General features: G+C 39.5%; 8 protein-coding genes and 4 long non-coding RNA genes across 13 annotated transcripts; 2 read left to right on the forward strand and 10 right to left on the reverse strand.

The window, feature by feature from the left end:
• The first annotated feature begins 504 nt into the window (after positions 1 to 504).
• On the forward strand, positions 505 to 20,588 carry LOC137199978 (uncharacterized). Its single transcript, XR_010931894.1, has 3 exons — positions 505 to 2,527; positions 4,754 to 13,205; positions 16,831 to 20,588. It is a non-coding gene; the product is annotated as an uncharacterized lncRNA (long non-coding RNA).
• Positions 12,811 to 16,823, reverse strand: LOC137199977 (uncharacterized). 2 transcript variants are annotated; one of them, XR_010931893.1, is made up of 3 exons: positions 15,366 to 16,823; positions 13,303 to 13,464; positions 12,811 to 13,223 (listed from the first exon to the last, which is right to left on the reverse strand). It is a non-coding gene; the product is annotated as an uncharacterized lncRNA (long non-coding RNA). The 2 variants fall into 2 exon arrangements; XR_010931892.1 differs by lacking the exon at positions 15,366 to 16,823 and having other exon boundaries at positions 13,303 to 15,355.
• Positions 20,589 to 31,607: 11,019 nt separating the features above from the next.
• On the reverse strand, positions 31,608 to 35,501 carry LOC137199786 (E3 ubiquitin/ISG15 ligase TRIM25-like). Its single transcript, XM_067614326.1, has 2 exons — positions 35,314 to 35,501; positions 31,608 to 35,085 (listed from the first exon to the last, which is right to left on the reverse strand). Exon 2 carries the CDS (start codon positions 35,074 to 35,076, stop codon positions 34,006 to 34,008), a length of 1,071 nt encoding a protein of 356 aa, XP_067470427.1. The 5' UTR covers positions 35,077 to 35,085; positions 35,314 to 35,501; the 3' UTR covers positions 31,608 to 34,005.
• A 3,129-nt stretch (positions 35,502 to 38,630) lies between these two features.
• On the reverse strand, positions 38,631 to 40,365 carry LOC137199677 (E3 ubiquitin-protein ligase TRIM21-like). The gene has a single exon (XM_067614126.1). It carries the CDS (start codon positions 40,153 to 40,155, stop codon positions 38,758 to 38,760), a length of 1,398 nt encoding a protein of 465 aa, XP_067470227.1. The 5' UTR covers positions 40,156 to 40,365; the 3' UTR covers positions 38,631 to 38,757.
• A 200-nt stretch (positions 40,366 to 40,565) lies between these two features.
• On the reverse strand, positions 40,566 to 43,771 carry LOC137200233 (E3 ubiquitin-protein ligase TRIM21-like). The gene is made up of 2 exons (XM_067614884.1): positions 43,592 to 43,771; positions 40,566 to 43,364 (listed from the first exon to the last, which is right to left on the reverse strand). The coding sequence occupies exon 2, from the start codon at positions 43,353 to 43,355 to the stop codon at positions 41,742 to 41,744; it is 1,614 nt and encodes a 537-aa protein (XP_067470985.1). The 5' UTR covers positions 43,356 to 43,364; positions 43,592 to 43,771; the 3' UTR covers positions 40,566 to 41,741.
• Positions 43,772 to 45,976: 2,205 nt separating this feature from the next.
• LOC137200114 (E3 ubiquitin-protein ligase TRIM39-like) lies at positions 45,977 to 47,152 on the reverse strand. Its single transcript, XM_067614794.1, has one exon. The coding sequence runs from the start codon at positions 47,150 to 47,152 to the stop codon at positions 45,977 to 45,979; it is 1,176 nt and encodes a 391-aa protein (XP_067470895.1).
• Positions 47,153 to 48,812: 1,660 nt separating this feature from the next.
• Positions 48,813 to 55,744, reverse strand: LOC137199783 (E3 ubiquitin-protein ligase TRIM21-like). The gene is made up of 2 exons (XM_067614324.1): positions 52,228 to 55,744; positions 48,813 to 49,173 (listed from the first exon to the last, which is right to left on the reverse strand). Exon 1 carries the CDS (start codon positions 54,671 to 54,673, stop codon positions 53,060 to 53,062), a length of 1,614 nt encoding a protein of 537 aa, XP_067470425.1. The 5' UTR covers positions 54,674 to 55,744; the 3' UTR covers positions 48,813 to 49,173; positions 52,228 to 53,059.
• LOC137199785 (E3 ubiquitin-protein ligase TRIM21-like) lies at positions 49,265 to 51,683 on the reverse strand. The gene has a single exon (XM_067614325.1). The coding sequence runs from the start codon at positions 51,471 to 51,473 to the stop codon at positions 50,055 to 50,057; it is 1,419 nt and encodes a 472-aa protein (XP_067470426.1). The 5' UTR covers positions 51,474 to 51,683; the 3' UTR covers positions 49,265 to 50,054.
• Positions 55,745 to 56,395: 651 nt separating the features above from the next.
• LOC137199781 (E3 ubiquitin-protein ligase TRIM21-like) lies at positions 56,396 to 59,602 on the reverse strand. The gene is made up of 2 exons (XM_067614322.1): positions 59,147 to 59,602; positions 56,396 to 58,944 (listed from the first exon to the last, which is right to left on the reverse strand). The coding sequence occupies exon 2, from the start codon at positions 58,940 to 58,942 to the stop codon at positions 57,308 to 57,310; it is 1,635 nt and encodes a 544-aa protein (XP_067470423.1). The 5' UTR covers positions 58,943 to 58,944; positions 59,147 to 59,602; the 3' UTR covers positions 56,396 to 57,307.
• Positions 59,603 to 59,926: 324 nt separating this feature from the next.
• On the reverse strand, positions 59,927 to 63,961 carry LOC137199782 (E3 ubiquitin-protein ligase TRIM21-like). Its single transcript, XM_067614323.1, has 2 exons — positions 63,838 to 63,961; positions 59,927 to 63,643 (listed from the first exon to the last, which is right to left on the reverse strand). Exon 2 carries the CDS (start codon positions 63,639 to 63,641, stop codon positions 62,010 to 62,012), a length of 1,632 nt encoding a protein of 543 aa, XP_067470424.1. The 5' UTR covers positions 63,642 to 63,643; positions 63,838 to 63,961; the 3' UTR covers positions 59,927 to 62,009.
• Positions 63,962 to 108,646: 44,685 nt separating this feature from the next.
• Positions 108,647 to 110,089, forward strand: LOC137199636 (uncharacterized). The gene is made up of 2 exons (XR_010931825.1): positions 108,647 to 108,987; positions 109,790 to 110,089. It is a non-coding gene; the product is annotated as an uncharacterized lncRNA (long non-coding RNA).
• Positions 110,090 to 115,032: 4,943 nt separating this feature from the next.
• LOC137200064 (uncharacterized) lies at positions 115,033 to 123,610 on the reverse strand. Its single transcript, XR_010931909.1, has 3 exons — positions 123,520 to 123,610; positions 122,098 to 122,440; positions 115,033 to 116,450 (listed from the first exon to the last, which is right to left on the reverse strand). It is a non-coding gene; the product is annotated as an uncharacterized lncRNA (long non-coding RNA).
• Positions 123,611 to 144,179: the final 20,569 nt, after the last annotated feature.

Here is a 144,179-nt window from a genome sequence, read left to right on the forward strand (position 1 = left end):
TGTTTAGCACCTATTAAACTGTCCTGACCCCACTTTCTATCTTTTATTTCAGCACAAACACAGCTATAAATCTTATCATTTTGTTTCCTAGCTTGCAGTCTTCTTCTTCCCTGACTTGACCTGTAAAGGATTAAATACTCCCAAAAATACTTTGAGTCATTGTGTTATCTGCTGAAACAAAGCAGATTCAAGCTTTTTACCAGACAATATTGATTTTTTTAAGAGCTGATCTCATGTTGAATGTAAAAATCTGCATCTACTAAGTGACCCAGAGGCAGATCTCTTAACTTATCACTTGCAGGTTGGTGGCAACCAAAGGCTCTGATTTCAGCTCTAAAACCTCCTTAACAAGGCCAGAAACACAAAGCAGGTCCCTGTCATCTTACATGACAACATATGGGCCCCGGGTTCCCAGACCCAGCTGCATGTAAACATCTCATTAAGCTCTGCAGCCATAAAAGGAAGGAACAAAACGGCCACCCCCACTCCCCCACCCACCTCCTCCCCACAGACGTCTGAGATTGCTGGCTGTAGGTGCTGCAGGTCCTGTGAAGCTCCAGGTAATCACTGCAAATTAATACCTGCGTAAGCTCAAGGGGCTTTCTGTGAACTGTGGAGGAAAAAGGCTTTTAAAAAACAGGAATGTTTTGAGGCGCCCACCTGTATCCTGCATACCTGAGAGGTCAGATCAGTGAGCATGTGGATGTGGATCAAACTCTGTCTAATCCTAAACGTTTTATGAGTGTAGGACTTAACACATGAACACACTACACACAAAGAGATGTGCAAACACTCACTCAGACAAAAGACATCTCTCTACCCTTTTCAAAGCAGGTTTGGGTGTCTTGACGGGTCAAAGGGTCAACAGACAGGGGGCGGACAGATCAGGACTTCGGTCTCAGTGACCCGTTGAGTGTTTCGGTGCTGGGATCTCTGAGAGAAGGAGAGTTTGTGGAGGAGGTTTAAGAGTGTCAGATGTTCTCCTTTACAACCCGAACCACCCTTAAAGAAACTCATTTGGAGGACTTGGACTAACACCTGATTCAGTGTAATTTTGCCAAAACTGTAGGTTGCATTATCTTTCCTACAAAACACATTAATCAATTGAAAAATAGTTGTATATGGTGTAATTTTTAATTTTACTGTAAACTACACTGGACCAGAATCACATAAAAACCTTAAAATACTGAAATAATACCTGTGAATGTCAGCAGTGAGCGGTGAGTTTTAAAAAATATTGTTGATCCAGTCCAATCCTCCTTACAATCTTGTTTTGTAAGTCAAGTACCCTCATATCTGAGGTGTCTGTCTTTTATCTACATGTGGCCTTTGTGTGGTTCATCTGATGGTCTTCGGCTGTGGCAGCAGATAATGGAAGAAAACCACCACTTTCCCTGTGTGTTATCCACACGATGTTCTGCGGTGTGAGTGTGAATGAACATATTTTTTTTGATGAAAAGATGAAGATGTGGGTTACCTCACAAGTGAAAAAAAAAGTTCCTTGTGGGTTGTTATTCAAAGCTACCATATATAGTTTTAAAAATGGATAGAGGTTAATGCTCAGGAGTTGTTAATCTGTAGGCGTGTTTTATTTAATTAACTCAAAATAGATTTTTTCTTAAATATTTAAGAAAAAGTAGTAGCACCATGAAGTCTAATTTGTTTTAAACATCAGATTTAATTACATAGTTTAATTTTACACCAGATGTAATTGCAGTTTTCAGTAAATAAAGTCGTTTTGTTGTGAGCTCAGAAAATGATTACAGTCATAAAACACAAAGAGACAAATGAAGAGAAAATGCAAAGTGATTTCCAGTCCTTCAAAATAAGAAAAATGGTTTGAAATGAAGCGTGTTTATGCTGCAGGTGGTATTTTTAAAATATGATATTCACATAAATTGATGTATTATTTATTTTAAAATCAGATTTTTATGTTTTAATTTAATTTTAACTATTTTTTGTTCAATAAAAACTGAAGAAAAACTCCTCTAGAATCTGAGAAAACTCTCCAATCTTTGTCAGTTTTGAAAACTTCGTCAAAAGTCATTTTGTTATCAAGCTAAAACAAGACAGATTCAAGAAATTTACCCGACAATACATATATTTTATGAGCTGATCTCAGGTTGAATATAGAATAATCTGCATCTGCAAAGTGACTAGTACATACAGCCATGACATAAATGTAAAAAAATATATAGTTTTCAAAAAGAAACTACTGTACTTAGCCTCAGCAGTGAGTTACTGCACTCAGCAGAAGCAGTAACATCTAAAAACAGCCTAATATAGACAGACTTCCTGATCTGAAGAATGCCATTCAGTCTAAACATGTTAGTTTTTCTGACAAAGACTTGCATTGGCCTTTATTTTGCTTTGATTTTTTTTTTTTTCCCTTTTTTTTTCTTCTCTTCTTTGCACAACATCCTCGGTGGGAGGTGAACTGGGATGCGGGAGAGGCTTCACTCTCACCACCATCACCACAACCACGACCAGGAGCGACAAGTGTGTGCTTGACTGCATATTTGTGGAGGTGGGCATGTTTGCCTTGGCTCACACGAATATTTTTGGTTAAGTATAGTAAAGTAGGTGATGCCCTGCACTGGTTGAATTTACAGCAAATTAACCCCTTTTATAGAGAGGCTCTTGTGGAACACTAAAGGAACACACAAATCTTCCGTTTTCACTGTAAATATACATTGTTGACCTCATTATCTTTAAGATAATCTCCTTTTTAGATTTTTCTTTTTATCAAAAAGAAATGGGAGGGGTTTAGAAACTTGGCGCCCTGTTGCAGTGAGTGCTGAATGCCAGTTACAGTTCATTGTATTGTATTTAGTATGAAAAAAAAAAAAAAAATCAGGGCAATGCTCACATCTAAATTATGATTCATTACATCGACTGTCGGATCAGGCTGCATTCAAGTGACAGCATGGAGGGGAAAAATACATATTGTCTCAGAGCAACAGCGCTGTATACGTCTGCGTTTACATGCCTAGTGGTAAATGATTGAGGTGTCCTTTCAAGGCGAAACACACCATTGTTTTCATAACAATCCACAATCTGACGCAGGAAGTGATACACAGGACACAAATACAATGACCAGCGTGGCTGCCGGTTCGCGACAACAGAATGGCGGCTCCACGAAGCAGTGGGAAAATGTTCCAGTACGCTCTCTGGAGCACCCGAACACTCACGAACACGTACAATACGGACGGAGAAAAGACATAAAAAAGGAGCCACACAGACAAAGATACTGTACATAAAGAAATCACTTATCAAACTTTGTGGCCTTCATACAAAGAGAACAGATGGATTAAAACTCATGCATGCACTGAGTCATGGCTTTTGAACCAATAACTCATTCTGCTGGCACTGAAAAATAACAAGATGTCAATACCGAGATGATTTAAAACTTCAGAGATAAACATCATAAGTGCTGTAGCAAATCTAAAGACTTGAAGCTTTGGAGCGGATCCAAGCATGAGGCCACTTCTCCTCAAAACACTTGACGCTCTCCTCTGTCCAACCTTCCTCCTGAACTTGGACTTGATCCGGCTCCCGTCTTATAAAAAGAGAAACACTTTTCCTGTCTGCTCTTTATTTCTTTATTTAGCTTTTCTCTATTATTTGTAAAGGACATGGGAACAATTAGCTGGTAATCTAGGAGCTGCGTTGCTTACTAGAATTTGGCTGCTGTAATTATGTAAAGTCTATTATAAATTATGGATGCAGGACAGTCAGGGTCGTTTGAGGTGTTCACCTTTGCACCTGTTCTAGTAGCCTTTAGCAGTGAACCCAAGGACTGACCTGATTTGATCTGATACAGTATTAAATTAGAAAAAAAAATGTATAAAATAATAGCTTACAGACTTCTTAGATCACTGCTGAAGAGAAGATGGAGTTTAATGCTTCATTAAGGAAACTATAAAAGAAAGAAGGGTCATTACGTCACTGTGTAGCGCGTGAACGCACATTGGTGCCACACTTGAAAGCTTTCGGCGCAGTTAGCGTAGTAGTTATCAATCTGGGTGATGGAGGCACCGTTTTCAATGTACATGTAATTTGATTTATATGTTAATTCAATAATTTATTTGCATGCAAGTTATGTTAATGTTAAGCTAGATTTATAACAGACTGGAGCTTCTTATGCAGGTGTGATTGAGGTCAATAACAGACTAACGTTAGCTTAACTGAATTAACGCTGAGCCCGTTAGCTAACATTATGTAACGTAATCTACAGCAGCGCATCAGACACAGCCCAGGTTTTGATTTTATCACGGCAGAGATTGCTTTATTCATAATTACGATGCATTTTCTGATGTTCATTGTTAAAAGTTTCTGATAGCCATGAAATATATGCCTTTGTTGTTTTATAGCTAAGGGTTAGTTTATAGCCAACCAATGCACAACTATGCATTCTGTGTAGACACTGTGTAAGACACTGGGGACAAAATCAGCAATACATCTGTACTGTAAGTTCAGCTGAAGCTAAAACGAGGCTTCAGCAGCCTCAATTAGTCAAATCCAGTTGTGTCGAGGACCTCGAAACTTAAATTTATTCCTGATACAGCTTTGGAAATCAATCATTGGTGTTGCTCTCATATTTATTGTCCCACAAAATCTTTCTCCTTTTCCCGTTACAATAATGCACAAATGGAAAGGTAAAGAGAATTGGCATTCTAAAATTAAGACGATTTGAATGTTATGACTTCAGTATATGTAGCTTTGTCAGCTCTCTCAGTTGTATTTTTCACAGATTACTTTCCTTTGGACATTTTAGGGTATATACAGAAGTGTATCCTGAAGAAAAAGGTATGTATAGAGTATATTAGGGGAAGAATTTGTACATTTGGTCTGTCCACTGGTTAAGATTGATGGATTGGTGAACGGGTGGACGGTTGGATAATCAGACGGCAGTGACAGGTAGGTGGTTTTGGCCTTGAGGCTTTTGAGTCAAACCAACCACATCGACCCGCTTAGAGCTGTTCCATCATCAGACCAGCACTCAGACTGACCCTCCATCGGTCTTCCTCCATTACCGCACACTCTCTGTTCTTTGTTTACTGCCAACACAGATAAGAAGCCTTTTCAAACGCTTATTTTGTTTATTTGTCTTTTCTCTTTTGTCTTTTTTTCCTCTTTGGATAATAGGATCTCCAGCTTTGAGGGCACTTTGTTGCAGGATTCTCGGTTTAATCTCTGTGAAACTCGATGCAGCAGTTTCTCTCATACTTGTATGAGAGTATAAGTGGGAAAGTGTTTAGTGTTTGCACTTAAAGTGTGTGTGTTTGGGATGAGAAAACCAAAGTGTCTTTGTTCCTTTGAGGAGCCCTGTCTTAACGACTTAAACATTTCTGTGCTGCTCTCATGCCTGTGATACCAACAGAATTTAATTTAATTGAGCATTAACAAATTTTCTACTGAGATGAGATAATTTACTTTTTTTTAAAAAAAAATACACTGGTCTAGTAATTTTCTTGAATCATGTCTGCATTACTGTTTTTTTTTCACATTTTCACATTTTTTTCACATTGCTAGAAAATTTTGAAAAAATTCCCTAAATGTCCTTGCAGATTGTCTCACTATTAGATTTCAAATCAATATCTATTTAGATGGTTGTCAAGGTGCAAAAGTATGCAAGTTGTTATTCATATCAAGTGACTAGCACAGAGCTCTTGACATGGCCTTGACACCACAGAGCTGCACTGATTATGCTGAAAGAAAAAAGAAAAGAGAGGAAGGCAATCTGATAGGAATGCCGCTGGAATTCCCCGGAATCTCCCCCCTTCCCTCCCTCCACTTTCCCCCCATCACTGTTCATGAATCCATAAGGAGTTTTAACGTGCAGCACAATGGACAAGGGGAGCTATTCTGCGACCATAATGCAAGGAAATGTTACCTCAGTGCAAAAAATGTCAGGACTATAGAGGCCCCCGGTCCTAGAAACAATTAGTGAGGAAACTGAGGCAGGTGCCCACCTCCTGTGAAAATATCCTACTGCGACGTGCAGAGGGAAGGGCTGGGTGTGTCGCTGCCGGCAGCAGCAGCGGCGGCAAGGCAGAGGAGCAATTAAACCATGAAGTAAGAACTGCTTTACACCACAAATTATTGTACTAAATACAACACAGTGTATCATAAAAGACGGACACACATGCAAAGAAACATGGATGCATGCACAAGAATATTGTTCATAGTTTCAGCAGTTTGTTGTGCAAATTACTATACTCTGCATCTCTCACAGTTTATGCAAATGCAGCAGACACTAGCTGCCACTCAATGGTGGAGGACCAATCTGACAAATTTCCACAGTGCAACAATTCTAGCTCTGCATGCAGATTTATAATCCAGTATTACATTTGTATTGGTATCCAAACATATCCAAAGTATTAATGCAGAGTCTCAATGTGTAACCTGTATATAAGTTAAAGGGTAAGAGAAGCTAAAGCTAAAGCTAAAGGGATAGCATATAAGGTTGTACATATATTCTATTTCACCCCTAATAAATTAAAAAGGATGAGTCTTTCAGAAAATGATTTATGTTGGAAATGTAATGAAAAGAAAGAGACCTTAATACATATTCTATGGAACTGTACGGTTGTCCATCCACTGTGGGAAGAAATCTTAAAGGCTACTGAAGCGGGACTGGGCTTTCCTATTCCTAAAACACCCAAACTTCGTCTCCTAAATGATAAAACAGGACTTAAAGGTATTAATAAAAAGCAGTTTCAAGTGTTAAATCTGGGTATACTCACAACATTGAGACTAATCCCGAGGCATCGGAAAAGCCCTAAAGCTCCCACTTTCATTGGATGGACTGGATAGCATATTTAAAAAAATGCAACAGAGGCAACAAGTGTAGAGGTCTTGGCCTCTTGGCTACATAGACTGTGACACAGGGGATCAGGGGCACTGATGCATTATGAAAACTGGATACTGGACTCCAAGATGGCGCCTTTTCAATCGAATGAAAATTTCTCACCTTGCACATGTGCCAAAAAAGTTTCTAGCTTCCACGTTGTGCGGTCCACTGAATATCGGCCCTTTGACTTTACATCAAGATGATGTCACAAATTTTACAAATATAAAACCTTCATGGATTGAAAATTCATATTACACAGAGTAATAACTGACCTTGCAGTTTGAGGTGTCCTGCTGTTTTATAAACGTCTCTGTTATATTGGTGATCTATGGGGAAAATGCTTTTTGGGCTGCAGGGGATTTTTTCCACTGCAATACCACAAATCGCCACTAGGAGAAATTGGCAGCAAAGCTCTATATACATCCATGGTCAGGAGACATGGACCCACCACCGCTCAGTGTAGCATGAATAGCGATGTTGAACTAGTAGAGCTAAGAAAAAGCTCTGAATATAGCACATTTAGTTATTGGCGGATCCATGTGTTGTGTTTACTGCCACAGAAAAGGAATAAATCTCTTGTTCATGTGCGACATTGTCTCTCTGCAGTCTCTTATCAGGCTTGCTAACCCTACCAGCAGCTCAATGTGAGAGGCACAAACCAAAGCTACAGTTAGCCAATGTTCTGATATTTATACTTGTTCAGGGCTTAAATTAAATCTTTCTGAGACGTTATTTAACTTCAGATTAATTAGTTTTAGACCACAGAGTCTCAGACTGAGGTAATCAAGGACTAGTCAGATCATCTTTTGGAATCCCATTTAGATTAACGATGTGCATGTGGCGCTAAGGTGAGGATGCTATAAAAACCTGGGGTGGAATATTTCCACATAAGCATTAAGCATAGTGTGGAACTGGAGTTAGACACCTGACCCAACCAAAGAATGAACAAAGGCAAAAGAAAATGTTCAAAGAATTTCAGTGAAATTGAAAAGACCCTCTTAAAGCAAATTGTGTTAATGTAACAAACAGCATAATTCAGGAACAGAAAAGAAGAAGAAGAACGCATGAATGAATTCAACTCAAATGAAAAAGTAACCAATCGGACACTCCAACAACTTCAGGTAAGATTGTGTATTCTTGGCCCAATTTTACTAACAAGTCACTTTGACATGTATGTTTTCTTATCTAACATAACAGGGAGGGACCTAACTGTATAGCACATACACAGAAATGTGACATAAACACTGGGGCATGTTCTCCCCATGCCTGTTGGTGCCCTGTGCTCAGGTGGGCTATCTCATGAGGGGCCTCTCTGTGTGGAGTTTGCATGTTCTCCCTGTGCTCACAGGGGTTTCCTCTATATAACATCAAAAGAACTCCAATTGAAAACATGCAGAACGCTCTCCTGTCATGTCCCTGACCACAACTGGACATTTGGAATTGGTCTCTCTGGAGGAAGGACAGCAAGGATGGGAAAATGTAGAAGACACATTTCTCTGCCACCATTCCCCCTGCATGCATGTGTCTGGTGTTACTGCTCCCACATGCGTGTATGTGTGTTGTGTGTGTGACACCAATAAAGACCAACCATCATGTAGAGGTCCTGTTCTTAAAAAAAAAAAATCATACAGAACTACTAGTACAATGTCTATATTGTTAGTAAGACCAGAGACAGATGAGCCGAGGGGCTTGTTGACTGGGACTATTGAAAGCCAGCAACCCTTGGAAGGTATCCCAGATGATGACCATTTGGACAGTTCAGCTGGGGGACCATTCCATTTGGTAGGGCTCATTCATTTAGCAAGTGCTATCCCACTCAATATATAATGTTAGTCATCACTTGCACTCTCATAATACAAATGATGTAATGACCTTGACTCTTGAGCTCTTCTCAAATCTAATACTAGAATTGTTTTCTAGAAAAGGATGAAAACTAGCCCATGACATCTCCAGTAGCAGCCAGTGTCTCTAACCCAGGCAGCAGGACAAGGTGAAAAAATGCTGAACATTCATGAGAAACTTGCCATAGAATTGCATGAGTGTGAATTAAATTTAAAAGAATGTGAAGTCAAAGATGAAAATCCTTCATGTTGAGTTGTCTATGAAAGAGACGGAGAAAGAGATGAAGTGGCAGCACTTTTGTTACCAATCCAACAACAATTTATTAGAAGGATGAACCCCTTAAGATGAACCATCTCGTTGTCAAAGGGGTCCTTAACACAAATATACAGAAATGCAGTACATAAAGCAAAACAACACAGATGAATTCATGCCAATCATTTATGTATCACATCAAGATACATTTGATATGAGAAATGCTGCAAAGCAAAAGTATCTCTGTAAACGAGTCCATTTCTGTCATTGGCTTCCTCAGCCATTGGAACATGTGAATCATTGTCATCTTCAGTATGAGGGTCTGGGCAACCATGCTGCACTGCTGTTGCAATAATGACAAGGCAGAATGGTCTTGGTTCGAAAAGCAATGTGTTTCTGAGACACTGGAAACAATTCTTCCATATACCAAACATGCGCTCTACTCGCCCTCTGGTGTGGATATGAGCTTGGTTGTAGCGCTGTTGCTCAAGTCTGACTGGATAAAGATGAGGGATGAACAAGAAATTTGTGTGTGCATACCCGCTGTCACTGTCAGGAGTTTGGAAAATCCTTGAGTCATGAGTTGAACCAATGTGCAACAATGTTGGAGAACTGCATAGTAGGAGTGCACAGACCTTGTACATTTATTGAATACCAGTTTTTACGATTCCTGAACTCCTCAGCATCTGCTTTAGAGGGACACTTAAAGGGAATATGACATCCATCAGTACAGCCAATTACTCCAGGGAAGCTCCCAAATACATAGAATTCTACCTTGTAGGTGGTCTGGTCAACAGCATTGGGGAACTATCCTTTTTCAGATCACGTATAGCATTGACCTTGATCGACTTTGAGTACTATTTTGCACACAGTTGGTTCACTTACACCACACAAATCTCCTGTTTCACAATGGAAGGTTCCGCATTCCAAAAACCTCAAGGTGATAAGTACAAGTACTTCTACGGAAGGAAGGATAGGAGTTTCCCTTATTGAGTCACATGAAAGCTTTGGCTGAAGCAAACAAATTAATTCAGCTGCATTTTCTTTGCACATACGCAGATAGTCACAAAAATGTATGTCATCAAAATCATTCAGTGGGTTGTTCCTGTCTATAAGCAACCTCCTTCTGGTCTTGGTGGTGGTCTTTGATCATCATTGAAATAGTCAAGGTAATCCATTTTCCTCTATTGTCAAACAGCAAACAGCCTTTAAGCCTTTAATTTTTGAGGCAAACAGCCTTTAATCTGAAGTTAAATCTGCCTCTGGCCAGGTTTAATTTAAACCTATATTTAGATCTAGATTAGCTCTAATCTTCCTTCTGGAAATCCAAATGTTTAAATCAAGACTAGATCAAGTCTGAGACTATTTGAATCCATTTCTGAGAAAGCCATTAAAATAAGTCCAGGTTTAAATGTGATTTAGTCTACGACTGGGATTAGTCCCTGTAAGGGAAACCAGCCAATAGAGTCTTGCCTATTATGTCAAGGTTAGGGAGGGGCCGAGAATAAACAGACACAAAAAAAATAATTTTGAGCAGAAAAAGTGTTTTTTACACACTGTGTGTATTCTTGAAAAATCATATGCATTAACATAATATGCCACCATAAACCTATGTAATTATGTGTACAGTGTAAAAAAATGATTAAGTGTAGTTGAAGGATGGAAATAAGAAAGGAAGAATTTGTTTATTATTAAAAGTGCAAATTTAGGTACAACTGAAAAAGAACAGAGAAGAATGAAACATCAACCTCATTTTATTCAAATGCATCTGATAAAAAAAAAAAAAAATTGTAAAAAGAATGTAAAATGTATATATATTTCCATGTGTCAGATGTTGTGTTACAGACATGTAATCCTTGGCCAGTTGGGATGAAAACATCATACGGATGAATAGCTACAAGGCGTAGTCACAGAGCGAGTGGAGGCCTGCAGTCTCGTCTGATTTACAGTCGTGTGAAATCAGCTGAAAGCAGGTGTTTAGAATTATGATGAGATACTGTAACTGCATTTGAGGACGGATGACAGCACACAGATTATACATTTAGTTTTGCTCCTTTCATTTTCAACAGTAGTAAACCTAGGCAGAAAAATCACCTCGAGACATACATACATTTACATCTGAAGGCATTTAAAGGGGACATATCATGCTTATTGTGATATTTTTGTGCTGTTATGATGCTGAATATTAAACAAAGTCAAAGTTCCAAAACTTGAGGTTAACATATGTAGAAATGCTCCCTGCAAGTCAAAAGGTTCCTCCTGCCCTGAATGCTTTGTTTGCAAAGTTACCTTTGTGGTGCCATGCCACTGGTTTGATGGCCTATTATTCTGAAACCACAATGGTTCAAAAAAACTTCCAATTGAAGGGAAAGCCCATAGTCCGACGGCCCATTATCCCAAAAACAAGCCCACTGCTCCGAAAATACACTCCCTTGACATGTAAGGGATCATTTTAACCAAAACCATGATCTCTCCCTAAACCTAACCAAGTGTTTTTTGTGCCTAAGCCTAACCAGACCTCAACCACAGCGTTGTCATGCCATAAAATACTATTTTTTTTAACAAGCATATCAAAATACACTAAGATGTTAAGAGCAGGAGATGACAGAGGCAGCATAATCAGAATGCCATACCATAAATAATGTCAGTGCATCACTATCGGTTATCAGACACTGCTAATGTTTATTACCTGACAAAAGAGACTTTTTATATATTACTGAGCTCTTCTAATAAATTTGGCATCATGTTTCATTCAGTAGAACTCCGATTTAATAAATCAGCAATTATTAAAATGTGTAAATTGCATCATTAATTTTCACAATTCACTCTTCTGATGGTGGATGTGTGACTGGAGGTGTTTCGGAGTGTCAAACAGTAATGTTATCTTACTTCAGCTTATTTAGTTCACAGAAGAGCTGTTAAAGTTAATCATCATACATTGTGGTTTATCTGTTAAATTGAGCAATATTTTTACGGAGTCTGGAAAGTTGTAAGGCTGGCAGTCACTGAACTTTGAATCCAGAGTGTGTGTTTCTGGGGCTGTGGGCTTTAGTTTAGGGGAAAACGGACCATCGGAGCATGGGCTCTTAGTCCAGTGAGCCAATTTTCGAACTATTGGGGTTTCGGAATAACGGGTCTTCGGACCAAAGGGCAGTGCCCATCTCTATTTCCTCCTGGTGATGACATCAGCTTGTTCACACATGTCCACACACGACTGTCTGTTCCGTGCCCTTTGTTGCTATGGTTGTCCATGTTGTCCAGTCGCATTTTTCAAATTGGAGAAGTTGATATTTTGAGTAAAGAACGAAAAAAATAGGTGAATTCCAACAATTACTGTTTGTTTAAGTAGCCTTCAGAACCGCTGGAAATCTGCTGAGGGGAAGCTTCCTGAGGCCAACCAATCAGTTATTGGGGTCATCAGGGGGCAGGCCTTAAAGAGACAGGAGCTAAAACAGCCTGTTTCAGACAGAGGCTGAACTGAGGGGCTGCATAAAGGGCCAGTGTAAAATCAATTAGGTTTTTTTTTAACTGTAAATCATGCAGACAATCAAGACATTCTAGTAGAGCCCCAGGATATACATATAGACCTAGACATGTGAATGATATGTCCTCTTTAAAGACCCATGTTTCTCTAAGACTTCTCCCACCAACTCTGGTACAACAGAGGTAAGTGGAATTTCATATTTAATGCTCAAAGCACTGAAACAGTTTCATGTCTCTTCAGAAACAATGTCCTAAGGCCTTTCTCAATTTGTGTTCTTGTCTGATCGTGTTCACATGAGTTTGTGAGATGTCACAGGCCTGTCATTTGGTTTATGTTCAGTATTCACGGGCCACACAATCACAGACCACAAGCAGGAGAAGTTTAACCATTTATTTGATAATATTGAATTTCTATGTTTTTACAGTGTATGCGGCATAAAATGCTAAAAGTAAGCATAGATGTAAAAATAATAAATGCCAGAATTAAAACATTTAAACCACTAACAGTCAATGTGATTAGGACAATAAAATCCAATAGGCTCAAAAGTCAATTAAATAAATTATAACAAAGTAAAATACAACACTAAATGTCAACAGAATAAAACACTAAAAGTCATTAAAATGGTGCTTAGCTGTAGGATCAGTTCTTAACAGTATTGCATGTTTTTCTCTTGGTTAGGGCTCAAACATTGTGCGCCGTTCGCATAGCTGGCCTTCTGTTAGTGGCTGGCTCTCCCTCAGATCCATACACACCAGCATCAACCGGCTCCAGGTAAGGCTCTAACAAAGACTAATGATAGAAAGGAATTTTGTGGGTAGATAACACACACACACACACACACAAACAACAAGTTCAGACGCTCCATTACTTTCAATGACTCATCAACGATGAGCATAGTTGGCCTGGTCCATCCTCATTTGGTCAGCTCTGGTCCTGATCTGGATCCCTCCATGACTGAAGGAATTGGCTGATTGCCAGCTAGTGGCAGCTGTCTGTAGCTCAAGCAGAATGAGCATGAAAGCAGGTCCACCTGTGGGGGGCGCCCAGTTATAGCTTGGCTTACATATGGTGGCAAATCATGTCCCAGCAGCAATCAGTGCAGAGCTTCAATGATTAATTGAAAAGTTGCCAACCATTCAATTAATTGTCAATGACTTTTATAATGGATAAATCGTTTTTGAGTCATTTTTAAGAAGAAATTGCCAAATCCTGATTGACATTTTTCACCATTTTCTCATATTTTATAGATCAAACAACTAATCCATTAATTGAGAAAATAACTGACAGATTAATTGATGGTGAAAATAACTGTTATTTACAGCCCTAAATCAGTTGGGAGGCTGTACGATGAAGTGCAGATGCTGTGTATCGAGTCACATTAAACAGCATGTAATCAAACATTAACTATACATGCATCATACTGTAGTCCATAAAAAATGTCCACAACAATATGTTAAAAAAGCAAATCATATATAAAATTAATAAGACACCAGAAGATGAAATATGAACACATGCACAATATACTGCTGCTGTTACTCAGTGATGTGAAACATCATCAGTCACAGCCCAAGTTCACATTATCCAAGAATGGTCCAAATGCCGGAAAACCCTTCCCTCTTTGCCCATTTTTATTAAGGATGCTTTGGGAGATGACTTGTGTGAACTTGGGGTAGAAAAGCATCCTATCATACATTTTGTACCAACCTCAAATAAGCCAGACTCACAACTGTTATTATTTTAGCACCACTGTTTGTTTCTTCACATTTATTTCAGGACCAAATTTGGTCCTGAACCCTGGTCAGCTGGTCATGTCAACCCTGGAGAGATCAGTCTTATGTCCACAAGCCCTCCGCAAATATTGATAATTGCACTAATGTCTCCAAAGTGTTCCCAAAAATAATAATATTTCTGGCTGCCAGATTTTTTTTCTTCTGCTGGTTAAGTTGAGGTTCATGTTTTTTTATTGGACAGTTAATGTTAATGTCAACTCTGTCAATTAGAAATTACATTTATTGCAACTGGAATTATATTTTCTATCAACATAATGAGAAAAATCATTAATAAACAGAATGGTGATACTAAACGTATGAGTAAAATATATTTCATATTCCACAAAATATCAGAAATTGCAGTACAATAACAGCTGGTAGAAACTACAGCATCATTAAAGTTTTTATGGATATGTTTAGGCACTGATGGCACTTGGTAAAAGTTATGGAAAACAATAACGTCCGTTTAATACAGAAAATGTTTGCAGTGACTTGAAACACGAAACACAACGTGTGTGTTAACATTAACCGAAACCACAATCTTTTACTAATCTTAACCAAAGTGCTTGTGTTGCCTTAACCTAAACATATATGGAGCTAAAGACTGTAGTCTGCGGTGTCCACCATCTTACTATCTTACCGTCTCTCTACGACTTCAGTGTGGCACATAAATGTAGCTTTATTCATTTGAAAAAACGTTGCCTGTGAATATTATATAATCCTGGCAGTGATTATGTTTGCTAACGCAACAACATTGGGAAAACAATTCAGTATATATATACAGATGTTGTCATACTAACACACAAACTAAATTTAATATAATTTATCATGATATATATTTATTAGAATAACAGTGACCATGTCTGCCTGTTGATGTGGTTTTGAAAAAGCGACTTTTGGACATTTGAATTTAGATTTTTTTTTTTGTCACACCAGGTTGTTTGTCAAAATCAAAACCTTCTTCTCCCACAACCACAAAACTGGAAGGATGCAAAAAAAAAAAAAAAAAGATCAATTTGTCAAAGGAGATGTTTAATCTCGTCACTGGAAAAAGTTCAGAACTCGCTTATCTCCATTGCAAATAATTAGTTTGACAAAATCAGACTGTTGAAGTGCGATTACTAAATCTTCTGAAGAGTTTAGACTCCAGAGTTCAACTCACCTGTTAAGTTTGAACTGCAAGGAACGCAAATTTCAAAACTGGAAGACACTGTATTGAGAAAGGTCTGTGGTTAATATTCAGTGACTTTGCTGTGAACACTTTTCAGCTGGAAAGCATTTTTTAATGAAGGTTAAAAAAAAAAAAAAAAAAATCAACCAAAACTCTGAAGGAATAAGTGGGTAAATGCTTTGTTGTATAAACAATGAAGGAATGCTACTTCAACCAAGCTGGAAATCTTGTCAAGCTAAGATTAATAAATTTTAAGAGTAAAAGCCGAAATGTTAAATTGTTTGTACTGCTAAAGTGTTTGGTAAAACAGATTTACATTAGCAAAAAATGTCCCCATTATTTGTCTTTAAAGTGAATCCAACAGATTTCTCATGAGCTCTCCTCTATTTAAGTGTTGAGTGCAGCACACAGACACACACAACCATTACTCTTCCTGTCTGAGACATGATACTTGATTACGATCTAGACTCCAAACGTGTATCGTTCGATAAATTACAGGGGCATGAGAAGCATACTGTATTTTATCGTTTTGTGTCCTGGTTTTCAGCTGACATAATGAACGGCTCAGAGTCCCATGAGAGGCGGCAGGGATCAAAACTCTGCGGCCTCCCAGAGGACTTCCTTTAATGTCTTTGTGCGTGCGTGGATTTGATACCCTCCCTCCTTTAAATTAGATCCCACTACATCCATTAGTCACAGAAGCCTGTTAATATGTCTATCTTCAGAGGGTGGAGACCCTCACATAAAGGTCTATTTGGGCCTATTGTGACTCTGAATCCCCATTAGGTAGTGATAGTGGGCATGCTCCCAGTCTTTATTTATTATTTATTATGACTTGTGTGTTACTGTGTAAGCAGTATTTTCATGCTGTCACTGGTGGAATTGAAGCTACTGTTAACTGCTTTATGTACTGTTGGGTAGTTTAATGTATAACAATGCATCATATTTCATAAACCTAGATGTTTTCTATGTAAAATCAGAATTTGTAATCTAGTAACTATAGCTGTCAGATAAATTGCAGTATAATTGCAGTATATAATAGCAATAGTAATTGATAGTGATTGGAATACAAGTACCTCAAGATTGTACAGTACTTGAGTAAACGTACTGAGTTACATTCCACCACTGCTGCTGAGAAGCACTGCAATCGAGACTTGGGAAGAAATCCACTGCCATCTTTGATTTCACATGACGATGATTCACAGAATGACGTCCTGGATCTGATCCACTCTATGTGAAAGTAGAGTTTGGCTCCACTGTTGGGTGAGAGCTTTCTAGCTCCATTTTTGTGAATGGAAACAAGGAAAGGTGTCTGGATCAAGGGATGGGAGGAAGAAATGGAGGGAGAAGAAATGGGCCAAAACCTGAGAATTTACTGTTTTACACTGTAAATGTATGTTGCATTTACAATCTACCTTTTTGTTTTGTTCCAACTGTTCTCAATATATATTTTTAGGTCTCTGCTTCCCGATTCTCCTTTGCCGTTTCCCTTCAACTCTCACTTTCACTCAACAGGAAGCCCCCAAAGAAGATGAAAGGAAAACAAAAACTAGAAGTTTCACTGTAAACTACAACAACACGCAGATACAACCAAACATCTGAGAGAAACGTGTGGGAGCTCAAGGTCAAAAAGCCAAAGCCGTGTGACTACATGTGTTCATGGGTGTGTGTGTGTGTTTATCGCTGGCCAGGATCTCAAGAGGGTGCAGCAGCATTGTTAATACATGTTCATGTTGTATTGCATTGAGTGACAGACGGGCTGGAAATGTACGTTCCTGGCTTTCTTAGGGAGGTGGCAGCGGGCTGCGTTCGGGTGGGTTTAGCTTAAGGAAATGACACTTTCTCCCGTAAGATCTCAATCTGGCGGAGCACACTGCCAGCCACAACAATGCGGTGTTGAAAATGGGAGTGGGCCACGTTATTCTCCTCTGGCCGGACCGGTTCCGAGCCGAAGGAGTGGTCCGGCTGGTGGGCCTGATAAGCACCTGCCATGAGGCTTTGACAAGGAGAAGGGAGCGCCGTGGTGCGAACTGTTCTGGTCAACACCCAGAGCGACCCTGTATGATGTCACCTACAGCACCACCAAATCCTCCAGGGAAAAAATGACCTACAGTAAAACAAAAAAAATCCAAGGAAGATGTGATGTATCAGCAGTTACTCCGAGAAGATGGTTCACCTGAGGATGGGTGACACGTTCAGGAAGATGATAGGGATGAACAGGAGATAAGAAATGGATGAGAAGACGAGGTAACTCAAATATCTGAAGCACTGACACACAACAGAGAGAAAAGGTTCAGTGTCTTGATGTTCTGCATGATGCAAATTACCTGCACGTTCTCACATGCTTTCACCACAACAAGTCCTCCAAATTAAACGGCACGCCTCTATCGACAGTGATAGAGGCATTTAGGATGACATAATTTCTCTGTGCCTTTCCAAAACCATTACAAATCACTTCTGAAAAATAAATAAGTTTTATGACGTGACAACTCTGATGTTAAGGTTTGCTTGAGTTTCAGCACAAAAAACACTTGGTTAGGTTTAGGAAAAGATCATGGTTTGGTTTAAAATGACTACTTAAGTCTTATGGAAGTTTTTGGAATTTTTAATGCTTATTTGTTTTAAATTTTTTTTGCAAATTAAAACCATTAAAATTATGCCAAGTTAGCTATTAGCAGTCCCTGTTTGCAATGTACCCATGAATGTACAGACAACTATAACTGGTTTACTTTAATATAGAAGAAAACTTAAAAATGTGATTATTCTCAGGCAAGTTCTGGAGTTATATGGAGCATCTTTTTTTCTGATTTCTAAGCAGATTTCTGTACGTTTATTCAGAAATAATATAGTGTATAGTGTAAATCACACTTAATCTAAGAATATGTTTATCATATTTGTGTTTTTTCAGATTTGACTGAGTCATGACCCTGAGAAGGTGTATGAATTTTGCGGCAAATTACGGCAATCTGCATTTTAAGGTATCACAAGTGTCACAGCTGCTGCTACAGCTCCAACTGCAGACCGCGTTGATGCAGCGGTGGTAACTAGCTTCCCGTTGTTTTTAGTTGCTTGTTATTATGCTGCCTTCAAATCATAAGAATACTCAAGTAATATTTGATGAGGAAAATAAATATACAGTTTTAGTTGCTTTTGAGTTGGAAGAAGTCCTAATATTTAGTGGATGTTGTGAGAATAAAACTTAGATTTATTACATTATGTCCAACCCTTTTCCATCCCAACTTACCACTCTACATGATGTCACCAAAACAAAACATGACACCTGAACACGACCACTTGTTGATCCTGATGTTCCAGCTGTCACTTATTGTGCAACTGGACTCAATATCAGCTGAGCTTTATCCTCCTCATGTTAGTGGTGGTGGGAGCGTTGGACGGTCAAGCAGCAGGGCCCATTACCCTCTCAGATCCTAATTACAGAGGCCAACTGTGGGACACAGAGAGAGAGGGAGACATGCATGGACATGTGGAGCTAGTCCAACACTTGGGCCCCCCTGACACACACATACACACATACACACCTGTAACTGGGCCACAGTTCAGTCAGTCGTTATGCCTTTGAGTATGAAAAACTTTTTATGGTTTTTTGAGCCTTTTGAATTGCTAAATGGGTGTGGTTTACTACATTAGTGAATACAATGAGCAGCAAAGTGTTCAATCACAGGAAAGTATTGTTTCACTTTGTTCAGTTTATCTTCCTGTGAGTGACAACGTGCCTTACACACTGAATTCCCACCCATCTAGTACCGAAATACATGTTAAAAAACAAACTGAAAGAATGATCTGCAGCTGCTCTGTTAGTCAGGTCACTTGCAGTTAATTTGGCTTGACAGGACTCTTAATGGAGCGCAAGAAGGTTTTGTTTTCAATGTGAAACCACCCAGAACCTGCAAGGTGACCAAACTGTTTGCAACAAGGATGGGGAGTTGAGAACAGTCCTCCGAATGAGGACATTTCGGTGGTTAAAGATGTCAGATTGGTTGGTCCATCACTTGGTCCAGACTGAAATAACTCAATAACTGTTGCTATGAAATTCTGTAGACATTCATGGTCCCCAGAGGATGAATCCTACTGACTTTGTGCTACCCTGAGTTGTCCTCTAGTCCAACCAGCAGGTCAAAGTTTTCATTCATCCACTGCGTTATCTGAACCTCCATTAGATGGACAGGCAGAGAATTCTGTACAGACATTCGTGGTCCCCAGACTATAAATCCTGATAATTTTGGTGATCCTCTGACTTTCCTTCTATCATTTGTGGCTTTGGCGCAAATGTTTCGACAACTATTGGACAGACTGCAATGAAATTTGGTGAAGACATTCATGCTCAGGATGGATTTAACTTTTCATCTAGTGGCATCAGATGGTCAACATTCCTATTTGTCCGATATTTTGATTTATAACTACATTATTATCAATATTTCACTGGACGATAAAACAGTCCTTTAACGCTCCTCCTAATGTGGACATTTCAGTGGTTAGAGATGTGATGGTCAGTCCACTTAAATATCTCAATGGATGGATTGCCATGAATTTCGTAAAGGTGTTCATTGTCCCCAGAGGATGAAGCCTACTGACTTTGGTGACTTTTCATCTAGCACCACCAGAAGGGTCAAAGTGTTCTCTTATCCAGTGAAATACGGATAATATTGTAGGTATTTGGTTTGAAATGAAAGTATTGGATGAATAGAAATGTTCACTTGCCGACACCGCTAGATGAAAAGTTGAATGAATCCTGAGGGGAACGTGTAAGTCTGTACCAAATGTCATTGCAATCAAGAGGTTTCGAGACATCATAGGCAAAACCACAAATGATGGAGAAAAAGTTAGAGGATCAACAAAAATTTTTAGGGTTCATCCTCTGGGGACCACAGAATTTCATGAGAATCCATCCAATAGTTGTTGAGATTTCTTAGTATTGACCACAGTGATGACTGACTGATATTGCAGTCGTCGGTTGCTGCATGGATGTAGCACAACTCAACAACGTCAGCCTCCAAAAATACGGATTATTCAGCCCCAACTTTTTACTTTCAATTCAGGAGTAAAATCACCAACATGGCAACATTTAGCACCTCTTTGAGTAAAACTTATAACCTCCACAGTAGCACCTGGCTGTTACATATGATGGATGACAATATAAATGTCTAGGGTCCTTCCACTGCCTTTGGCCCAATGCATGCTGGGATAGACTCCAGCCTACTGTTGTGATTGACAAACAATTACGTGACAACATTTTTGTTAACTGATTAATCGTTTAGGTCATTTATCAAGCAGGACTTTCTATGGTTTATGTCATTATAAACTGAATATCTGGGTTTTTGACTAAATGTGTGATATATGTCATTTATACATATTTTATAGACAAAGTAATAGAGTTATCAATATTCCAAATAATAGTTTGGTGCAAGTTCTCTAGATTCACTGGCTCTAGACAACGATATAAGGAAAAATAATGAATATTACTCAGGAAAGGTTGATTTAGGGTTATGTGTAAAATTAGGGCCAGATTTACAACTGGGGAACAAAATATTGTCAATTAAATTCCTCACAAGCATACTATTATAAAACAAGTACTGCCAGGTTTGCGCACATGCGTTGTGTTTGTTTGTGTGTGTATGTTTGAGGATGTGTGAGTGTGCGTGCGTGCCGTCCCGCTGCCTGCGTGCCTCACATGAGCCGTGGAGGCCGGACACAGACGAGCGGCTTCTGACAGGCATTTCAAAAACCCTCCTGCCCTCTCCACCGTGTGGCCTCGCCGATAATGGGAACCTGATCGGAGGGAGAGCAGAGCGGGCTGCGGAGGGGGGAGGGGGTGGGTGGGGGGGGAGTGTGTGGTCCGTCTTTTGTGAGAAACTCTTCAAAGCGCTGGCCCTCCTATTTGTCCACTGGAGCTCTTTGTAACGGTATCCTCCACTGTCATTTTGCCCCTTTTATTTTTAGGCAGGGCTATTATTGCTCCCATACCCCTCACATACCCCTAGGCTTTGTGTGCAGGGACAGGGTCAGGTTTTAACTTTTTTTTTTTTTTTTTTTTTTCACCCTGTTCAGAACCGTCTTTTCTCCGCCTCCTCCACATGCTGTGCGTACAGAGTAATGGATCACAGCGAGCCAGCGAGTGAGCTGCTAATTCCAGGTCTCAGTTGAAACACAGGGGGGCGTCTGGTTGGTGTACGGTCCTGCTTTGTTATTGGACCAAAGTCCTGAGGTCTTGCTTCCTCTGCTACATGCTGTGAAGTCAATACTACGGTAATAATAACTACCACGATATACCTGCTGTGCTAAGGTCTAGTGTCTGCCGTGGAAGTAATAATCTGATGGCTGAAAATAGCTACGCACAGAATTTCAGTGTATTGGTTTACAGAATTACTAATTAAACTCAGCAGGAAATTGGGGTTCAGTGTTTGGCTACAAACTTGAGATACAGCATGACAATTATAACTGGAGGGGAGCTGCTGTTGAAAATGCAATTACAGGGGTACTCTACTAGTGTAGTTAGTATTCCACTTCCATAAAATTGAATCTCCAAGGCCCTTGAACTCTACAATAGTCATCATCACCATTCTTCCCAAAGATATTCCCTCATTTGGTGTTTTAATGACGGTGGTGAAGAGTGCTGTCTAACATGTCTACTATTGGTGTATTAGCTACACAGTCATAGCTTAGCAACCACAACTAGCCTGTCAAAATATGGCTCTATGGATGGTGATGTTTATCCATCTCTTTGATCCAAATTGAAATGTCTCAACAACTATTTGGTGTATTGCCATGAAATATTGTACAAACATTCAGGGTCTCCAGGGGGATTTATCTCGCTGACTTTGGTCATCCTCTGACTTTTCCTCTAGTGCCACCACCAGGTCAAAGTTTGAACATATCCAGGAAAATATCTCAATGTCTGATTTGATTAGTTGGCACAACATGTTGTACATACGTTCTTAGTTTCAGAAGATGAATCTTATTCACTTTGGTGATCCTCTGACTTTTCCTCTAGCGCCACCATGTGACTGACAGTTGTGGTTTCTGGAGGAATGTCTCAACAACTATTGGGTGAGTTGCCATGAAATTTGGTAGACACAATCATATCCCCCTCAGGATGAATCATAATCATTTTGGTCATCCTCTGACTTTTCATTTAGCACCACAATCAGCTCAAATTTTAATTTTGTCCAATAACTTGGTTTATGATCAAACACCTGCTAAAGTATAGTCCCATCAGCCTCAGTTGTACTTTGTGTTTTGTGCTAATTTGCAAATGTTAGCATGCTAAAATGCTACATTAAGATTGTGACAATGGTAAACATATACAGATGGGAGATGGAAATAAATAAATAAGTGGAGAAACATAACGAATGCAGATGCTTCCACACAGGTGCACTGCATGGTACAATTAAGCAGTAAACATTCGATCATGCTCTGTGGCATGTATAAAAATACAGAGCAGGCCCAGTTGATTCTGATTTTGTATGAAGATGGCAAGAGGAAAAGATCTACGTGACTTTGAACGAGGGTTCAATGTTGGGGTACGGATGGCAGGAGCTTCAGTCACAAAGACTGCTCAACTAGCTGGTGTTTCAATAAGAACAGTGACTAAAGTGACATCTGCATTTAGATCTATGGGAATGACATCATTAAACACCTATGGGAGATTTTGAACCAACATGTTAGACAGTGCTCTACACCATCGTCATCAAAACACCAAATGAATATCTTTTGGAAGAATGGTGTTCATCCCTCCAGACTTTCATAGACTTGTAAAATCAATGTCATGGTGCAGTGAAGCTGTTCTGGTAGCATGTTGGGACCCAACACCTTACTAAGACACTTAAGGTTAGTTTTTCCTTTAATTTGTATTTATTATTAATTAAACAGTGTGTTTACTCTGCTCTACCATAAGCTGCAAACCCTAACATAGCTAATGGTTAACTATCTTACTACTTACATTAGTAACCTAGCATTACTTTACAGGTCAAGTAGCATATCTCCAGCCAACTGTGTTATTTTTTGGTTAATGCAACAGCCAATTAAAACATTGCAATCACATCAATGTGACCTTCAATAGGATATAACCAGTAGCAGTTGATATTTAAAATGATCAGCTGATAACTGAACAGCAAGAGTTGATGACATGAACTCCAGAAATCTAAAATATCATGATGTATTTTCAACATTGTCTTAACAGAGAATTCTAGCTGGTATAACTGGATTTGAATTTACCATGCAGTGACATATTTGCATGAACTTTGCAACAAAACTAACACCTTGAATGGCAAAATTACAATTTTACTTTATTTAAGAAAGTGTTAAATTTGGAATCAAGGTAATATTTTCAATTCTTTATACAGAATATTAAAAATGAACTCTTTCTGTCTTAAGTTGGCATTATTATTAGAATCAGGTGCAGATTCCAGAGGTTTCCAGGGAGGTTAGAGTTGTGTTTTAGGGGTCTTGGTTTGGTTTATAATCTTTGAACTTTCATGGTGAAGTTAACAGCGTTACAGTTCGGCCAGAAAACAACAACAGGGGGAAATAGATGGGAAGTTAGAAGAAGAGGGGTGAAAATGTTTGCAGGGACACTGTGACAGATGCATCATACAGGACAGAGCTCTACAGTCCCTGCCTGGCTGCTTGTTGGTCCATCTGGTTGTCAGCCTGCTCACTTGCCAGCCTGCTTGTGTCCACTTCCTGACCCTGTGGTGCAGCAGTGCATGGCACCCCCCCCCCCCCTCCCCACGTCATCCTGTTCCCCTGTAATATCTGACATGAGTAGATGAATAATAGATCAGAGGCTTTAGCTGCCCCGTAACTCTAGCCGAGTCCCAGGACAGGAGGCAGGCCAGCGGCTTTAGCCAACAGAGGACACGTGACCACAGCAGAATAGCCATTCAGTGTGACCGTTGATGAGTAGAAGCTGTATTATTACCACAAGTGAAACACCATGTGGTTGATATGAACGCTTAACTGGCTGGTGCCTACAACTGTAGCGTCCAGCTGCTCTGGTGCACACAGCTGTGTGATCTGCTGGCTGTCTTGAACTGCAACTTCAGACTCTATGTGAAGCCCTGTTGTATCCTGACCTTGTTTTTCAATGAATTTATGTGACTTTACAGTACATATCTGGACTAAAGATGCAATAAAAAAATCCAATATCGAACCCACTTATCAAATCAGAATCCTTTCAAATCCCTTCTTGAGTCCTATGTAGTTAGCAATATTTGCAAAATAACAGGTGCATTTACACCAGTCAGTGTTCTTGTTATCACGATTCTGCCCACATTGTGATGGGATCTTAAAGTACAAATTAGGTAAACAAAGATGGCAGACTTCTTTGAGATAGCAGGAAGAGGCACAGTGACCTTTCAACCACTTTGGACATTTTGTCTCTCTTCTAAAAGGACTTGTTTGACATTTTGGGAAACATGCTTATTTGCTTTCTGGCAGAGAGTTAGATGAGAAGACTGATACCACTTTCATATCTGTCTATCACTATAAGGCTACAACCAGCAACAGGTTAACGTAGCTCAGCACAAAGATTCTACATGAGGAGAAACAGCTAGCCAGGTTCAAAATCCGCCTGCTAGCATCTCTGAAGCTCAACCAGCAACACTAATTAACACAACACTAATTAACACTTTATATGTCATTTGTTGAATCCGTACAAAAACCTAAGTGTAAAAATGACAACTCACCATTTTGGCCATGAAATTACTGCTCAGAGCCAAGAAATAACCCAGTCTAAAACAGAGTATTGCCGTTTTTACACTGCGATTTTACTATAGATTAAACAAATGAGATATAACATGTTAGTGAACTTTAGAGATGCTGGTAGGTCGATTTTGTTATCTTCGGAAAGAGCCTAGCTAACTGTTTCCCTCTATTTTCAGGGTTTTTTTTTTGCTAAGCTAAGCTAACCAGCTGCTGGGAGAAGCTTCATATTTATCACACAGACATGAGAGTGATATTTATCTTCTAATCTAACACCACCAGAGAGCGAATAAGTGTATTTTCCAGAATTTCATGTTGAACGACTGCATTTACACCTGGCTGAGATCAAATCACAATGCGATGAAGACCGCTTCCAGATGACATTTGGCTGATCCAATGGCGTTATGATTGCAGTGTGTTCTGTGACCATTTATGTATTTTTTATTATCCAGAGAAGATATCCATATATAGATCTAATGTTAATAGCAGGTGCAAATGGTGTTAATGTTATTGGGGTAACAAAACAGCAAGCTAAAAGACGCTAAAAGCCTCTTTTTTCTAAAAAAACAAAAACAAAACAAAACTCAGTAGAGCTGCAGGTTGGTGATAATTATCTGTTGGTTCAGTAAAACGAGCTACTGAAGCTCACAATATACAGTCGTTAGAGTCAATGTTAATAAAATATTGATTAATGCACAAAAAGAAGAAGTAGAAATAAATCAAGGTGACAAACGGAGCAGTTTTCTCCGTGGCTGTGCTCTGTGGAGAAATACAAGCCGGCCTTGAGTTGAATAAAGAGTCCATTACAACAGAGCCCGATCAACACAGTGTATCTGATTCACACATTGACCAGAGAATAATGCAGCACGCTTGGATACTCACACAACAAATGCACAGAGAGAGAGAGCGCACACACACACACACACAAATACACAAACACAAAAACACACACGCCACCCTCTCCGGAGAGGATCAGGTTTCCTTCTGTGTCCAGTGGCTTATTAAACATTAAGCTCAACAGCTTCCCTACAGGAGGGTAAAAAGGCCTCCCCCCCCCCTCCCTGCCTCCCCTCTCTCATTACAGCTGTTGAGGTATGAGACAACAGAAGCACGGTCACAACAATGGAGCCGGAGGCCGATAGCCAATCAGTACGTTCGCTGTAGCGTTCGCCCGGCGACAGCAGGTAGGCCTGAGTGGGTGAGATTAACTCTGTTGTTCTTTTTCACAGAGTAACGGAAATTCTTCTTTTCATGTGGAGGCAAACCGTAGTAAGGTGAAAAATACTGTATTATACAGTGTGCACTCCCTCTAATTCATAGCAACAAGTAATCATACTTGCATACACCTGTGTACACACTGAACACACAGACACACACACACGCACAGATCAATAACAGGTTGAATGTCAAAATGAAGTACAATAAACTGAAGAAAACTGCAAAAACTAATCAATCACTTATATAATCCACATTTGTTAGTTTTGGTGTTCAAGGCTTTGCCAAATACTTGGCCCGTTTCACATCTTTTTAGTCTTTTTAGTACAAAATTCCCTCTTTTTGTTTCCCTGTTGAGCTGCAGTGGAAGGATTGAAATAAAAAGAGGCACATTTGTTCTAAAAAGGCTCCAACTCTGAAAGACATTAACTTAATCTGACTAAATCAGACAACTGAAGCCTCATATTTACTTCAGATAAACTTTTGAATACATTTTTGCATTGAACAAGGATTGTGTACTTTGTCCACCATCACTTGCATTGTAAGCACGTTAGGAAGGGATTAATCCCCTTAATGACCGGTATGAACATGAGGACTGATTACAGCGAGCAAACCTGTTTCATTGATCATATGGGCACCTGACTGTTGCTCTAAGACAGACTTGAAAAATTGTGAACCTGTTTCAGGTAACATGTTTATGTGCAGAAACGTCAAATAAATTGTGCACCTAATACCACAGAAAGAAAAGAAACACACTTAAGGTTTACCCCGATAAAATACTTTTTCCCCGCATCTCCCAGGCTAACAAGCTAACAGGCTAACAGGCTAACCAAAATGTTTTGTACGTGAATAAACAACTCAGTCTTTGTGCATCGTTAAATATGGTACTTCTGTTTTATCTTACTACTATTATATTACGTGGTTCCTTTTAAAAAAGCTAATAGAAAACCAATCCTTAACACTACAGCTGAGTCGATAAGATGATCAACAGAAAATAATTTGGCAACAATTTTAATAAGCAGTTAAGTCATTTTTCAAGCAAAAATGCCAAAAAAAATATCTGGTTCCAGTGTCTCAAATGTGAATTTGTGTTGGTTATCTTTGGGTTTTGGACTTTTAGTTGGACAAAATGAGTGATTTGAACATGTAAGCTCGGGCTCTAGAAAGTTATAAAAGGCATTTTCATTATTTTCTGGCATCTCATGACACAAAATAATCAATTTATTGAGAAAATAATGATCACACTAATTGAAAATAGTCTTTCTTTCCAGCTCTACTTTACACATTCTTAACAAAATATCTCTAATTGTTCAACAGACAGAACTTTATCTCTAATTCTAGTAGAGACCCCAAAGGTTCTGAAGATACTAAATATTTCAGACTAAATTTGGGGGGAGTGTGTTTTATTACTGCAGCAATAAAAAACAACATTTCACTTACTGTAAAAAGAGCTGATACTGAATACATGACACACTATAAGAGAAAAACTTCTGGGGAAATAGATGCAAACTGGGGTTTAAGAGGTTAAATACAGAATCTTATAACAGGAACAATGATTCAACTTACAGCAGCTTATAGTTCACAAAGGCTTTTAAATCTTCTGTATTTTCACTGGCATAAATCCAGTACAGATGCATTTCACATCTGTGGGGATAGAAACAAATGGAAGTAGAATTGAAAAGTAAACTGAGCAGAACAGACAAGAGAAGAAAGGCAACATCTCTTGCATAGTAATCTTTATTTCCAATTTTCAGTTTAACTCCTCTCTAATATAGTTTTACTTCAGGATAGACTTCACATTCTGTCTTATTGTGTTTTTTTCCATTTGTCTCCAAAACACATTGTTTCTCTTGGAAAAAAAAGTTCATTATTCTGTTGTTCTCTCTGAGCTCTGAGGGGGTTTCTCAGCCTCTCAGGTGTTGTGGCGACACTCCCTCAAGTGTGTGTGGTTGGTAGTTTGACACCTGATACCTGACAACAAGCAAGCACTGTGTGTGTGTGTGTGTGTGTGTGTGTGTGTGTGTGTGTGTGTGTGTGTGTGTGGCTGGACTCAGGCAGCGTGAATAAAGTAAAAACTAATCAGCTGCATGTGACCTGAAAACCTTTACTTAGACCACAGTGCCACCTGCTGGCAGCACTGCAACCATAACTGCTAATACAACTACTATTAAATAGTACTGATAAAAGTAATTATAAAACTGTATATTTATGTAGCACATTTCTTGCAAAAAGATGCAACAAATGTGCTTCAAGGGATATATACAGGCCAGGAGTAAAAACTCTGGAAACAAAGCAGAAAATATTTAGGAGAAAAAGACACAGAGACAAAGACAGACAAAGAGACAGAAATGATAAATACGGCAGAACTGAAAGACAGATGTAGAGGATGGAGTTGTGTGGAAACATGTTAGCTGGAAAACTTCTAGCAGTTTGAAGTTTAATAAACAACCTTGTTATGAGAAAATGTGGAAAGACTCTTCACCCAACCAATATGTATTATTGAGTTATGGAGCAGCTCTCATGCCTTCCGCTCTGTAAACCAGTTTTACAAAAAAAAGTAATAATTAGTGATTGTTTTATTGACATCATATTATCACGGACAGCATGTGGTAACTCCTTATTTTACAGGTCCTTTAATTTCATATAAATTTCCTGGAAATTTTCTAGGTAAGTGCAGATAGTTAACGGTCATTTTTCAGGAAAATTTGACAGAGAGGGTGGTGTGTTTTGGTACAAATTAAGAAAAAACATGAAAAAGAGAAAAGGTTGGTTTAGTCAGCACATGTCCCTCATTATATTTTGGTTCATACATAGTGGTTAATTTGCAAAAAATCTTAATAAATAGACTTAACAATTCTTTAACTGACAGAAAATACTTAGTTTTTACGGTGTAGTTTTGTGCATTAAACTATTAGATTCTTTCTTATAAACTGTGAGCCTGACTGGGTACTTATAAACTAAACCAACTTAACATTTCTTTTCTTATAATTTGTACCAAATTGCACCACCCTTTCTGTAAAATGTCCTAAACATTTACCACTACATACATGCAATTACTCAGAAAATTTGCAGGAAATTAGCATAGAATTACCTGTAAAAAAAGCCCTGCATCTTTCCTTTAACTTTTGCATTTGGTTTACTGTTGTACCAATGAAAACTTTTCCCAAACTGCCCAAACCCACGAGAAAGACAGAAAGACAAGGCTTTGACATGCTGTATTTTCTTGACTTCAGTTTTGACTGATGTGTTTCCTTGATGACCATTTTTCAAAAAACATTTTAAAAACTGAAACTTTATAGTTATTTATAACTTTATAGTGTCAGAATAAAAACACATTCCCATTTTCACCTCACAATTTGAGAATAATAAAGCAATTCATGCCCTTCCTTATTTGTTCCAAATCAAGCAACAATAAACTGTATCAATTCTGTTTGAATAAAATCCTAACAATACTTTTGTAAGTGATGTCCCGTCTAAAAATAACCCGTCTAACTCCTGTGCAGCTACAGATTGTTAAACTTTATTTAAAATTCTAAGATATGAGAGATAAGAGATGTGAGCCTGAAGCAGCACAGAGACAAGTAAGTTCAGATAAATAAGAGACAAATGAATGAATACAAATTATAAAAGTAAAATATGAAAATGAGAATAAAAAATAAAAACTATACAGGAGGTAAAATTCTAGTGTCCAATGATACCAAATATATCAGGCTGAATTTGGAGGAAATTTTTGTATAAAATTATGTTCAAGAAATCTACAATAACTTAATTTGATGGAATATTGCAGCTAAAAAAACATGAAGTTTTGGGCTTGAATGTTTCACTCAGTGTAAATATCATATAAGATAATATATGTAATACCATCTATTTAAAATAAAGGACACCTACAGTTCAGAAAAAAATGGAAAACGGAGTTAAAATCACATATTAATCAAACTTTAAACTGTTTGAGTGTAAAAGCAGATCTGTGCAGGAGAAAGAGAGCAAAACCACTTCCTGGATTAGAAAAGGTGAAATACGAAACGACAGATCACTGAATTGACCTGCTCATCCTGACATGAGATCTCTGATGCGCACTCGGCCTTGATATCACGAAACACTTTCTGACAGCTGTAAAACTGCACCAGAGCCCCGTCTCTCAAGCCGTCATGTGAGTCTGATCTTCATCCTCTCCTCATCTGATTCCAGGAAACGTTTCCCCCCCCCCCCTTCTTGAGCTCCTGACTCGCTTCAAAGACCCGTCATCTCTCTTATTTCCTGTCTTGTCACAGAAGCGCTCCTTCAGCCTAACGTTTAAGGCAGGTATTGGTAATGCATTAGCAGACAGCAGACAGGGTGGCAGACACTTGAATGATCTAATTACCAGTCATATTGGATTAGTCTGACTCAGAAGGGGAGAAGAGATGAGTGAAGAAGACTCCGTCAGGGCCCCTCGACATCCTCTTGAGAGTCTTTGGGGGGGGATATTCAAGATTAACCGACCGCTGCCTGTGTTTTCTCAGAGAAATGAGGCGAGTGAAGAAGGGGAAAGTGCAGCTTAAGCAGTGTTATCGCTCCATCAGGGAAACACTTACTCTTACTGTATTTGTGAGATGATATAGTTTGTGAATCGTTGTGAATATATAAATCTTCCCTAAAGAAAGAGAAGATATATACAATCATAAAAATAAATTATGCTAAGTAGTGGGGGTTGTAGCCAAAACTGGATTATCATCAGGACAAAGTGGGCAACAGTCCCAGACACTCGGAGGCCTCAGAGACCAAAGATTGTCTGTGTTGTAATCACTTTGTGTTCATTTGAATAGTTTGCACCACTAAATTAATTATTATTAGTAAGTTTTCTGTTAACACAGTGAGAAAATCTTCAGTGGCAACATATTCCATGTTTTTTCCCTGCCAAAATCTTGCATTACAATATGTTCTGATAGTTACAACAGCATAAACTTTGTTATGGTTGTGTTCAGGCACTGGCGGCACTTTGTTACACACTCAAGAATGTGTGTTTTTCTTCTGGTTCCTTCAGTTGGATGTTTGAGCTTCACTTTGCAGAATGATGTATGTGCAGAGTTTGTTTTTATATTCATCTGCTGAAAGTAGAAAGTTTCTCTGTGTTCACCAAAAGTCTGAGTTTAAGGTGTGTTCCTATGAGCATGATTTGTGACATCACAACTAGTTTGGAGCTGAAACTTTCCTTCAACAGGATTTTGATAAAGTTCAATATACAGTGGAAAAGTCTGTGGATTGTTAAAGAGGAGGAGGTAGCTGCTGAGCTGAAGAAGGCAAGCCAGGTCAACCGGGAAAAGGTGTCGAATCGAATGATGGCACTCACTGAAGGAAATCTGGAGAGCTTGGCCTGGCTGAGAACGATAGAGATGGAAATCCTCAAGATGGAGTCGCAAACAAAACAGAAAGTTCAGGAGGATCGTCTCAGGTGTGAGTGGTCAATAAAGGAGGAGAGCTGGCAGAGAACAGAGGAGCTGGAGAAACAGGTGGAGGAAAAGTGGCTCGCTGAGGAAGAGAAGAGGCTCAATAAGGCGAGCAAGATGGAGGAGCTGATGACACTACTGGTCCAGGAAAACATTAAGCTTCAAACACTTTACGCCTCCTCTGCTGATAATTTTGATTTGAATATTAACTAGTTGGATTCTAACAACTTGTTTCAGGGAAAATACTGAAGTATACACAGTTTCTCTTTTAAGGAACTTGCCTTAAAAACAGACAGAAAAGGCAAAGAGGAAAAACAAAGAAAAGAGAGGAAGGAAGGAGACAGAAAAGAGGCTAAAGAAGGAGAGGAAAGGAGAGAGAGAGAGAAAGATATGAGAAGAAGGAGTAACATTTTTCCTTCCCAATCCCTCTCACCCCTTCTGCCTCTCACAATATGAAGTGATTCTACAGTGAAGGACTTTAATGTAGCTAACTTTCATAAAGCAGGGAAACACCGCCATCCAGTGGTTAAAGTTTAGTACTGCATCAAAGTGTTTACACAGACTTAGGAGTAGTTTCACTTTTCAATTAGAGGACATATGCTCACAGAAGTGTGTATTTGTATATTAGAGACATATTTAATTCAATTTTCAATTCAATTTTATTCCATTCATTACCACTTAGTACACATGAACATGAACGATGCAAATATGTGTATTTGTACTTCAAAAAAACACCCAAAAACTAACAGCATAGCCACGCCTCCATCATGGCAACACAATCTTCTAAATTTTGTTATTTAAATGATTAATAATATTTTACAAAATGTTTATTTTGCATTAAAATATATGGATTGTGTAAAAGGCAGTTATGATGATTGGATGATGGCGGCAATAATTTGTATACACCTTGTGTCAAATAAACTGCAGCTACAAGAACATGCAAATAATTATAGGAAAACAGTATTGCATATCTTTTTTCTGAGTAAAAAAACAAACAGATGTTGGTTTGTAGTGCTTATAAAAAATCAGCAGTCTAACAAAACCTTCACAAATTGAATCACACAAATGATACATCATTAAAAAAAATAAGTCACAAAATAAAAAAGTATAAGATATAAAGCACAACCACACAATCACAGGACAGTTTTAACATTAATATATGATACGTCAGAAAGAATAAGATAAATAGTGAAGCAGAGTGAAAAGTTTCACTCACTTCAGTTTAAAAAAGGATGAAACTTCAAGCAGCAGAACCAGAAATATCATCCTGTTGATTCAATTATGTTGTATGCTGCGGTCTGTAATTTTAAATGTTACCAAAAATACCAAAGCAAGGCCTTTTACTATTGGACTCCAGCACTTACTGTATGATGTGAGAAATGCAAACTATAAAATAAAATATTCTTCAGTAATTCTACCAAAATATGTCCATCCATCCATTTTTAAAACCCACTTACTGCTATACAGTTTGTTTTTAATTTCCCATCTACACATGCAAGAACTTTTCCACATGATGAGTTTTTATTTACATTACTTTGTGATGTTTTTCACATTTGAGGACAAGCATAACACTCATTAGAAGAGGGCAACATCCACAACAACTAGAATCTGTAGACAACAAGTAGACACTGTACATTACCACTAAACATGGAGATTTCTCACCTTAAAAAACAGTGAATCTTTTTCAAGGAAATCAAATGGTTTCTCTACTCAGTGTGGTGGACAGAGGAGATGATCAGAGGGGTGGAGTTTTTACCGTCCTGATTAAGACCAGAACAGAAGAATGGAAGGAGTTTCTCATTGAAGGAGCAGCCGGTATAGGAGTAGATAAGAGCTGAAGCATCGACATCATAAAAGGAGACCAGACCCTCCTCATAATCTACAAACACGCCAACCTTCTCAAGCTTTGACTTCAGAGAGAGACAGACTGGAGTATCAGCAAGAGCAAAGTACCAATTTTCATTCCTAAAGCATACAGTCCAGTAACCATTCTTACAGCTAATTGCAGATAGCCCCTTCCTGTTGATTGACTCTCTGGAAACTCCTGAAACCCAATCAGGCTTTCCTTTAACCTGAACCTCAAAGTAAAATCTTCCAGACGAAACAATCTGCTTCCCTAAGACACAGAGACCAATAGAAAATCTTTCTGGGTTGTCTGGGAGATTCTTCTTTGCATCAACATGATGGACTTGTTTCCCATCATCAGACAGGATGAGTTTGGGACTTGCTGAATCAGGATCAAGTGTCACATCCGCTGCATACTGCTGGGCTCACATCAGCTCAGCCTCTGGACACACTTTCTTCAGTGTTTCCTTCAGCTGAACCACAGCTGTCCTCACAATCCCATCATATGACGGCTGACAGACTCCGATTTCTGTCCAGTCTTTGGTGGGTGGAGCAGCGTTCAGGGACGGGAAGCTTTGGAGGAGGTGGAGGTGGTCTTCAGAGCGTGAGAGCTTCTCCAGATCAGAACTCCTCTTCTTCAACTCAGAGATTTCCTGCTCCAGCTCTTTGATGAATCCTTCAGCCTGTTTCTCTGTCCTTTTCTGCTTCTCTTCAATCACTGTGATGACTCTGGCCTGGTATTTCTCAACTAACTCCTTCAGTTTGGTGAAGACATGAACATCTTCTGCTATCTCTTTGTCTGCATTTTCCTTGCTGAGCTTGATGGATTGTTTGATCTCTTGAATTTTCAGTCGTCTCTTCTGGATCATCTGCTGAATCTCAGCCTCTGTCTTCACCAGCTCGGCCTTCTTTTCTTCATATTCTTGTTTCAGCGGAACAACATTATGTGCTTTGTGGTCTAAAATAGTGCAGAGCATACAGACACATGTCTGATCATCCTTGCAGAACAACTCCAGCAGTTTATTGTGGTTCACACACATTCTTCCCTCCATGTTCTCTACAGGATCAATCAGCTGATGTCTTTTCAGTCCTGATGCTGTCAGATGAGGCTCCAGGTGAGTCTCACAGTAGGACACCAGACACACCAGACAGGACTTCACAGCCTTCAGTTTGGTTCCAGTGCAGACGTCACAGGGAACTTCTCCTGGTTTGGCAGCTTGTTGCTCTGATCTGCTGCTGCTGGCTCTCTGTTGAGCTGACTGTCTGAACCGATCAACCATCTCAGAGATGAAAATGTTGACCTGCAGCTCAGGTTTTGTGTAGAAAAGCGTTTTACAGATGGGACACTGACATTGGACAGCAATATTCCAGTGTTCACTGATGCAGTTTTTGCAGAAGTTGTGTCCACATGGTGTACTGACTGGATCAGTGAACACATCCAGACAGATGGAGCACAGAAACTGATCTTCAGACAGCAGACTAGTGGCAGCAGCCATATCTACACACTAAGAACAAAAAGTCAAATTAATTACAGATTTTTCAATTGTTTTAAATATCAAACAATGATTACTGAATAATTAGGTCATTTTGTATAACTACATTGCACTTAAGTGAAAGTTTTATTTGACAGCTGTCAGTATTAAATGAAAAGAGAAGCATTTCCTGCTTGATCAGAGCTCAAGTATGTGTTAATGCTGGTTGTTTAAATAATAGATATTATCTGCTGTACTCACCAGTGTTTCTGCTGTAGATGAGAAAGACCCGATGAACTTAGTTTAAATTTGTCTGTAGAGAGAAACACAGAGTTGTCTCAACTGCAGTTCTCCTGTTGCTTTGACAGACTTTAAGTTTCATTTCAGGAATGTGACGTTGAAGTTCACCCGTTTTTCCACTATTGCTCCGCCTCTCACTGCAGCTCTGTTAGTGACGTATTGTTTCCTCCTTCTGGTTAATTCTTGTGGGATATTTTTGGCACAGGATTCATTTCATGGGGAGGTGCATGTGGGCATCCTCTAGTGACAGGAGGCTTGATAATTTCTTTCATATATTCTTTGCTACAGCAGCCATTAGAATATATATTTACAAAAAGACAACCATTGAACTCAGTTAAAAATAACTGAGCTCAAATAACAATAGTAAGACCATTTTCACAGTTTTCACATTGTTCAAATAAGGAATTTTCAAGTAGTATATTGCATCTAAAGAAAGTCAAGTGAAGAGAAAGCATTGGTTGAAAACTCCCTCTGCTCTAAAAATCTAAAGATGTGGAATATACAGTGCTTCTGCCAACTGTGTTCTTAGACTATAAATGCAGCCATCAGAACTCACAAAAATATCACAGAGAGAAAAGTCAGCAAAACATTTTTAAAAAATGCAAACACTGAAGTCAGACTTTAAATGAGTCTTGTTCACTATATTCTAAATTTTGTTCCTAATGAAGAGAAACCTGTTTCTGATGTGTCTCCTTACTCACTGTGGGAGGCTTTAACAAGGTACAAATATTTTGACTCTGTAATCACTATGAAGTCACATTTAAAAGGGAAACACAAGGTAAGTTACATATCTGGTGTTTGAAAAAAAAAAAAAGGTATTCAAAGAGAGTATTGATAGAGGCAGTGATGAAGAGGTTTGCATATGAAGGGGAAATCTGTGGAGGAGCAACAGCAGTTTAACTGTGTCACAGTGTCATATTGGACACATGTGGTTCCATCAGACTGCAGCAGTTAAAGAGTCTCTAATGTCATCCAAAAATATCAATGTAGAAAACGTATGTACTTGCTTTATGTTTTATTTTTTAATGTTTTTACACTGAACAACAAACTAAACTAATGTAAAGTAATTTTCTTAAAATATATCCAAAATACAATAAAATACTTTTTACAGACTATACATTTAAAATCAGTAAACCTTCACAATATGAATCACACAAACGATACTTCAAATCCAGGGAGAGATGATTATATTACCCCTGACCTTTGACCCCAGACCACAGTTCAGCAATCTAGAGACAACCAAACTGAGTTGTTTGTTCTTTGGTTATGAACTTTATCTGGACCTCACTGGTTTAAAAATAAAAGTAATAATATGAAAAGGTATAACATAAGATGTAAATCACAATCACAGAGCTGTTTTAACATTAATATATCATATATCAGAAAAAATAGGTAAATAGTGAGGCAGAGTAAAGAGAAAAGTTTTGCTCACTTCAGTTGGACTTAAGTTAGTCAGATAACATTCAGTCCCATTAAAAGAGTATTCCACCAATTTAACTTTGCACTCCAATAATATTTTTTAAAGGATCTAAATTAGTTCAGCAGAAGCAGAGATATTGTATTATTTAGTTTATGCTATTATGCTGTAGTCTGTAATCTAAAGAGTTATCAAAAACACTCAAACTAGGCCCTGTAAATATTGGACTATAAACAGCCATTTTCTAAACCCACACATGCAAAACCTTTTCTGTTTACATTGTTGTGATGTTTGACATTTGAAGACAGGTATTAACCTTATTAGAACAGAATAAACAACATTACATAAAATCAAACAAATTATTCATGGTGAAATTAGTGTCTTGCAGTAGTAAGTACAAATGGGATATACAGTACAGACCAAAAGTTTGGACACACCTTCTCATTCAATGAGTTTCCTTTCTTTTCATGACTATTGACATTGTAGATTCACACTGAAGGCATCAAAACTATGAATTAACACTTGTGGAAATATGTACTTAAGTGTAAAACAACTGAAAATACGCCTTATATTCTAGTTTCTTCAAAGTAGCCACCTTTTGCTCTGATTACTGCTTTGCACACACTCTGCATTCTCTTGATGAGCTTCAAGAGGTAGTCACCTGAAATGGTTTTCACTTCACAGGTGTGCTCTGTCAGGTTTAATAAGTGGGATTTCTTGCCTTATAAATGGGGTTGGGACCATCGGTTGTGTTGTGCAGAAGTCAGGTGGATACACAGCTGATAGTCCTACTGAATAGACTGTTAGAATTTGTATTATGGCAAGAAAAAAGCAGCTAAGTAAAGAAAGGTCAGTCAGTTCGAAAAATTGGGAAAACTTTGAAAGTGTCCCCAAGTGCAGTCGCAAAAACCATCAAGTGCTACAAAGAAACTGGCTCACATGAGGACCGCCCCAGGAAAGGAAGACCAAGAGTCACCTCTGCTGCGGAGGATAAGTTCATCCGAGTCACCAGCCTCAGACATCGCAGGTTAACAGCAGCTCAGATTAGAGACCAGGTCAATGCCACACAGAGTTCTAGCAGCAGACACATCTCTAAAACAACTATTAAGAGGAGACTGTGTGAATCAGGCCTTCATGGTAGAATAGCTGCTAGGAAACCACTGCTAAGGACAGGCAACAAGCAGAAGAGACTTGTTTGGGCTAAAGAACACAAGGAATGGACATTAAACCAGTGGAAATCTGTGCTTTGGTCTGATGAGTCCAAATTTGAGATCTTTGGTTCCAACCACCGTGTCTTTGTGCGACGCAGAAAAGGTGAACGGATGCAGCGGCATGCTATTCCATCCGGTTTGCGTTTAGTTGGACCATCATTTATTTTTCAACAGGACAATGACCCCAAACACACCTCCAGGCTGTGTAAGGGAGAAGAAGGAGAGTGATGGGGTGCTGCGCCAGATGACCTGGCCTCCACAGTCACCGGACCTGAACCCAGTCGAGATGGTTTGGGGTGAGCTGGACCGCAGAGTGAAGGCAAAGGGGCCAACAAGTGCTAAGCATCTCTGGGAACTCCTTCAAGACTGTTGGAAGACCATTTCAGGTGACTACCTCTTGAAGCTCATCAAGAGAATGCCAAGAGTGTGCGAAGCAGTAATCAAAGCAAAAGGTGGCTACTTTGAAGAAACTAGAATATAAGACATATTTTCAGTTGTTTCACACTTTTTTGTTAAGTATATAATTCCACATGTGTTAATTCATAGTTTTGATGCCTTCAGTGTAAATCTACAATTTTCATAGTCATGAAAATAAAGAAAACTCTTTGAATGAGAAGGTGTGTCCAAACTTTTGGTCTGTACTGTATAATAAAGAGGGCAAACATCCACAACAACTAGAATCTGGAGACAACAAGTAGACACTGTACATTACCATTAAACATGAAGAATTCTCAAAATAAAAAAGTGAGTCTTTTTCAAGGAAATCAAATGGTTTCTCTACTCAGTGTGGTGGACAGGGGAGATGATCAAAGGGGTGGAGTTTTTACCGCCCTGATTAGAACAGGGACAGAAGAATGGGAGGAGATTCTCATTGAAGGAGCAGCCAGTATACGAGTAGATAAGAGCTGAAGCATTGACATCATAAAAGGAGACCAGACCCTCCTCATAATCCACAAACACCCCAACCTTCTGAGGCTTTGACTTCAGAGAGAGACAGACTGGAGTATCAGCAAGAGCAAAGCACCAATTTTCATTCTTCAAGCATACAGTCCAGTAACCATTCTTACAGCTAATTGCAGATAGCCCCTTCCTGTTGATTGACTCTCTGGAAACTCCTGAAACCCAATCAGGCTTTCCTTTAACCTGAACCTCAAAGTACATTTTTCCAGAAGAAACAGTTTGCTTCCCTAAGACACAGAGACCAATAGAAAATCTTTCTGGGTTGTCTGGGAGATTCTTCTTTGCATCAACATGATGGACTTGTTTCCCATCATCAGACAGGATGAGTTTTGGATTTGCTGTATATGGATCAAGTGTCACATCCACTGCATACTGCTGGACCCACATCAGCTCACTGTATGTGAACATTTTCTTCAGTCTCTCCACCAGTTGAGCCACAACTGTCTTCACAGTCCCATCATATGACAGCGGACGGACTCTGACTTCTGTCCAGTCTTTGGATGGTGGAGCAGCGTTCAGGGACGGGAGGCTTTGGAGGAGGTTGAAGTGGTCTTCAGAGTGTGTGAGCTTCTCCAGCTCAGAGATTTCCTGCTCCAGCTCTTTGATGAATCCTTCAGCCTGTTTCTCTGTCCTTTTCTGCTTCTCTTCAATCATTGTGATGACTCTGGCCTGGTATTTCTCAACTGACTCCTTCAGTTTGGTAAAGGCCTGAACATCTTCTGCTATCTCTTTGTCTGCATTTTCCTTGCTGAGCTTGATGGATTGTTTGATCTCTTGAATCTTCAGTCGTCTCTTCTGGATCATCTGCTGAATCTCAGTCTCTGTCTTCTCCAGCTCGGCCTTCTTTTCTTCATATTCCTCTTTTAGAGGAACAACTTCATGTGCTTTGTGGTCTAAAATAGTGCAGACCATACAGACACATGTCTGATCATCCTTGCAGAACAACTCCAGCAGTTTATTGTGGTTCACACACATTCTTCCCTCCAGGTTCTCCACAGGATCAATCAGCTCATGTATTTTCAGTCCTGATGCTGTCAAATGAGGCTCCAGGTGAGTCTCACAGTAGGACACCAGACACACCAGACAGGACTTCACAGCCTTCAGTTTGGTTCCAGTACAGACGTCACAGGGTACTTCTCCTGGTTTGGCAGCTTGTTGCTCTGATCTGCTGCTGTTGGCTCTCTGTTGAGCTGACTGTCTGAACCGATCAACCATCTCATGTTGACCTGCAGCTCAGGTCTTGAGGAGAAAAGCTTTTTACAGATGGGACACTGGCATTGGACAGTATCACTATCCCAATTTTCACTGATGCAGTTTTTGCAGAAGTTGTGTCCACATGGTATGGCGACTGGATCAGTGAACACATCCATATAGATGGAGCACAGAAACTGATCTTGAGACAGCAGACTAGTGGCAGCAGACATATCTACACACTAAGAACAAAAAGTCAAAGTAATTACAGATTTTTCAATTGTTTTAAATATCAAACAATAATTACTGAATAATTAGGTAATTTTGTTTAACTACATTGCACTTAAGTGAAACTTTTATTTGACAGCTGTCAGTATTAAATTAAAAAAGAGAAGCATTTCCTGCTTGATTAGAGCTCAAGTATGTGTTAATGCTGGTTGTTTACATAATAGATATTGTCTGCTGTACTCACCAGTGTTTCTGCTGTAGATGAGAAAGACCTGATGAACTTAGTTTAAATTTGTCTGTAGAGAGAAACACAGAGTTGTCTCAACTGCAGTTCTCCTGTTGCTTCGACAGACTTTAAGTTTCATTTCAGGAATGTGACGTTGAAGTTCACCCGTTTTTCCACTATTGCTCCGCCTCTCACTGCAGCTCTGTTAGTGACGTATTGTTTCCTCCTTCCGGTTAATTATTGTGGCATATTTATATTTTTCCTAAAACATATCCAAAATACAATAAAATGCCTTTACATACTGTACATTTAAAATCAACAAACTAAATAAACCTTCACAATATGAATAACACAAACGATACCTCATATCCAGGGAGAGATGATTATATTACCCCTGACCTTTGACCCCAGACCACAGTTCAGCAATCTAGAGACAACCAAACTGAGTTGTTTGTTTTTCAGTTATGAAATTTATCTGGACCTCACTGGTTTAAAAATAAAAGTAATAATATGAAAAAGTATAACATAAGATGTAAATCACAATCACAGAGCTGTTTTAACATTAATATATAATATATCAGAAAAAATAGATAAATAGTGAGGCAGAGTAAAGAGAAAAGTTTTGCTCACTTCAGTTGGACTTAATTTAGTCAGATAACATTCAGTCCCATTAAAAGAGTATTCCACCAATTTAACTTTGCACTCCAATAATATTTTTTAAAGGATCTAAATTAGTTCAGCAGAAGCAGAGATATTGTCTTATTTAGTTTATGCTATTATGCTGTAGTCTGTAATCTAAAGAGTTATCAAAAACACCCAAACTAGGCCCTGTAAATATTGGACTATAAACAGCCATTTTCTAAACCCACACATGCAAAACCTTTTCTGTTTACATTGTTGCGATGTTTGACATTTGAAGACAGGTATTAAACTTATTAGAACGGATTAAACAACATTACATAAAATCAAACAAATTATTCATGGTGAAATTACTGTCTTGCAGTAGTAAGTACAAATGGGATATATAATAAAGAGGGCAAACATCCACAACAACTAGAATCTGGAGACAACAAGTAGACACTGTACATTACCACTAAACATGAAGATTTCTCAAAATAAAAAAGTGAGTCTTTTTCAAGGAAATCAAATGGTTTCTCTACTCAGTGTGGTGGACAGGGGAGATGATCAAAGGGGTGGAGTTTTTACCGCCCTGATTAGAACAGGGACAGAAGAATGGGAGGAGATTCTCATTGAAGGAGCAACCAGTATACGAGTAGATAAGAGCTGAAGCATTGACATCATAAAAGGAGACCAGACCCTCCTCATAATCCACAAACACCCCAACCTTCTGAGGCTTTGACTTCAGAGAGAGACGAACTGGAGTATCAGCAAGAGCAAAGTACCAATTTTCATTCGTCAAGCATACAGTCCAGTAACCATTCTTACAGCTAATTGCAGATAGCCCCTTCCTGTTGATTGACTCTCTGGAAACTCCTGAAACCCAATCAGGCTTTCCTTTAACCTGAACCTCAAAGTAAATTTTTCCAGAAGAAACAGTTTGCTTCCCTAAGACACAGAGACCAATAGAAAATCTTTCTGGGTTGTCTGGGAGATTCTTCTTTGCATCAACATGATGGACTTGTTTCCCATCATCAGACAGGATGAGTTTTGGATTTGCTGTATCAGGATCAAGTGTCACATCCACTGCATACTGCTGGACCCACATCAGCTCACTGTATGTGAACATTTTCTTCAGTCTCTCCACCAGTTGAGCCACAACTGTCTTCACAGTCCCATCATATGACAGCGGACGGACTCTGACTTCTGTCCAGTCTTTGGATGGTGGAGCAGCGCTCAGGGACGGGAAGCTTTGGAGGAGGTTGAAGTGGTCTTCAGAGTGTGTGAGCTTCTCCAGCTCAGAGATTTCCTGCTCCAGCTCTTTGATGAATCCTTCAGCCTGTTTCTCTGTCCTTTTCTGCTTCTCTTCAATCATTGTGATGACTCTGGCCTGGTATTTCTCAACTGACTCCTTCAGTTTGGTAAAGGCCTGAACATCTTCTGCTATCTCTTGGTCTGCATTTTCCTTGCTGAGCTTGATGGTTTGTTTGATCTCTTGAATCTTCAGTCGTCTCTTCTGGATCATCTGCTGAATCTCAGTCTCTGTCTTCTCCAGCTCGGCCTTCTTTTCTTCATATTCCTCTTTTAGAGGAACAACTTCATGTGCTTTGTGGTCTAAAATAGTGCAGACCATACAGACACATGTCTGATCATCCTTGCAGAACAACTCCAGCAGTTTATTGTGGTTCACACACATTCTTCCCTCCAGGTTCTCCACAGGATCAATCAGCTCATGTATTTTCAGTCCTGATGCTGTCAGATGAGGCTCCAGGTGAGTCTCACAGTAGGACACCAGACACACCAGACAGGACTTCACAGCCTTCAGTTTGGTTCCAGTGCAGACGTCACAGGGAACTTCTCCTGGTTTGGCAGCTTGTTGCTCTGATCTGCTGCTGCTGGCTCTCTGTTGAGCTGACTGTCTGAACCGATCAACCATCTCAGAGATGAAAATGTTGACCTGCAGCTCAGGTTTTGTGTAGAAAAGCGTTTTACAGATGGGACACTGGCATTGGACAGCAATATTCCAGTGTTCAGTGATGCAGTTTTTGCAGAAGTTGTGTCCACATGGTGTACTGACTGGATCAGTGAACACATCCAGACAGATGGAGCACAGAAACTGATCTTCGGACAGCAGACTAGTGGCAGCAGCCATATCTACACACTAGAACAAAAAATCCAAGTAATTACAGATTTTTCAATTGTTTTAAATATCAAACAATGATTACTGAATAATTAGGTCATTTTGTATAACTACATTGCACTTAAGTGAAAGTTTTATTTGACAGCTGTCAGTATTAAATGAAAAGAGAAGCATTTCTTGCTTGATTAGAGCTCAAGTATGTGTTAATGCTGGTTGTTTAATTAATAGATATTGTCTGCTGTACTCACCAGTGTTTCTGCTGTAGATGAGAAAGACCTGATGAACTTAGTTTAAATTGTCTGTGGAGAGAAACACAGAGTTGTCTCAACTGCAGTTCTCCTGTTGCTTTGACAGACTTTAAGTTTCATTTCAGAAATGTGACGTTGAAGTTCACCTGTTTTTTCACTATTGCTCCGCCTCTCACTGCAGCTCCGTTAGTGACGTATTGTTTCCTCCTTCAGGGTGATTATTGTGGCATATTTTTGGCACAGGATTCATTTCATAGGAGGGTGCATATGGGCATCCTCTAGTGACAGGAGGCTTGATCATTTCTTTCATATATTCATTGCTACAGCAGCCATTAGAATATATATTTACAAAAAGACAACCACAACCTCAGTTATTTTTAACTGAGCTCAAATAACAATAGTAAGACCATTTTCACAGTTTTCATATTGTTCAAATAACGAAGTAGTATATTGCATCTAAAGAAAGTCAAGTGAAGAGAAAGCATTGGTTGAAAACTCCCTCTGCTCTAAAAATCTAAAGATGTGGAATACACAGTGCTTCTTACGAATAACTCCTGATCATCCTTTTTGTTACACACAGTCTAGTGTTTCCAATAGACACAAGGGACCAAAAGCAGACAAAAGTCTGTATTTATGTTGCTAATTGGCCACAACTGAAGGTTTTTATTTCTTTATTTGTAGATTCTAAGGTCCTAAGACAGAGATGTTGGTACATCTCGTCAGCGTTTTTGATGAGATTGTATGCAGGTTGATAATGAAAGTAATTATTTGTTTCAGCCCTACAGGAGTGTCTGTAAACAACCTGCACCCAGAATGACTGATTGCACCTGATCCAAACCCTCAATCCTTCATAAAGAATCATATTCTTATCTTTCCTTGTAATGTTTTCTATCTGCAGCCTTCTGTGTTCAATTGGTTTTTCTACATTGATTTGATGCACTTCTGCCAACTGTGTTCTTAGACTATAAATGCAGACATCAGAACTCACAAAAATATCACATAGAGAGAAAAGTCAGCAAAACATTTTTAAAAAGTGCAAACACTGAAGTCAGACTTTAAATGAGTCTTGTTCACTATATTCTAAATTTTGTTCCTAATGAAGAGAAACCTGTTTCTGATGTGTCTCCTTACTCACTGTGGGAGGCTTTAACAAGGTACAAATATTTTGACTCTGTAATCACTATGAAGTCACATTTAAAAGGGAAACACAAGGTAAGTTACATATCTGGTGTTTGCAAAAAAAAAGGTATTCAAAGAGAGTATTGATAGAGGCAGTGATGAAGAGGTTTTCATATGAAGGGGAAATCTGTGGAGGAGCAACAGCAGTTTAACTATGTTACAGTGTCATATTGGACACATGTGGTTCCATCAGACTGCAGCAGTTAAAGAGTCTCTAATGTCATCCAAAAATATCAATGTAGGAAACGTATGTACTTGCTTTATGTTTTATTGTTTAATGTTTTTACACTGAACAACATAAACTAAACTAATGTAAAGTAATTTTCTTAAAACATATCCAAAATACAATAAAATACTTTTTACAGACTATACATTTAAAATCAGTAAACCTTCACAATATGAATCACACAAACGATACCTCAAATCCAGGGAGTGATGATTATATTACTCCTGACCTTTGACCCCAGACCACAGTTCAGCAATCTAGAGACAACCAAACTGAGTTGTTTGTTCTTTGGTTATGAACTTTATCAGGACCTCACTGGTTTAAAAATAAAAGTAATAATATGAAAAAGTATAACATAAGATGTAAATCACAATCACAGAGCTGTTTTAACATTAATATATCAGAAAAAATAGGTAAATAGTGAGGCAGAGTAAAGACAAAAGTTTTGCTCACTTCAGTTGGACTTAATTTAGTCAGATAACATTCAGTCCCATTAAAAGAGTATTCCACCAATTTAACTTTGCACTCCAATAATATTTTTTAAAGGATCTAAATTAGTTCAGCAGAAGCAGAGATATTGTATTATTTAGTTTATGCTATTATGCTGTAGTCTGTAATCTAAAGTGTTATCAAAAACACCCAAACTAGGCCCTGTAACTATTGGACTATAAACAGCCATTTTCTAAACCAACACATACAAAACCTTTTCTATTTACATTGTTGTGATGTTTGACATTTGAAGACAGGTATTAAACTTATTAGAACAGATTAAACAACATTACATAAAATCAATTCAATTAATGATCATCAAATTATTGTGTTGCATCAGTAAGTAGAAATGGGATATATAATGAAGAAGGCAAACATCTACAACAACTAGAATCTGAAGAAAAAAGGACACACTGTACATTACCACTAACCATGGAGATTTCTCACATTTAAAAATAGTGAATCCTTTTCAAGGAAATCAAATGGTTTCTCTACTCAGTGTGGTGGACAGGGGAGATGATCAGAGGGGTGGAGTTGTTACCGCCCTGATTAAGACCAGGACAGAAGAATGGGAGGAGTTTCTCATTGAAGGAGCAGCCGGTATACGAGTAGATAAGAGCTGAAGCATTGACATCATAAAAGGAGACCAGACCCTCATCATAATCCACAAACACCCCAACCTTCTGAGGCTTTGACTTCAGAGAGAGACGAACTGGAGTCTCAGCAAAAGCAAAGTACTTTTCAATCCTTAAACTCACAGTCCAGTAACCATTCTCACAGCTGATTCTGAATAGCTCCTTCCTGTTGATCGATTCTCTGGCAACTCCTAGATCCCAGCGCATCTTCTCTTTAACTTGAACCTCAAAGTAAATTTTTCCAGAAGAAACAATCTGCTTCCCTAAGACACAGAGACCCCTAGAAAATCTCTCTGGTTTGTCTGGGAGATTCTTCTCTGCATCATCATGATGGACTTGTTTCCCATCATCAGACAGGATGAGTTTGGGATGTGCTGTATCAGGATCAAGTGTCACATCCAATGCATACTGCTTTACCCACATCAGCTCACCGTATGTGAACATTTTCTTCAGTCTCTTCACCAGTTGAGCCACAACTGTCTTCACAGTCCCATCATATGACGGCAGACAGACTTTGACATCTGTCCAGTCTTTGGTGGGTGGAGCAGCGTTCAGGGACAGGAAGCTTTGGAGGAGGTTGAAGTGGTCTTCAGAGTGTGAGAGCTTCTCCAGCTCAGAACTTCTCTTCTTCAGCTCAGAGATTTCCTGCTCCAGCTCTTTGATGAATCCTTCAGCCTGTTTCTCTGTCCTTTTCTGCTTCTCTTCAATCATTGTGATGACTCTGGCCTGGTATTTCTCAACTGACTCCTTCAGTTTGGTAAAGGCCTGAACATCTTCTGCTATCTCTTTGTCTGCATTTTCCTTGCTGAGCTTGACGGATTGTTTGATCTCTTGAATCTTCAGTCGTCTCTTCTGGATCATCTGCTGAATCTCAGTCTCTGTCTTCTCTAGCTCGGCCTTCTTTTCTTCATATTCCTCTTTCAGGGGAACAACTTCATGTGCCTTGTGGTCTAAAATAGTGCAGAGCATACAGACACATGTCTGATCATCCTTGCAGAACAACTCCAGCAGTTTATCATGCTTCATACACATTCTTCCTTCCAGGTTCTCCACAGGATCAATCAGCGCATGTCTTTTCAATCCTGACGCTGTCAGATGAGGCTCCAGGTGAATCTCACAATAGCACACAAGACACACCAGACAGGACTTCACAGCCTTCAGTTTGGTTCCAGTACAGACGTCACAGGGAACTTCTCCTGGTTTGGCAGCTTGTTGCTCTGATCTGCTGCTGCTGGCTCTCTGTTGAGCTGACTGTCTGAACCGATCAACCATCTCAGAGATGAAAATGTTGACCTGCAGCTCAGGTTTTGTGTAGAAAAGCGTTTTACAGATGGGACACTGGCATTGGACAGCAATATTCCAGTGTTCACTGATGCAGTTTTTGCAGAAGTTGTGTCCACATGGTATGGCGACTGGATCAGTGAACACATCCAGACAGATGGAGCACAGAAACTGATCTTGAGACAGCAGACTAGTGGCAGCAGACATATCTACACACTAAGAACAAAAAGTCAAAGTAAGAGAAGCATTTCCTGCTTGATTAGAGCTCAAGTATGTGTTAATGCTGGTTGTTTAAATAATAGACATCATCTGCTGTACTCACCAGTGTTTCTGCTGTAGATGAGAAAGACCTGATGAACTTAGTTTAAATTGTCTGTAGAGAGAAACACAGAGTTGTCTCAACTGCAGTTCTCCTGTTGCTTCGACAGACTTTAAGTTTCATTTCAGAAATGTGACGTTGAAGTTCACCTGTTTTTCCACTATTGCTCCGCCTCTCACTGCAGCTCTGTTAGTGATGTATTGTTTCCTCCTTCCGGTTAATTATTGTGGGATATTTATGGCACAGGATTCATTTCATAGGGAGGTGCATGTGGGCATCCTCTAGTGACAGGAGGCTTGATCATTTCTTTCATATATTCTTTGCTACAGCAGCCATTAGAATATATATTTACAAAAAGACAACCACTGAGCTCAGTTAAAAATAACTGAGCTCAAATAACAATAGTAAGACCATTTTCACAGTTTTCATATTGTTCAAATAAGGAAGTAGTATATTGCATCTAAAGAAAGTCAAGTGAAGAGACAGCATTGGTTGAAAACTCCCTCTGCTCTAAAAATCTAAAGATGTGGAATACACAGTGCTTCTTACTAATAACTCCTGATCATCCTTTTTGTTACACACAGTCTAGTGTTTCCAACAGACACAAGGGACCAAAAGCAGACAAAAGTCTGTATTTATGTTGCTAATCTGCCACAACTGAAGGTTTTTATTTCTTTATTTGTAGATTCTAAGGTCCTACAACATAGATGTTGGTACATCTCGTCAGCGTTTTTGATGAGATTGTATGCAGGTTGATAATGAAAGTAATTATTTGTTTCAGCCATACAGCTGTGTCTGTAAACAACCTGCACCCAGAATGACTGATTGCACCTGTTCCAAACCCTCAATCCTTCATAAAGCATCATATTCTTATCTTTCCTTGTAATGTTTTCTATCTGCAGCCTTCTGTGTTGAATTAGTTTTTCTACATTGATTTGATGCACTTCTGCCAACTGTGTTCTTAGACTATAAATGCAGCCATCAGAACTAACACTGAAGTCAGACTTTAAATGAGTCTTGTTCACTATATTCTAAATTTTGTTCCTAATGAAGAGAAACCTGTTTCTGATGTGTCTCCTTACTCACTGTGGGAGGCTTTACCAAGGTACAAATATTTTGACTCTGTAATCACTATGAAGTCACATTTAAAAGGGAAACACAATGTAAGTTACATATCTGGTGTTTGCAAAAAAAAAGGTATTCAAAGAGAGTATTGATAGAGGCAGTGATGAAGAGGTTTGCATATGAAGGGGAAATCTGTGGAGGAGCAACAGTAGTTTAACTATGTTACAGTGTCATATTGGACACGTGGTTCCATCAGACTGCAGCAGTTAAAGAGTCTCTAATGTCATCCAAAAATATCAATGTAGAAAACGTATGTACTTGCTTTATGTTTTATTGTTTAATGTTTTTACACTGAACAACATAAACTAAACTAATGTAAAGTAATTTTCTTAAAACATATCCAAAATACAATAAAATACTTTTTACAGACTATACATTTAAAATCAGTAAACCTTCAAATATATGAATCACACAAACGATACCTCAAATCCAGGGAGAGATGATTATATTACTCCTGACCTTTGACCCAAGACCACAGTTCAGCAATCTAGAGACAACCAAACTGAGTTGTTTGTTCTTTGGTTATGAACTTTATCAGGACCTCACTGGTTTAAAAATAAAAGTAATAATATGAAAAAGTATAACATAAGATGTAAATCACAATCACAGAGCTGTTTTAACATTAATATATCAGAAAAAATAGGTAAATAGTGAGGCAGAGTAAAGACAAAAGTTTTGCTCACTTCAGTTGGACTTAATTTAGTCAGATAACATTCAGTCCCATTAAAAGAGTATTCCACCAATTTAACTTTGCACTCCAATAATATTTTTTAAAGGATCTAAATTAGTTCAGCAGAAGCAGAGATATTGTCTTATTTAGTTTATGCTATTATGCTGTAGTCTGTAATCTAAAGAGTTATCAAAAACACCCAAACTAGGCCCTGTAAATATTGGACTATAAACAGCCATTTTCTAAACCCACACATGCAAAACCTTTTCTGTTTACATTGTTGCGATGTTTGACATTTGAAGACAGGTATTAAACTTATTAGAACGGATTAAACAACATTACATAAAATCAAACAAATTATTCATGGTGAAATTACTGTCTTGCAGTAGTAAGTACAAATGGGATATATAATAAAGAGGGCAAACATCCACAACAACTAGAATCTGGAGACAACAAGTAGACACTGTACATTACCACTAAACATGAAGATTTCTCAAAATAAAAAAGTGAGTCTTTTTCAAGGAAATCAAATGGTTTCTCTACTCAGTGTGGTGGACAGGGGAGATGATCAGAGGGGTGGAGTTGTTACCACCCTGATTAAGAAAGGGACAGAAGAATGGGAGGAGTTTCTCATTGAAGGAGCAGCCGGTATAGGAGTAGATAAGAGCTGCAGCATCGACATCATAAAAGGAGACCAGACCCTCATCATAATCTACAAACACCCCAACCTTCTGAGGCTTTGACTTCAGACAGAGACGAACTGGATGGTCAGCAAGAGCAAAGTACTTATTTTCATTCGTCAAACATACAGTCCAGTAACCATTCTCACAGCTAATTGTGATTCTCTCCTTCCTGTTGATTGACTCTCTGGCAACTCCTAAAATCCAATCAGACTTTCCTTTAACCTGAACCTCAAAGTACATTTTTCCAGAAGAAACAGTTTGCTTCCCTAAGACACAGGCACCAATAGAAAATCTTTCTGGGTTGTCTGGGAGATTCTTCTCTGCATCAACATGATGGACTTGTTTCCCATCGTCAGACAGGATGAGATTGGGATTTGCTGTATCAGGATCAAGTGTCACATCCACTGCATACTGCTGGACCCACATCAGCTCACCGTATGTGAACATTTTCTTCAGTTTCTTCACCAGTTGAGCCACAACTGTCTTCACAGTCCCATCATATGACAGCGGACAGACTTTGACATCTGTCCAGTCTTTGGTGGGTGGAGCAGTGTTCAGGGATGGGAAGCTTTGGAGGAGGTTGAAGTGGTCTTCAGAGTGTGAGAGCTTCTCCAGCTCAGAACTTCTCTTCTTCAGCTCAGAGATTTCCTGCTCCAGCTCTTTGATGAATCCTTCAGCCTGTTTCTCTGTCCTTTTCTGCTTCTCTTCAATCATTGTGATGACTCTGGCCTGGTATTTCTCAACTGACTCCTTCAGTTTGGTAAAGGCCTGAACATCTTCTGCTATCTCTTGGTCTGCATTTTCCTTGCTGAGCTTGATGGATTGTTTGATCTCTTGAATCTTCAGTCGTCTCTTCTGGATCATCTGCTGAATCTCAGTCTCTGTCTTCTCCAGCTCGGCCTTCTTTTCTTCATATTCCTCTTTTAGAGGAACAACTTCATGTGCTTTGTGGTCTAAAATAGTGCAGACCATACAGACACATGTCTGATCATCCTTGCAGAACAACTCCAGCAGTTTATTGTGGTTCACACACATTCTTCCCTCCAGGTTCTCCACAGGATCAATCAGCTCATGTATTTTCAGTCCTGATGCTGTCAGATGAGGCTCCAGGTGAGTCTCACAGTAGGACACCAGACACACCAGACAGGACTTCACAGCCTTCAGTTTGGTTCCAGTACAGACGTCACAGGGTACTTCTCCTGGTTTGGCAGCTTGTTGCTCTGATCTGCTGCTGTTGGCTCTCTGTTGAGCTGACTGTCTGAACCGATCAACCATCTCATGTTGACCTGCAGCTCAGGTCTTGAGGAGAAAAGCTTTTTACAGATGGGACACTGGCATTGGACAGTATCACTATCCCAATTTTCACTGATGCAGTTTTTGCAGAAGTTGTGTCCACATGGTATGGCGACTGGATCAGTGAACACATCCATATAGATGGAGCACAGAAACTGATCTTGAGACAGCAGACTAGTGGCAGCAGACATATCTACACACTAAGAACAAAAAGTCAAAGTAATTACAGATTTTTCAATTGTTTTAAATATCAAACAATAATTACTGAATAATTAGGTAATTTTGTTTAACTACATTGCACTTAAGTGAAACTTTTATTTGACAGCTGTCAGTATTAAATTAAAAAAGAGAAGCATTTCCTGCTTGATTAGAGCTCAAGTATGTGTTAATGCTGGTTGTTTACATAATAGATATTGTCTGCTGTACTCACCAGTGTTTCTGCTGTAGATGAGAAAGACCTGATGAACTTAGTTTAAATTTGTCTGTAGAGAGAAACACAGAGTTGTCTCAACTGCAGTTCTCCTGTTGCTTCGACAGACTTTAAGTTTCATTTCAGGAATGTGACGTTGAAGTTCACCCGTTTTTCCACTATTGCTCCGCCTCTCACTGCAGCTCTGTTAGTGACGTATTGTTTCCTCCTTCCGGTTAATTATTGTGGCATATTTATATTTTTCCTAAAACATATCCAAAATACAATAAAATGCCTTTACATACTGTACATTTAAAATCAACAAACTAAATAAACCTTCACAATATGAATAACACAAACGATACCTCATATCCAGGGAGAGATGATTATATTACCCCTGACCTTTGACCCCAGACCACAGTTCAGCAATCTAGAGACAACCAAACTGAGTTGTTTGTTTTTCAGTTATGAAATTTATCTGGACCTCACTGGTTTAAAAATAAAAGTAATAATATGAAAAAGTATAACATAAGATGTAAATCACAATCACACAGCTGTTTTAACATTAATATATAATATATCAGAAAAAATAGATAAATAGTGAGGCAGAGTAAAGAGAAAAGTTTTGCTCACTTCAGTTGGACTTAATTTAGTCAGATAACATTCAGTCCCATTAAAAGAGTATTCCACCAATTTAACTTTGCACTCCAATAATATTTTTTAAAGGATCTAAATTAGTTCAGCAGAAGCAGAGATATTGTCTTATTTAGTTTATGCTATTATGCTGTAGTCTGTAATCTAAAGAGTTATCAAAAACACCCAAACTAGGCCCTGTAAATATTGGACTATAAACAGCCATTTTCTAAACCCACACATGCAAAACCTTTTCTGTTTACATTGTTGCGATGTTTGACATTTGAAGACAGGTATTAAACTTATTAGAACGGATTAAACAACATTACATAAAATCAAACAAATTATTCATGGTGAAATTACTGTCTTGCAGTAGTAAGTACAAATGGGATATATAATAAAGAGGGCAAACATCCACAACAACTAGAATCTGGAGACAACAAGTAGACACTGTACATTACCACTAAACATGAAGATTTCTCAAAATAAAAAAGTGAGTCTTTTTCAAGGAAATCAAATGGTTTCTCTACTCAGTGTGGTGGACAGGGGAGATGATCAAAGGGGTGGAGTTTTTACCGCCCTGATTAGAACAGGGACAGAAGAATGGGAGGAGATTCTCATTGAAGGAGCAACCAGTATACGAGTAGATAAGAGCTGAAGCATTGACATCATAAAAGGAGACCAGACCCTCCTCATAATCCACAAACACCCCAACCTTCTCAAGCTTTGACTTCAGAGAGAGACAGACTGGAGTATCAGCAAGAGCAAAGTACCAATTTTCATTCTTCAAGCATACAGTCCAGTAACCATTCTTACAGCTAATTGCAGATAGCCCCTTCCTGTTGATTGACTCTCTGGAAACTCCTGAAACCCAATCAGGCTTTCCTTTAACCTGAACCTCAAAGTACATTTTTCCAGAAGAAACAGTTTGCTTCCCTAAGACACAGAGACCAATAGAAAATCTTTCTGGGTTGTCTGGGAGATTCTTCTTTGCATCAACATGATGGACTTGTTTCCCATCATCAGACAGGATGAGTTTTGGATTTGCTGTATCAGGATCAAGTGTCACATCTACTGCATACTGCTGGACCCACATCAGCTCACTGTATGTGAACATTTTCTTCAGTCTCTCCACCAGTTGAGCCACAACTGTCTTCACAGTCCCATCATATGACAGCGGACGGACTCTGACTTCTGTCCAGTCTTTGGATGGTGGAGCAGCGTTCAGGGACGGGAAGCTTTGGAGGAGGTTGAAGTGGTCTTCAGAGTGTGTGAGCTTCTCCAGCTCAGAGATTTCCTGCTCCAGCTTTTTGATGAATCCTTCAGCCTGTTTCTCTGTCCTTTTCTGCTTCTCTTCAATCATTGTGATGACTCTGGCCTGGTATTTCTCAACTGACTCCTTCAGTTTGGTAAAGGCCTGAACATCTTCTGCTATCTCTTTGTCTGCATTTTCCTTGCTGAGCTTGACAGATTGTTTGATCTCTTGAATTTTCAGTCGTCTCTTCTGGATCATCTGCTGAATCTCAGCCTCTGTCTTCACCAGCTCAGCCTTCTTTTCTTCATATTCTTGTTTCAGCGGAACAACATTATGTGCCTTGTGGTCTAAAATAGTGCAGAGCATACAGACACATGTCTGATCATCCTTGCAGAACAACTCCAGCAGTTTATTGTGGTTCACACACATTCTTCCCTCCAGGTTCTCCACAGGATCAATCAGCTGATGTATTTTCAGTCCTGATGCTGTCAGATGAGGCTCCAGGTGAGTCTCACAGTAGGACACCAGACACACCAGACAGGACTTCACAGCCTTCAGTTTGGTTCCAGTGCAGACGTCACAGGGAACTTCTCCTGGTTTGGCAGCTTGTTGCTCTGATCTGCTGCTGCTGGCTCTCTGTTGAGCTGACTGTCTGAACCGATCAACCATCTCAGAGATGAAAATGTTGACCTGCAGCTCAGGTTTTGTGTAGAAAAGCATTTTACAGATGGGACACTGGCATTGGACAGCAATATTCCAGTGTTCAGTGATGCAGTTTTTGCAGAAGTTGTGTCCACATGGTGTACTGACTGGATCAGTGAACACATCCAGGCAGATGGAGCACAGAAACTGATCTTCGGACAGCAGACTAGTGGCAGCAGCCATATCTACACACCAAGGACAAAAAGTCAAAGTAATTACAGATTTTTCAATTGTTTTAAATATCAAACAATGATTACTGAATAATTAGGTCATTTTGTATAACTACATTGCACTTAAGTGAAAGTTTTATTTGACAGCTGTCAGTATTAAATGAAAAGAGAAGCATTTCTTGCTTGATTAGAGCTCAAGTATGTGTTAATGCTGGTTGTTTAAATAATAGATATTGTCTGCTGTACTCACCACTGTTTCTGCTGTAGATGAGAAAGACCTGATGAACTTAGTTTAAATTGTCTGTAGAGAGAAACACAGAGTTGTCTCAACTGCAGTTCTCCTGTTGCTTTGACAGACTTTAAGTTTCATTTCAGGAATGTGACGTTGAAGTTCACCCGTTTTTCCACTATTGCTCCGCCTCTCACTGCAGCTCTGTTAGTGATGTATTGTTTCCTCCTTCAGGGTGATTATTGTGGCATATTTATGGCACAGGATTCATTTAATGGGGAGGTGCATGTGGGCATCCTCTAGTGACAGGAGGCTTGATCATTTCTTTCATATATTCTTTGCTACAGCAGCCATTAGAATATATATTTACAAAAAGACAACCACTGAGCTCAGTTAAAAATAACTGAGCTCAAATAACAATAGTTAGACCATTTTCACAGTTTTCACATTGTTCAAATAAGGAATTTTCAAGTAGTATATTGCATCTAAAGAAAGTCAAGTGAAGAGAAAGCATTGCTTGAAAACTCCCTCTGCTCTAAAAATCTAAAGATGTGGAATACACAGTGCTTCTTACTAATAACTCCTGATCATCCTTTTTGTTACACACAGTCTAGTGTTTCCAATAGACACAAGGGACCAAAAGCAGACAAAAGTCTGTATTTATGTTGCTAATCTGCCACAACTGAAGTTTTTTATTTCTTTATTTGTAGATTCTAAGGTCCTAAGACAGAGATGTTGGTACATCTCGTCAGCGTTTTTGATGAGATTGTATGCAGGTTGATAATGAAAGTAATTATTTGTTTCAGCCCTACAGGAGTGTCTGTAAACAACCTGCACCCAGAATGACTGACTGCACCTGTTCCAAACCCTCAATCCTTCATAAAGCATCATATTCTTATCTTTCCTTGTAATGTTTTCTATCTGCAGCCTTCTGTGTTGAATTAGTTTTTCTACATTGATTTGATGCACTTCTGCCAACTGTATTCTTAGACTATAAATGCAGCCATCAGAACTCACAAAAATATCACATAGAGAGAAAAGTCAGCAAAACATTTTTAAAAAGTGCAAACACTGAAGTCAGACTTTAAATGAGTCTTGTTCACTATATTCTAAATTTTGTTCCTAATGAAGAGAAACCTGTTTCTGATGTGTCTCCTTACTCACTGTGGGAGGCTTTACCAAGGTACAAATATTTTGACTCTGTAATCACTATGAGGTCACATTTAAAAGGGAAACACAAGGTAAGTTACATATCTGGTGTTTGCAAAAAAAAAGTATGCAAAGAGAGTATTGATAGAGGCAGTGATGAAGAGGTTTGCATATGAAGGGGAAATCTGTGGAGGAGCAACAGTAGTTTAACTGTGTCACAGTGTCATATTGGACACATGTGGTTCCATCAGACTGCAGCAGTTAAAGAGTCTCTAATGTCATCCAAAAATATCAATGTAGGAAACGTATGTACTTGCTTTATGTTTTATTGTTTAATGTTTTTACACTGAACAACAAACTAAACTAATGGAAAGTAATTTCCTAAAACATATCCAAAATACAATAAAATACTTTTTACAGACTATACATTTAAAATCAGTAAACGTTCACAATATGAATCACACAAACGATACCTCAAATCCAGGGAGAGATGATTATATTACTCCTGACCTTTGACCCCAGACCACAGTTCAGCAAGCGAGAGACAACCAAACTGAGTTGTTTGTTCTTTGGTTATGAACTTTATCAGGACCTCACTGGTTTAAAAATAAAAGTAATAATATGAAAAAGTATAACATAAGATGTAAATCACAATCACAGAGCTGTTTTAACATTAATATATCATATATCAGAAAAAATAGGTAAATAGTGAGGCAGAGTAAAGAGAAAAGTTTTGCTCACTTCAGTTGAACTTAATTTAGTCAGATAACATTCGGTCCCATTAAAAGAGTATTCCACCAATTTAACGTTGCACTCCAATAATATTTTTTAAAGGATCTAAATTAGTTCAGCAGAAGTAGAGATATTGTCTTATTTAGTTTATGCTATTATGCTGTAGTCTGTGATCTAAAGAGTTATCAAAAACACCCAAACTAGGCCCTGTAAATATTGGACTATAAACAGCCATTTTCTAAACCCACACATGCAAAACCTTTTCTGTTTACATTGTTGTAATGTTTGACATTTGAAGACATGTATTACACTTATTAGAACAGATTAAACAACATTACATAAAATCAAACAAATTATTCATGATGAAATTACTGTCTTGCAGAAGAAAGTAGAAATGGGATATATAATAAAGAAGGCAAACATCCACAACAACTAGAATCTGAAGAAAACAAGAACACACTGTACATTACCACTAAACATGGAGATTTCTCACATTAAAAAACAGTAAAATCAAATCAAGGAAATCAAATGGTTTCTCTACTCAGTATGGTGGACAGAGGAGATGATCAGAGGGGCTGAGTTGTTACCACCCTGATTAAGATAGGGACAGAAGAATGGGAGGAGTTTCTCATTGAAGGAGCAGCCGGTATAGGAGTAGATAAGAGCTGAAGCATCGACATCATAAAAGGAGACCAGACCCTTATCATAATCTACAAACACCCCAATCTTCTCAAGCTTTGACTTCAGAGAGAGACAGACTGGAGTATCAGCAAGAGCAAAGTACAGATTTTCATTCCTCAAACGTAGAGCCCAGTAACCATTCTTACAGCTAATTGTGATTCTCCCCTTCCTGTTGATTGATTCTCTGGCAACTCCTAAAATCCAATCAGACTTTCCTTTAACCTGAACTTCAAAGTAAATTTTTCCAGAAGAAACAGTTTGCTTCCCTAAGACACAGAGACCAATAGAAAATCTCTCTGGGTTGTCTGGGAGATTCTTCTCTGCATCAACGTGATGGACTTGTTTCCCATCATCAGACAGGATGAGTTTTGGATTTGCTGTATCAGGATCAAGTGTCACATCCACTGCATACTGCTGGACCCACATCAGCTCACCGTATGTGAAAATTTTCTTCAGTTTCTCCACCAGTTGATCCACAACTGTCTTAATAGTCCCATCATATGACGGCAGACAGACTTTGACTTCTGTCCAGTCTTTGGTGGGTGGAGCAGCGTTCAGGGATGGGAAGCTTTGGAGGAGGTGGAGGTGGTCTTCAGAGTGTGAGAGCTTCTCCAGCTCAGAACTCCTCTTCTTCAGCTCAGAGATTTCCTGCTCCAGCTCTTTGATGAATCCTTCAGCCTGTTTCTCTGTCCTTTTCTGCTTCTCTTCAATCATTGTGATGACTCTGGCCTGGTATTTCTCAACTGACTCCTTCAGTTTGGTAAAGGCCTGAACATCTTCTGCTATCTCTTTGTCTGCATTTTCCTTGCTGAGCTTGACAGATTTTTTGATCTCTTGAATCTTCAGTCGTCTCTTCTGGATCATCTGCTGAATCTCAGCCTCTGTCTTCTCCAGCTCGGCCTTCTTTTCTAAATATTCCTCTTTCAGAGGAACAACTTCATGTGCTTTGTGGTCTAAAATAGTGCAGAGCATACAGACACATGTCTGATCATCCTTGCAGAACAACTCCAGAGCTTTATCGTGCTTCATACACATCCTGCCTTCCAGGTTCTCCACAGGATTGATCAGCTCATGTCTTTTCAGACCTGATATATTCAGATGAGGCTCCAGGTGAATCTCACAGTAGGACACCAGACACACCAGACAGGACTTCACAGCCTTCAGTTTGGTTCCAGTGCAGATGTCACAGGGAACTTCTCCTGGTTTGGCAGCTTGTTGCTCTGATCTGCTGCTGCTGGCTCTCTGTTGAGCTGACTGTCTGAACTGAGCAACCATCTCAGAGATGAAAACGTTGACCTGCAGCTCAGGTTTTGTGTAGAAAAGCTTTTTACAGATGGGACATTGGCATTGGACAGCAATATTCCAGTGTTCACTGATGCAGTTTTTGCAGAAGTTGTGTCCACATGGTATGGCGACTGGATCAGCGAACACATCCAGACAGATGGGGCACAATAACTGATCTTTAGACAGCAGACTAGTGGCAGCAGACATATCTACACACCAAGGACAAAAGTAAAAGTAGTTACAGAATTGTTGATACTTTTAAATATCAAGGAATGATTGCTGAAATATTAAGAGGTCATTTTGTATTATACATGTGACACATCGTGCTTGAAAAGAGATACGAAAAGAGAGGCATTTCCTGGTTGGATAGAGCCCAAGTATGTGCTAATGTTGGTTGTCTATTGTACTCACCAGTGTTTCTGCTGTGTTGCTGAGAAAAATTGAATGAACTTAGTTTATTTTTTCTCTAAAGAGAAACAGAGAGAGTTGTCTGAGTTTTGCTCCTAACGTTTTGACAAACTTTCAGTTTCATTTCAGGAGTGTGACGTTGAAGCTCATATATCTTTAACTCTTGCTCTGCCTGTTGCTGCAGCTCTGTTGGTGACTTTTTTACCTCTTTCAGGGTGATTATTGTGAAATATTTTTAGAACAAGATACATTTCATAGGGAGCAAAGTACATAACCTGTATATGGACACTCTCTGGTTGTTGGAGACTTAATACTTGTTTTCACGTCTTTGTCTTTGTATTTGTCTTTGTTCTGCAATGGGAGGCTAAAGTATAGCAGCCATTAGAACATACATTCACAAAAAGGCAACTACTGAGTTCAGTTTCAATATAGAGTTTTAAGCCTGTTTATATCACCTGTTTTTTTCCCACTGTACAACAAAAAATAGAGAAAAAACCGTAGGAAACAGTTTCGGATTGGATTGCATTGGATTTAATTAACCTCTTAACTTGATATATCCTCGTCACTGCACCTGAGCAGCTCTGGGGTCCACTCAGCTGCCACTTAACAAGAGCTATAAATGAGCAACTGTACATACTTGGCCAGCTCTTTGCATGCAAATTACATGAACCACCGATTCACTCACTCAGTCACACTCAGCTGGTCAGCTCTTAATGAGCACCAGCGAGGGAAAAATCACTATCACACACACCTTTGTTGAAAATAGCACACACACGAAGGATCTGTCTGTCGATTATCTATATTTTTTTCTTATTGTCAACAGATCTCATGCGCAGAGACAAACCAACAATGAAGTATTATTAAAGAAAGAAAGAAAAATACCCTTCACAATATGAATCACACAAACAATACCTCATATCCATGGACAGATGATTATCTTCCCCCAGAGCAGTTTTTACATTAATATATCAGAAAAAGATTGCTACATAATGAGGCAAAGAGTGAAGAGTAAAGTTTGTTGTCATGTAGTGCGGAGCAGATGGGCCCAATTGCAGGACACTGCAGGCTCAGTGAGGCTGAGGAAACTTCTTCTTTGATAAGGACATGAGCAGACCAAAAACAAAGCTAACAGCTCAAAGCAAAAACTGATCACAGTCGTGCTTCACAAACTTGGACAATACATAACAATACCTAACAGACTAAACCGAGGATCCGACAAAGACTGAATAGAAATCCAGGGCTAAAATACAAACTGAACTAATGAGGAAATGGGGAACAGATGACTGGACAGGGGAACAGGCAAGCAGCTGATGGTTGAGGGAGACACTGGGAGCAGGGAAGGGCTGACGAGGCTGATAAGGGACAGGTGTGTAGAAAACAGAGCAGGGCAGGGCTAAAGAGCTTGATGCAGGGCAGGTGTGGAGGGGAAAAAACAGGCTTGGGAGGAGTGCAGGAATACACAAAGCAAACAGAACACAAACCTCTTGATACAAACCAGTCTATATTAACCTGTCCAGGAAGATACATGAATATAAACTCAAGTACACAACACTATGAGCTAATCAGAAATACGAGACAGTCCTTTAAAGGTACAACACAAATAATATGAACAAGCAAAATCAAATGACCAAAAGGACTGGGAAACAGAAGTGTAACATAGTACAGATAGTACAGTTACAAAGTGCTTTACAGTGATATTGGGACACGAAGAAAATAGGACACAAAAACCATGAAAGACATATTCAAGAACACATACAGACATCTCACACATACGAACACAGCAAGCATACAGTCATCACCCAGAGCACACACTTGAATTTATGAAATGTTATGAGAAAGCCATTCTAAAAAAAAGGAGGCTTTTAGGTGTTTTTTGAAACAGTCAACAGATTCAGCTGATCTGATGGAAGTGAGGAGATTGTTCCAAAGTCTGGGTGCCAGGGCAACAAAAGCACAGTCGCCTTGGTTTTTTAGTTTGGCACGTGGTACGGCCAACAGGTTTTGGTTGGAAGACCTAAGTGACCGCATGGTAGTATATGGGCTTAGTAGCTTGGATATATATGCAGGAGCTAAACCGTGTAAGGCCTTATAAGTGATTAAGAGATTCTTGAAATCAATCCTGAACTTCACTGGCAGCCAATGCAGTGAGGCTAAAACAGGAGTGATGTGGAATCTGTGGCCAGTCCTAGTTAATAGCCTTGCTGCTGCATTTCGTGCAAGCTGAAGACGTGACAGGTCAGCTTGGCTAAGGCAAGTGAAAAGGGAGTTACAGTAATCGAGACGGGAAAAAATGAAGGCATGAATGATATGCTCTAGGTCAGAGGCTGACAGTAATGGTCTGATTTTTGCAATGTTCCGAAGTTGAAAAAAGCAGGATTTAACCATTTTATTGACATGGTGTTCAAATTTCAATTTAGGGTCAAATATAACACCAAGATTCCTGGCATTAGTTTTGACATAGGGGGCAAGTGGGCCAATATGCTGAATGATGCCTTTAGCAGTATTTTCGGGGCCAAAAATAAGAAGCTCAGCTTTGTCAGAATTTAACTGATATAAACAGCCATTTTCTAAACCCACACATGCAAAACCTTTTCTATTTCCATTGTTGTGATGTTTGACATTTGAAGACAGGTATTACACTTATTAGAACAGAATAAACAACATTACATAAAATCAAACAAATTATTCATGGTGAAATTACTGTGTTGCGGTAGTAAGTAGAAATGGGATATATAATAAAGAGGGCAAACATCTACAACAACTAGAATCTGCAGAAAACAAGAACACACTGTACATTACCACTAAACATGGAGATTTCCTACATTAAGTAACAGTGAAATCAAATCAAGGAAATCAAATGGTTTTTCTACTCAGTGTGGTGGACAGGGGAGATGATCAGAGGGGTGGAGTTTTTACCGCCCTGATTAAGACAGGGACAGAAGAATGGGAGGAGTTTCTCATTGAAAGAGCAGCCAGTATACGAGTAGATAAGAGCTGAAGCATTGACATCATAAAAGGAGACCAGACCCTCCTCATAATCTACAAACACCCCAACCTTCTCAAGCTTTGACTTCGGAGGGAGATGGACTGGACTGTCAGCAAAAACAAAATGCTCTTCATTCCTAAAATCTACAGTCCAGTAACCATTCTCACAGCTAATTGTGATTCTCCCCTTCCTGTTGATTGACTCTCTGGCAACTCCTAAAACCCAATCAGACTTTCCTTTAACCTGAACCTCAAAGTAAATTCTTCCAGAGGAAACAATCTGCTTCCCTAAGACACAGGCACCAATAGAAAATCTCTCTGGGTTGTCTGGGAGATTCTTCTTTGCATCAACATGATGGACTTGTTTCCCATCATCAGACAGGGTGAGTTTTGGATTTGCTGTATCAGGATCAAGTGTCACATCCACTGCATATTGCTGGACCCACATCAGCTCAGCCTTTGTGAACATTTTCTTCAGTCTCTCCACCAGTTGGGCCAACGCTTTCTTAATAGTCCCATCATATGATGGTGGATAGACTCTTATTTCTGTCCAGTCTTTGGTGGATGGAGCAGCGTTCAGGGACGGGAAGCTTTGGAGGAGGTTGAAGTGGTCTTCAGAGTGTGAGAGCTTCTCCAGCTCAGAACTCCTCTTCTTCAGCTCAGAGATTTCCTGCTCCAGCTCTTTGATGAATCCTTCAGCCTGTTTCTCTGTCCTTTTCTGCTTCTCTTTAGTAACTGTGATGACTCTGGCCTGGTATTTCTCAACTGACTCCTTCAGTTTGGTAAAGGCCTGAACATCTTCTGCTATCTCTTTGTCTGTATTTTCCTTGCTGAGCTTGACGGATTGTTTGATCTCTTGAATTTTCAGTCGTCTCTTCTGGATCATCTGCTGAATCTCAGCCTCTGTCTTCACCAGCTCGGCCTTCTTTTCTCCATATTCCTCTTTCAGAGGAACAACATTATGTGTCTTATGGTCTAAAATAGTGCAGAGCATACAGACACATGTCTGATCATCCTTGCAGAACAACTCCAGAGCTTTATTGTGCTTCATACACATCCTGCCTTCCAGGTTCTCCACAGGATTGATCAGCTCATGTCTTTTCAGACCTGATGCTGTCAGATGAGGCTCCAGGTGATTCTCACAGTAGGACACCAGACACACCAAACAGGACTTCACAGCCTTCAGTTTGGTTCCAGTGCAGACATCACAGGGAACTTCTCCTGGTTTGGCAGCTTGTTGCTCTGATCTGCTGCTGCTGGCTCTCTGTTGAGCTGACTGTCTGAACCGATCAACCATCTCAGAGATGAAAACGTTGACCTGCAGCTCAGGTTTTGTGTAGAAAAGCTTTTTACAGATGGGACACTGGCATTGGACAGCAATATTCCAGTGTTCACTGATGCAGTTTTTGCAGAAGTTGTGTCCACATGGTGTACTGACTGGATCAGTGAACACATCCAGACAGATGGGGCACAAAAACTGATCTTCAGACAGCAGACTAGTGGCAGCAGACATATCTACACACCAAGGACAAAAGTAAAAGTAGTTACAGAATTGTTGACAATTTTAAATATCAAGCAATGACTACTGAAATATTAGGAGGTCATTTTGTATTATACACATGACACATCATACTTGTATGATAAGAGAGGCATTTCTTGGTTGGATAGAGCCCAAGTATGTGTTAATGCTGGTTGTTTATTGTACTCACCAGTGTTTCTGCTGTGTTGCTGAGAAAAACTGAATAAACTATTATTTTTTCTCTAAAGAGAAACAGAGAGAGTTGTCTGAGTTTTGCTTTTAACGCTTTGACAAACTTTCAGTTTCATTTCAGGAGTGTGACTTTGAAGCTCATATGTCTTTCACTGTTGCTCTGCCTGTTGCTGCAGCTCTGTTGGTGACTTATTGCAATATATTTTTAGAACAAGATACATTTCATAGGGAGCAAAGTACATAACCTGTATATGGACACCCTCTGGTTATTGGAGACTTAATACTTGTTTTCACGTCTTTGTCTATGTATTTGTCTTTGTTCTGCAGTGGGAGGCTACAGTATAGCAGCCATTAGAACATACATTCACAAAAAGGCAACTACTGAGTTCAGTTTCAATATAGAGTTTTAAGCCTGTTTATATCACCTGTTTTTTTCCCACTGTACAACAAAAAATAGAAAAAACTGTAGGAAACAGTTTCAGATTGGATTGCATTGGATTTAATTAACCTCTTAACTTGATATATCCTCGTCACTGCACCTGAGCAGCTCTGGGGTCTACTCAGCTGCCACTTAACAAGAGCTATAAATGAGCAACTGTACATACTTGGCCAGCTCTTTGCATGCAAATTACATGAACCACCGACTCACTCACTCAGTCACACTCAGCTGGTCAGCTCTTAATGAGCACCGGCGAGGGAAAATCACTATCACGCACACCTTTGTTGAAAATAGCACACACGAAGGATATGTCTGTCGATTTTCTGTATTTTTTCTTATTGTATTGAGTATTATTAGCATTAGGAGCTGTTAAACTTATGTGCCCAAACTCTTCAGACTGAAGGAACATATCATCCAGAAAGAAAGAAAGAAAGAAAGAAAGAAAGAAAAATATAGAAAATCGACAGACATATATAGCCTTTAAAGCAGAAGTAACACAAAAACGATCATGCAGAGCTGCATTAATAATGTATGGGGAGGAAAATGCTCTCTCTCCCAGTAGAGAAAGGGTTATTAGTGTTTTTAAATAATTGGCCTGAGGACGTGCTTGAGTGGTCCTGTTACACTGTATATATATATGCTGAGAGAGGAGGAGGAGGAAGAGGAGGAGGTAAGGAAAGGGGAGATGCAAAGTTAGAGGAGGGAGTAAGGTTGAAGAAGTGCAAAGAGGAAGAGGCTGAAAGTAAGAGCGAGGGATAAAGAGAAGAAAAAAGCAAGAGAAAGACAGAGAAATGGTGAGAGAATACAGGAAGAGAAGTGAGAGAGGGGAAGAAGAGGTAGAAGAGAGTGGGAGAGAAAAAAGTGGTGGATGAAAGAGAGGTAAAGTGAAGGACAAGAAAGACAAAGAATGAGAGAAAAAGAAAAACAAAAAAAGAAACATCTCTTTTTATGAGTCTGCTCTTTTTTTCGTTTGCTTCAGTGACTGTTACCTGTTCATGCAAAATAATTCATATTTTAAGTTTATCTTTAAATTGATTGGTTTAAAAGTGAGAGCGAGGCAAAGACCAACATCTAAAGAAAGGGAAACACCTGATTATTGTACATCAACAGAGAATGCAGTGTCGTCTGTTCACCACCGGATGGTGCTGTCTGACCATCTCTGTTCTTTTACTGTGGGGTCGTTCAGGTCAATTGTCTCCCTGCGTCTCCTCATATTTATTCACACATGAAGGAGCACAGAGGACTCAGCGTTCATAAATAATGAATCAGATTTCAGTTCTGTTGATATCATGCAGTGCAATTTGTTGTGTTGGTTATTTAAGGACATGATTTTAATACAAGATTCCAGTGCTGCATGTTTACCAGTTGTAGTTTTGAACGCAGATGCTGATGATGCTGCAGGTTCCAAATCCATTCTGTGATTATTACAAACTGCTATGCAGTGTTTTTCTTATAAACCTTTAAATGCAATAATCTGTTACTCCAATTGGATTTGCTGGATTATATTTCATTGTATCAGCGGCACTTTAAACAACATGCCCGCACCAACAAAGCCCCTTTTATGGTTTTACACAGGACTGTTTTTAGTCTGAATGCAGCTGAGGAGTTCCTGTATGTTGCTTAACAACAAGAAAAAGCAGCTTGGTATCCCTGGCTTTACTGGAGGTGCTAGCGAGGTGCTAGCGCTGCCTGATGACACACTTGGCCTAGAAGCAAGATTGCATGACATCAAACACTGGACATTCTTCTAGATCGACGCTGTGCTGCCTTAAATGTTTGCTCAAATTTGCAAATTTGCAACTTGACTTACAGCTAATTAGCTTCCCACATGCATTGCACTTTGCCTTGTCATTTTATTTAATAAAGTGAAGTCATACTTTTGAGCATTTACCAAGGTTCATCTTTCACTACTGATGTGATGTTAGCCAGACGTGCTCGTATCTAAACAAATCTAGACGCTGTTGTGTTGATGCATGACGTAGACAGGTCTTGGCAGATATGTAGCCTTTGTTTGCAATAATAAAGGGTTATCATGTTTAGGAACTGATAAGCATGACAAAAAATTTGGATTTGGTTCTAATTTGGAGCTGGTTTTTGGTTCCCAACCCTACTAGTATTATATCTGGCTTGTTTAATACAAAACAAAAACTGGAATGTAAAAACAACAGATTGTGGTTATACACTTGGTTATGTGCCAGACTATTTCTTAGCTGTGAGTTTTAAAGGTGCTGGTGGGTGGATTTTGTTAGCTGTGTCTCCCTGTTTCCAGACCTTATGCTAAACTAAGCTAACCAGCTGTTTAATAAAAACATGACAGCAGTATTGATCTTCTCATCTAACTCTCGGCAATAAAGCAAATGAGCATATTTTCCAACTAAGTTCCAACTAACTATGTTAAACTAGTCCTTCATGAAAATATTGAAACTAATCATAACCTGCCTGGTAAATTTATATAAAGCTTATAAAGTATCCAGAAGCATCAGGGATCAAATCAAAGTCATCTCTCATCACTCAATTATTGAATGTAAAATGAGGCCCAAATTACCCTGTATCATGAATAAATAATAATAATAATAATCTGTATTATCTGATACTACATTAAATATGTAAACCCTCAAACCGCATGATATCCATCCAGTGGTTGGACAGGATATAATGGATTGATTTGATAAAAGCTCCATGGCTCCAATTGACTCCAATTTCCCCTGAATGGCTCAAAGTCTTCACCTACATTTTTTTTTATTTTATTTTGTTTCCTTACTCTGATATATGAAAATATCATGTACCTCGGGAAGTGAGCTGTTTATCACCGCTTGCTAATTATGAGACCTCTGTGTTATCATTAAGAAAAACAAACATGTAAATACTGTGATATCACAGTTTCTTGGCCTCCTGGAATCTATGTTTCCATAGTAACACAACATAATGTGTTAATAATGTGAACAGCGCTGAAAATTTAATTAAAGCCCCACATTATCATTGAATATCAGTATAGAATTGACTCTTGGCCCATCAGGGGGCACTAGTCAGAAACATCCTGCCTTCATAATAATGAAATAAGTGACTCTTTTCTCCATTGTTGTCGTCTCAAAGAGCAGAGATTGATTCCCGCTGTATTCTCCGGGATACAAAAAAACCCTTTAATGTAGCCTTTCATACTCCGTCCTCCTCCTCCTCCTCCTCCTCGTCTCTCCATCTTCAACATAACACCTCACTCTCATGTTCCAGATTAACTCAATTACACAAAATAATCTGCTCCTCTCTGGCTCCTCATGTGTAGGCTGCTGAGGCCATTATAAGAAAAAAAAAAACAACAGTCCTGATACTGGAAGTCCAGTTTAAATGTGTTGATGAATGAATTAAAGAAATAATTGATCATTTTGAGATCGCTTTCTTTCTGAGAGTTAGATGAGAAGATTGAAAACACGCTCATGTCTGTTCATTAGGACATGGTTAACCTAGCTTAGCATAAAGACTAGAAACAGGAGGAAACAGCTAGCTTGGCTCTGTCCAAAGTTTAAAAAAATACGCCTGTCAGCCCATTGACAGATCACTAGTTAACATCTTTTTTGCGTAATCCATACACAAATTAAAATGTAAATGCATCAAATTATGGTTTGAAGAAGGGGAGTTTATCTGCCAAGTAAATCTGAGCAGCGTCTCCATCTGTAACTGTCTGTACTAAAACCTGCACACTGAAGTAGCAAATAACAAAGTCAGGTAGAGGGCAGAGGTAGTAAAATATTACAGTAGTGGTACACAACTACCACGGCTTGAGGCTGAAGTACCTGAAGTTGAAAAAACCTCAACTTCTCTCTAGAAATACAATCATGTTTTTCATCAAGTCATTATGGTCTCAATAAATAAATTCAGGCCCTCTAATAAGTGTGCTGGTGGTCATTTTGGAAATTATTGCAGCGTTAATACGATTTGAAGACTTACAGAAGCTTTAATGTCTGCCTTGTGGGCGTTGATTGACAGCTGTGATTGACAGTTGGCTCACCTGCTGCTCTCCCCGGCTCCGGGACTCACACTGAGACGCACTATCGTTGCATTGTTTCGTTAAGTTTAATGTTACTTCATTATGATACCTGCGCTGTCAGCACAATTAAGCTAAAGTAGCTAATGTTAGCCCAAGTGTGCCACTCGGTGTTCCCAGTAAGCTAGCGTTAGCTTGGGTCCGAGGTAGTGTGAAAGGCAACACCGCTCATTCCTTATTGGGAAGGTCCCGGCTCCAAAAGGAAAATATGGCGCCGACCATAAGCTGCAACTCTTGGCTTCAAACCGGCTCCAATGCAAACCAACAGGTGATGTAACACTCTCATCTTTATATACAGTCCATTGGTGACACCTTATTGTAAAACGGTAAAATAACACTGTTATGTATGGGCATTTCTTAAGCCTTTATTACAGAAACAGTAGAGAGTAGACAGGAAACAGGGGGAAAGAGACCAGGAGGTGACATGCAACTGCTGGAATCAAACCGCTGACTTTGCAGTTATGTGGCTTGCATCCTAATCAGTGGGCCACCGGGGCGCAACAAAGGTTTTCACTTTTTAACTGCTTTTGCCAAAAACATGAGCAGGAGATCCTGCAAAACCTGTTGTACACATGTTGAAAATATGGTAATTGAAATAAATAACAAACAACAATGACAAGGCGTCTTGTCTTTTAGCTTGTAGGACTTGTTGGCTGTCGGACAAATGAACACATTTTGCAAACCGTTTGTGTCTCAGGGAGAAACTTTAATCTACATCTTCAAACAGATGCTGGTGTGTCAGTCATACAGGGCTCAGAGGGCTGTTTTAAATGATGCAGATTGCAGCGAGACTGTTAAATATATGCTTTATTCTTTATGTGTTTGTATGTAGATGTGTGCATGTGTTACGTATTATATATTCATGTATGCATATTTCTGTTCAGGTTTGTGGGATTTTACATGCACAAATATTTGCAGGTCGAAAGAAATCTTTTAAAACTGAACTAAATTTGGTTGAAATGTTTTTTGGGATGTCTAGGTAGCTTTTGTTTCAACCTTTCATTTACTTTTTCAATATGTAGTGACTTCTTATTTAAATGTAGGCACTGAAAACCTGTTGAAATAACAGTTAACCCTGCACGCAAAAAATGTTTACTTTTCAAGGAAATTTATCACAGGTATAACCAAGACACCTTTTGTTTTGCAAATCACAAAATCAATGCTTTTTGGGGACTTATTTACAGAGAGATGAAGGACAGATTAATAAACCAACAGTGTCTAATAACCACCAGCCTTCAGAACAGCTTCAGTGCAGTTCATAGGAGGGATAAACAAAATTTAGAGATATTCCCTAAATTTGGTGTTTTGATGATGGTGGTAATTAAAGACCAAAGGGTTGGCTTATCATTTTAATGTGCAGAGTTGTGCAAGGATGATCATTTGCTTTGTTAATGTGTGCATGTCCTTGTGAGAAGGAATGTGTTTTAGGGAGGCACACTCCTCTCTTCCCGTTCTTGTTTAGGCTCAGATAAGGTAACATCCTGGGTCTGGGACTAAACAGGACAGGTTAAAAGGTCAAAAGCCACAGACAGGTTAGGGCTCTTGTGTCCTTGGGAGATATGTTTCTTATCCAGCATACATGGGCATGTAAATGTATACCCCTTGGCTGTTTGCCATTGGTGGTAATCCACAAGTTTGTATGACTTGACCAATCACAGATTTAGATGCAAAAATGACAGCTGTGTGGCTCTACAGCTGTCAGTGATGATGCAAAATGACAATGATTAATCAGTGTGCAAAATCTAGATTTGTTGCTCACTATTGAGTGACCAGAGTGTTTATTATATGAGAAGTAGTGAATAAGTGAACAAGGGAGTGATTTCAGCCACAGACTGCTTGTGAGGCTACTGTGACTGGAGAGCTAACCGCCACTAGCTAGCCGGTGATATGCTTGCGCTCGCTAGCCAAAGTAACACAACAAGTTAAGCAGCTTGATACCAGTTAGTTAAAGTTAGCAAGCTAGCTTGTTTAGCTAGTTTGGTCTCTATTCAATAAGTTAACACAGTTTAAGTCAAGAGATGTATTTGTGCTGTCATTGTGTGTCACAGTTGACTGCAGGCCATGTTGTATCTCTGGGATTAGCCTTGATAAAATAGTACAGCACAACTATAACATGGTTTCCTTCATTTTGGGCTCTAAAAGTCTTGTTCGCTGTAAGATCAGTACTATGAACTGACTGTTTGTAATTGGTCAATGGTGCAAATTCAATGGTGGTAATTCAATTGAAATAATTTCAGTCTTAAATGTTGCTTTTATATAATGCAGGTCTAACCAGTCCCTGACAACATCAGCCCCAAAGTCTCTCATATGTGTTCAGCTGGGTTCAGATCTCAGTCTTCTTGGTATTTTATTCATATCAGACCACATGATAAGACCACATAATTTGTCTGTGTTTACCTCTCTGTTTTTCTCTTATAATCACACACAGTTGAAACTATCTGGCCAAAGTATAACGGTTTTCAGTTTGTATTATGCTCTGAAAAAGGGACACAGTTCTCTGAAATACATTTGCACAACAAAGTTGTTTTGTAGAATTCATAATTCATAAGAAACCTGAACTTTTTTTTGCTTTCTGTACAAGATCTTCTACTAGACTCGAAAATGAAAATACCAAACTAATCATCAGTCCATCCATAGTTTAAATATATCATTGGGGGAAAGTTTTTATACAATCACCATGTGTTCTTTAAAGTCCTCATGAGAGAGCAGAATGTCTTCTCTTATGTCGTAGGTATAATAAAACACGTGAGTAATGACTGCACACAGGACCATGTGACTAATGAGTAACCCCTGCTTCCTCCTCCTCCTCCTCCTGCTCTCCAATGCTGCCGGAGAACGCTGTGAAGTGGCAGATGAAATATTAATCTTCCTGAATATATGATGGAGGGCAGCGGTTGGGGGGGAATAGAGAGAGAGAGAGGAAGAGGAGAGAGATTGGCATGTGAATAGAGAGATATTAAACCAAGACGTCACGAGAAAGGTAGAGGTAAAGGAGAGGAGTAGAAAGAGAGGCTTCTTATGTCCTCCACTGTCAAAATCTCTGCCTTACTCATTTTTATGTGTTATTGACTACTAAAAGTCTTATTTTCTTAAAATAAGTAACAAAACCTGCCAATTAGATAAAATGTAGAATTGTTTTCAACACAAATTAACTTTGCCTTACCTGTTTTGCTCCATTTGTAGGCAGGTTTTATTCACTGAATCATACTGTGGGGTTTTAAGTTCTACTGCTGGAAATAAGCAGATGTATACACAACAAATTTAGCAGTGTCCATAACGGTATTGAAATTTTATCCTAACAAGAACCACTCGTACCGACAGATATGTTCGTCAGTGGCTTGTACCAATTATTTAAATCCCAAACTGCAGATCGACAGAAGATAACCTGCCTATCATTCGTCAGGGCCAAACTCATTCATGCTGCAGTTTCGGGGGCAAGAAATATTTAAAGGTGAATTCTTTTACATTTACTTTCCTTGAAAAAAAAAAAACATTAATAATGATAATAATGCATTTTATTAATGGGCGCATTAAAAGACACAGTTAAAAACAAGCAGCAATGTATCAAGACATCATAAAATCAAACAAAGCAGCGATATACAAAAATAAGTTAATACATTAGATAAACATAAAATCATCATCAGTGCATAACTCAACGTGGATGTAACCATTAGAGTCAAGATCAGATCGATTATGCCAGTTTGAAAAGGTGCGTTTTGAGACAGGAATTGAAGGTGGAGAGAGAGTCAATATTGCAAATGTCTTGTGGGCGAGAGTTCCAGAGGCGGCGGGCAGATCGGCTGAAGGCTCAAGCAGGTGGATGGTGTAGCGAGTTGGACGGCGGGAGAGAATCTGAGAGTACCGGAGGGTGTGTAGATATGAAGGAGTTTGGAAAGATACGAAGGTGCGAGGTTATGAAGGGCCTTAAAGGTGAGAGGCAGAATCTTGAAATCGATGCGGTATTTAACAGGGAGCCGGTGATATGATCTACGGAGGAGTTCTGGTAATGATATGGGCAATTCTGGACCAATTTAAGTTTCTGAAGACACTTGAGAGGAAGACCAAAGAGGATAGAACTGCAATAGTCAATACGGTATGTAATCAGGGTTTGAATGAGAATGGCGGTGATGTTGGGTGTAAGCGATGGGCGAAGACGATTAATATTGCGTAGGTGGAAGTATGCAGACCGAGTGTTGATATTTATCAAAAGATAATATGCTGTCCAAGATGGCACCCAGACTCTTAACCTGAGGGAAAGGATTAACTATGTAATATTCAATAGTCAGAGAAAAACTATCAGGTTTAACCAAAGAAGTTTTACAAGGAGAACATCGTTTTATCACTATAAAGTTTGAGAAAGTTAAAAAAAAAAGAAAATAAAAGTGATTCTGATAAAGCAGCTTGTGGCTCATATTGTCCCCTTGTGTCGAACAGGCAGGGTGGGGTTCAGTCAGGGAGCAAAGGGAGACAAAGAGAGACAAGAACAGCACCTGAACCCCATTAATCGTCTCCCGCAGTGTAGATTTCTGCAGCAGGAGCAGCAGAGTGGAAAGAGAGGACACAGTGAGGAAGTGTTTGAATCCAATGCTTGACAGGACAGAGAGAGCGTTACAGGGATCAGGGTTCACACAGGCACACAGAAGCGACTCTCTGTGTCAACTGCGGTCTCTAAAAATATGCTGCGATGTAAAGATGTTCTGTCAAATTTGATGATTGATCGTCTTCATACCAGATGAAAGCTGATTTTTTTTTTGTGTGACATAAAAGCTATCTTAAAGGGGACACATCATGCACATTTCCTTCTCTACATTTTTATTCTGGGGTTCTGCTGGAATATCTTAATAATAAGGATTTACAGTTTAAACAACTCTATATTTATCTTATACTGGCCCGTTATGCAGCCCCTCAGTTCAGCCTCTGTCTGAAACAGGCCGTTTAGCTCCTGTCTCTTTAAAGCCCGCCTCCCGATGAACCCAATCTGTTCTGATTCGTCAGTTCCAAACAATAGTAGTAGAATTTCACTACATTTTCTTGTTCCTTTTCTGGAAATTTCTCAAATATATTCGTACATGTTTGAGCCTGAATCGGATCTGAAATATGCGAGTCAACAACGTGATCAACCCCTGGAACAACCTTAGCAACAAAGACTATGAAACAGACGGCTGTTCGTGGGCATGTGCAAACAATCTGACACAGGGATAACAATGCAAACGAAGCATTCGGAGCAAGTAGGCCTGTACCCGGTTGCATAAACTACCTTGAGTTTCAACCTTAAGTTTGTCCCTTATGCAAAATATTTCCCTAAGCTCAGGGGTTCATTTAGGAGCGTTGCATAAAGCCTCTTAGGATGTCTCCTTGCCTTAGTGTTTAGGCTAAGGATTTCATGGTAGTTACTGTCATAATATAGCACATGTGCACTTCAGTTACCATGGTTACAGCATTATTGTCAGTGTTAGCTAGCTTCTCCAAAATGGACAACAAAGAGAGTACAAAAAGAAAAAGAAAGCCGAACTGGACAGAAGTTGAGAATGTTGTTCTCCTCAAAGAAATTGGAAAGCGCAAGCACATAATCCAAAGTAAATTTAACACAACAATAACAAATACGTACAAGCAGATGTGGCAAGAAGTAACTGACAAAATCAAGAGGAATCTTGCTGTGAAACAAACTGTAGATGAAGTAATGAAAAAATATGAAAATATTACTGTGACAGCAGGAAAGGAGATAACCAAACAGCCACAGGAGTAGACAAGAACTGCTGAGATATAGCTAACTAGTTAGCTAGTTAATAAGTTAGCTAGTTAATATATGAGACAGAGTTATGTTAACATTTGGCTAGCTAGCTACAAAGTTGCTAGTGACACATTACAGTTGTTGCAGGAGGAGAATCACCACTGAAGGACCAATCTGAATCCTCCAGACTGGTTCAGGACATTTTGGGAAAAGATCCTCCTTCCCTTGTTGGCATTAGTGGAGTTCCTCAAAGTGGCTTTGGGAACAACAGGAAGGCCTAATACGTGGGCTACATTAACAGTTGAAGGCATAGCGTAGGTAGGCTATCGTTAATAGTTTACCTTAGCTGTTATAATAGCATGTTTTGATTAACGTTATAACAAAATATGGCAAGTCAAGATAAGGTTCCACAATACTGAAACATGGTGGGATTCACCACACGGTAATATATGCTGAATTTAGTTTCTAAAGTAGCTTATCTAACAGATTTCATTTCCTCATGCATAATAATGTCTATTCAATGTTAAATTCATAGGTTATTAGCAGAATGACTTATTTCTTTATCTGAGTTGTGTGTACATGGTTAGCATGGAGAGGGTCTCCCTTGCACAGGGTTGGGAAAATCAGCTACTGCACTATTCAGCGTGCATGGCTGAGCCTGTCATTATGCAGCTTGTGTCACATAGATTAGTAGCCACAGGCCTAAAAACAACTCTTTATCCCCTCCCTGTAATATATGTCTGCTAGGGATGAGTTTTCTGCTCTTCAGCCACTGAAGATAAAGAAACTCATGGTCAAATATAACTAATCTATTTAATTCCAACTGGCCCAAATTTTAACCATTAGAAACACTATAGGCTGTAGCCATTAAATCAGTAGTCATATGCTTTATTGATTTGTGTTTGTGTGTGTGTGTGTGTGTGTGTGTGTGAGAGAGATATGAAGGCAAGAAGTAAGGAACAGAACTTGAAATTTCTGTCTACATCTATTGTTTGTTTGTTTGTTTATTTAGCTTGTTTCTCTATTTATTTAGACCTGTTCTGTTAACCTTCTCCTCGTCCCTAAAATCAAATAAACAAAGTGAAATGCAATAATCAAGTCATATGTTCATTTACCAGGTATGAAGTCATTTTGTTGGGTGCAAGTATAGCCTGAGCCTTCGATTCACAAGTCTGGTCTGGTCTATGCTTGTCTCGGACAGCGTTGCTATCATTTGGCGCGTCCTCGTCCTCTCCATCCTGCAAGACACCTGAGTCCTTTGACATGTTGAAGAGTACAACACAGGCAACGGTGACTCTGTCAGTCCTTTCAGGTTCCAAGCGTAGCTCTGTGTGGAGGCAGTGAAATCACCTTTTAAGCTGGTCGATCACTCTCCCCATAATTACCCTCGTTTTGGTAACGGCTGTGTTGTATCGTTCCTAAAAGCCTAGAAAGTTGCAGGCATGAACAAATAAGGCCATGTGACAAGCTAATAATAATAATTAATAATAATAAACAGTGGCATATTGTGCAGTTACTGGACTTGAGTTATATTAGAACTACCAAACCTTAAATTAAAAAGATATTTGCCCAATTCTCTCGATTTTTACATCTGCCCAGCTTGTTAATATCTGTAGTAGTGCACACATAGCAGGTCAGGCACACACACATTTGGATGACAGTTCATTGAGGCCAATGCAGGCAAAATGCACAAAAAATTAAAGAAAATAAAACGTTTTATTTATTTAGGCTGTGCCAAACCCTGGGTGAGACAAACTGTAGCCAATGTTGTGCTTTCTCTGTGCTGGGTTTGCAGGATTTCTGAAAGGCGTCATTAACCATGACTGGCAGAGATATCCGCCATCTCCCAGCAGCATACCCCAGTGTCTTCTTGCCTCAAAACTTCTACTGATGACACTCTCAGACAGAATTCGGGAGTCGTGGGCGCTTCCAGGCCACTCAGCAACAACATTTGTGATCTTGCATCTGGATCGCATATTAATTGCACGTTGATGGAATTATAGTTTTTTTCTTTTCACAAACTGATCTTCATGTCTATGAGGAGCTTGTATTTGCACATGTGTTCCATCAATGACACCGCAAATGTCAGGAAACCCAGCTGTAGCAAAGACACGCTCTATGAAGACAGTAGACTTGTGCATCTTAAAGACATCTCCCACAACCGACTGGAAAGTCCCACACACCAAAAAAATCTCAAGGCAATCAACATTTTGCAGGACTGCTGGCAAAGTATGGTTCCTCCTAGTTTGGTGTTCATGGTCCGGTTCAAGTTCTGTAGAGATTTTGAAGATATACTGATAGTCAAATCTATACTTAAGTTGCACAAGTTTTCTTCTTCTTCAATCACCATAAATTCAACCATTGTCTTATGCTATGACTGGTATGGATCCCTTAAAATTTTCTGAGGAAAATGGTTACTAAGGACCTTCTGGCAACACATAAGGGAATAGTTAAGTAGCTCAGGGCAAACGCTTAGAGAGGTTTTCCTTACAACATCCTAAGGAAATCCTGATGGCGATTTTATGCAACTCATTTTTTTAATTTTTATTTTTAGGACAGCCTTACATAAAATTTAAGGGGAACCTTAGTGGTTTTATGCAACCAGGCATGTTTAACACAGACATGTGACATTATAACAGTATAAAAATAACAGAAAATCACAAAAAGAATGACATCTCCCCTTTAAAGCTTCACTAGTCAATATTTTACATATGTTGGCAGAGCAAAACATCGACTAAACATGGCTTCAGAAACTGTATCTGTTTAGTTTTGGGGCGTTTTTTTTGTAGCTGTTATCATGTGATGTGATGTGATGTTGTTGCTCATTAGAGTCATTCATACACAAACATCTACATCTGGGATCTGCCCAGTACAGCCAAAGCCGTGTACTGTTGACCACTAAGCAGATGCAGCGCAGCAGTGGGGGGTTAAGCACCTTGCTCAAGGGCACCTTGATGGTAGTTAATGAAGGGGGGAAGAGATAAACACTTCAGTGTCCATTTCTGGAACCGCTGAAGAGAGTCTGCATTTATCAAATGCCAAACAGACGAGATAAAATCCTATTTCTCAAACTTGAATTTGTTTGGAAAAGAATGAAAGTTGCTGATTAAAAGTCATCTATGCTGTTATACTCAAAGTAGCTGTTATTATAGTAAAAGAACAACTATTATCAGTCTGACTTTGCTCTGCAGTTTAACTGAAATGAAGCGGTGCAGGATAGTTATAACAGGCTGTGCCAAAAAACATATTCAGACAGACGCGGAGGGACGAGGCAAAAAATAAATCGGTACAAAAGTTCATTCTTGCTCAGTTTTTGCCACATCACATCGTCTTACATCATCGTCTTGCGCTGCACTGCTTCGGCCAATCAAATACATGCAAACACCAGTTCCTTGTAGCGTGTAGCTTGCAGCAATATTGTGCTAGTTTTGCTGTTAAAGCTGCAAAACCGAAGTCCAATAGCCTTCAAACTGGACTCCTTGGTTCATATTTAACATTCTCACCTGGGCCCCGTAGACCCTTAAATGTTACAGAACTTTTTCAGTCATATTAAAACTAAAAAGTCACTAAAATTGAGCAAAATTGAGTATGAGGTGCTGGGGGATGAACCCCCTCCCCCACTCCATGTACATACAACCACAGCTATCACACAATAGATACAAATGACCCAACAGTAACATACACTTACAGAAACCCCAGTCGATGCAGCGCTATACTAAAGTAATTAATCTTTATTTCTTTCCTCTAACATACAGTAATGCTACTGCTGTAATTGACGATGTACTTTTGTCAGTACTCTCAGTTGTGTGTCTGTTTAATTTGTGTTTAATGTCCCTTTTTGTGTTATTGCACAAAGCAAAACAAAAATTAAAAGAAGGGAGACGGACAGGAACCTCATACTTCAGTCACAGAGTATGACATGTTGTACAGCCAAACCAACCACCATGAACTCTGTGTTTCAGCTTCGTTTTTCAGTCGTCTGTCTCACACACACATATGACAGAACAGATACGCTTCTATTTTAATCAACTACAGCTGTCTTCATGGGCTGCGTATTGCCACGTTTCACTCGCGTGTAACCATGACCCCAAAGTGTATTTTGAGGCTGCAAGTCCATTTTACACACATAAGTACAGTGACTGTGTATCGGGCTCTGAGTGCTTCCAAAACGTGGGTGACCTACCTGGAGGCCACCTGTGTAGACATGGTTGGAGGACTGAAACTGCTAAACGTGCCGCTCACATTAGACTTCCTGTGTAGACCTGGTGTGAGAGGTCCTGCAGCGGTGTTACAACAGCCTTTCATACATGGAGAAGACAATAATATGTTAATCTACTGTATGTTTGTCATTATCAGCACATGAACAAACAACGCATGCTGTTATTTTTCTGGTGAAGACTGTCTTAACAAAATGAGCTTGCAGGATTGGTTGGGTGCAATGACCACTGGATATCAGTGTGATGGATTCAGGATTGACCCTAAAGTGTGAATGTGTGGGAGGGAGAAAATGAGACAAGCTTGGTTCACGCTGTATGTTGCACTATGGATGAAGTATTATTGTGACTGAAACAGTCCCAGGTTTGAGCAAAACCCTACACCTGCTCCTGCTGAATCAATAAAAACAATAAATGTTAAAAATGTAAATCATGCTATGATGCAGGTGCTGTTCCCAGTGGGTTCCCTCATTCCCCCTCAGCCCCCTACCGCGGACTCCCACGCGCCTTGCCTTCTGGGTCACTGCTACAAGGCGGGTCACCAGAAATTGATTTGCTCCGTATCCCTGACACATTAATCACCCATTCATCATTTCACGTGGGGAAAGCTGACGTCTGGTGAAAATCAATTCATCAAATAAAAAAAAGGGGTTTTTTTCCTGACCATTTGTTCTGATACACACACTTCTCAGTTTGTAGTTGAGTACTGTCGTCTGGCTGCATGTGAGGCCTTTTTAAAGCTATTGTTGGGCTATAAGCTCACTTACACATCAACCATCGAGCTGTCAGAGACCATCAAGGAGGGGTTGGTGGTGGATGAAGGCTGGCGTGGTGTGGCTGGAAGGCGGATGGTGTTTTGACAGATGTTGCTACTGCTGAAGTTCTTAAAATGACAGCATTCATCTAAACATGGTGATGTTTAACTGTCAGGGGGTTTTATGTGGTAATTTAGTGATGACAATGGCTGCGGTTACATGCACACTTCTTTTTCATTCTGATCTATTGAAGATTTCGGGTTGACTGTTTACATGTGATGTGATCTAATACGTTCTAGTCTTGTGAAAAGTGACGAATACATCTGGGCGACATGTCAGTTGTTCCTACCGATCATGGGGGATGGGGGGGTCTCTGTTAAGGAACGGCTGATATTGTCACTACAATGACAATAGCTGGTCCACCTTAAGTCAGTGCACCTTAAGTGAACTGGTCAGGTTAGGCTAACCCATTGTCGCTAACTTCCAGGCTAACTCCCTTCACTTTAATCAGCAGGTATGCAAGCAGGACACAGGAACTTGGCTTGGGTCTTGAGGAGTTGTAGCATTTATTCACTGACACACTTCATACTCTGTCACACACACTCGCTCTCTCTCTCCAACTCTACCGTCACCTACTGTTACCCCCATATGGAGCAAACATGCGCAGCAAGAATATATTTATTCCAACCAGAGAGAAACGATCGGATTAATGGTTTACATGGTTATTAGGCGCTAATATTTTCCTATTGAACGGATTGTCAACGGTTTACGCCTCAACTCTCATGGATACATGAGGCATTTTTATTCCGATTGGGCTGCTATTCTGATTATTAGTGGAATATTAGGATCCATGTAAACATAGCCAATATGAATGTCTTGTATTTTGAATTACAATATATGTTTTTTATGTACATTTACATAACTCACACTCATGCAGAGTGACTTTAAATGACAGTTAAGATTTGTTACAGCTGTTATAAAATCATAACAATGTAAAGAACTATGAGTAAAAGTAATGGCTGGACACAGGCCTCTCCTAACACAACATCAGAGAGGCGTTGAGTGTTCCTGAAGCTATTCAACTGTCCAGTAAGCATTTCTGTAAAAAGCGTACTGGCACCTTAAACCTAATAACACAGTGGACGCACAGCCTGAATCCTGAGCACCTCCTCATGGCTTCTGTATGGTACGAGAACATTGCGCTTTAGGGACTAGAAAAAAATGACGCCAGTAAACCTAAATCACACAGCAATTGCATTTCAGCCAAAACGTATCATAACAAAATGAAGCAAAGTTAAACTGTAGTGTGGACTGATGAGCACACAACTGCAATTTCTTTGTGTTTTTTCATTGGTATGAAGTCCACCCACCTGGCCGTACCTCTTTGTACTAATAATGTAATACATGTGCCAATGGGCGTCAATCAAATTGACCACCAATAAAAGTTCACAAATCCACAATTTATTGACTTTTGTAAGCTGTGAGTAGCTCATCTATTTCCTTAATGAATTATAATGTTTTTAGTGTGTAAAATAACATTTTGAGAATATTTAATTTGGTCGCTTTTCCAGCATGAACACACGTCATACTTTAAATTCTGAATAGCATCAGTATATAGTGTGAAATTGGGACTCGCAGTTTCTGTCCAATAAATAAGTTAATGTAAATTTTGTGATTAATTCATATACTGCCTAATATTTGTCTTTTGACTGTGTTTATTGGAAACATTCCCACAAACGTGTAACTATTACCTCATCAGCTGTCCATTCAGATTTGAGACAAACAATGAAGTTCTTATCAAAGCTGTGTGTTTTTCTACCCCGGCTGATTGAATTAGGGGGGTTGGAGGGGTGAGGCCGGCGGCGGCTGCCAGCGTGGGGGAGGCTAAACAGGGCGAGCACAAAAGAATTCCTGGTGCCATTCCACTGATGCCGATGTGGTCATTCCGATGAACTGGAAGGAGCGAATGGAGGCATCTGGGCTCTGAGAGGAGACAAAAGGGCAGACTGTCGACCCACCAGGGGTTCATCTGAGCCCTGGACACGCTCATTACCCCTAAAGGTTTTTAAAAATGGGATGGGAGAAGGGAAACAGAGAGGAAGAGGAGGGAGAAAGTAGACAGAGGATGGAATAATGAGGTTTTCGTGGTGGTGGTGGTGGTAGGGGGGGACAGATTGGGCAAAGTCAATGAATATAAGGCTGTGCTAATCAATATATTTTATAGTGACAGTAGATCAAACAGCTGTGTGATGTGAAAGGAGTCGCTTACTGTGACTAATCCACCAACAATTATCCCCAACTCTGCAGCTCATCTGAGACTCTTGTAGCTCATAGTTTTGTAGTTTTCAGCAAACAACCTTCAATAAACCCTGATGTGCACCAACAAACAGCAAACAGACAAAGTTTGCAACTTGCTGATGATGACAGTCAGATATTTTTCTCGGGAGTTGGTGGAGACCAAACCAGAGCTAAAAGGAGAATGAATATTGGGCTTACATTCATCGGGTGGACAGAAACACCACTCCAAATAAATGCTAATGTTCCAAAATAGACAACTGTTTGCTAACATTAACGATAGCCAAATGATGAAAACAGAACAGATTTGCCAAGTCAAACCTCAGTTGTTCAGGCCAATTAAGAACTGGAGTTAGCTCTGTTATGTAATGGTAAAGAAGTTCAATAAGATAAAATAAATATATAAAAGACATTGCCTTTTTAATTTGGTAATTGTTCCATTATGATTTGGGAAAAGCTAGATTATCCCGACAGCTAGAGGAGTGTTTTAGCTTTAGAAAACAATAGATGGTTAGCATTAGCTGTCAAAATCAGGGAAGTTAACAAGCTAACTAGCAAATTTAGATGCTAATTTGTTTTTTAGTATTACAAGTAAGAGTGTGAGTGGCAGGGCCTGTGCATGCTACTGTATGCTAACTAAACATGGTTTGGGAATGCACTGCATTTTTTCCCCCCTGAAGCTACAGTATATTACATTATTCACTTGTCAACAACTTGCATCATTTTCCTTTAACGATGAGGATCCTGCATAATGATTCTGTATGGAATTGGGACACATAGCTATTAGGTAACAAGAGTACCAGGCTTCATAAGGTCAGCTTACATCACAGTTTTCATTAGTCTTATTTTGAAACTGTGGTTTAACTCATCTATGTTCATTACTTCTTCTACCTTATGAGCAGCTCTGCGTGCCCCAGAGAAAAATGTTTTGTATAAACTGAGTGTGTGATGCAAGAAAAGCTGAAGAGACGATGGAGACGGCAAAAAATTCATGGAGCTTGAGAAAAGTAGTGAGAGAATCATGTGAGGAGTGAGAAAAAGAGCGATTATTCCAGATGGGAGAACCAAAACAGAACCAAACAGCTGAGACACCCCGGTTCTCTAACAGCCTGTTGAAACACAAACTTTATAAAACACACATTCTGATAAACATCCAGACACTCACATGACAGCCAACACTGGAGGGGGGTGCGAGACACAACAGCTGTCCTTTTTGAGAGGAACTACAATGGAAGAGCTCTGCATGGGGGTGGGGGGGGGTGGGGGAGACAGCACCTGCCTCTGCCCCCACCCCCCCCACCCTCGATCCTCACCCGTCGCCACAAGACACAACTGAGAGATGAAGGCGAGAGGGGAGGAGGGTGAAGGCATGCGTGCCTCCAGTCGAGAGTTGTCTATTCACCCCATTCAGCTGCCTCATCTGCATACTGTTTGACTTGCTGCTTCTAATTTGGGCGCCTTCCCCTTTGAAGGCAGATGTATATAAACAATGTCTCTTTTCATCTCAACGAGGATTAGAAGATGACGGATTCTAGGTCATTAACCCCCAGAGGACTTGACGGCTAACAAAGGCAAACCTGCCGCGGGTTCGAAACATGGCCGCATAATCACCCACAGCGGATGAGGCTTGTTGTCCAAAGTGTAGAAAAATGCGAGGCGGCTTGCTACCGGGATAATGAATGCTGGGTGTGTGCAAGGTTTGACCAAGCAGCAACTACCACGGCTTGAGGCTGAAGTCCCTTAAAGTGCTAGCGACAGCCGCTAGATGCTCCGACTGACTCTCGTTCAAAAAGCCTCAACTTCTCTCTAGAAATACGTTTTTTTCAAAGAGTCATTATGGTTTCAATCGATAAATTCAGACCCTCTAAGTGTGCTGGTGGTCATTTTGGAAATTATTGCTCCATTAATAAGATTTTGAAGACTTATAGTAGCTTTGATGTGTGCCGTGTGGGCGTTGATTGACAGCTGTGATTGACAGCTGTGATTGACTCTCTCCGGCTCCGGCACTGAGTCAGACTATTGTCACAATGTTTCTGTAAGTTTTATGTTACTTAATTACAATACCTGCCCTGTCGCACCGCTTGTTGTCCCCAGTAAGCTAACGTTAGCTTGGGTCCGAGGTAGTGGGATGTGTTTCTAGAGCATGAAAGACAACACTTCCTTATTGGGAAGGTCCTGGCTCCAAATTGCAAAGATGGAACTGACCATAAGCTGCAACTCTGGACTTCAAACCAGCTTCAATGCAATTCAACAGGTGATGTCATCCCTCACTACATCCATTTTTATACACAGTGGGTTTCACCAATTATGTGTTTCAGTAGGCCGATACCAGGGAGGTTGCTATTTAATAAAGTTTTGGGGTTTGGAGCTTTCAAATTCTGCCTCTGAATTTAAGGACGGCACCATCACAGCTGAGGTCTGTTAGCGACTGTTAAAAAAACTCACCTGTTTAGCCGTGTATGCTTTTAAGATTAAAATTGAAAATCTGTTACACATTGAAAAGACACATTGGAAAATTAGACTAAACACCATTTATTGATTAATTAGCAGTGTAAAAGTGTAAAACCACATTTATGGCGAGAAATCTGGGTTTTCCCTGGTACAGAGTGATAGACTCACAGGAAGTAGTAACTTTTTTAATCAAGGGAAGACTTTTAACCCTACAGTATTCATAATAATACTTTACAGGATGTAGAAAACTAATTTATGCAATAAACACAATATAAAACATGTATGATTCGTAACCCCAGTATGTACAGTAAATGTTATTTTTTCAGTGGTTGTTTGCCTTGTGGTAATCCCACAAGATGAAAAATCATCATTCACCAATGAGTACATTACCACACTAATATATACACAAACACACATACACACTTCATATCTATCTCACACTATTACTTGCACTATAACCTTGCATATTCCCTCGCAGCGATGCTCTGCATATTTATAGGCAACACATGTGCGTGGGTATTTCTGATGTAGTATTTATGAGTACTCTTTTGTGTGAGATGAGTACCTCTTCACACGTGTGTGTGTGTGAGGACAGAAGGAATGATCTCTGTATAACTGAATATGATAATGATGATAATGATAAATGATATGAGAAGGAATCCACCTGAAGTTGTTGGTTCCATGTTTAAAGTAACAATTCAAGACATTTTTATCACAAAAAGCCTCCGATTTTACACATCAGAGTCTGTTCACAGGTCCTGAGAAGAACAACTGTATATGTGAGTTGTATAAAGGTTTTTGTGGCCTTAAATTGCCTTAAGTGATGTCACTTGAGTCAACGTCAGTTGCGGCTGAAGACCATAAGTTTGAAAATGAAAAAAATCTGCATTTGGAGTCGTGTTTCTGTACTCCATATGAATGTAAGTCTAATATTCACTCTCTTTTAGCTCTGTTTTTGTTCTCCACCAACTCCTGAGGGAAATATCTGGCTCTTTAGCTGCTAAATGCTCCACTATGTTCACCAGCTAGTCTACAGCTAACTGTGTTTGCTGTTTGGTGCTGAGCAGGTAGTGTACAGTGGCTTTTTAAAGCTTTATCTCTGCAAACAGCTGCCTGCTGCAGCCCAACACGACACTATGAGAGCGCTGAGAGTGAACCAGAACAGTAAAGTTTCAGCCAGACAGATAAACAATGAGCTGAAACTCACTATAAAGCTCCGTAAAGCTGAGAGGAGCTGCAGAGTCACTGATAATTCTCTGTAGGTTCATCAATATGAGCCACAACCAACACATTACACACTGACAACTCATACATTATTATTATGAAAAATACTGATTGAGATTGAGACGATTTAAAGTTTTGCTTTTTGACATTTTTCATAATACTTGTGGAGTGTGTCTGTCAGTGTGTATAATGATTGTTTTGTCTTATTTTGATCCTGTGTATAGGATATAATCAGTTTTCAGGTTTCTCTTGCAAAAGAAAGCATGATCTCAATGAGATGTCCTGAATATCCAAAGCTAACTATTGAAATCAAGCAGTCTGCTAAGAGTATATCCAGCCAAGACATAAAGAACGACTGATGTGTTCAGTTTAATCATATGTGACAAAAAGTTAAACTCATTCAACAGGCGAGTTGGAATTTAAGAGTTTAAATTTATTCTGACGCCTCTGTGTGACTGAATCAAACTGTATAAAAGCATCATGGCGACAAAAGAGTGTGTGTGCACGCTCAATTAAGCAACTGGCAAATGAGGTCTAAAAATAAATGAGTCAAACTCATCGCTGTGAAATCAAAACAAAGGAGTTTAACCTTTGACAAGAGTTCTGTTGGGATCTATTGACCCAAACCAGAAGCAGAGAGAACACAAAGCCATCACAGCATTATGTGGCGGTCGGCTTATGTGTGTGTGTGTGTGTGTGTGTGTGTGTGTGTGTGTGTCAGTAGGGTTCGTGGGGGTTACGAGAGGCAAAAGTGTGTGTTTGCAGGATGTGTGCAAGGGCCAGGGGGTAGCACACACACACAGACACACACATGTTCACCAGACATCTGCAGCATAAACTCTTCATTGTGAGGTAATCTGGTGTGTGTGCGCGCGTGCACGAGGACACGTGCATGCATGAGAGGGAGTGTGGGCATTTGCAACAAACTCTGTGTGTGTGTGTGTGTGTGTGTGTGTGTGTGCCTCAGGGAGCGTCTCCTGAATTTATGACCCACTGTGAGAAGCAAAACAGTGCACTTAGACCCTGTTACCACACACACACACACACACACACACACACACACGAGTATCCCCGTTGAGACAGATCCACCCAACATGCCTAAATATGTCCGAATCTTCAGTTGCCATGGAGGCGGATCAAATGTCAGACGCCTACACTGAGCGCGTGTGCTGACAAGCCAGATCTGGAGCTGAATGCTGATTGGCTGAGCCTGAGGGGGCTGCTTGTCATAACTTTTAAGAATCAATCAGTCAAACTTTATTTGTGCAGCCGGTTTTGTACAAAAGGTCTGCTCTGTGATCTCTTCTGCAACAAAAAAAAAAATAAATCTAAAACGCTAAGACAGAAACGATCCCTTTTCATCAGGCGTTAAAAGCACAAAGCAGATAAAAGGAAGCTTTAAAGTCAGAGAACACACCTGCTCCTCTCATGAAACACACTGACCAGGGGAATCCCACTGAATTGATTTCAGAAGTTAAATCCACTGCAGAGAGAGAAAAGAGCGAACATGTTAAGGTTTCTGTGCTTTGATACAACTCAGACATGCATCGTAAAGGTTAGCAAAGCTAAGAGCCCTTTAACACACAAACACAGAGCTTAAAGCAGTACTGACTAGAAAAACGTGCAAGAGGATGCAAATCTTGACAGTAATATTCCATTAATCCAGGGCTACAGACTACAAAACATTTATATATTTCCACACTTGTAACATAAAAACGTCATCTACATGATTAAATGTGGTTTGGCTCACATAGGAAAAACAACACGCTGTCTCAAGACCCGTATTTCAGAACATAGAAGTAGCGAACGTACTAATGATCAAAAGAATTCTGTAGCACTTAACCTCATTCAAACATAATCTATCCACACTTAGATGCATTGGGATTGAACATGTGAAAACCCCCAGAAGGGAAGGGGACATCGACCACATCCTTTAGAAAAGAGAGGCATTCTATATTTTTACCCTTAATACTTTATCACCTAAGGGTTTAAATTTAGGTTTTGATCTAAAACCTTTTTTCGTAAGTGGTTATAGTTGATGGAACTTTTGATGGATCTTTTCTAAGTATGATTGATAGACCCCATTTTACTTTCACAGATACCTTATACCAATATTATTGTCTCTCCAATAGGTTTATATTTGTTGATGCTTCATTTGATTGTGTTGCATTTTCTGTTGTAGGTTTCAACACTAGTTCTAGCTAATTACTAGCATGAACTTGCCTGCATTCTCAAAAAATCTTTGGGCAAGTAACATTATTGTTTTCTATTTTTCTATGTATTTTTCTATATAATGGTTGTTATGGTAACTTTTTAGATTACTTATGTGATTTATGATCTATATTTGATTCAACTTTTGAAGTGTTCTATATAATATTGATGTTGTTTCAAGTTGTTTTTGCCCTTTTCTCAGAGGAATGTTTTGTTCCACATGTGGGAGTATCAGACAGTGTTGTCCAGCTCTGCCCTGATTGGTTCAGCTTGGGAGCAGATTGACTCTCAATCATGCAGATCACAATCACCTGAGTGCTGAATACGTTTGTGCCTATATATTGTTTGTCTTGCTCTGTGATGGTGATTTGACACCAATGCCTGACGAAGATCTCTGGTAGATCGAAACGTTGCTCGGTTAAATTTGCTGGGAGCTGCTAGAACAGTGTGCGGATCTCTTTTTTCAGATTGTCACTATTAACAGCTGGTGTTAATCTGCATCTGGATATTTTATATTATATATACCAATAAGATGTCAACTGTGAGCCATGACTGTCTGTACTATTCAACTGTATTTTATGGCAATGGTGGACTGACTTACAGACCAACATCCTACAGACGTGATGTTAGCAAGGCTAAAAAAGCTCCTGTCAGTCTTTGTCACTGCTAACTCCAGTGTTGACCTGAAGAAGACATAGACAGCCATGTGTCCTTTCTGATTCCCACTGACTTTTCCCAACAGGATCCAGCAGATGTTTTGTTTTTGTATTTATTGTAACCAGAAATGACTCATGACTTTGCAGTTTTTTCAGAAAAATTGTGGTTCATATGGATTTGTTGAATTTGCATTCATTTTTACAATAACAGGTTTGCAAATTCACTGCATCCTCAGATCCCACCATGCTCCAAACAGATCCACATCTTGAGCCGTCATAAACACATGATCAGACATTGTGACCCATCCTTGGTGTGAAGCCTGTAAAAATGTTCATGTTACTGTAAGACTTTTAAAAGTAATATAATAGTGCCCTATAAATAACATTAATGACTTAACCACATTTCTGCCCCTGCCTTCCAGAGCTTTTTTAACTAGTCTCCTCACAAACTAAATGTTGTCTAATTTGTAGTTGTGTGGGTTGTCAGCATGACTGCTACATTACTGAGTAAATATTGCACAATACATTGCTGTGATAAGCTCCCAAAGGCCTCCATGATAAGCAAATCTCCTGTTCCCAAAGGCACCAAAACTATGAGGTACTTACCCAATTCCTAGGAGGCGTCCCACCAGCCTGAAGGAGACAGCTGGGAGGTGATGAATAAAAAATACACTGGTGGGAGTTTAAAAAAAAAAAAAACAGTTTGGAGCCAATTTACATTTTAAGCATTTGGCTGATGCTGTTATCCATCTTGGGTAGGTAAGGGATTCAGAGTGTTGCTCCAGGGCCTATTCGCAGGTAAAGAGAGCTGCTGAGGGACACAAATGAGCTGTTTAGAAAGATCAAACCCATCACTTTTTTTAGTCAGAGGATCATCTTTCCACCTTTCCATCCGAAATTTTCCTTCCTTTTTACGCTATGCGTCCAGTCTGAGCTGCTACTGATTGAAAAGATCAAAAGTTCAAGAGCAAAATCTGTATTAGCTTTAAAAAGATTGTTGATTCTGCCAGTATATTATTCTTTCTCCGACAGTTTTGTTTGCAAAGATTACAAAGAAATACTGGAAATACTCAAGTAATGATCAGTACCTCAAAATGTGACTTAATTACAGCACTTAGATGAATGTTCCTTTCCACTACTGCCAACTGAAGTGTTATCTCGGCTGTTATATCAGTAACTTTTTTGTATTATCTTAATAAAAACATAAAACTGTAGAAATCCATTTGACTTTACTGCAAAGGTCAAAATTGAAACTAAACAAACATGATGATGAAACGTTCAGTAATAAGAAACGTGTTTCACCCTGTGGTTACCGAAATTTCCCACTTGCTAACTCCCCGTCCAACCAGTGATATCAAGTTTCAGTGTTAAGAGGTCATTGTTAAAGTCCAACTGGAATTAAAATGCCTTTTTTTGTCTAATATAGCAAAGCACTCTGTATCTCACTCTGTAAATCATTTGTCCTGTGTTCTCCAAAAGGGAGAAATTTATATTTTAATATCCCCATTTGTGCCGCCTAGTTTTACCTTATATCCATGAAATACTGTTCCATCATACACCCATCAGCCCTTATTTCTATACAGCAAATCAAATCTCTTCATAAAGCGATAATGTGGCGCTCTATCGTAGGCAGAGCAGACGGCCACACTGAGCCTGATAGCATCCTGCTACACAACACAAGAGCCACAGACTCTGAACAGCCACCTACATTAGCTTTCCTGCTAAAGTCTCCTTCTTATCTGACTTGAGACATGAATACACATCTTGTCCTGCACCTTCGCTTGTTGAACGAGCCACCAAAGCCACATTCACGAGGAGAAGTGCACCGCTAACGTCAGTTAGCAGGCTCAGTAGCTAATTAGCTTCTCAGCTGCAGCACATTAAACATGTAAACATATCTGCAAATGTCACTTCAGACCTGCTAAATGCTGGTTTGGTTGTTGCTCTTCAAAATCTAGCAATCAAGCTAGCAACACGCTGTCTGTCCATGACTTGCAGCTATAGCTGTTTGCTGTACGGTGCAACACCGACATGCCCCTCCAGTTGGAGCATTTCTGATATTCTGAAGACCTTTTTCTCAATTCTAACAATACAAAACTATTACCAATACAGTTAAAACATGCTGACATTAAATGTACTTTCAGTTGGACTTTAAAATATATTGTATTACATTTTTTTGATTAAATAATTTAAGACATGTTTAAGCCTCCTTAGTCTGCAGAATGATGTATGCAGATGGTGATATTGACTCTATTGTGAAATGCAAAAAGTTTTCAAATGCAAAAGTTATCACCCCGTATCACACATTTCTCCAAACTTTCCAGACCTGCGTGTGAACCCGGCGAGGATAAAGCAGCGATGTGATGTGCCTGTCTTGTTTCCTCAGCAGCCTCTTTATGTGTCAGCTTGATTTTCTTCATTGTGATGTTCAGATAAGAAAAGCGTGGGAGGCGAACGCTGTCTCTGAATTGTCACAGTTCCTACCCATTCATTGCACACAGTAGCCATTTGGCTGACGCATTTACCCAGATCGCCTTATGCTGAATGAAAGAATAGAATAAGCTCTTATTCACTAGATCATCAACAGTATAAGCAGCCACTAATGAATTGTGCAAAGGTCAGAGTTACTGAACAGTGACGACACATGTTCCTGTGGAAGGCAGAAAAGCATTGGGTAGTGAAAGCTAAAGGGAAATGTTAGAAATAGCAGAATTTTTGGGCCTATTGATGTTTATTGCTTCAGTTGTGTCCTTGTTATTGTATACTCATCCAGCTTTTGGCTGCCTGACTTTAACACCAGCTTCTGCCATCTCTGTGCTGCATGTTAAGACTAGAAAAGACAAGATGGTGAAAAGATTTAGGCCTACCTGGAAGACTTGTAACAACACTTAATATCATGATCATGTGGACAAGGTTGTTTTTATTTAATTTACAAAGTCTAAAACAGATGCCAAAAGTGGGTTAAACTGTGCAGAGGACCTCACAGATCATCTCATCACTACCATCACTAAAGACACTTCCTGTATCCGTTCAGCAGTAATATTTAAAGACACATATCCTTTTTAAGTAACCCACATCAGCTAACCAACATTAATAGCTAATAGCCTACCTAGTAGTAGTAGTAGTAGTCGTAGTAGTAGTAGTAGTAGTAGTAGTAGTAGTAGTAGTAGTAGTAGTAGTAGTAGTAGTAGCCTTAAGGCTGATTGATGGCAGGTCCCTCGACAGAAATTACGTATTATTTTCAATATATACTTCTTTGACCTAGCTTAACTAATTAAACAATTAACATTATTTAAAGTTACCTACCAAAATATCAGGAAGTTCAATGAAACTATAATCTCCATGGCGATGTTAGTAAGACTACCCAATCACATTGTGTGACAAAATATGTGTCCGCAACATAACAAAATTCTTCAGGTGTGCGTCATGAAAGGAAAATGTCAAGCAACACTTTTTTTTGTCAAAAATATGTAATTTCTGTCAAGCAACACTTATCCAAAGTGTTTAAATGTTAACATGCATGCTTCTGTATTAACTGTAGATGTGCTGAAATGCTTTTATCCACTCAGCTCTGAGCACTTCCAGGCTTAATGCTGCATTCATGTCTTGTCTTGTAGTAACAAGCATCCAAGTGCAAAAAAATTCATGTTTGCCTTCTAGTTGTACACAGTATTAATAGCTAGTTAAAGCCAAGTAGGTAGCCTGAAAAGTGAAGCTAATGCAGAAGTGCCTTAAACCTACATTCTTTCTAATGAACAGCAGGGGGCGACTCCATTGGTTCCAAAAAGAAGTCTAACTGTATGGAAGTCTATGAGAAAATGACCCTACTGCTCACTTTATTGATTACCTCAGTAAAAATTTTCCTAGTGAGTTTATGGTCTCAATCACTAGTTTCAAGTCTTCTTCAATAAAGCATGATGTCCATTTTGTAAATTATGATCCCATTTAAAGTAAAATAGATGATAAAGCAGCGTATGCTTTAGGCCATGGTTACCTTGTGATTGACAGATTGCTACCATGGTGACAACATTGATTATGTAACGTAACCATGGCGTAACCCCAGATTCACAGAGTATAGGTGTGGCTGCAGCTATTTCACTGTGTGTTCTCACTTTATGAAAGTTAATTGCAACATTTTGGTTGCCTAAAAAAGTCTTGTTCAGTGTTTGGTTGTGATACAAGACCCTCTAAGGAGTTGGCTGTTTAGTTTTTCTGAGAAGGACATTTTGTTTTAATGATTTTAGGCCTGTTTTTCACCAGCGAAAATTAGCATTAGCATTAGCATTATTACAGTTAACCATAGACTGTAAATGCACCGTGCTAACCAAGCTAGCAGCTAGCGCTAGACTTGAGGCTGCAAATTGAGAGCCCACAAACCGATGGATGATGTCACGGTGACTACGTCCATATTTTTTACAGTCTATGGTTAAAGTTTGACCTCTAATAACTGTATCTGGTGTGACTGTAAAGCTCACAATGATCCATATTTTTTGTCATAATCCATCTATAAAACTATATCTGACATTGTATTGTTACTCTCTGTATGAGGTCCTGCTGTCTTACCAGTTCAAGTCCATGACAACTGAAACCATTCAGACTGTGGCTTCTGCCAATTTTATGTTACAGAATAAAATGTTTCCCCAGATTGGCACATTGTTCTGTGATTTTAATAAAAGTGCAAGTTGAGTGTAGAAAAACACAGAAATGGATGTATTTTCCAACATCTTTCAGCCTTTTGGGCTCCACTTTTCCAATTCCACTTCAGGTCGACATGCATTATTAAGAGCTGCGTCTCTGAGAAAGTACCAGCGCTGTGTCAAATGAATAAATTGTGATGGCAAATAGGATGTGAGTGAGAACTGGGTCAGAATGACTTGGTACAATATGACTCAGCATATTGTACCCCCCCCCCCCCCCCAACCCAACCCCACCCCCACTAAGCTCGCTCTCACACACAAATGCACTCACCCCATTAAAACTTCCAAAGCTTCCATTTCCTACATTTAAATGCTCAGCATGTAGCAGCCTCACGCTCACCCTGCTGCAGCATGCTAATTGGGCCACAGTGAGGACAAAAAGCCACAGTTGTGATATTTTCTTGCTATAAATATATTTTCTTTGTTCCTACAGACATTAAATAACACCACCAACTCTTCTGTAACGTACTGTTACCCCTTTAAGCCTTTTAACACAATGTGTACAGTGTTTTCAGCCAGTGGGACATGAACCCTCTGCAGCATTAGTGAAAAACTGAACAGTAGCTAGGGAAATTAACTCTTAAACCTGCAATAACCGATTTTTTCGTCCGCTTGGGGGCAGTGGAAACAAGCTGTCATCACCTTTTTAAGCTGATATGTTGAACTTGTTAGCAAACAGTTGCTTATTTCCACATCCAGCAGTTACGGAGCAACATTATCATGCATTTGGAGTCGTTTTTCTGTCCATTTGGTGAATATAAGTCCAATATTCACTCTCTTTTAGCTCAATTTCTGCTCTCTACCAACTCCTGAGGGAAATATCTGCTAAATGCTCCACTATGTTCACCAGCTAGTCTACAGCTAACTGTGTCTGTTTGCCGTTTGGTGCTGAGCAGGCAGTGTACAGTGGCTTTTGACAGCTTTTTCTCTGAAAACGACACTATGAGAGCGCTGAGAGGGAACCAAAACAGTAGAGTTGCAGCCAGACAGCTAAACAATGAGCTGAAACTCACTATAAAGCTCCGTAAAGCTGAAGGGAGCTGCAGAGTCGCTGATAATTCTCTGTAGGACACATTGTCATCATTATTATAAGAGCCACTTTAAGGCAACAATCCCATAGGAATTGCCACTCTTTCGGATTATCTTAAATTGTTTAATGTTGTTGCTGCACAGTATCCACATTTTGGGGTTTTTTTTTCAGGAGCTCTCGCACATCACAACAAACTGTTCCACACATTTAATCATTGTCACCATTCTCAGCTTCACAAGCTGTACTGCTTCACACTATAAGGTAAAAATAGACCTCAAAGTGGCTGCCATCTGTATAAAGTCTGTGACAAGATGATAAATGTCTGTTGGATGAGATGATAAATGCCTCAGAGTGCTGTTCTCCCCTGGAGGAAATCATATACCCACAATCCTTTTCATTTCAGAGAGGCTCCAAGCTCATTCGCTTCTTCAAGAGCAAGAAGAAAAATCACTAGTTTTGTACAGTTTCCTGTAGTTTCACTGTTGCTTGTGAAAGCACTGCTCTGAAGGTGTACATGTTTGGCAGTTGTTCACTTTGGTGACGAGGCAGTTTCAGTCTTGCCAAGAGGCTTTTTTAAGAGCACATAATCCACACATGGGCACTAGAAATAAAAAGGTGACCTCTCAGAAAAAACAAACTACTAAAACTACAATATAAAGTGAATAATGGAGTAACCAGAGACTGTGTTATAGATATCTTATGATATGTAGTGATATGTATGTATGCATGTTGCTATAGACTGTATATGTGTTGGTATGTATTGTATATAGGTATATGTTCAATAACATATTAGTCACAAATAAGCTTCCAAGTCCTTTTCCAAAAATGGTTGTGTCTCCTGCTGAAAGAAGAGTATTTACAGTAAACAAGAATCTCTTCTGCTGCTTCTGGTAATAAAAAAAAAAGTGAGAAGAAAATGATCATAAAAATGCAAATTAATTGCTGATTATGTAGCAGAGTTGCTGAAGTAATAAATGCAAATAATATTTTTTAACATGCGATTTCCTAATTAATTTTTTAATCAGATTCTCAGCCTCTTCATAGATTCTCAAAACAAATTAAAAAACCTCCAGATTCATGAGCTCTATGCATTTTCAAGTTGTGGGGCAGGATTTGCATTGAGTGAAGACATGCAGCCTCTTCATTTGTTCTCTTCCTGCCTCTCCTCCATGTTTTAATGCTCTCAACTCTTCTGGTTTTAACACCAAATATGTTTTTTAGCCAAAGCGTTCATTTCAAAATGCCTGTTAATAATACTGTAATTGAAAAGACTGGATGCCGACTCTTAATTGACGTACAAATTTAAGGAAAATCTCGATCTTCAAATCCCCGTCTAAACATATTAACACTAACGTCTGTATGCGTTTGCACATGTGCCTTCAAGTATGCAGGAATGTGAAGGAAAAGTGTGTAGCCACAATAGCCAGACATGTCTAAGAGGCCCTGGCTTTGCAAAGCGACCTTGTGTCGGTTTTCTAATAATGCCTGCGATCTGGGGGAGGTGAAAAAAATGAAGGGAGGAGACGGAGGGGAGGGGATGATGATGAGGAGGAGGAGGAGGAGGGGGAGCTCACTGTGAATCGCTTTAATTGCTTTTCTTGGCTGAGTGGGAGGGACTGATTGACTTATGAGGTATGAAAAGGACAGACCTGCTGCTACAAGGGTGTGTGTGTGTACCTGCAGATGCCCATGTGTGTGTTTTTAGGATGAGTGTATCAGTTTGTGTGTGTGTGTTTGTACAGTGTACATGTACAGTACATGTGTGTAGTCTACCTGTGTGTTTGCATGTATGTGTGTGTAGGAGGTGTCTGTCAGCTGTGTGTGTGTGTGTGTGTGTAGGAGGTCTCTGTCAGGAGCATCTGTTCAGGCATGGGCCAGATGGAGTGTGTGTGAGGAGTCTTATGTGGAGGCACGAGCTCCATTCTTCCTCCTCCTCTGCTGCCTTCTGCTCCACTGCTCCGGTTAAGAGGAGGCCCGACCGGGGGCCTGACAGATGTGTCAGTTTAACACCAAAAGGAGACAAAAGGAGGCGGGAGAAGGCAGAGTGACCGGCTGACCAGGCCCGACTGACCTCTGACCTCGGCTATAGATATACACGCTTCATGTGTAGGCAGGGATTTGCAACATCGGGTTGAATGGGCACAATGGAAACACCCTGCCAAGTCACTGATAGCCTCCTTTTGTGTTAGCCAATCAGAGTGTTGCTGCCGATAATCCAGAGGGAGTCAGACTCAGCATTACAAGGTCAAACTGACATGAAAGATTTATTAAAGAAACATCAGGCATAATGTGACTATAACCAAATTATCAGGTTTGAACCACATTAATAATTAAACCTGCATTTTTTTTGGCCACTTGGAAGCAGCGAAAACAAGTTGCGAACACAGCATATCATCTTTAAATTGATGATTTGAACTTCCACCAGTTACGGAGCAACATTTTCATTCATTTGGAGTCGTGTTTCTGTCCAGTTGGTGAATATAAGTCTAATATTCACTCTCTTTTATTTGTTTCTGCTCTCTACCAACTCCTGAGGGAAATATCTGGCTCTTTAGCTGCTAAATGCTCCACTATGTTCACCAGCTAGTCTACAGCTAACTGTGTCTGCTTGCAGGTAGTGTACAGTGGCTTATTAGAGCTTTTTCTCTGAAAACAGCTGCCTGCTGTGGCCAGAAACAACGCTATGGGAGCGCTGAGTGAACCAAAACAGTAAAGTTGCAGCTGGACAGCTAAACAATGAGCTGAAACTCACTATAAAAGCTCCATAAAGCCGAGGGGAGCTGCAGAGTCGCTGATAATTCTCTGTAGGTTCATACCAGCCACTCCCAACATATTAAACACTGACAGCTCATACATTGTTATTAAAAGATATCGATTACAGCCGCTTTAAAGAATAGGTACAGGTTTTTTCACTATTAATATAATGCTGACATGCCCATACGCAGCTATAGCAACTCCTGCTCTCCATACTCGCCCTGAAGCTATTCCCCTCTAACATATCTACACTATAAGAGATGGGGGACAAAACCCACAGCCATAGTTCTGTGCAAAAATACAATCCAAAGTCTGGCTGAAGCTAATATTAGCAATAGCTTTAGCAGTCTGAGTGAGCAAAATCGAGTCAGTAACTTCCAAAGTTACAATATTTGTGTTTTCTGGTAAGTAGACCTGCATGATGTACAGTAGCAGCCAAAAGTTTGGAAACACCTTCTTATTCACTTGAATGAGAAAATGTGTCCAAACTTTTGACTGATACTGTACATGATATCAATATTAGAGATACAGCTATCATTCATTTAACCATAAAAGATGAATCACCTCATGAGAAAATAACGTGATGGTGCTGATAACAAGATGATGAATTATCTTGCAGTGGTGGTCTTGGAAAAATTAATATGACCATAACAAAAACCTCCTTTGTTATCTAGTAAAATAGTTGAGATAATGAGCCTAAAATTATTAACTACACTGTAGCACAGCTGCTCTGCATAGGAAAAAAATAAAAAATGTTGGCAAGATCAGAACATGATCTGATCCTCAACTGTTTTACAGATACAGAAACCAAAACTGATCCTTATGACAGCTCTCTGATCTGCAACCGCTGTGATTAGTTTTAAGTGTAAGTGTAAACAACTATGCTTAAAGCTACAGTATGTAATTTTTTTTCCTTATATTTTTTTTCAACTGAAATATGCTCCGAAGCATTTCTTAGAGACATATTCCCTTCTAACTAACCACAGAAGGCCAAAGTCAGGGGTGGAAGTTTATGGTTGTAAATCAATACGTGAACGCATTTCTGACCCACTACTCCTCTCGTACCGAGGCTCCAAGCTAGCATTAGCTGCTGGAAGACATTGGTATGACTTCCTCACTGGCTCCCGATACCTGCATTAGCCGAATCAAAGAGCTCCGTTACTTTCTGTTCCCGAAGAGAAATCAATACATTGAGTGCATGCAATGACGAGGATGAAGATGAGGGCTGAGCGGAGTGCAGCGGAGCAGAGAGTCAAGTCTCATGCTAGTGCAAGCTTGATGTCAAGAACTTGCATATTGTAGTTTTAAAGTGGTTTTAATCAATATTTTTCATAATAACATTGTTTGAAATCACAGTGTGTAATGTGTTTGGCTCGTAGTGATGAACCTACAGAGAAGTATCAGCGATTCTGCAGCTCCCCTCGGCTTTATGGAGCTTTATAGTGAGTTTCAGCTCATTGTTTAGTTGTCTGGCTGCAACTTTACTGTTCTGGTTCACTCTCAGCGCTCTCATAGCGTTGTTTCCAGCTGCAGCAGGCAGCTGTTTTTAGAGAAAAAGCTGTAAAAAGTCACTGTACACTACCTGCAAACAGACACAGTTAGCTGTAGACTAGCTGGTGAACATAGTGCAGCATTTAGCAGCTAAAGAGCCAGATATTTCCCTCAGGAGTTGGTGGAGAACAAAAACAGAGCTAAAAGAGAGTGAATATTGGACTTACATTCACCAACTGGACAGAAACACGACTCCAAATGAATGATAATGTTGCTCCGTAACTGCTGGATGTGGAAATAAGCAAAAAAAAAACAGTTAATGCAGATTTATGTTAAGGGAATGATTGTGAAAAACAAAACCACACTGACTCTTAGTAGCAAACTGGAAAAAAAAACAATGATCTGGTTTTGAGAAATTACTTGAATTCTGGTGCATATATCCCACTATTCTTACTTTAAAAATGTGCCAGCTGCAGCATCAATGCTGTTAATATTACTTTTTTTGTTTCTTGTCATAAATGTTTTCATTATCAGTGTTTAACTATGAATCTCTCTGTTCACAGAAGGAGGGTGAATGATTTGTGGAGGACAATATGTTTACTGTTGCCTTTGGATGAATGTAACCGGCTGTGATACCTGTACATTATGACTGAATATATGTCATTCTGCTGAAGACAATCATGAAGCAAATCATATTTTACTCATTGGGGAGAAATACAATATTAGCTTCACAGAGACACGTTCATTATGAATATTATTTTCGGCGCTTTATTGCCTTTTATACTCCAGTCTTTATTACCTTTCTAGTCTCAGTTGTCCAATATGTGTCTATTATCTGCTACTGCAGTGACAAAATTTTCCTTACGGGATCAATAAAGTTAATATCTCATCTTATCTTATTTTATCTCACACACGCGGGACCCCCAGCAGGCACTACAGACCTTCAGCTAACAAGTAAGTGGTCTCTTGATGCTTGTTAGCATTGAAAAGATATCAGATCTATCTGTTTTGCATTCTCCTCTTAGCAGAGACAGACACTTATGTGAAAGATAGAATAACTCTGACAGTAATAGGAAGATGAAAAATAAATGTTTACTGTCTCACGACTCCAAATGAATGATAACGTTGCTCCGCTGGATGTGGAAATAAGCGACCGTCTGCTAACAAGTTCAACATATAAACTTAAAGGTCATTGTTGTATTCAATACTTGTTTCCTCTTCCACTGAGTGGCATTGACATTTTTAATATTTAACTACAACCACAGTTGCCTCATCTTAACCGCTCTCAGCTGCTTTGATCATTAAGTCGATGAACATAATTTAACATTTTAAGCAAAACGTATTTGTCACTGAGAAATAGCTCTGTATTGGCAGCATTTGTAGAAAGGAAGCTTAAATTGATTTTGATTTGATTGCACACACACAAAGACACACACCATCACCGCTGTAATGTAATATGTGTGTTTTAAATATACACACAGCAGTTCTGTTAAACGTAGCAGAGAATGAGCTCTCACTGTGTGTGACTCATCCTGAGCACATCTGTTTGTAGGTGGGAGAGCGACCTGTGAGTGTGTGTGTGTGTGTGTGTGTGTGTGAGTGTGTGTAGTCTAATTACATGTGCTGCTGTGTATGTGACATTCTGCATGCATGACTGTGTGTGTGTGTGTGTGTGTGTGTGTGTGCATGCGTGTGTGCGTGCACGGCTCACGCTGTGCTCATTGTAACCTTTGTTTACCATAAACACAGGAGACAGATGCTGTGGGCTTTGCCTCTGTTGTGGGTTGTTCTGTTTAACTTCACTGAGCAAAGGCACAATAGGACACAGAGGACACCTCCCCCCCCCCTTAAATTAAACCGCTTCTTTCAACTTCTCTACCTGTGTGTCCTTGTGGGAAACAGTTTATGATTCATATCACTGCTACAAAACTGTTTTTTTTTTTAAATAACAGAGGCTATTGGCTGCTATTTGCTTCTATGGCGCAGTAATCCGTAACTTCCCGCAGATTCAATTACTGCAACAAAGGCAGAATAATGTGTGTGGTGTTGAGGAGGGTCTTTCTCCTTGTTGTTCATGATATGATATGTGATTTATTTATGGATTATAAAGTAGACACACACACCCACACACAAATCCAGGGGATAACATGTTAAAGTGAAAACAATAAGGTCCCAAGATGTTAAACATAAAAAAAACCATAAAAAAACACAAGAAAGTCAATATCAACTGACCAACAATAAAATCCTGAAATCCAAAGACACATCACCACAGTTTAAATGAAACATAATAACACTCACATCTAACTGAAAGTGGAACATTTAGCAGCAGGACAGATATAAAGAACCAGATATTTTTCTCAGGAGTTGGTGGAAACCAAACCAAAACTAAAAGCAAAGTGAAAATTAAACTTCATTTCAACTCACCAGGTGGACACAAACATCATTCCAGATGAATGTTAATGCTACTCTTTGCCTGCTGGATGTTTAAAAATCAACTGTTTGCTAACACGTTTGCTGTGACAACTTCATAATCTTTACAGCTTGTTCTGCTGTAAGTGGCTAAAAAAAATCTATTAAAATTTTAAAAGGAATCATTGCAATGCCAAAACCCCTGTGGGATAGTTTCAGTCATGACAAAGTGTTGAGTAAAAGTTGTAACTGTAGGTAAGCTAGCTAGCATGCTATATTGGTCACTAGCTAGCTTTGTGCCAAGTCGCCCTCACTGTGGTGGCACCTCAGTTGTAAACCTGCATATAACACTGTTAATATCTCACTGCTTGGACACTCTTGCCAAGAAATATGATCCCCAAGAGATCTCATAAACACAGTTATACACTCGGTGAGCACTTTTTTATGAACACCTTTGCAATCTAATGCAATCCAATACAACAGCTCTGCCATAAATTCTACTTTTATGAAGCTTATACATTTTTTGTTGACATTGTCTAATTTGGGGTTTATTTCCACGCAGGAAACTTTGCAGGACTCTGCAGTACCTTTGAATTTAGCCCCGAGGCTATATATAACATTCACTGAAAGTACAATGTATTATTATGCTGCTATTATTTAGTAAACCCACATATCATATATTTCTATCATATTAGCAGCAGCTAATGATCCAAAGTTTTTTCATTTCATAACAATTGTCAGTTTATTTTCTTTTATACCATGAAATGACATCAACCGCTGAGATGAACATGTTTTTTAGACAGAAAAAATGTCATATTAATGATTGCTAATGATTAGAAGTTTATATTTCCAAGCTTTTGTCAATAATTATTGTATAGTTTGCAACATCTCAGTGATGTCCTCTGGGCTCTGGGTTCTCAGCTGACTCATGGAGATCCAGCAAGGCCTCTGCACCTTGATCGTTTCTCGACTTCATGCTCTCTTCTCGTAGACGCGATACCTCTGACATGGGCTTACCTTTCTGATGACAAAGGTTAACTGTAGGAGCCCAGTTTACATACTCAATGTCATTTAAAGCACTAGGGCAGCCTCAAGAGAACAACAAAACCATAATTAAACGCTTGTAGCAATAAGGTTGCACCCTGCAAAACTTTTTGTAGTTGGCTAGCGTTAACTATCATTGCTATGTGTTGTTCAGTTACAGGGGTGCAAACTCCAACAAAGCACAGAAAAAACAACAACTTTAACATTACAAAGTAAGGAAACAGGAAGCTACATACACATAGCCACATAAGTTACCTTTGATGAAGTGGTTGTTGCACACACTTCTGGTACTCGATAAAAGCTCCTTTTGGTTTCTTGGTTTGATCGATTTAAGCACCATAAATGAAAACCATAGGCATTTTGAGATTTTGTGATAGTGCTTCCTATGTAGAAAATCACTTCCTGCCCTCTATCTGCAGTTTGTGCCACAGCAACACAGTGACGTGACTTCATATGCAAACAAGCTATTCTGCTTTGCTACTCTCTGATGAGACCAGGCACTTAAGGCTCTTGGTTTATTCTTGCTGACAGGAAGCAGAATAGGACAGAAAGTCCTTTGTGTGCCATTCTGTGCATTTTAGTTTGTGTGTCTGTAGAAGTTAGTGGTTTTACAAGTCCCAGTGGCTTGTCATTTGCTGCCATTGTGGCGCTCTGCTCTGCTGTGAGCCTAATTACAGAGCTGCTCAGGTAATTATCATGCAAGTAACCAGGGACAGAGAGCAGCCAGCACACACACACACACACAGAATCTTTTCCATTCATTCTTCTCTGATGACTATGTCCTCAAATGTCTTTCTTCTGTTATCTCTCTCATTTCCCCCCCCCCCCCCCCCCCCCCCCCCGCCCCTCCATGAGGCAGCTGCTGGGGTGATTGTGTCACGTCTGAAGGGTGTTGAGGATGTGCGTGTGTGTGTGTAACCCAGGTGAAAAAACCTTGCGGTCGGGCCGCACCGTGAGTCAACATGAGATAAGGTGAAGACGTCTTTAAGAGAGTCGTCACTTCGACAGGAAAATAAACACGGACTGACTCTCTTGCTCTGTGACTCCCTCTCGGTCAGACAGCCCCCCCCGACACACACACATAGAGATGCAGGTGCAAATGTAGACACAGACACTCGGTCACACACACTCACACCTTTAAGAAAAAATAAACAAGGACTGACTTTCACACTGTGACTCCCTCGTCATCAGACACCCTCTGAAAGACTGAAAAAAATGTATCCAGTCATCCTGGTTTAACTCTGGTTAAGATCACTGAGGCTATAAGTCCAAGTCAAGACAAAGACAGTTGAGACAAGTCCAATTAAGTGTCAAGTCAAAGGCCTTGTTTATACCTGGAATTAAAATGCGTCTTGGGTGATTAGATCACAAGTTGACATCTCTAAGTACAGGTGTGAACGCACCCAAGATGCAATGAGGACACATTCTTTCAGCAGTGTGAACGCAATCTGTCCTGGGTCACATTGAAAGACCGCCCACTCAACTGACGTCCTCTATTTTCTGGCAGACTAGGCACAGAAAGGGCACTGTTGCCTCCGTGTACCCTCTGTCCAAAACTGTGTTGAACTGGGTTTGATAACAGGATAAACAAATGCATTACTTTGTTTTTTTCTGTGTTTTTGTGTGAATTTAAAAAAAATATGAAATCCACTTCCTGTTTTTCCCTTTCCCCTCCAACCCATTTTCATCTTCAAATCAGCAGTTGGAATAGAAATTAAACCAAAACCAGAAAATAACTTGTTTTTCACTTGTCTGTCCAAAAAATTCAGAAGCTAAACGTTTAATTTCCCCTGAATAGTTTCTTCTGTCCTGTCAAGTTGATAATTACAGTTTTTAGTTTTGCTGTGCTGCTCGACTGTAATGAGCTCAGGATTTATCAGGAGCTGCTTTACTCCAAACAATTTCAATGTATGAACCTGGACCGTGTGTGTGTGTAACAGCTTTTGGATGTGTAGAAGAACACAGAACATTAATTACCATTAGATCCTGACTGATCCTGTTGCGTCTCTCTCGCTCAATTAGGAGACGCAGCTGCTGGGAGATCATTTATTGTTTTATATGTGTATATATATGTTCTGATGCATTGCTAGAGCAAATCAATAGGACGGGTATTTGATTGTCTTGAGGGGACACATAATGTGTTGTATATTTGTTTATCAAATGAGTACAGCTTTGGACGGAGGGACCTGGCCCTCCTGCCGGTTAAAAACAACGCATTTGGTCTTTGCAAATGGAAATGATGTATGTGTTTATTTGCATAGAGAGCGGGGAAGTGAGATCCAATCACAAGTGGTCATTCAAGACACATGTGGAGACACATTGTAATGCCAGGTGTGAACAGACATACTCAGAGCTGTCCACCTGTGATCGGATCACCCAAGACGTCTAATGAGACAAGATCGAGTAAAGTCTTGAGTCATTTAAGAAAAATCCACATTAGCCACTTAAGTCAAATCTCAAGCAATTTGTCCCCAGTTAGAGTCAATCACAATTAGTCCAAGTTTCTCAAGTCAAGGTCAATTGCTGCAAGTCCTATTTCAAGCACTTTGTCTCAAGTCAAAGTAAATCAATCCAAGTCCATATCAAATCTCAAGTAATTTGAGAAAAGTCCAAGTCAAGTCTGGAGTCATTTCAGAAAAGTTCATGTGAAGTCTTAAGTCAAAGTCAATCAAGACATGTCCAAGTCAAGCCTCAAGTCAAACTTGATCCACATCGAAGTCATTCTAAAGCTCAAATTACAGTCTGCGAGTCCATGAGGGTCTGCTAGGGTCTGCGTGCGGACATCCGTGTACCTGCAATTTGTTGTGTTCCTGTAGACGGCGATCTACTGCACATGTGTGGAGCGCGTTCTCCGAGCGGACCCCAGACGGTAGTATAAACACATCAACTACCCGTCCGCGGTGTCCGCAGCTGTCCCCGTGCGCGTCCGCTCGGGAGTATAAAATGAAGCTTAAGTTACTTGTGAAAAGCTCAAGTCAAAGGTCAAGTCATTTGAGAAAAGTTCATGTGAAGTCTTAAGTCAAAGTCAATTGAGACAAATCCAAGTGAAACCTAAAGTCAAGGACAACTGCTACAATCCAAGTCAAGCAATTTGAAATCCAAGTCCAACTCTGATGTCAAAATTGATCAAGACCCATCTAAGTCTTCTAAGTCATCTGTGAAATGTCCGAGTCAAGCAGCAAAGTCATTTGAGAAAAGTTCATGTGAAGTCAGTCAAGACAACTCAGAGTCAAGGGTCAAATCATTTGACGCAATGCCAAGTCAAGTCTTAAATGAAAGGCAGTTAAAACATGTCTAATCTCAAGTAATTGCAACTTTAAGTCAATCCAATCCTGGTTTAGGCAACACAAAGTACTCAGTTACAGTTAGTTACATTATGGTCATAATACAGTTGAGGTCAGGCAGCTAAACCACTTGAAAAATGAAGGTCAACATCAAAAATCCAACACTGAATCAGAAGCAAAAGATGCAGGTGAGTTCAGTTAATCACATCATGGCCTCAGTATGACTTTAATGTCAATCAGTGTTCATCAAATGACCAAAAATAGAAGAAAAACAGAATATTTGTCATGTGCTTTTGCATATGACAAATTTGTGTGGTGTGACTGGACGCCAGACTGCATCCTCATGTAACCTTCCCCTTTTTTAATTAAATCACCATCAGCTGTTCTCTAAATCACTTTTTAATATAACACACCCTGCACTGTAAAGCCGTTGACCTGCACGCGATTTCCTCTTAGACTCAATTACCTCATCTGTAATGAAGCAAACAACAAACAAACAAACACATCCTCCCTCTTCATAATTCACTTACTGTGTATTACTGCTCATTATGCTCAAATATGGTGTTTTTTTTAATACAAAGTGTCATCCTGGCTGTGCTCTTTTTCAGTTTTCACAAATAGAATAAAGGTTTCACAAATCTTAAGCTGTGTTCTAATGAGTCTCTGGAGTCTCCTTGGTAATCTAGTCCACGTTTGACAAGTCTAAGTATAGTGGGTTTTTGAACTTAGTCTAATGTGGTCTGGATGGAAAAATATCAGTGAAATTGCCTCTTTTTCAGTTTTTATAAGCAAAATAAAGGTTCCACAAATCTGAAAGTAAGTTTAAACTGTGTTAAGGCTTTTGTTATGATGTCTAACACTTTTCATAAGTGTAAATGGTGAAAAAAAACAGAGAATCAGCTGTTAAATATCATTATTTGTGTTTCCCTTTGCTCTCTCAGGCCTGTCTTTGACTGTGTCAGTAACCAAACCAAACAGCCAATCAAAGGTCATGATCAGTAATTTAAATGACCAATCAAAGGAGCAGACTGTCTATTCCATCCCCGCCTCCGAGTGTTGAGCGGTTGCCAGCGTGTAGGGAGGGTCGAGCTCACAGGGCCGCATTCATGCACTCGGAGCAGACATGCTCTCTCACCACGATGATTTACTGCCACTAATTCAATGCCACATGAATGTTGCTCTTGTAACAAAACAACAAACACACTGAGACTAATATAGTGGTAATTAAAGAGAGGTTTGAGCTGTAATGACTGCCAGTTTATGAAAGATTAAGTGAATTAGTAGTACAAATCTCACATAGAGGACAATTATCTGTTTAGTTGAAAAACTTGAAACTTGAGTTGATTTGTAGTGACATCATCCTGAGTGAAGTCATCTCTGCACAGGTTGAATAAAACAGACATAAAGTTAAGGTACCTTACACATGCATAAAAACACACACAACACACAGGTACAAACCCAGTTACCACAGTTATAATATATAACTATAACTATAATATATATAGTTGTCAAGTAGGAGGGAGTTGGATCTTTACCCAAATGATGAATCTAAGAGGAACCAAAGCACAGAGAAAAATGATGAGTTTTGAGCCTGGATTTGAACATTTTCACAAAGCCTGTCTCACAGTGAGCAAAGGATTATTTTTTACAGAATCTACAGACAGTTAAAAAACCAGCATGGAGAGGGGGTTAAGGATGTTATGGAGTGTATAGATTAACAAGACTAGATATGTAGAGGGGATTCAATCCGGGTTAAAGAGGACATATCATCCACATTTCCAGGTCTCTATTTATATTCTGCAGCTTTACTGAAATATCTTTGTGCAATTTACATTTAAAAAGAACTCTTTATTTATCTTATACTGGCCCTTTATGCAGCCCCTCAGTTCAGCCTCTGTCTGAAACAGGCCGTTTTAGGTCCTGTCTCTTTAAGGGCCCGCCCCCCTGATGAGCCCACTCTGCCCTGATTGGTTAGCCTCCAGAAGCCGCCTCTCAACAGCTCCAGAGGCTACATAATGAAACAATAGCAAAAGGATTTCACTTCTTTTTCTCGTTCTTAACTGAAAATATAACAAAATATAGCAACAAAGACTACAAACAGACAGCCGTTTGCGAGCGTGTGCGAACAATCTGATGTCATCACGAGGAGGAAGAAGAGGCAACTTTGCAAGCGGAGCATTCAGAGCAGACTGAAGCTCTGGCTTTTGACTTTTAGGGAGCATTTTTACATAAGTTAACCTCATAATTTGCAACCATGACTTTGTTTAACATCCAACATCATAACAGTATATAAATAACAGAAAATCCCACAGAGTGTAATATGTCCCCTTTCAAGGCCTTGTAGGTCTGAGAGAGGATTTTGAAATCATCTCTGGTTTGAATTAGTAGCCAATGCAACAACTTTAAGATTGGAGAAATGTGATCAAACTTCTTGGATCTGGGAAGGGACTCAAGCTGCTGCATTTTGGACCAATTGGAGACCACTTGTTGCTGTTATGAACGGGCCAGAAATCAGTATGCGGCAATAATCAATTCTGGATGTAAAATTAGAAAGAATTTCAGCATGTGTGTGTGTGTGTGTGTGTGTGTGTAAATCAAAGATACTCAAAGAGACTTTAACTTGGCTTGAGCCCAGTGCTTGTTGCAGTCCATTTGTTAGGTCAACCTCCTCTTCAGTACCACCCAGACCACCCTGCGTCTGCTACCACCCGCGGTATAATCTGCAACTAATAAAGCAATCACATTTCTTGGCTGAAATTCTCTGTTGTTAAGCAAAACGAGTCTGCATGTGAGCTGAAAGTAAGAGCACAGGAGCCCCTGCTGCAAATCGAATTTGTTGAAATTTCCCCTAATTGGATAATAAAAACAACATTTCTTGCTATGTGGGGGGAATACCCGGTCTAGTTCTTCATGTCTATTCCTCCTACTCGTTGGAGGGAACAGGAGACCTGAGGTTAGAGAGTCCGCTCCGAACGAGCGTGTGGTTGAATAAGATTACACATCCTCACTCATCCCACCAGGAATCTGTCATCTGTAAATTCTGCACTATAAATCTATAAAGTCTATCTAAGTCTCTTTTTTTAAAAGACACTTTTAAAGAGTTGCTTTAATGTTTTTCTGCTTTTGATCAGCTTACTTTTAATCTCACAGTCTATGCTTGCATTTACAGATGTATTAATCCTTCTTTTAATGGATTATGTTGCTTATTCTTGCTTTATCTCTTCAGATGATGTTTAATCGGCTTTTAGATAAATAATTAATACGGTTTATAACACCTACTGTGAAGATAAACCGTTGTAAACACACAATTCAAAGAATAAAAAAAAGTTTTTTGTTTCAAGATAACTTTGATGGAGTGAATGTTGTAGATTTTTGTTTTCATATCGGTTATACAAGATAATGGATGTCTCTTGTCCCCTTTTCTTTCTGTAATATTTCTCAGGAAGGATACGAAGGTGCAGATTGGTTGAGATGGTTGGATGCAGTGACTCGTAATCTGGTTTATTCAAACAAAAAGAAAATGACAAGAGGAGTTTCAGTGGAGGTAAATAACTTTGGTAGCAACTCGTTATGCCCCCGAGGTGGACAGTAGACACATATGACCAAGGACCCAGCAAAACTGTACCTCTGTAGCCAGTCATTGCAGTCTTCTGTGTATTTCTACCATAACAGCTGCTGAGAAAGTTATTGGTTGACATCTTCTCTTGCTGTGTTCATGTCATATCAGAGTTTTCTACTTTTCAATAGCGTTCAAGTCAACACCCAAGTCGTAATTATGACTGGGGAACTTTCTGAAAGCTCTGATATATCCGACATGGCACTTATTAAATATGGAAGTGCCTGAAAACCAAACAAATACGGACGCCACATCACATCACATCACATCAGCCAAAGTCCGTCGTTCAGTAGAATTAAACCCAAATTTAATGGATGTTCAGTCACCGAGCACTTTATCAGGAACACAACAGCTCTGCTATAAATTCTATTTTTATGAAGCTTTTGTTGATATTGTCAGAAAGGTGATAATTCTACTTTATGTTTATTATTGAGGTTTTATATTTCACCCCATTAATATACATTAGGGGGGATTTAAATCAACCAATGAGGTGTTGGACCAGACACTCACTTGTGGAAGCCGATGTGTTGACGTCACCTGTAGAGAAAAACAGAAAAACAGAAGAAAAACACAAACAGAAACACCTGCCTGGCAGGTAACAGCGGAGCCTCGTCCTCCTCTGCTCTCTACTCAGGTCTGCTTTAATGAGCCTGTTGAGCCTAGTTATCATCAGGCCCGGGCAAGTCTGACTCTTCTGTAAACTCCAGGGATGAACGGTGGTGAAATCCCTCAGCGAGCAGGCCGGGGCACGCACCCCCCCCCTCCCCAATGGCAAATTAGAGACGATCATTCAGCCAGTTTTTATGAGGTGAGTGATCGTTTTTTATCTGCAGGATTACACTCTGTCACAGCCCCCCGGCAGGCAAACATCTCCCCAGTAGCTAATAAGCAGCTGTGTAGAAGAAGAAGAAGAAGAAGAAGAAAAAAAACGATGACACTGCGCTGTAACCACATCTGAAGTCAAAAATAACAGAGTAAAGAAAATGATTTCTCCTCCGACTCACTCTGCGGATGTTTCTAGGCAGCCTGTCAAAACGATCAGTGAGCTGAAACCACACGGCGGTTGTGATGATGTGATGTTTGAACATCCTAAAGAAACCTTTTATCTCAGTTTTTTTTTTTTTTTTTAAACCTTTTATCTTTTTTTTTTTCCCCTACTGTACTGTAATATGTTAGTTCTCTCCCTCACCGCAGGGAATCCCTTCTCATGAGAAAATTAACAAGGTAAAACTGAAAAAAGGGATATACGGAAGATAATAGTGACTATAATATACACACTTTTATCTCTGTCAGCAAGATATGACAATGTTACTTTGGGCTCTTAATCGAAAGAGAGAAACAGTGGAGATGATTTCCTAATAATTACAAGATGCTAAGTCATAATTGTGAGGTGAATAAATGTCTCCCATGTTTGTTTTTGTAACCCGTTGTTTAATTTATTGCTGTTGTCTTCCTTTCAAATGCACAACACTGTGCAAAAGTTGTAGTAAAGTAAAGTGAGGATGCCATGAAGAGTTTTTATTCATCAATTAATTTCATACAAAGTTCATTAAACAGAAGAAACCTGAATGAAATCAGTATTTCCTGTGAGCAGCCTCTCGGTGTTTCAGGTACTCGGCAGGTCGGTCGTTCCTGCGTCTCGGAGGAGTTGCCGCAGTTCTTCTTCTGTGGATTTCGGCGTCTCAGCTGCTTCTGTCTCTTCGTGTAAGACTCATTGTTCTTCTTGTTGATGAAGATAGTTCTTAATGACTCCGGCTGAATGTTTGGGCTCATTGTCATGCTGCAGGATGAATTTGGGACCAATCAGATGCCTCCCTGACGGTGATGCATTATGGATAATAATCTAAAACATGTAAAGTGCCTAAAAGTTTTCTGTAGCTGGAGCAAAACTGAATAAAAAGATTTTTTTTTTCAGTTTTTGTTTTCTTTGATGCATAAAACGTGCGTGTAGGATTTGTAACCATTCGGAAATGTGTGTGTTTTCGCCACAACTTATATGCCGCTAGATAAGACAAGATCCGACATCTGAGTGTTGCAGGCCGACTGCTGCGCGATGTTTTATTCAAATTATATCCCATCAAAAAGTCTTTATTTAGTATTGATCGGAGTTGAAGACAGAAGAGCTTTTTGTCTTTTTAGAATATCCGCCATCCGCACCATGTCACAAAAAGTTAGAACGGTGGAAGTTTAAGGAGCAGATAAAAGGAAGGAACTGTAATGTTTCGGCCTCTTCCTCCTTGATCCTCTTTGATCAGCACCAGAATGGCTTTAATCAGCCGGTACAGAGGTTGCATGCAGAAACAGACTCGGTTTATTATTGCTGACACATTACAAGACAGTTACACAACACTGATCGACAAGTGCACAGGACAGAACCGATTAGCGCCTGGTAGTTCAGATCAAATATACATGAGAAAACATTAACAAAATATCAAAGAATATGACGATCAAAACATATCTCACCGGGTAACGCTGTTATGTAATGCAAGCAACATATGTTTTTAAATCCTTGCAGACTAAATGGATTTAACGCTCGCAGATATGATGGAAACATACAGTATGTACCTCACATGTTATTTCTCCTAATCAAATAATACATGGGATATAATAATTATAAGCCAGAATAAGCCACTTAACGTTGGAACATTCAGTCATATCCCGGGTAATAAAATTAACTGAACTGTTCAAGATTATCATTCTGGTTTTGCTAAAGAAATCATGAGGTTTCTGCTTAAAAATCCATTCAGAAGGTTTTAACAGATTCCATTGCGGTTTTTAGTTTTCATGACTGGAACAGCATGTCCGAGAAGATGTGGAAAATATGCAGCAAAAAAAAAAAATACAGCTAACTCTATATATTAATATATAACCACACCACCAACAAGTCGCTTCAATAGTTTTCCTCCCACGACCAATTTACTAACTGGATTCACAACCAGAGATGCACACATTTTCATGTCCGTAGCTGAAATCGGACATTAGTTCTGCCTTGTCAGATTCCACTAAAGCATTTTATTAGATTATAGCATCGGAGCAGCTCTACAGTATATGTGCTGTATGAGTTCAAGGGGGCCATCTGGGCTGCTCTTCTACCACAGTGCTACATTTAACAAATATTCATAGGGTCGGTTTAGGTATTTAAAAGAAAATCTTAAAAGAGTGGCCCCGATTATGTCATTTTTGTGTGTAAATTCAAGCTTGGTGTCATCTAATGTCTTGTCAAGTTACTTTTTTATGTCCTTAGTCGCTGCTGGGAACGGAGGAGGCTCATTCAGGTTTATAGGCCTCCTCGTTCACTATGATCTGCAAATGTGCAACGACTAGTCCTTCAAACACACTTTTAGAATCCATTTTAAAATCCTCTTACTTGTTTTTAAATCGGTCAGCGGCTTTGGCCCTAAATACATTTCTCATTTGCTAATTATGAACCCACCAGAACCCTCGGATCATCGGGGACCGGTTTATCAGTCGTCTCTCGGGTTGACACTAAGCATGAAGATGCAGCTTTTAGTTCGGCTTCCTGAAAATTGAAAGACGGGCCCCATCTGTAGATACATTTAAAACCAGACTTAAAGCTGCTCCCCAAAGCCTTTGACTCAACACTCAGACCTCATCACAGTCACCTCGAGTGCTTTATTACTGGACGTGTTTTATGTGCTTACATTGTTTAATCATTCTTTTGCATGTGTGTTTACATAGTGTTAATGTACCCTCAGATTGGTAATTGTTTTTAATTGTTCTTACAGTAAAATCCTTTTTGTTCTGTAAAGCTGTTTGAATTGCCCCGGGTATGAAATGTGTTATATAAACTTTTTATAAAGTTTTCTTGCTTTCTGTCACTGCGAGGCAGAAAATCTCAATCCAAACCTCCTTTTTGCTCCCCCGGTGGTGGAACGACTCACCAAACTTGATTAGGTCAGCAGAATCCCCTTCAGTCTTGAGAAATCACTTGAAGACCTTCTTCTTCCAAGAGTGCTCACTTAATAAGCTCTGTCTCTCTCTCTCTCGATCCTTCTCTAGGTCTCTCTCTAAAAACAACAGCAATTAAAAGAAAAAGTTCTCTGTTTGGCGTTTAAATGTTACTTCATGCACCTGAAAACCTTGCGGCGCTCGCGTCAGGTGGAGGAAAAAAGTCACACACATCTCTCACCTCTCTTATGATTTATTAAAAAGAGTCGAGTCAGGAGGACTTTTCTCAAGACAAATCAATCATAAAGTGACACAGTGCTTAAATACAGCCCATAATTACATGATAGCTGACAGCTGTGTTGGCGGTGTGTTCATGATCACATACAACAGCTTATTCATTCAAGATTCCCTCAACTGTCAAAACATACAATATATTCAAAACCCTTTTCATATTACTAAAAAGCAAAACATATTTTTTAGATTAGTGGTATAATTATAAGACACAGCCTGAGTCTAGAGTATACAAATGCCTCATGGGGTCCTATAACTTTAGATTCATCCATGTACAAATATACAACATATATATATATATATATATATATATATAAACCAAAGCACCATTTTCAGGGCAGGTCAACCTAACTTGTGTCAGGTGGAACATGGAACTGAGTCTCTCTTTGATCTCCTGCAGTTTGGATTATTACCTCATTTATATGTTGCTTTGATCTGCCAGATGAATAAATGTAAAACAGTTTGCTAGCTTGTTGTTGTTCAACGCACAGTTTGGACATTGGGGAACAAGACTAGGATCTACAGCCACACTAGCACCAGAATGCTAACATGGTCACCATGGTTACAATGCTAACATGTTGATGTTTAGCGGGTACGATGTTTATCACGTTCCCCGTCTTAGTTTAGCACGGTATGCTAACATTTGCTAATTAGCACTAAACACAAAGAGTACAGCGGAGGATGATGAGAATAATATCAACGTACTGGACACATTAAAATGCTGATGTGATGAAGTCAGAAGATCAAAAAAGTTATTAGGATTCATTTTCTTGGGGACCTTGAATGTCTCTACAAAATAAAATGACAACTTTCACATAAATGGATATGGGGCAATTTTACTTTATTTTTAAAAAATTATTGTTATGTTTTATCGTTTTTGCATTAACCCTCCTGTTGTCTTCCCATCGACCGTGCAAACTTTTGTCCTCCCGGGTCAATTTTGACTCCGGAGAACAAAAGTCCACAGATGCTATAAATTTTAATAAAACACCTAAAATACAATGAAAGTAGTGATCATTACTTTTACTTGCCAAGTGTGTGGTATGGAACCATCCATGTGATTTTCAGGCAGTTAGATGAAAGAAATCCATATTTGTGATATAAAAACATTTGAAAATGGGTCAAATTTGACCCAAGGACAACAGGAGGGTTAATAAAACCTTCCCAGCTCAAATTCAATGTGTTTTTTTTTACATTTCTTATGCAGCTCTGAGTTTTAAATGACCTTTTAGATGTGATAGATATAGTTTTATAACCTGGTGATAATCAATACCAGGCTCTCAGACAAGCAGCATTAATGGCAAAACACAACACACAATTTAAAAAGTCATTTTATTGTTTGATAAAGTTCCTCTCTGTGATAAATACAACAGACGGCTTTGTTTTTTAAGTACAAGGCCTCCTGATCACACACACAGACACTGGCAGGAGTCGTGCACCTTACAGACAACCTGCTCACCTCCAGTTCAATCTGCAAAACCTACAACAAAGTTTAGTTTCCGAGGCCACGGCTTCATTTAGATCTTTTCTCTCTCTCCTGTCTGTCTATTTCCTCGGTGCACATCTGCTGACAGAGACATAAATGTGAGCGACGGCTCTGAGGTCAGTCGGGATTCTTATTATCGTGTAACGTCGGCGCCTGACAGACCGTGTTGTGTGTGGGCTTCAAGAAGTAAAAAGAGACAAAATGATTGAAAATACTTTGTTAGGTGTCGGGGTCTCAAACATTTCAAAATCTCGTGCGGTTTGTTTGCAGCCTTTTCACTGACACGTGTTTCCTTACAGCTGTGATTCTGACAGAACCAAGAACTCAGACACATCGGATTCACAGGTCCAAAAACATGAAAGTTGAACCAAAATAACTAAACACAGCTGTGCAAAGATGTTCTTTTTTGTAATTGGCAGTGTTCATTTTGACACCTGATTTAGTTTAGTCTTAGAATTTTGAATAAAATGTCTTCCCATTTCAATCTTTTCTTTCAACAATAACCTCAATTTTATTCAGTGTAGCAACTCTATACAGTAGGTTTATGTTATTAGTTTTCATTATTTCAACTTTCTCTCTGAGAAGTTTTGTCTGTGATTTTGGCGGATGGCTTAAAATACTACAATACCCATGAGCCACTGTTGCTATGAAGAAGAAGCCGGTCTAGTAGTTCAGTTTAGTATAAAACACAACGTCAAAGTTGTTGAATTCATTCACAGTTGAGCCCGAATTTAAAGTGAATCAATTCAAGCTGCAGATTGTGCTTCAGTTTTTATCAGCTCCTTCATCTTGAGTTTATTTAATCTTTAAACCGAGTGATTGGATGTTTCTTGGAAATCATTAACTTGATAGTTTTTACATCCACAGGCTTGTTCCTTCAACTTTTTTATCAAAGAACTAGATATTTTCTAACCCAGCTGTTCGTCTTTTGTACTGATGATTTAACAGGGAGAGATTGGCACTATTACTAACTATGGGGAAAAATTAATGGGATTTTTACTTCTAGAACAAGGTATGATCCTCCTACTTCATAACTATATTTGTTGTAGTCACCCAAAAATAAAGTTTTTGGTTAGTTTTTTAATGTTTATGTCTTCTGAGGCTGTAGCTGTCGCCATCTTAGAGGTTACTGGAAAAGGCGGAGTTTACCAGTTTATAAAGGCTGTAATGGTTCACACACACTCACACTGACAATATACTCACTATCCTCAGTAAATCCATTTGTTCATCTTTCACATTATTGTTTAGTTTTAATTCATTGACAAGAATTGTAATACATTTCCTCATAGTTTTAGTTTTCAAAGGTTACTTTTTATGTAGTTTTTGTCACATTTTTGTTGACTAAATTAACATCAGCAGCGCCTTTTTTAAGGCTTTTCTTACGTCTTTGGGGTGAAGGTTTGTTTCATTAAACACTCATTTTATTTATATAGTTTTATTTTTTATAATCTAATCTGTTTTTCTACCTTCACCTCAGAGAAACATCATCTTTTGTTATCACACATTATTTTATGAATACAGTTCAACTTGGTTTTTTTTTCTTTGTCCAACAAAGACCTTGAAGAACACAACGGTGCATCATTAAAAATCTTTTGGGAACTTGCAATATTAAATGCGCAGATTCCTTTTCCCACAAAAACAACAGAAAACAGAAATCAAAAACAGAGCTACTGTATGCAGATGCAAGGTCATGTTTATTTTTTAATGCTGTTCTTTAACTGGATAAAAAATATATATATATTCAGATGTAGATCAGGGACTGAATATGCATAAAACCCCCTTTGCTTCATGGTCACCCTGTCCTCTCAGAGAGTCTGTGAACCCGCTGTTTGGATGTCAGTTGCAGAAATCATCCGATGCAACTTCAACTTCAACTTGTTTGGAGTTTTTTTGGTTTCGGTTTTTTTTTCCACCGGAGATGCCGCTCTCCATTAAAACAATTCGCCCACTGCGATGGTTATGCAGGAATTGAACAGGACAGTCTACAGTCCACGCTCTGTCACCTCGTCCCAGGGTTTCTGTTAGGCTCTGCACCATCTGAAGTGTGTGTGTGTGTGTGTGTGTGTGTGTGTGTGTCGTCCTGAGTCTCATTGGTGAAAACAGTCATAAAGTGAGGATACGTTCACCGTGTCAGACAGGACTGTGGGTGGAGGAGAGGACAGCTGTGTGCCAGCTCTCTGCATGCTGTCAGGAGACATCCATGTCACACACACACACACACACACACACACACACACACACATACATTAAAAAAGTCAACACACACTACAACAACAGACACATATTCACAGTCATAAAAAAACACACATTCTCAGACACTCTACTCATTTCCATGTCACATGCATAAACATCATGAAAACACACTCATCTCCTGCCACACACAGTTACGAACACACACACACACTCACACACACACAGTACAGACCCTTTCAGTCCACATGCACGCCTGCAAAAACACACCACACACTCTAAAACTGTAAAAGACACATGAGCCGTGACAGTCGTGTCCGCTCTCGTCACACATGGCTGTGAACATGACTCAGCTTCTGTTGGACCACGTAAACTCGGTCCGCACCGCGTTTCATCTGAAATCAGAGAAAAGATGCTTCACTGTCACTGCGTGTTTGTGTCGCGTCAAACGGAAGTGAAATATTGTTTCAGTGCTGACGCAGTGTTGTTGTTGTTGTTGTAAAGAGCAAGTAAACATTTTTATTTTTAAAAAAAAAGTATGATTCAAATGTCATGTTGTCCATTCATGTAAGTTTTGTTTGATATGAAATAGGTTTTGTATTGTAAACGGAGGCTTAACTAGCAGTAGCTTCAGCTTTGTTGTGTTAATGTTAATGGGCTGCACTGTTTTCCATTATGTTGATTTGTTGGACTGCATATTGGACTGTTTCTTGTTTTGTTTTTTTGCCTAATTGCACAAGTAATTACTTACAGAGAGAAATTATTTCAATTTATTATGTTCTCAAAATGAGACTTTGCTATTTTTTTTTATAATTTCTCATATAATAACCACAAAGGGGCTGAAGAAAGGCATTGTTTCTTAGATGACATTACATAAATTTATTTGTTTGACACAATTACACCAACAGTAATCAATGTTTTATGTCTAATGACACTAATCATTTTTATATTAACACTGGATCAAATGACTCCATAGTTTTAATCTTTGTTTTTATGTGTTGACCTTGTAGTAAATGCAATTTGCAGTAACTGAAATAAAGTTGATCTTGTATCTCAATGTGAGGCTCATTTTGATGAACCCACAGAGAGTTAGCGTCTAGTCATGCTAGCAGCTCTTCTGAGGCTGTATTTAAACACAGCAGCTCAATGCTAACGTCAGCATGCTAACACGCTCACACTGACAATTACTAATTGTCAACTAAACACAAAGTACAGCTGAGGATGATGGGAATGTCAAAGGTTTTGTAGGTATTTGGAGGTAAACTAAAGTACTGTATAAATTAAAATTTTGTCGATGATGACGCTAAATGAAAAAGTCATGACTTGAGTCATTAGGATTTAACGTCTATCTATACAAATTCATGGCAATTTATGATGTAATTGTGAAAATATTTCAGTTTAGTCCAACTAACAATCCAACATTCCCATTAGCCGTGCCACTAGATGGCTAAAAACAGCCCTTATTTTCCATAAAACTTAGCTGAGCTAATGCTAAAGCTAGCTGCTGGTGATGTCGACTTCTTCTTAAACCAAGAAAAATCAGCCTTTCAGAGTGAAATCCTTCAGCTAAGTAGTTCCTTGTTTTTCTCTGAAGAACAGTAACCAGGTTTCTATTCAAATGTAACACAAATTTTAACTAAATTTCTGGAAAATCAGCAAAAGAAAATTCAGATTAAGTTTCCGTCCACGCTGTTATGCCAATATTAGCAGTTTTGCAATATTTTGTGATTTTTCTGACATGTCTGGTGTTTCCACTCAGGTTTTACTACGTGCAAATTGTGAATATGAATAAAAACAGGTGAATTGAAACGCACTTCGTGTCTAAAAAGAATAGTACAGTTCTGTCAGAATGCACTGAAGTAAACACATGGTCTTTAACAATACTGCTATTTGGTGATTTGTCTATTCAACAAGCATTACCTTCGTCTCAGAGCTACATGTTAGCTACTTCCTACCTAAATATACATTATATATATTATAGCTTATGTATGTTTCACCAGAAAGAATGATAACAAGATAAAGGATGATGGCTCAGTCATTTTCATTTTTGAACACAGTGACAAGTGCAGGTCAAAATACAGGTGGAGAAAAACACATCACTTTTCTATTTAGAAGTGCAGAATGATGCTATTTAGTTTGAATTGCTGTTATTATTTTGTCTTGGAAACCAAAGATAGCAGCAGCAGCAGCTGTGTTTATACTCCCTCCTGCCCAGTTTGCTCTGATGAGAGCACAGATTTACCTTTTAGTCGGTTTGTGAGCAAAGATTTACTGAGCTAATATATCAGCTGTAGCAGCGCCCAGTGAGAGAGGATGCAAATACAACACACACACACACACACACACACAGGTACATCTGTAAGCACATTACACTGGAACATAACACAAAAACAGTTCACACACACATATGTTAGCACTCATGTTAGGATATTTTACCAATCAGTTACATTTAAGGAGTTTAATAAGAAATTTAAGACACAGACAGACGTTTAAGACATATATCCTGCAGTCAGGATCCGTGCTGTGATGTTTCATCTTTGGCTTCCTGTACTTGTAGAGGAGATTTTAAAAGAAGAAGACACAATTTGTGCCAGTACAGTGCAGGAGTTTCTATATATCTACCATGAACCACTAGATTCTCCTAATGTGACTGCTGCTACGACCCACATCTACAAACCAACCAGAGTATGACATGAAATGACACTGAATATATGGGCCGGTGTGACATTTCATAAATGGGGTTTTTAGAGTAACATTTAGGGGAAATCACACTCATTCTCCTTAAAACATCCTTTGCACACACAAATCAAAACGACAGAGGTGAAACAAAAAAAGAGGTTTGTGTCAATTTGCTGCATCTGACGCATGACGAGCCGATGATGTGTCTCCGCTCTCGTCTACTTTTCTCTTTTTACAACGTAGTGCTATGACTCACCACATATTCATCACACAGTCTGACGCGTACAGTCTGACACAGATTGTGACAGAGATTTAATTATAGGCGTCTCGCACAATGTGACGTGCAAGTCGGAAATATCAGAGCTTTCAGAAATCTGTTTCTCTCCATCATAATTACGACTCGACTTGACATGAATTTACATACAGGACGTGAGCGCGGCGTTATTCTGTGAAACGCCGGATGAAGGTCACTTGACCAAAACTTCAGTACGGAATAAATTTATGAGAAGTAATAATAAGGTAATCATAAGTGGGAACTGAGTTTAACGTTAACATCACTGATAAAACTACAAAAATAAAACCTAAAATTGCAACCGGAATTATCCTTTAAAGAAATCACTGCCATACTTAAATATCCTTCCATTATACTGTTGTTATGTGGTCTATTCTGCACATACAACATCTGTTTCATGTCTGTCCATCCTGGAAGAGGGACAAAACAGATGTTTTTGCAGAGTTTTGTCCTTATTAGAATCAAGGGTCTGTACAGGTTGTGAAGCCCCTCGAGGCAAACTTGTGATTTGTGATATTGGGATATATAAACAAGATTGACATGACTTATCAAGTTCCAAGTCAGATATATCAGAAATCAGAGTTTCCCAGTCATAATAAGAACTTCAATGTTGACATAAACGCTATTTATTAGTCAAGACTTATGATAACTCCAGTAGGATCTTAACAATGTGGCTTTATTGTGTGAAACACCAGATGAAGGTCGACTGAAACTTAGCTACTGAATAAATTTAGCATCATTTTTTAATGTTATGAACAAAAAGCTGATGGAAAAAAATACAATAATAATACCTAACACACACACACAGAGTCACACACACTTCCATCCGGCTGTGAAGGCATGTTTATGAATGATGGATTGCCTGGTTGTGGAAGGAGAGAGGAAACACTGAATATTCATAACGCCTTTTGAAGCGGACCTCCTCCGGCTACATCAGACATCAGTCGTATGGTGAAGGTCAGAAGAAAGCTGACTCATGTTAAAATGACCATCACCACCACCACCCTCCCCACCCCCACCACCACCACCTCTCCCTCCACTCACACCCCCCTCCACCCCCCCATCAATCCACCCATCCATATCCTCCCCCGCCTCACTACGCCTGTCCGCTCAGCGTGTGACACATCCCATCTGTAGCCAGACAGCGGCAAGCGTACACACACATATACAGAAGATATAGGCTACACACACACACACACACACACACACACACACATACACAGGAAATGTAACATGAGCCTGCATTCATGCGTTAACACATGTGCAAGAAACACAACACACACACAAAATATTCAAACACATACATGCATCCGTATGGAAATAATTGGAAAAAAAAAGAGAGAGAGAGAGAAAAAAGGTGCATTTATGTAAATTCTAAACACAAACATCACATGCACAGAAAATACACACAGGAAGCAACATACACATCTACACACACACACACACACACACAAATGTCAGACCTCGGCTGCTCCTTCATCACTCAGGCTCAGCTCTGGTTCAGGATTGGGTGATTCGGTTTGGCAAGTCATGTACCGTGAACCGTGATTGGCCGACTCATGGGAGCGTGCTAATCTTGACAAGTATTGAACCGGCTGGTAGATCTCCTGAATACCAACAAGGTGTGAGCTAGTGGGAGGATATGTTAGGACTATGTTTTAATGTAATAACGCTATATATAATATATGATTCCCCCTCTCCGTGTGTATTTCTTTTAGTTGACTGAATGTGTTTTTATCACTATCATCTTATTAGTTTGTTAGGTGATAAACAAACAAGCAAGACGGCTATGATTGTGTAGTTGGTTGCATGAGGGTTAAAAATATATCGTGCGTTGACTATCGGCAGTAATCAGCCGGACAACCTCATTTATCTTTGCTTTCCAAAACTGTAACACATCACTGTTGAGAAATAATGATGTTTTATGATGTGATGATGCTGTGGTTAAGGTCTGGTTAGGTTTAGGCAGAAAAAAAAGCACTTGGCTAGGTTTAGAGAGAGATCATGGTTTGAGTTAAAATGATCACTTTGTTAAGTTTAGAGAAACATGTGGTGTGGGTTCAGACTCGCCAACATTCCCGTTTTTCCTGGGTTTCTCCCCGGATTTCGAGGCCATCTGCCAGCACCCTCCCGCTTTGTTGTTTCTCCTGGGAAACTCCCAAACTTCAGACTGGATAATCGTCATACACGGATCCATAGGTTTTATATGTTTGTCTATGAAACACAATCCACACACACTACACACTATTTCAACACATCTGTCACCCCAACCTGGCAACCCACAGACACATTCAAGGGGCAGGCAGGTCAGCTAACCTAGCTGTAATCAAAATGTCAGCACAGGACGGAGTTTCTCCTTAAAAATCCAAATACACCTGCAAATGTAAGCAGAGTTGGACTGAAGAGTTTAAACTGCAGTGTTTCTGTGATAAGTTGATGTTTTGTCATAACATACCTCTATATATTTACAAAAATATAAATGAATAACCCGCGAAAAAACATCCCACATTTTTTTTTTGAAACCTAAATGTTCCTTTAAGTTAATCTGTGTTGTCATGGCAACAATATTAACCTCAGCGTTAAGGTTAGGGGACGATCGTAGTTACGCTTGGAAACAGGAATTCAACAGCGGTCTCCCGTGGCAACGTCCACTGTTGGGTTGTAGCTCCACCGAATGATGTCGGATGTCAATCAACGTGCGAATTTAAAATGCTAGCGCCAATAACTTTTAAAAGAAAGCAAAATGTGTTTCTAAAAATAATATTTTTTTGTCTGAGGTGTTCCTGCAGCTCACTGAGAAGAGCTCATGATACGTGTTTGGCAGTAATTTTCAAATGAACAATTATTTTAGTTCATTTTTATTTTAATTCTAAAAGTTTTGGTGGTAAACAATAAGATGTGAAGACTTTGGTGTGACTTTGGTGTCACTGATACTTCCTCAGAAACATATAAGTTTGTCCTCTATGTGTGTGTGTGTGTGTGTGTGTGCGCTCAGAGTATTAGTGAGTGTGTATGTGTGTCTGTGTGAGACAGGAGGACGCATTAAAACGACAGCACCTAACTCAGCACACCTGTTTCCCTCCAACAAATTCAATTTGACGCTTCCTCAGCAGAGCATGATGTTCTCAGATGCGCTTGGCGGCGCCATCTGTGACAGAGCGTGGCACGTTTTCCTCGGCGCCGCCGTCCCCGCAACCCGTCTGAGGCCTTAGATGTACTGCGGACTCAGCCGAACACACATAGAGAGGAAAAAGGAAGAGCTGAAGAGATGTCAGCGGATCTAATTTGACTCAGGGACACGTCTCTACCTGAAGGGGAAAAACAGAAACCTGCCTGCCAGTCTGTCAGTCGGCCTGCAGCTCCGCTCCAACGCCTCTGAAGTGATGCGGTGTGTCTGCGGAATATCGGGAAGTCCTTCCGTGAGAGGGAGGAAAAACAAATATATTGATTGAACTGAATCCGGGCCAGTCAGTGTCTTTTCCTGTCAGAATGATGGAGGTTCACCACTGCTCCATGGCAACGCTAAATCTGGCACATGACTGTGTGGTTTCCATTTATTCAGCTGTTCAATTACATTTTCTGTAATTAAGTTTAAATGCTTAATTAAACCAGTGGCTTGGGTCATCCTGCCTTTAACGGCTTCTAACCCGCCCAAAAAAACATAAATCACACAAAACGTTCTCTGTTCTGAGTTTCAACAGAGAGTTTGTTTCCCATGATGAATAGTTTACGCCAGAAATTATAGTCAGCAGCACTGGATGCATTTTTAGTAGAGCTAGTGGCTAACAGCATTAGCATGTTAACGTTAAAACAATAGCATTTGCTAAATTGAGCTTAAAAAAAAGCGCTTAACATAGCTCACATATGCTCAGCTGAACCTAAATCCAGTTTAGAGTGAAGACAGCTGATTCTGATGATGAAGAGCAGAACTTTATAAGCAGTCTGAGATAAAAACACGACACACAGAACAAACTTAAAGTCCCCTTCCTCTCAAAAATGTGTTTTTTTTTCTTGTTCCTTGTTCCAGTTGGATGTTGTTCTCTTCACTGTGCAGAATTCTATATTTCATCTCACGGTCTTCTCATGAACGCAGATAATCCTGCTTTTAATTTGAAAGGCTTACATTATTAATTTCTAGTTGACATCGTGGGTGTATGTGATGTGCTGTGGTATGTAGTTTTTGTTATTTTGCTGTTATATGTTTTATTTTATTGTAGGTGATCACACTTAGGCTCACTTTTCATGTGACACTATCATCAGTCAAATACCATACTTTAATAATAATAATGATAATAATAACATAGACTTTTTTAGTAATAAAATTCCACAGTTGAATATGTTCAGACATGTTCATTTTACTGTAATAACAACAGATACCCTTTTACTAATGTTGACCATTAATATCTTGTGTCTGGGATCATATCAGGGATAATAAACGTGCATGTTTTCTACTCCACAGGGAAGTCATAAGGATCATGGGCAGACAGTCTTACCTCCACTCAAGTGTCCAAAAACTGGGACAATTTTATGTTCCCTGATGCATGAGGCCATTGGGATGCAGAACTCTATCGAGCCCCCGGGTCCTGATGGACTCATGTAGGGTGAAACCATGAGCCTGTAGCTGACGTGGCCTCCAGCGGTGGGGGCTCATCATCGTCTGCTGGAGATGGAGCCGCTACCTGTGGCCAGACATGTGAGGAGGAAGAGGATTCTGCACAAGTAGCGGCTCCACCACACAGACGGATGATGAGGCATCCACCTCCGCCAGTCCCCCCACTCACCAACAGACCACGTACCTCCACGGGGGGGGGGCGTGTAACAACGCATTATGTAAATTTCCCCATGTTTTGTAATAAATTATTACATATTGCGGTGGTTGTGCAAAGTTAGCATGACCCACAATCAGAATAGACACAATTATGAGAATAAGACCCTGGTTTAAAAGATGCCTGAAATTTCCTTAAAGGTTCTAAGAACAGCAGATTTCTCTCCAGTCAAAGGTTTTGTTTTCTGGTGTATAATGAACATTGCAGCCTCATGTTTATATCCGTCTATTCACCACAAAACAACACCATCCCTCTCAATCAGCATTTGCTACCAGTTTGCATGCAGTAAAAGATACTAAAAAACAGTCGAACAAACTAATCAGGAAGTAGATCTTCTCATTTATTTCCAGTTTATCCACCTGCACAAAACCAACACAGGAATATTTATGGCTATTTGCTTCAGCTATGTAGCAGTGATTTATGTTTACACGATAACAACCAGTTAACACGTCAGTCAAAGCTCTGTTGTAAACAATAAATCAACTATCAAACGAGGCACCAAATGCAGCTTTATGAAACTGCTGCTTTGATTCTGTCTCTCTGTACGGATGATTAGGCGTCACTACAAACTACATTCAAATTTACCAACGTGGGTCATCAAGGCTTTAAAACGTTTTTATCACCTCACCTGTTCTTCATTAGCCAGACAGCCTTAACAAGCGCTCGCTGATAATGAGATCGCAGCTTTCACCTGGACTCTCTCTCTACACAGCAGGTGTTTCTGATGAACTGGGACTAAACTATAGATTGTTCAGCCCTCCGTCCAGTCTGAAAGAGTGTTTCTCCCTCCTAAACTTTTCCAAAACGGGCTCCAGAGTGTGTAAATCTTAAAGGGGACATATGTCACATCTGGCGTCATCACAAGGAGGAAGTAGGTAACTTTGCAAATGAAGCGTTCACAACAGTTTGACTTACAGGAAGCATTTCTACATACATTCACCTCAAATTTTGGAACTTTGACCATCACATAAGCTGACGGATCTGTGTGGCAGTAAAGTTGAGGACCTTAAGTCGCCTCTAACTTTCTCTGACATCATTCATTTAAAATGTCAATATGGCCGAATGCACAATGACTGCTGGTTAACAGTTTATAATGTAATGAAATAACTATTTCTTATTCGCTCCGTTGTCTGATAACAGAAACAGAAAAGTATTTAAATGAGACAACTATATCTTGAATTCGACAGCATTTAAACACAGTATAAGTGATCATTTAAACCTCAATATAGATTAATTATTTGGTCAGCCGGGCGTCTGTCTTACTCCTTACCAGATGTTCACTGTGATGCAGATTTGTTGTTGGTTTTTAATGCTGTACAGGTGTTTCACAGACAAGTCTCTTCAGAAACGACCTGGAAACACTTGTGTGGATGCAAAACCGCATTTTAAAATCTAGACGTCTACTTAAAGTAATAATCTGGAAGACTGTCATTTAAATAAATGTCTGTTAAGTCACTATCTATCGCCAAATAAGGCAACACAATGGTGATTGAGCCTATAACCCGCTGATGAAAGCTCTTGCATTTGCAGTATTATGAACTGAGTGTTGGTGACGACATTCCAGGGAAAAATCACAAGCTAGTGACGCGTTTTCTATCATCCAGCAGAGACGGTAGGTAGAGCTAACGTAACAGACTTCAACTCGCTTGTGTGTGAAGCTGCGTACTGTTTTTATCTGGTCTTTTACTTTTCATGCAGGACTTTTACTTGTAATCGAGTATTTTTACATTGCCGTATTGTTATTTTTATTTAAGGATGTAAATATTTCTTCCTCCACTGATCATTTATCATCTCAACCTCAGAGAGAACCTTCATTTCATTAGATCTTACAGGATCTGTTGCCGTTTTGATATGTTAATACTTTCAGCTCTTTTGAAATTAGGAACTTTTTCAACTGTAAAATGAGCTTTAAAAAGAGTTGAAATAACTGCAAAGGCCTATTGAATTAGACCTGCGACAAACAGAGCAACAAAGGAACAGCTCTGTTATACTGTTATGAGAATTATGTTTTCAAAGATGTAGCAAATTACCCTCTTAGCTGCAAAATGGAGCCTCTATTATCTCCATTTAGTGTGTTGCACGCTCCATTTCAGACAAAGAGAAGGAGGGAACAGAGATGGAGAGAGCGGGAGGGGAAGGAGAACGAGAGAAAGAGAGAGATTAAACGGACCATTAGACCAAAATGACTCCTGTGAAGAGGGATCAGAAAACAAACAGGGCTTTAGAGAGCTGCTGGCAGCGTTAGCAGAGGCAATTACCATCATTATTATTGTGATCATGTTTACAGTGATTATTCGCTGCCTACTTACCGCCTCACCGTGATACGGCACGACTGATGAGGGAGGGAAGTGCTGTAAATTCAGGGCGACAGTTAGAGATCCATTCAGGAGAGCTGAAACGGGACACATCACACTAAACGCCTCGATCTGTTAGAGAGAGAGAGAGAGAGGAGGGAAGGGAGGATGAAATGGATGAGAAACAGAGTGGAACTCATGTTTCATGAGCGTTTTCACTTTGATCGGGTTAAATGAGAATTTGATTGTTGTAATGTGCTGCAGCCCGGTTTGTCTGCAACATTTATTTTTAGCATGAGGCTGTTTTTCCTGACCAGGACAATAAAATGAACAGGCTACCTGTTACAGAGAGGTTAAAGGTTAAAGTCAACTAATGGTTGTTTTCATTATCGATCAATCCGCCAACAGTTTTCTAGATTAAGTGATTTAATCTTTTAGTTTACAAAATGTCAGAAAATTGTGACAAAATGTTGATCACAACTTCTTAAAGCTGCAGTTTGCAATCACTGTTACATAACACAAAGTGAAGCATTAAATTTAAGGAAGCTTGAAGGGAAAAATGACTGACAATTAATCAAATATCATAATCATTGTCAATTACTTTTCCATTTATGTATCAATTGGCTTTTTGTTTTCACCCTTTTGTCCATAAATCACTGGAAAAATGATTGTGTTACCTGGTGAACTACTGTAGCCGTGGATGGATTAGGAAGAAATGGAAACAGGATTCAAAGATGGCGTCCTGTTCATTCCTATGAAAGTTGCTCAGCGGTGCATGAAGCCAAAAAAATTGGCTTCAGGCTGTACAGAAATGATCTATCTCCATGGCTAACCACACAATAAGTTCACACAGTTTATTCAAAAACACACATTTGTTTGTGGAACACACAGAGCAGGTTTATGATGCAACACAGCTAATTGGCTAGCTCAGGATCATGATTGACTTTGTGTTTCTGGAGGGAAGTCGAGGTTTTTTTTTGAACGGGAGTCAGTCGGAACATCTAGTGGCTGGTTGGTGGGACATTAAGGTTCTTCTGCTTTACTTCAGCCTCAAGCCACAGTAGTCGCTGTTTGGTTCCAACTGAAGACGTCACAAACATATAGTTTCATTTTAAAAATTGTCACACTAAGTTCACAAATTTGGTGGCTAAAACCATTTCAGTAACTTTTGATCATATTTTCAGCTGTTTGTTAGGTTTGCCAGATAGATTCTTTTAAGATATTAGGTGGTGTATTGTATTTTTTTTAATGTGAAGGGGAGGGCCCAAAGAAAATATTAATAACAGTGGGGGGAGGGTCAGTTCCCTTACACACCCCAATCATTTTTGCACTGCTGCCTGGTTTGTCTGCAACATTTATTTTTAGCATGATGCTAAAATGAAACTCTTAATCTCACTGGAGCTGCCTGTCAAATGAAGGTTAAAGGTTATATGCATGCACAAATGTATAATTGATAATGTGATGCTTATAAATAAAGGGTAAACATGTTAAATACACAGTAAAAGTTATAAAATATGTATTTTGCAGAGCATATTTTGCAACTACATAAAGGCATATTGCATAAACACTTATGTGAATGAATAAATAATACTGAATAAAGTTGCACAATAGATATAAAAACACATGCAGGAATCATCTAAATTAATAATCATACATGTTTGTCCTACAGTACAAGTTGGTTTTTCACATTTTATGCAAATAAAAATCTCACTCACAACTTTCTCACTTTATTTGATCGCCGTTATTGAATAAATCACATTTATTTTGTCATTTCCCCGACGGTAAAAACAGCAGCTCTGCTCCTCAGCTGTCTGTTGACGATGACCTCGTCAGCCGAAGGTGAAAAATGTTTCCACAGCAGGTAATTAACTCCTTAATGAGAACGAACCCCTGAGCTGCGTTCGCCGTAGCCATGGCGACCGCGGCCGTATTGCATCTGTGACGGCGACGGTTGAAGGGTTTAACCACACACACACACACACACACACACACACACACATATACACGTGTCAAAGATGGATCTATATTGCTCTGCCATGCTGATGTTGACAAATGATCGTCTTTAGCGGCGCGGCCTATTAGCCGGCCCGCATTGTCCGCCTCTGAATACGAGCGTCCAGCCGGTTTCATTTGATTTGTCTGATGCATGGTGGGAGGCTGAAGTACGTCCAGCCTGGTCGATGCTTTATTTTTTTTCCCCCATCTCTGAATGACTTAATTAACCTTTTTCCATGTGGAGTGATAACAGCAGCTCAGGGACTCGCCACGCCTCCGCTCTTCCATATTTCTTTCCATTTCCTGCCTTCTTCTTTACCGTTGATTATCTCTCTTTTACCGTTCCCTTCTATCTCCATCTCCCCCTTTTCTTCATCCTCCATTCCTCCCCCTTCCCCTCCCCTCCACTATTTCCCTTAGTGGTCTTTCTCTGTACAGCCTGATTGCTCATAATCACTCACAGTCTGTTTCTGTGACTAATAGGCCTATTAGAGCGGGATTGAGGCCGTATGGTCGCCAGGCAGCCTCAGTCATGGTTTCCAGTATTTGCTGCTTCCTTCCCTCCGCACTTGTGCATCTCATTTGTGCGCATTTAAAAAAGAAATGTGCGGCTCAGTAGGTGGAATGTGACAACCAACAAGTGCACCCGAAAAACGGAGGTGAATTCATGGTGTTGTAAAGATAAAGAAATCATCCTTTGTTCATTAGACAAACTCACAGCAGGAAGATGACTGTGCATGTGGAAAAGCTTTAGAGTTTCGTTGCATTTAAGTCATGAAATATCGATTTTAAAGGACGTTATTCAATGCAAGTTTTCATTCAGCATGTCTTTCTGCAAAAATGAAGCGTGTTCCAGGTGTCTACTCTCCATATTCTAGTGATTTTAACAAAGTTAAACAACTATCTGCTTTGTGAGCACAGAAAATATCCAAAAAAAGAAAAAACCCACTAACTTTTCTGCCAAATTCATTTTTTCAGCTTTCCGGTTATAACGTTGAAAAAAATTACATTACATCCTTTTTAAATGTGGGTTTAATTACATTAAACGACGGACTTTGGCTGATGGGATTTTGAATGGAGGTTTTCTTATTTGGTTATGGGTTTTTACATAAAATTTGATTATATTGGATTTGATTAAATTAGATGATCAGAATCAATCACCGTGATGTGTGTGTGTGAGTGTAGCTGCTCTGATATTCTGCTTCCACATCACACAGATTAGAAGTCGGAGCAGAAGTATAACTCATGCTAAAATGCCAGATTGCATGCAGCTCTAGTGTGCGTGCGTGTGTGTGTGTGTGTGTTTGTTTGGCGGAGGGGGTCTAAGCAGCTCGACCGCCTAAACACTTCCTCTCGCATCACATCAGCACGCTAAGCTCTTACATAACCGGCACCCTGGGGAGATCTGCCTCCATGATGGAGAGGAGAGAGGAGAGGAGAGGAGAGGAGGAAACAAGGGAGGAGAGGAGAGATGAGGAAGAGAGAGGAGAGGAGGAAACGGAAGAGGAGAGGAAGTGAGAGAAGGAGAGAAGAGAAGGAAACATGAGAGGAAAGGAAGAAACGGGAGAGGAGAGATATGGATGTGATGGAGGGAGAAACATGGAGATGAGAGAGAGGAGGAAAGGAGGAAAGGAAGTGAAAATGAGAGGAAGAGACTTAATTAACAAATTAAGATGAGAAAAGAGGGAAGGAAAAGAAAATAGAGAGAATAGAAGACTGACTGGAGAACGGAAAAAAATCAAGGGAGAGAAAGATTCAGGGGAAGGAACAAAAAGAAAAATGGAGAGAAAGGTGAAAAGAGAAAGAAGAAAACAAAATGAGAGAGAGGATTAGGAGAAAGGGATAGAGAGTGACGGATGGAAAAGAAAGCAGATGAAGAATGATTGAGTAAATATGGACACGGTGAGAAAAGGTGAATGAAAAGAAGAAATTATAGAAGAAGAAGGAAAGGGGAGAAGGAAAGGAAAGAAGAGAATGAATGAGAAAAAATGAGGAAGGAGGGGAATAGGATGGAGAACAGGAGAGAGAGAGAGAGGAAGAGATGGAGTACTAAAGGGAGGTTGAGAGGATAAAAAAGGGGGAAGGAGGGAGAGATAATAGAGAGAAAGAGGGAGCAAATGAAGATGTGAGATGTAGGTAGAGAGGAAGCTGATGTATCAGTTGCTCTGCTTCTGACCTGGACTGACCTGAGTCCACAGCAGCAGCCTGAACGCTGCCGCCAGGGGGTTAAACTCTGAGCACACACACACACAGATACACACAAACAAATACACAAACACTTAACCAAGCATGAGGGAGCAGACCTCTGCTGCAGGTCACAACCCGACTACGATCTCACTGTCAACACTGATCATCAGCTGCAGGAGGGAGGAAGGAGGAGGGGGGGGAGGGGGGGGGGGGGGGGGGGGGGTGGAAAGCGAGGAAGAGGATGGAAAGAGATGAGAGGGAGGGAAAATGTGAAATGAAGCAGGAGAAGCAAAAGGAAAGGGGGACAAAACAGAAGAGATGATGAAGGGTCAAGTTAATTTCAATTGGATCGCTGCTATCGGTCCAACATCATTAAATTTAACCGAATTACTAATAAATTACTGAACATTACTTTTTCTAATATGACAATGCTGTTTCTGAAGGTAAGCTGACCTTCATTGTCATAGTTTTTAAAAAAAACTATGTTGACTCACGGCTGGAAACAGAATCCATCCATCCCGACCTCCTCCACACACAAACTTTAATATATCTGTAACAGTCATTTAATTTCCTTCTTTTCTCCCGTCATAATAACTACAGCTGCTAGAGGGCGCCGTCACGTGAACAGTGTTACTTTCTGCTCATAACTAAGGAAGGCTGAGAGGAAAAAAAAGAGGAAAAGGAAAATTGTGTCTCTTTTTGAGAAAGTATGAGAACAAAACCCCAGATTACATTCAGTGACGACATCTTTTACATGTTATGGCGGCATTTAAAAAATTTCTACAATATCTGCGCATGGCAACTACGATCTGGTTCAGTTTAGGGAAAGACTGTGGTTGTGGCAAATAAACTAAGATTAGACAAATAAAATAAGGTTAGAAAAAGATAGTTACAGCAGTCCTGACCTCCACACCTGTGCTCTCCACCTCGCTACATAAAAGGTCTCACTACTTCCTGCATTAACACTGAACGTTACTGTGGCGACGAGGAGATGGCGAGGTGTGCAACTGTCCGATATGTACGTAATTCTTAGGTTCATGGGCTCATCTATTTATTTTATCTATCTCTATCTGCCTAGCTAGCTATCACGCTAGATAGCTGTATCTTATCCTCTAAATTTCACATTTTAAACCTGCAATAACAGATTTTTGGCCACTTGGTGGCAGCGGAAACACTGATATGTTGAACTTATTAGCAAACAGTTGCTAATTTCCACATCCAGCAGTTACGGAGCGACATTGTCATTCATGTGGAGTCGTGTTTTTGTCCACCTGGTGAATGTAAGTCCAATATTCACTCTCTTTTAGCTCTGTTTTTGCTCTCTACGAACTCCTGAGGGAAATATCTGGCTCTTTAGCTGCTAAATGCTTCACTATGTTCACCAGCTAGCCTACAGCTAACTGTGTCTGTTACTGAGTTAGCATACAGTAGCTCTATAAAGCTCTGTAAAGCCGAGGTGAGCTGCAGAGTCATTGATAATTCTCTGTAGGTTGCCATGCACTGACATTTCATACAGTGTTATTATAAGAAATATTGATTATAGCCGCTTTAATAATAGAGAGTATTTTGAAATATTTAATGAGCATATGGATCTGCAATAAAATATACATGATGATGAGACAGTGGTGGGATACATGTGTCAGATTATTATTTTTTCCTTCAAGCAAGTGCTGCGCTTTCTAGCAGCGCTATCTTGTAAATTTAAGAAATCCTGGATTTACAGAGAAAATTAATCACTTGTTCCTTGGCTCGAGGCCAAACTATCCAACGAATTTCATTAAAATCTGTTGAAATGTTTGAGATATTCTGATGAATAATATACAACCAGGACCGAGGGCACGTCCTCCTCGACAGAAGTAATATTATAACGAGAACCCGGGCGATGTCTGTTCAGATATCAATATATATCTCTCTCCTGGCTGTAGTAAACAACACTCTGCAAATGAAAAGGTCAATGAACTGACTTTCTGCCATCGCAAGAAGACAGAAGCAAAGTTCACTCCGACTCTACGAGGAGTTTCCCCTGCTACATCTGTCATGTCTCCTCCTGCAGAGCTGTCAGGAGGAGGAGGAGGAGGAGGAGGAAGAGGAGGAGGTGGAGGTGGTGGTAGCCAGGCAGCTTTCCAGAACAAACCCAACAGCACAAACCTCTTAATTACTGAATAATTTATGGAGTCTTTAAAAAAAGAAGCGGGAGTCTGTTATCAACAGGAGCCCCCGGTAATGAGGCCGGGCAGGAGTGTGAGCAGATGGGAGGATTCTCGCATGATAACCGTGTGTGTGTGTGTGATGCAAACTCACTAATGACTTACAGTAAAGACAGTATGACGTATGTGTGTGTGTGTGTGTGTGTGTGTGTACAGTATGCAAGTGTGTCGCTGTATTCATCAGTTATGCAGTCAAGTGTGACATGCAGAGAACAGAAATAAGAAAACCCCTCGAAGAAAAAAACTTGCACAGTGAGCTGACACTCAGACAACTTTACACCAACACACACACACACACACACACGCACACACTCCTCACACACACACACACTCCTCACACACACACACACACACACATTCCTCTCACACACACACAGTCTTTCCTCCATCTGCCCTGGGAACGACACACATTTAAAGAACAAAGATAAGAAAACGGATATGAAACATGAAAAACTTCTTTCTTCAGAGAGCCAACACACACACACACACACACACACACACACACACTCTCCCACTTATCCCCCTGAATCCGGCCAAAGACAACACAGAGTGGCACTTGGAGCTAAGTGGTAATTAGCTCAGAGAGGCCCTGACCCGGACCCACAGCACTGACTCTCTCTCTCTCTTTTTTTTTTTTTAACTCTTTTTTTATTCAAAGTAGACGTGCGGCTAATTAACGAGCCAGAGAGGAGAGAAAACCTGAGGCGACGAGTCAAAGTGGAAGGAAAAAGGGAGGAGGAGGAGCGAGAGGATGAGAGATAATCTGTCTGCTGTCACACGCGGCTGTCAGCGTGTCAGAGAGACGAGAGGATTTAATGTGTTATTTTTGTTTGTAGGATGTGTAATTTGTTAAAAAATGACACGAACAGCGCCGTGATAGGCGAAATACACATTTCACAGTTTCTTTAATGATTTGTGACATGTTTATGTAAATAAGTGTCTGTCTTTCGATGATTATTGATCAAATAGTGTTTAAAATATGACACGTGTAAAAATTACACCGTACACAAGTGTCAGTCAGTCAGGGAGCGTAAAAACATCCGAAATACAAAAAATCTTTCTGCAAATCAAAGATTAGCTTCAGAGACACTTAATGAATAGTATTTGAACTTTTTACTTGGAAAAGAGATTAGTGAGATTAGTGAGATCATACAGAAGGTGTGAAAAAGAGGTCAGGAGGCAAAGACGACATTGCAGAAAGAGCAAAAATAATAAGTTTAAAAACAAATAGAAAATGAATAAACACCTGATAATAAGATACAAGAAGAATCTGAACCGTCGATCTATTAAAGGACGGTTTCACAATTTTTCAAATCTGTCTTAAAACAACAGTCAGGAGCCCAAATGAACAGTGAAACATGTTTTTCTTGCTGTAATCATTCCTCTTGTTCATACTGACCATTAGAAGATCCCTTCATAATGACCTTACAATGGAAGTGATGGAGGACAAAATCCACAGTCCTCCTTCTGTGCAAAAAATGTATTTAAAAGTTTATCTGAAGCTAATATGAAGCTTCAGCGTCCAAATGAGTCAAATCAAGTAGATATCTGTCAACGTTAGTCTTTTTAGTGCCAAAGTTCCTCTTTTTGTTACTATACTTCCACCTGCAGCTCAACAGGGAAACACTGTCCGAGGAAACACAAAGAGGGAATTTGATGCTAAAAAGACTGTAAATGTGTCAGATATCCACTTGATATGACTAACTCAGACTGCTGAAGCCGAATATAAGCTTCAAATCTACTTTTAAATGCATTTTTGGACACACTGTGGATTTTGGCCTCCATCTCTTACATTGAAAGCACATTTGAAGGATCTTTTAATATCCAGTATGAACAGGAGGCGTGATTACAGCGAGGAAAACCTCTTTCACTGTTCATACGGACACTTGACACTGAAAAAATTGTGAACCCGTCCTTTAAAAAGATAAACTATGCAAGATTTGTCTGTTGTGTGTCTGGTGTTTGTAAACACACAGCGTTCAAAGTCGGCCCCTTCTTCCGCGGTTAAGCTAGCGAGAAAGATGGTCGAGCGAGCTATAGAGTGAATGAAGAGAGGGAGCAGCGCTGGCGAGAACAAAGTTGTTAATCAGATAAATAAAACGCTATTTTCTGATTGTTTCACGACGGTTATGTTTTAAAGCACCTCCACACAACCCTGCAGGAAGGTGCAACATTGCTGTATTTTGTGTGAATGCAAAGCTTCATCCTGTTTTTATCTAAAGTTAATGAGACTTCAGCAGTCTGAGTTAGTCAAAATAGTGATAAGTTCAAACCTCTGTATTTGTGTTACTATTCCTCCGCCGCAGCTCAGCATGAAAACACTTTCTGTAGAAACACAAAGGTCTCAGTTTTAGACCTGATCATTAATACAAAAACCTGGGAAAGAAAACATTCTTATTCAGAATCGCGTTTGTATTTTTTTCCCATTTTTCGTCTCCAATTTGTACTTGTGCAAATATTTTTGAGCTATTACGTTATTACACGAGGATCTTGTTTACCGTAAACTGTGGTGATCAGCATGTTTTCGCAGCTTTTTGATGAATCAGGACATAATATCTGGGTTTAAATCAGTTTCAACTGCATGGCTCCTTTAAAAAGTTTATTTTTCTGTAAAAATTCTGTATAAAACAACAAAAACACTACTCACAAAAGCACAACGGATCCCACGTTTCCTAAAGTCATAGACTGTGCTGTAAATACCCCTTTAGAAGCCGAATTTGGAATAATGAGGTTTTCACCTTACGACAAGGAGAAGACAGCAGGGCAGAGAGAAAAATGGGGGGTGAAAGGCAGATATGTCCTCCAGACTGATTCAGAATATCCTGCTGTGAGAGAGTCAGCAGCTGTGTAGATAAGAGAAAATGATGATCATTACAGGAGGAGGCAGACAGGAAGGCCGCGGTGTCAGACACATTTCCTCTGTCACTGATCAGCTCATTAATCTTCCAGTGACCTTCAGAGGACTAGTAAGTCAGTCAGAGAGGAGGAGGAGGAGGAGGAGGAGGAAGAGGAGGCTTTGGTGGCACTCAGGCTAAGGTGCATAACATGATAACATGGGTTCAAATCCTGACTGTGACCTTTTCCTAAATGTCACCGTCCTCTCACTTCTCCACCATCCCAGAGACGAGGAAGCTCACAGAAATATTACAGTAAAAATGGAGATATTATTCATGTTAAAGATGCTTGAAACGGCACATAAATTTATTTTATTTTATTTTAGAATAATTAAACAAAAGCCTGTCAGCTTTGAAGAAGCAAAGATTCAGTTTTTTTTTTACTGAAAACTGATTTAAAAGGCTTGAATGTTATTAACAATATCATGAAATAGTCGCTGATATCCATCATTTATTTATAGTGATTATTCACTTAATTTGATGACAGTGAATTGTGTAAAATGCTATAAGAAGGACATGAGAATAGAGATGGAAAAGAAAAGAAACTAAACAAAAATGAAAGGAAAAGGAGAATATGAGAGGAAATAACACAGAGAGGAAATGAAAAGGAAAAAGCAGAGGAAGGGAAAGGAATTCAACAGGAAAGACAAAAAGCAACGAGAGAGAGGAAAGAAATGGAAAATACAAAAAACAAAGGAAACAAAACAAAATTGAAAGGAAAGAAAAGGGGAGGTAAAGAGGAAGAAGAAAGGGAAGGAAAAAGCCAAGGAAACAAAACAAAATGAAAAAGAAAGAGTGAGAAGGAAAGGAAAGATAAAAGGAAAAGAAGGGAAAGGAGACAAAAAAGGGAATGAAGGGGAAGTAAAGAGGAAAAAGGAAAAGAACCAAAACAAAGGAAAACAAAATGTAAAAGAAAAGAAAGAATCAGAAGGATAAACAACAGAAAGGAAAAGGGAAGTAAAGAAGAAAAAAGGAAGGAAACAAGAAAACTAAATGTAAATGATGAGGAAAAGAAAGGAAATCGAAAGGAGAGAACAAGACAAGTGGAGGAAGGAAAGGAAAGAGGAGGAAAAGAGGGAAAAGGAACTGAAAGGAAAGGAGGAAGGAAAGGACAATGGAAAGTGTGAGCAGAGGATGTGCTGATGAATGTTTCTCCAGACAGGTTTGAAGGATGAGTTTTTCTTACGGAGATGAAATTCGTCTCCCCATCACCGCTGACAGGAGACAGATGAGTCACAACACCTCTGCTGAGAAAACATCCAGCGAAGCGAAGCACAACAACAACACCGACGCAGACACCCAAGGTTAACAGCTCCACGCTGGCGTCCCTCCAACCCAACCGATGGTGTCATTCTGCTGCTGCTTTTAATTCTCTTATTAGCAAGCAATAAAAAAGCACTAAGGTTTTTAATGGCTGTTTTATTAGTTTGGCTGTAATATGTTAATATTATGCAACACTGAGTCCTAAAAATGCATTTTAAAGCCTTCATATGATGTAGAATTTATTTTTGAGGTTTTAATGAAAACAAACATTAAACCTTTTTGGTACGCTAGCAGCCGCAGCTAGAAAACAGAAGAGCTGGACGAAGAAAATATAATGGGACAAACACAGGACAGTTTGTTCAGATTAAAAGTCACAATGTTTCCTAAATCAGTGGTTCCCGATCCAAAAGGGGCCCCTAAAGATGTTTTAAGGATAAGATATTTCTGTTGAACACAGTTATATTCACTTTTTTTCTTTACTTCTCTCTAATTGTTTTGCTTTTTTCTTGTGAAATACATACGTTGGCTGTTTAAGGCTGAGAACACAATCAGATTTTCTGTTGAACTGCTAACGCTTCTTATCATTAAGTAGTCACAACTGCTTCATTTTAAAAGGCCCACGAGCCAAAAAGTTGTCCTAAATCACGGATCTTCCTTGGTCAGTTCATCTCAGACTCAGCGCTACATTATCTGGTTTTGCTTAAATTTAAAGCTGCATTAATTGGGGCTTTTGGACACTTTGGTGCAGCAAAAAACCTAATCTATTTACACAAACAGCAGACATACTAATTTGTATGTGCTTTTTGGTGCTGAGTTGTGGGCCAGAAAACTAAAACAATGATCCAAAATAGACTAAAAGACTTTGTAACGCTACGGGGAACTGCAGCTCGAGTGATGATTCTGCGTTGGTTCATCACTAAACAAGACCCCTTTCATAGTGTTCAGGTTAAACCTGAACCTTATTTTGAGATTTGTAACAGTTTTGGAAGGAACCAATAAGAGCAACAAAATGCTGTGTCGTTCTGTGTGGACCAACGACAACATTTGTGGTTCAATTTTGAGAAGTTGTTGGGAAATGTCAACTTGTTGGTAGTGCTTGATGAAAAGTCAAGGATCAGGATTCATCTTCTGCACTAACTGACCAACAGACAGACTGACATCTTTACAGCCGTGCTGCTAGTGTGGATAAAAATAGTGTTAAAGTTGTGCTGATGATGCTGAAGTAGCAGCACAGGTATTAAAGGTAGAAGTGTAGCAGTGCCAGTAGTAACAGTGATGACACTTTTCTGATGCTTCACTCAGTAACGTGTAGAGTTCATGATGTATTATGCATGAATACATACATTAGATAAGATGACTCATGCAACTGATTTTAGTAGTATCAACAGTAGTACTGACAGTACTGATAGTAGAACTTTGTTTTACCCCAAAACCTTCGGTTTACTTTGCAGATGCGTGACTTTAAGATGAGCACCACCAGTGAAAAGCAGAAATGTGCAATAAAAGCAAGAAAGGAAATGTTCTCTCGTGTGTGTGTGTGTGTGTTTTAAATGGAGTGGGATCACTGCAGTGCAGGAGTTAGCTTACACAATGCCAAACTCTAAAACCGCCTAAAACCCTAAAACCTCTTTGGCCTAGACATGCACTCTCTGAGCGGTTTGGTCAGCGGATTAGATATACAGTATAATTTGGAGTCTCAGTACAGAAACACTCCTACACCGCACTGTCTTCTGCCTTTCTCTCAGCTTTCTATTCAACTTGTTTAATCCAGCCTTCACCGGGGGGACATGTGAAATTTCTGAGTGCCTGCGCTTTGTATTAGGTAGGTTGAGAGTGTATCTGCATGTGTTTGCGCACATTGTTCCTTTTCGGTTAGTATGTTCTGCGGATGTGGCCTGATGCATCCTTACAGTCAGTACATGTGAGTCTGTATTTTTAGATGAGACTCAGCCCAGCATGCAGCCTGCACGTTGAGCTCGGTCATCGTGCTTCTGTGTTCTCTCCGCACCCTCCCCGTCCCTTCCTGAATTATTCATCCGTTTGGGTGAAGTAACACACACACACACACATCTATTATTCATCCTGTCTCCCTGGTGTCAAGCTACCCGTGCAGCTACAGCACTGTGAAACCTGAAGGGAGCGCTGCTTTTGGGCCCCAGCACGCTGCTTTAGCTGGCTTACAGTATGCAACACTTTGCAACAGTAGCCATTGTGGAGGGATTTGCATAAATTGAATAGGAATTTAGCAAGTCAATGCTTCTCCATAAAAAAAAAGAAAAAAAAAAAAAAAGAGCGGTGTTGAAAAGAGAAAATGAGTTTAAATCCAAACTGAGATTTTTCACCGTTTTCAAATTATTTTATGATGCTTGTTGTATTTTTCTGGCACCGAAGCTCAGCTGCTCTCTGCTGAGCAGTTACAATTTGAAGGAGGCAGCAGTCTCTCTCCACTGTGACGCCTACACTTGTAAAAAAAAATCTTTACTGACATGAAAGCAAAACTCACAAATAATACTTGAATGCATTGGACAGCAGTAAAATGCAGATCTGAAATTAGGGAATACTTGAAGTTTGTATAAATAATTCAGGTGGAACGCTGCTATCAGAAGAAAATCCAACTTCTTCATGTTTTTCTATCAGTATAGGAATTCATGTTTACCTGAGTACAGCAGGCTGGAAGTGTGCAGTTCTCCTACAGATAGGAATTTGTTTATGGATCTTTTGCAGCACAGTCAGAAACTTGAGCTCATAAATTCATTTTCCTCCGGACATGTTTAAAGATTTAAAATACTCTGCTTTGAATAGTAATTTGTGTCTGACATTTACTTAATTATTACTTAATTAAATCCTGAAAAATCCATAATCTATGAATATGCAAATGTTTTTCATTTCAAAAGTTGAACTGCTGGACACAAAACGTCTCCTACTTCACTGAAAAATCCATTCCCAACGCTTGTGCACTGGAATTTCCACATCACACTTGTGATAAGTTGCATATTAGGTCACGATTGGCTCCGAACTCGTTGTGATGTCACAAATCCTGCTCGTAGGTACACGTGTTAAACTCAGATTTAAAAGGTGAGCTCAGAGAAAGCAGATGAATGTGAAAACAAGCTGCACATACGTGATTCTGCACAGCAAAGACAACAACATCCGAGTGAAGGAACAAGAAGAAAATCACATTTTTGAGTGGAAACAGACTTTAACTTCTTCACACTCTGTAGTTCTGTTAGTGATGTAAAACTTTGACCCTGTTAAAAAGATTCAAAAAGGTTCATGTAGGACCTGCTGTCAATAAAATCTGACAAAACACACTAATAAAAAGTGTTTATCTGATGACATCACTTTGACCGACTGAAACAGACAAACTCAAATTGTGGTCAAATGCAGTAATAAACACCATGAACAACAATCTAAAAACAACCGCCATCTCAAGTGACCATCAAATGACAAAGAAGTGCTGAAAATACACATAAAAAAGCAAAAACCACGCAGACAGGTATGTGTATTGTCCTGGTAGGTGACACCAAGCTTCAGTCGTACGTTTCTATCCAGTAACGAAGCCAACTGGGATCAACAGAGTCTAATAAAGACTGAACACCGACCCCACAAATCTGCTCAAAACGCTGCACAATACAGCCGATGAGCTACTCCAGCGTGCGGCCGTATTTTATATTTACTGCTCAGGTGAACCATTAATGCCAGCTGTATGATATACTGTATAAAGGCTGAAGGGAAATGTAACCGTCCAAAGTCTCTGCCTTGCAGTCCTGGCTGACGTGGGGGCAGATGCTGAAAAAGACCCAAAGATTTAAAACACTAAAACATGTGTTTGTCCTTGTGTTCACGGAGCATTCTGTTCTTGTTGGCAACTAAATATGAAAACTGGTTACTAGTTCAAGGAAGAAAAAAAAAATCACCATTAAAAATGGTTTAAAGATCCCCTCCGGACATGTTTTAAAGGACCAGTGTGTACGATTTAGTGGCATCTAGTGGTGAGATTGCAGATTGCAACTCCCCTTCCAAGCGTGTAGGAGAACTTACGGTATTATATTCCATCTTGCCAATATTTCTGCCAATATATCCTCCTAAATATAACACACTGGTACTTTAAGATGTATATAAAATACTTTACTTTGAATAATAATTTGTATGTGACGTGTTTTTACCACAAAAAAGTTCAATTATCTTGTTAAAATCCTTAAAATCACATCTACTCCTTCTCCCTCATTAAACATTCCAGGATTTATGAATATGCAAATAAATTTAATTTCAAAAGTTTATCTGCAGGACACAAGATGTCTCCTACTTGTCAGTGTTTGTGCACTGGAGGTTTCAAGTTTCCACATCACGCTTTTATAAGTTGACTATTGGACCGGGATCGGCTTCCAAACTAGATGTGATGTGATTAAGTCTCAGGTCAAGTTTCAGGGTCTTGAGGACAAAATTAAGTCACAATTCTTCATAAACAAACAAACAAACAAACAAACAAACAAACATGTCCACTGCAGGTCTTCTAGGTCTTTGAATTCTGCAGCATTTGAACATTTTCCTTTCAAAACTATTTTAACTGTCAAAAAGGTGAAACCAAGTCTTTTCATAACACAGATCTCATTATTACAAGGTCTGAAGCTATCAAATGCCTGCTTATTGCCAATTTTTTTCTACTGTTTTATTTTTATTGTTCATTTTTTATTATTTGGGGATTTTACCAGGTCTTGCACATTTTTCCCTCTTCAGTAAATCAGATCTCACAGCAGTCAAGTCAAACATTGAGTCTCCAGCTTCATGTTAGAGGCTCTGCAGGTGTTTTCAATCACTCTGGCTGAATTGACCTCTGCTCAAGTTGAAATTAGATGGAGCTAAACTGAGAATAATTTGATGTCACCAAACCTTATGCACTAATCAGAGTGATAACAGTGTAAGTTGTCCTGCCCAAACAGATACCAATGAACCGACAGAATTTCAATCTAGCACAGTTTGTGCACACCCAAGAAGAGCAATAGTGATAACACCTGTGTGGCTGCACTATAAGTTTGCAGATTTTAACTTCTATTTTGGAGGACATGTACATCTTTATATTGAATGACTGAATTAAACTAATTCATACAGGAATTACAACAACAACAACGGTTTGACCGAACAGCAGCCTAAATCCAAACTCTGGTTACCAAACTCATGCCAGAATCATGATGCACCATAATCTCCCCAAGAATATTACATTATATGAGCAGACACCATGGTCTGACACTGGCTCATAGCTGGTCCAAGTGCTGCTGACTGGAATCCACAACCTCAAAACTAGCAGTCGGCTCATATTTTCTCAGAATATAGAGAGAGTGTGCTGACACTCAGCCTCGATCAGCTTGAATCAATGGGCTGGCTGTCTACCTGAGAAAACTGTTCTTTTATGTGCATAAATGTTCTTTGTGCTCTTATTCTCAAAATAATACTTTGATTCAATCAAACTGTGACACAAAATACTATTAATTGGTACTTAATGTTAGACTAATCTAATCTGCTTACATGCACAACACAACATATAACACCTTCGTATATGGGATGTGTTGTGTCATATTATACTTGTTTATCTGTACTACAGGCAACATTATTTAGTGTGTAAAACATTTTTACACAGGAGGATTTTGTTTGCATCTTTTAATTTGAAATTTCTTTAGAAAGGGATGTCTTTGCAGCCAGTAAGAAGAGAGGAAACAATTTGAGCAACCAATTTTAATGTACAGTACATGTACATTACTACTAGTAGCACTATAGTACTAAATATGGTACTATATTAAAGACAGACTTGAGAAAAACATAAACCTATCTTCAGCACGATGCTCTTGTGTCGTGGTTATAGTCCTTTTTTATATTAGCACCTTAAGAATGTAAAGCATCTGTTCTTATCCTGCCTCGTTGTTTTCATATTGTCAAACAAAACCCACTCATCTATGAGAAGTTTGAAAAGTTTTCCCTCATAAAAAGGATATATTTTTAAAATTAAACTGTGGGGTTTTAACAGGTTATAAAGAACCCAGGAGCGATGAAGCACTCAGCACATAAATGGCTGTGGAAACATTCAGTAGCAAGTAAGACAAGGAGAAAAAAAAAAAAAAAAAAGACAACAGCAGTTGTGTTTTTGTTTATTTGACAGCAGGGAGATGTTACTCTGCAGAGGCATCGTGGCTTCAATAAAATCCCCCGCTGATGCTGCCCCCCTCCCCCCATCCCCTCGTGCACACACACACTCTGCTCCCCCGAGGGAGATGCAGCAGGTTCAGTGCACATTTCCATGATAAGAGTTGAAATGACAGCCGTGGGGACGTAAACGGCTTCTGTTTGCAGGGAAACATCAATCACGCACAATAGCCGCCTCCCAGGTGGCTGTGACCTCCGATGACCTCACGGCTCTTCCACACTTCCTCTTAGATACTTCCTGTGTGTGTGTGTACATGTGGTATTTACACTAAGAAGCATAAGCCTGACTGTTGCCCTCATAGCAACAGGCTCAAGCCCAATATTTTTTTTTTTTGTCGTTATTTTATCTGCATGGCCAGATTTACTCCTGGCATTAGAACGCCAGCACTGACAAAAGATGCATCTAGATTTGGTCTTGATAGACATCCAAGAGTGGGAAATTACTTCCAGCCACAAGCCAAATGCTGGTAAATTCTCTCAGTGACTGTGGCAGATAATCAACCCGACTCTATTATTATTGCTAAAGCTTTAATTATGGAAAGTTTACCTCTTCACGGCCCCAGAATGCAGCAGGAGCTTTGCCAAAATAAGATTTTTTTTTTTTTTTTCTAAGTGAAGATAGTCTGAGGTTCATTTAGGAAAGTAACTGGAGGGGAGGCAGTTAATGTTATAAAGCATAAAAAATGAATTGCAGTAAACTGTAAGTGAGTGCTTTATAGTTCTGCTAATAGCTCTTTTCCACCACAGGAACTTTTCAATTGGTCAAGGAACCATTTCAGGAGTTCAGGAACATTACCTGCCTTTTTAATGGAGGTACCAGGGTCTAAATTTATTTCCAGGTGCCAAAAAAACCCCCCTGCTCTGGGGGTAGTTAAACGTTGCTGATTGGTCAGACATAAACCTTGCAGCCGCTACAACTTTTTTACAGCTTCGTTTACGCAGTAACATTAGGATCAGGGTCGCACATTTCGTGTAATGTTTGTAACGTTTAAAAGGAAAGTTATGTAGTGAAGTTGCTGACTAGGCTATAAAAAGTTAGAGAAATACAACGGTAACAAGTACAGCAGTAAATACAACACAATAAATCTGTTTTTTTAAATCTGATATTGGACTACTTTGCTTTGTCTTCTAGGTTTTTCAAATTCAGTGGAAAGTCAAACAGAAAAAGGCAAAAAGGAATTTTAGTTCCTCGTTAAAATCCTGAGTTTAGTCCCTGAGGGTCTTTAGTTCCTGGAAATATTTTTCTTGAAAAAGGATATTGTATAATAGTTGTACAACCACCACACACATAT

The sequence above is a fragment of the Thunnus thynnus genome, chromosome 16 (genome assembly GCF_963924715.1).
Source record: "Thunnus thynnus chromosome 16, fThuThy2.1, whole genome shotgun sequence".
NCBI classification, from domain to species: domain Eukaryota; kingdom Metazoa; phylum Chordata; class Actinopteri; order Scombriformes; family Scombridae; genus Thunnus; species Thunnus thynnus.

Coding starts and splice junctions, on each gene's coding strand:
- LOC137199785 (XM_067614325.1), bottom strand. CDS start 51,473: ATGGTTGATCGGTTCAGACAGTCAGCTCAACAGAGAGCCAACAGCAGC.
- LOC137199786 (XM_067614326.1), bottom strand. CDS start 35,076: ATGGCTGCTGCCACTAGTCTGCTGTCTGAAGATCAGTTTCTGTGCTCC.
- LOC137199781 (XM_067614322.1), bottom strand. CDS start 58,942: ATGTCTGCTGCCACTAGTCTGCTGTCTAAAGATCAGTTATTGTGCCCC.
- LOC137200233 (XM_067614884.1), bottom strand. CDS start 43,355: ATGGCTGCTGCCACTAGTCTGCTGTCCGAAGATCAGTTTCTGTGCTCC.
- LOC137199783 (XM_067614324.1), bottom strand. CDS start 54,673: ATGGCTGCTGCCACTAGTCTGCTGTCCGAAGATCAGTTTCTGTGCTCC.
- LOC137199782 (XM_067614323.1), bottom strand. CDS start 63,641: ATGTCTGCTGCCACTAGTCTGCTGTCTGAAGATCAGTTTTTGTGCCCC.
- LOC137199677 (XM_067614126.1), bottom strand. CDS start 40,155: ATGGTTGATCGGTTCAGACAGTCAGCTCAACAGAGAGCCAACAGCAGC.
- LOC137200114 (XM_067614794.1), bottom strand. CDS start 47,152: ATGTGTATGAAGCATGATAAACTGCTGGAGTTGTTCTGCAAGGATGAT.